Genomic DNA, 144179 nt, shown 5'->3' on the forward strand with positions numbered 1-144179 from the left:
GCACATTTGGGTATGGAATAGAATGGACTTGCTGCAGAAAACCTTTTAAAGAGAAGACTGAGTATAATTTAAATGCATAATAGAGTTCTACCCCATTTGCCAAAAGCCATCCTAAAGAGGGCTGATATAGGCTGTTAAATGCTGGTAATTATATAGTGGAAACACGTGCCCTTGCAGACATGAAGTCAGCGAGCTCCTGCCATCCTGGCTGCCCAGACCAATTTATCTGAGCACAGCCCCAGAGGAGCCTCTGAAAAATACCCCAGCCAGGTAAACAGGGCCTGTGGAATGGCTTCTCATGCTAGAAGGAACTTAATCCAACACAGGAATACTAAGGACCAAGTGAATTTCAAATTGTACACATATTAAAATACACTGTGGCCGCCAATCAAGTCATTTCCCTGTTCTAGAATTTCCTTACCCACTCCTTCTTCTCTACCAATACCCACCCCCACCCTGCCCCCACCACCATATCACCACTTACCTCCTCCATGCTCACATCCCCACTGTGCCTCTGCTTAGGCCATAATCTCAAAGTCCAACACTGCTCACCCTCCTGACCCACCTTGGCCTACCCTAATTGATCCCGCGGGGACCCTGTAGTACTTTGTGCCACAAACTGTGCTTTCGATCTTCTGATTCCACACTGCTTTATCCGTGGCAGCCTATCAAGGTCCTTCCAAATAGGGTGTGTCTCTCTTCTACATTCCCCATGGTGCTGGGCATCAAACTGGTGTTTACAAAGACCGGCTGATCAAACAACACATTTGACTTAGAAATAAAATGGCCCCATGCATCAGGATGGCTAACCATCTTCTGGATTCAGCATCCTCTTCCTTGCCCAGGAGTTGAGGGTCAAGGGATGCAAATGGCGGTTTTCTCATGCCAAAACAAATGTACCTGTCTGGTTCTCTAAAGAAAGCACTTACTGATTTAGAGTTTTTCTGTTGGAATGAGCACGACCATCCCCCAAGGACTGGAGTGCCATGAATATTCATTAGGCCCATACTGCAATATCTATACCTTCAACTGAGATCAGTCTGAACCCAAGCTCCCAGCCCCAAATGTGCAATAATGAAGGTAAGAACTAGTTGCTGTCCACTTGGCTTCCAGGGACAGAGTTATCCACCAGATAACTCTGAGTGAGAACCACCAGAGCTTATGGTGTCCCACATCAGATAGTCTATACCAGCGGTCGCCAACCTTTTGGATCTCACGGACCACCAGTTGGCGACCACTGTTCTATAATGCTTTGAAAGAAGCTACCTCTGAAATCCAAAGAAGTGCTGCGGGGCCCTAAGGAGACCAGTTTACTTCTACAAGCTGGATTGAGTTGATCCACGGCTCGCACCCCAAGCACGCACACTGTAAGGTTTGCCAAAGCCCATGATCACAAAAGAGAAAAGGAGAGCAGCCAATCAAGATGGGACCCTGTAGGAGGGGGGAAAAAATTGGAGGGCGGGGGGAGGCATTTCGAGGAAAACAACTTAAAAATTAATGAGCTCTCAGGAAAGGAAGGGATTCCCAAGAGAATCAATCAGGCTAGGCCTTCTGAGCACCTGTCAGTTGAGCAAGAAACATGTACTGCATGCCTGCCATGGACAGGAAATGTTGAAGTGGACATGAAGACATAGCATATATAAAAAAGAAATGTTGGGGAAAATCCAATTTTAGCTTCTGACCTCAAGAGCTTATAACCTAAGTGATGCTAATCACATCTAACTTGCTCTTCCTGAAGGCTTGCTATACTTAGACTTGCTGGCAAGGTTTCTTCCAAGAATGCCCATGTCACTGTGTCTCGGTGCCCCACACAAGTTTTTGTGCATGTATCTCACAAGCATCCAACTGCTGCTGCTGGTTACTGCCATGGGCGTAGGTAACTGTCAACAGTGGTAGTTAGAGAAGACAGCAGAGATCAGGTTTTCACTGGGTCTTGAAGAATGGGCAAATTTGGATATACAAAGGCCAGAGGGCTTTCCAAGGTGGAAAGGAGCTCACAATTTAGCAACGAATTAGGTGTATACCAGTATAAACAAATTACGAAGATGTGCCGAAAAGGAGCTGTGATGTTTGGGGAGAATAAAGAAAGGTCCATGGTGGTGGCGATATGTGAACTGGCTTTGAGGGATGACTAGTGTTAGATGAGGCTGCCGAAGGACATCCAGGGTACTAGAAGCAGTAGAGGCAAACACTGAAGCCAGAAAGAGCAGTCCAGGGCAAGAATGTCCATGTTGAACCAATACTTTGACATTATTAAAGATCCCATTTTCCTTGTGCATGACCACTCCTTCCCGCCCCCCCCCCCCCCCCGCCCCACCCCACCTGGTCTTTCCAACAAAGCTAAACGACAAAGCTTGATAATGACAGGAAAGGAAAGGATGTGTACCAGAGTAGTACCAGTTCTACTGGCTGTGACCTTCAGAGTCTTTATTTTATTCTTCTTTGGCATCTCTAGAAAGTGTGGTTTTGAGGATGAAAAAGGAGTTCTAAATTCTAAGAGCTCCATTCACATGCCAAAAGCAAAGTTTGGACAACTGAACATGGAGTTTTACCCTAAGCCATAGAGAGAGAACTTGGGATTTGATGTAAGGAGTCCTTCCATGGGGGAGAAAGTGAATTGACTTCTAGGACAGGAAGAGAAATTTAGGAAGAAAGAATAGGTTGTAAAGAACAGCTTTTACTGCACCTTCCCACCTCTTAGGGTCAAATCTCCTGTGTGGGCACGGAGGGGTGAGGGGAACAGGGATGGGAATGTAGAATGAGACAGGAATTGCATGATGGGTTAATAACCTATTTCCTAGGCAGAGCCTGGGGAAGGCTGTAAGTCACTCAGAAAAGTCCTGCCTGTGACCCAGAGGCATACCCATTGCAGTGTGGAGGCAATCGCTCAGCTTTGGTAGAGGGAGATGTCGGAGAAAACACTAGGCTTCCCAAAGCTTGAGCAAGATGTTCAAGACATCTCAAATTCCAACCTCCTCCCTTGTCGACACCCCTACCCCCAAGAGCCAAGCAGATAAATGGTTTGAAAGTTAGAGGCCAAAGGCAATGGCAGAGTTGTGGTCAGCAGCAGGCCAAGCTAACATGTGAACAAAAGCCAAGAACACTCACACCAACCAGAAGATTCAGCAAAGACGGTGGCCAATGAAGAGTCAGAGGATGGAACACCAGCAGCAGGACTGTCCAAGCATTGGAGAACCCACTTCCTGTCTCCCAGAGATGACCTTTACTCACCCATCTGCTGGATGCCATCTTAGGGAAGAAAACAGAAAGAGGCTTTGAAAAGTTGAGCATTTATTACCAATAGGCCATCTGAAGCCCAAGATAGGCTGAATAAGTTATCTTTGATTGGCAAATTTAAAGCCATCTACCTCTTCCCACACCCCCAAAGCCAGATGGGGTTCATGAGAGATTTTAAATTAATGATATGAAATGGAGAAACTGCAACTCTATTTACACAGTCTGAGTTTGTGCGGGAGGTGGGAAAAGAGAAGAACTTCGATGGGGTAAGGTCTGAAAGCCCACAGGGAACATGGTCGAAAGCAGTGGTGCTGGCTGACACTCACCCTGGGCTTTCTGAAAATGCAGATCCCAGTGTTGGTTCCAGACTTGCAAAATGAGAAGGCTCCAGGAGAGGCCAGGGAAGCTGCATTTCAACAGCACTCCTTGTGGCTCCCATTTGGAAACTACATGGCAACACTGGTACAAGAATTTACCTTGAACAGAACATCACTTCCTCCAGGTTTGAGGGAAAAGTCAAGTGCAGTCCCCAGGGGTAACTACAGCAATTGGAGAGGTGACTGCAGTAAAGAGGTGGGACAGAAAAAGAAGATGGCTGGTAAAACTTGGTCTCAACACACTTCAGAGTTCAACATTGATAGGAAGTAGTTATGCAGGTTGCAAGAAACTTTTAAAATACAGTGGGGCCTTGACTTACGAGTGTCCCGACTAACGAGTTTTTCGAGATACGAGCCGTCTCTTGGCCGATTTTTTGCTTTGAGTTGCAAGCTAAAATTTGGGTTACAAGCCAGCTTCAGATACCCCACCGCTAGTTGGCGCAGCGAACGTCACAGTGAACGCCACAACATCAGCCCAGCATCACGTGTCTCACTCGTTCACTTTATGATTTGACATACGAGTAATTTGAGTTACGAGCTCCGTCACAGAATGAATTAAACTCGTAAGTCAAGGCCCCACTGTATATATATAGTTATTGATTTCCGAAAGGGAGAGGGAGAGACAGAAACATAAATGATGAGAGAGAATCATTGGTTGGCTGCTTTCTGCAGGCCTTCTACCAGGGATCAAGCCCACAATGCTGGTATGTACTCTGACCAGGAATCAAACCTTGACTTCCTGGTTCATAGGCCAATGCTCAACCACCAAGCTATACCAGCTGGGCAAGGAACTTTGTCTTAGTTTTCCTGTTGTCTGTTAAACAGGAGCCTGTGTAGGCTATAGGAATGGGCAACAGAATGAAAAATCTGAGAAGGAATAACTAACTGGAAGCATGTAGGGGTCTTGCAGAACCAGCTAGGGCTCAAAGCACATGGCTTAGCCGTGACATAAGACAACTTTCCCTCTGCCACTGAACTGAGGTGAGGAACTGGCAGTGAGGAGAATGAAAATTTTGGAGTCACTGTGGCAATAGCAGGGGGGTCACCTAAGCGGTAGTCAAGACACATCTCACAGTGGGGCCTCTCAGAACCTGGAGCCCCAATTCTTCACCCCTCTTGTAACAAGCGCCTTTCCACGTGGCTTGCTTCTGGGGAATGCTGGTGGGCAGATGCATACAAACCTGAAATCAGCTTCCTTTGAAAATTTTAGCTCCCATCCCACGTTTAGTAAAGACAAAAATACCAATATACTTTTTTGTTAATCCTCACCTGCAGTTTTCTGTTGATTTTTAGACAGTGGAAGGGACGAAGAGACAGAGAGAAATCATAAATGTGAGAGACACATTGATTGGTTGCCTCCTGCATAAGAGCCTACAACTGAGGTCCGTACCCTTGACCAGAATCAAACCCAGGACCCTTCAATCTGTGGGCCATAGCTCTATCTACTGAGCCAAACCAGCTAGGGTGCCATTGTACTTTCTATGCTCATTGTATCTGAACAATTACTGCTAGCTGATCAATAAAACTCCTTGGTTCTATTGCACACTTTTATTTTAGGACACTTGTAACAGACAAGACAAAAAAAAAGTTTGGTTCTAAATAAACTAGTCAAAGTGTATACTCAATTTAGAATACATAAAAACCATGCATGAAAAGGATGTCTAAAATTTTTATATTTAATTGCAAACACCACATTTTAAGTAGACCAACACATCTTTTGTGTTGCTTAAAGCAAGTCAAGAGAAATTACATGTCCATTATGGCTTGTTGAATGGCTTAATGCATTTTAGAGATTTTTTTTTTTTAAGATTTGTAATAGCTTTCTCTAACTGAAGGTGCTGTTAGAAAATCTCCAAACATTTCCTGATGAATATACATAAAAAGTAAAAAAAAATTACACCAAACAGTGGTTTTCTCTGGTTGTCATAATGTATATTTTTTGTTGGTGTTTTTGTATTTTACATAAATAATAGGCTTATTAGAAAGTTAAAAAATATTTTTAATAGTCCTATTCACTGGGCTGCCATTAAAAAACAAAATATTTTTGCGTATTTACATGACTGCGATAATCAAAATAAACTCTGTGACCATTAACGATGATTGTGGAAAAGGGGAGCCCATTTAAAGATATATTCTGGAAGAAGTATATTTAGTTCTCTGGAAAAATGTGGTAAAGAAACAGGCCCAAGAGGTTGAAGGCTGAGGTCAACAACACTTTCTAGGGTGGCCAAGCACAGCTGTCACCAGAGACGCTCACTTCCTAACTTCCTCCATCGCAGATTCACACTCTCCAGACAATTTCTTATTCTTGTCATATAGAAACAGGACACAGATAATCGTGGCGTTTCTCTTTTTAAAACTTGTGTCAGTTCTGACATACACGATCAACCAGATTATTGCTCAAGCTTTATTATGGTAAAGCTTCCCTAGAGCACTCCATGCTCCTGGAAATGGCCAGCATGGAGTACAGCAGATATATAACATCTCTGCATTTAAGCCCCGCAAAGGTTTGGGAAGTGGCATTCATAACTATCACTGTTCGTTGTTAAAGGTTTTCTCTGAGGAATGCTTCCTTTACCACATTAATGAGGTGGACTCTTCTAGGTCTGTACAAGCCAGGCTCAGGGCTTAGGGTGTTCATTTGGTCGTGTGGTAATGGCCAGGTGCAATTGCAATGATGAACCTAGAGTAGACAAGAAGATACATTCCTTTGGTTTTAACTCACCTTCACAGTGTATGCTAGTATAGGCTTCTACTCAATGCTCTATGAATTAAAAATACTTGAACCAAATAGATCCCAGCCTAGGATCTTTGGCTTCTGCACATTTTCTCTTCACGGTGAACAAATCCGTCAACACAAAGCTTGGGCATGGTGGATTGATTGCATTTGGAGCCCCAATTCTTCACCCCTCTTGTAACAAGCGCCTTTCCACGTGGCTTGCTTCTGGGGAATGCTGGCGGGCAGATGCATACAAACCTGAAAAGGGGCTTGTGAGATTGGACTCAGCTGCTGTTGTCCTCTGCACCGCCATGAAAACATGCCTGGGCTAGCTGATGGAGGATGAGGAAAACATGGAATAGGGCTGAGTGGCTCCAGTCAAGGCCAACTCCTCCTGCAAGACTCCTGAGGCATGACTAGAAATCCTGCCCAGAGCTGCCCAGCCTAAATCATTGCTTACATAAGCTGAGTGCATGTTCACTGATGCACCCCACTGGACTTTGATGGTTGCTATACACTACTTCTGGGGCAACAGATAATTGCTACAGGTTTTTCATTTATTTGACATCTGAGTGTGACATCTCTCTTGCAACTTCTCTGAGAGGAAGATTTGGTAGTAAAGACCTTCACTGTTAGCATCTCCTGACACTCTGTGGACACCAGATTCAGTCACCTGAGCACCTTTGTGCAAAGTACTCTCCCAAGGGCTCTCATTTAATGCCTCATAACCTCCCTCAAAAGTTACTTCCTCGTTTGGGGGAATTTGAGGAAATGAAAAACTTGAGGCAGACTGATCAACTGATGTATCTAAAGTCATCATAAATTGGCAGAATCAGGGCCCAAACCCAAGACTTCTGGTTCTGAGATCAGTTACATTTTCCATTACATCAGAAATGATAACTAAGGTTTAAAACCAGCAGAAAGTTATTCTATCCGGTCATTAAAGATAGGAAAAAAAAAAAAAACTAGTTTAAAGAAGGCAATTGACTTTAAAAAAAAAAAAAGGCAAATTAGTTTTTATCCCATCATCCAAGATAACTGAAATATTTGACCATTACAGGACAGGACTGCTTTCTTCAAGCATTCCACTCTTAGCATTATTGCTGCTTAAATGGCCTTTAAAATATTACTATTCCCAGTTGAAAAACACCCAACCAGAGACAAAATCATATAGACACTCCACCATTTCCCTGTTTTAGATTTTATGTTCAATATCCCTCTTCAGCCAATCACTAATTATGTAAATTATAAATTTCAAGATTCCCTGGTGGTGACACTAATTAGAAAAAAGTACACCCATGCAAGTATAAATTAGAAATAGTGGATACACAAAATATGAACTTTTTATTTTTTTCAATATATTTTTATTAATTTCAGAGAGGAGGGGAGAGGAAGATAGATAGAAACATTAATGAAGAAAGAGTATCACTGATTGGCTGCCTCCTGCACTCTCCCTACTGGGGATTGAGCCCACAACCCGGGATGTGCCCTTGACTGGAATGGAACCTGGGACCCTTTAGTCTGCAGGCCAACGCTCTACCCACTGAGCCAAACCAACTAGGGCTGAACTTACTTTTAAAGGTGATTTTTTAAAAGAATGTTGAAACAAGCCAAATTCTTAGATATCTCTGCCTTTTATGATTTGGGCCCTAAAAAAGGTATAGAAACAAATCAATTAAATATTCCAAGAAAAGGCAGTATTCTAAGGTTAATTGCTGGGGGGCTGTAGGGGAAAACTGGAAAAGAGGGAAGCAGGACATAGAGGGAATGAAGTTGACATTTTGGCAAATGAAAATTATACCATACGAGATGTTATATCGGCATTGCTAGAAACTTTGTAATCCAAATTTAATTTACCAAATCTAGCTTGATTTTAAAATATTTGATTTTACACTTATGTTAAATTTAAGCTGAGGATACTAGAACTGACAGGAAAATAATGCTTTAAAGAGTCAAACTTTTAGAGTAAAACATTTTGTCAGTAGTTGTCATTTTAGAATTTTAAAACTGAATTTTCTCTCAGATGTTTTATGCAGGTAACTTGTAGCAGAAAATTCACCCTTTAACAATTTCAGAGCATAGCAAAAAAAAAAAAAAAAAAAAGGAAAGGAAAAAAACCACAGTGATTTGCAGGCTACTAATTGTTACAGATGAAAGCACTCAATTATCTCTATAAGATTCAATTCCTTAGAAAATGTATTTGTGATTGGCCAAGCACATTTTTAAAACGTAGTGATACCACATGCAATTATTCAAGATCTTAATTTAAAAGTTGGAAGTAGCTTGTGGTTCTTGGTAAAACAAAGACACTTTGTTTTTAATATAAAAAGGCCACCCTGAAGTATTTTTATTTCAAATATTAGGTTAGGCTTATTAAAATCTTCATTTTTCCCACTGCAGCCCAAACATACTTAAAAACTGCACACCATCACTTAAAAGTGGGCAATCATATTATTAAAATCTTATTTATATGGCACTTATATTTAAAATAGTGTGAGCAAATATAGTTTAGAGATAAGATCGCTCACAAAAAATTTTTTTTAACAAAGATTCAAAATCAGTGAATTCTAATTTAAGTTCAAGATAGGAGGTCTCAATTGCTTGCTGTAGGGCAGTGTTATCTGATCACTGCTACCTCTCATCAGAAAAACTACATAAATACAAAATTCTGCACAAAATTTTCAGAGGGCTCTCTAGATTAATAATCTTGTGAGCCAGAGTTTCACTTAACACACACACACACACACACACACACACACACATTTCAACTCCTCCCCTTCCCCCAAACCACCAGCCCACCCTTGGCTGGGTGTATGGCTGCTATTCTGTCCTGTGCTCTGGCTTGCCTGTTCAGCAGCACTCTCATTGCAGACTCTGAAACCCAAGGAGTATCTGCGGCTTTTACCTTCTGTAAGTAGACTCTGTTATTAGATACGGGCTTCATGGTAGCATGTGTTTGTCAGTTTTATACTCACCACACACAGCAGTAGCTCAGGTCCAGCATACATACACATTCAGACTCACAAACAAGAGTTCTGTTCCAAGACCTCATTTCGACTGGCTTCAAAAGTCCTCTTCGTCTATCCCAATTCAATGCATCCTTGAAGACTGTGCTTAAATGGTATTTTGTCCATCTTCTTCCAGCACATCGTTCAGAAGCACCTCCTCTCCTTCCTCTGTGGTATCTTCCTAAAACTACTTGAAAAACTTTTGAAGCGACTTTATTATCACATAGCATGAAGGGGGGTGCAGAGGCAGCCAACTAAACTTAGATTGTAAAAATTGGCAAATGCCTATCTCAAAGTATTCTATCACCAATAATAAGGTCATGTAGCTTGGACTGGAGCACAGTAACACATCTTGTAGCTTCCTAAAAGGACACATTTACTTAGTCTGTTTTGGCTTAACCCTGAACTTGTTACCCGTAAGTCTGATTCAATGTTCTTGCCTTCTATTAACGTGGTCAAGCATTATGCCTTCCTATGTGCAAACTAGCATGACTTTTGCTTTTTTACCAGTTTGATCAATTCAACAAATATTTCCATACAACTTTCACTGTAGAAAATAGTTTTGATGTACGCCTTTTACATTTTCTTCTGAATTCCTACATTTGTGAACTTAACTTTCAGGTTGGGCTTATATTGTATATTTTGATAAAAAGAATGTCTCTTAAAAAGAAAGCTGCACAACTGTATGGTGTGACTATGTTCTTGAAGAGCAAATGAACCTGGTCTTAACCCTTTGGTGCTTAAAAAGACTGCATTAAAGTATATCTGTTTGATACTGACATGCCTGCTTCCCACACTAAGGGGCTTCCAACCTGTTCTGAAACAAGGAGAAAAAAAGGATTTACCAATGAGGAGAAAGCCCAAACATACAACATACTTCTCCCCTACTCTTCAGCCTCTTGAGGAATGTGCCATTAGACACTAGGGTTGTTACAGAAACCTCCCCATGCAGATAACAAGTGTCACAACAGGCTGACTGGCAGGTGCTCCCAAGGAGAGGTGGCAGTGTTAAAGAATCTCTGCTGGTATGTCAACTGAAGTGATACTGTTAAGTTCAATGCTGGAAGATTCCTTTCCGGTTATTTACAGAGGAGTATGGTATAATAATTTAAACAGAATTTGTTTAAATGGATTTTCCACCAATACAAAATTGTTGATGAAACAAGTGCTAGTCCCTGAGCTGTTCAATGCCAAGTAGGCTAGTGTATTTCAGCTTTTGAGGTCCCTTTTGTTGCATCCTAAAGCATTATGTCTTAAATGGTTGAAGAAAACAGTCTGCTAACCAGAAAATTATTGTTTCATCCTAGGAACTGAGCTCCTGCAAGACAAAGGAAGTCTGATTGATCTAAAAAGTCTTTTTTTTTTTTTAAGGTTTTCAATTATTTCACGATGTTGATAGAACTAATTATGGCTACACTAGTTCCCACCTAATATTTTTCAATGGAGTCTTAAAAAAATAACATTTGCGTTTTTGTTAAGAGTACATTTTAAGAGCAAATGTGAATTTTATCTTCTAGTCTGTTTACAGTAGTTGATCATTAATTTGGCACAGGCACTCTCTGAAATAAACTAAAATGCATACATAACTCACTTGCACTGTGTGGGGGAGGTGCTGTGTGTTTGGGGGGGGGGTATATTAAGTAATGCATATCTGTCTGCCAGGGGAGTGGGGTTAATTTCTTATATAATACCAAACTTTAAAAAAAAATGTACTCTTAGTCAGACCTCCATTATGTGAAATACACACAGAATTTTTTTTGTTTCCACATAATTTAGGGCATGTACAGCAAAATATAACCCCCCCTAAAAAAAAGTTCAATTTAAATCAAAACCAATTAAAACAATTAAAAATTAGTCCCATAATAAAATGGTAAGTAACTCAAATGGCTTTTTGTTTTAATGCTAGGAAAAACTGACCTTCAAAGGTGAAAGTACTGTTAACACAGGTAGAGAGCAAACAAGGTAAAAAGTGAAAGCATGTACAGTCTCACACACACACACATATATATACATATATATATATAAAAGTTCACCAGAAATCACAGAATACTTAAGCAATGTTTTCTTAAGTAGACTATTTTTTTCTGTACTTTAAATAGACTAAAATATTTGGTGTGGGTGGGGAGAAAGAAAATCAGTATTTCACAACTTTAAATTGAAAACCAGCTGTAATAAAGCCTCAGCTTATTGTTTAATTTTTAAAAATGGAACATCGTACTTTTGACAATCACAGGATTAAAGCTTACAAAGAATACATCTACCATCTACATCACAGTGCACAGAGAATGCAGTATCTGAGGACTACCATAGGGAAACAAGAACAGACTCTGCATCCATCATATTGCATTACAAAATTAATGCCGTATTAGAAAAAAAATCTCACCTCTTGTCTTCAGTGTTCTAGCTGGTAAGCACCTGAGGGGTAGGAGACTATGAAACTGAGAGCACTGCTCAGTCTGGATCAGGCCACCAGCTCATTCACCTGCCAGTGGCTGATGCACTTAGTAATCTCAATACAACATTTATGGAAAATACTGGTATATATAACACCACATTCTGGCTTTTTTAGCCAGAAGTCTGGGGAATGTAGAGGATAGAGTATCCAAGGCCATATTTTCCCTCAAGAGAGAAGAAATCCACACCAGTTTTCATTTAATTTTCATTGTGAAAAATTTAAATTTCAGATTACATTAACCCCATCAAAATGTGACTTGTACTTAAATATACACACAGGATCTGCAGAACTTAGCTATCTAGTTGCACTTCTCTATCTTCATTAAACCACTATTATTAGCTATTGTTAGAAATCTCATGTTCCATCCACAGTAGTTAAGTGATTGAAGGACACATATCCAAGTATTGGAAACGTTGACAGCCACAGGGCAGCTGAATGTCATCACAACTATTACAGCATCTATGGGACTGAGGGGAAATCACAAGAATACCTAGTGGATCAGCTGCTGGGGTGCCTGGGACTTCCCTGGGTTTAGCATTGAAAGTGCCACATCCAGGGAACCCCAGTCCCAGGCACACCAGGGCAATTGCTCACCCTAAAAATACCACTCACTCCTCCCTTGGTATCTCTACAGAAAAGATAAAAAGTCTCAAGAGCATAAATCTACCTATGTGGGCATCAGCTCATAAATATTTTTAGAACACTTGCTAATGGCTAATTCCTAGGAAGTCCATAAATGTCTTAAAGTTGTCAATTTTAAGAATAGTTGGTAATACTTAAACACATTTGTGAACAGTGCATAAAAGTTCATCCTTGCAAACTGTCTTCAGACAAATCCTCTAAACAATTGTTTTTGTCCAGTTATACAGTATTTTACTCTATTTTTTAAAAATTTTTAGAGCTAAGTAAATAATCCAGTTTTATACGTCTTTTCATGTTTTTTAGGTGAAAGCACTTGCTGCCAACCATTTCCCACATTCTTGCTTCATATATTGAAAAGACTACCACCAACTGGAGATTATTTCCCTCAGACCCAAAGGCTCTGAATTATGTTACTTTTAACAGTGCTCCCTCCACCAGAGGATCTGGCCTTGGGGGGAACTGGCAAAAAGAATATTCTGAGATATAAAAGTTTTATTTTGCCTACAATGCTGTGATCTAGCTCAACAAGTACAGAACTGCTTTCATCTTAATCTCTGTAGTTTTTCTTGTTTTGCCCTCCTATAAAAATGGTTAGTGTCACAGCTTCACTATCACTAATAAAAAGAAATAAATATTTATGCCTTAAAGGTCAGGGTCAAAACAAAAATGAAGCCTGAGATAAAGATAATCTAAGAAATGACCAATTTGGGTTCTGCATTTTGCCAAGAAATAGGACTTTAATGAAAGTGACAGATACTTTCTTAGGGACTTATTCAGAAAAGGGAAAATCTCTTTGGAAGAAAAGAGACTTTAGTAGGACTTCTTTTCCTACAGACAAATTTTTAGAACTAGCTCTATGCTGCAGCAATGTAAAGGGTAGAACTTAATATAGAACCAGAAATATGCCAAGTTCTCTAGTGACTAACATTGTAAATAGCCCAAAGCTTTAAAGCCAGAGAGAGAAAGAACAGTAGTGTGAAATAGAAAATGTTATTTATATAATTCTAAAACTTTACTTTTGTTCTCATAAATCAATATATTATGGATTTCATTATTCCATAAATTATCACCTTTTTATTAGAAATAGAAAGCAAATCCCTATCCCCAACTCAGAAACGCAAACTGGAAAATTTGGAGAAATTAAGAACTTTTTCTTCTTTTTTCCCCTTGGAGGATAGAACATCATTTTTCAGGAATATTTTTGCAAGAAAAATCTAAAAGTCCTTTGTGTATAGTTAATGAATCCTTCTCACTCCCATTATCGGTGGCATTATTCTTACAAGGGGTCCTTCCATCTCAACTACTGGTGAAATTTTGAGTCTATAACGATCTCACGACAGCAAAGCAATTGATATTGAAATTAACTGATGCTAATATACTATAGTCAGATACTCTGTGAATCAGAGATGGCCGAAAAGTACTTTGGAAAGTCCATTTCTGTTGGGCACAGGTAAGAAAATCAGGTCTGCACCATCTTTGGGCTCCCCTTAAATACAGAACTTAATTTGGTAGTGGTACTTCCCACGGTATCTTAAGCAGCTATCTTATACCAAAGGGAAAAGAATTAAGGGCAGGGGGTGGGGAACCACCATCTAACATTTTTTTAAAAGTTAACCCTAAGTTAGTACCTTCCAGAGACCACTGAGTGTATAATAATTTAATTAAGGGATATATAGCAGAGCTTTATTTGATGTTAATGAATTCGTTATGATTCTTAATTGTCATTGTACCTAAAAATGGTATACTAACTGAACCGCCAAATTAGGACTCTGGCAGAATAAAAATAATTACTCCGATGGTCTGTCCATGAAAGGAAAATGTCTGCAAGCAAATTAAGATCTTTCTAGTGAAGCAAGAGAAGCATTCGATATTTTAAAAATATATGCAGATAAGTGATCCTTACTGTTGAGGTTTTTCTGAGTGTACATGTATGTATATGTAAATCCATACACACACATTACATAGTTTATTTCCTACTAAAAAGATTTAAGGCAGTTACTCTATAAAGTTAGCTGTAATATCCAGGGAAAAACAGTTACCACTCAAGAAATTATGTGAACACGTTACACAAGTTCTCATAAAGGCCATCTAAATCTAGTATAGTTCCCGTTTCCTGGCTGAGGCTACAAACACAGGAATTCCACACCCAGAGACCATTATCCCACAATCCCCATACATAAAACAAAGTAGTCTGAATAGTCAAAATACTCATGGAAAGCTTGAAAAGATGTGAGAAGAACTCATAATAGTATTCTGCTTGCCTTTAGAGACCACACACTATAGTCACTACTCTTGATTGTGCGAAATCCAACAATCCATTATGCTCCAAGGTGGGAAGCAGGGCTAATATTGTAGGAAAATCATTGCCTGCAACTGCCAGGAAAGTTCATAATCCTAAACATAAGTTAAAATAGAACCTGATGACATGCTATTTGCTAGTCACAAAGACATTAAACTGAAGATAATTTCTCCCATCAAGTGATGGACCAATTTGAACAACATCAACCTTAATAAAGGAATTAGAACCCTGGGTATGAATAGTACCATCCTTTTTGGTCTTTTGTAAAAGTCAAAGGAGAGAAACATTCTGATGTACACTGATATAACACAACTGGCAAGGAAGAGGGCAATCAACAAACCCTTAGGGACATATGTCAAGAGAAGGGGAGAAAGAATAAAAGTCAGCTGATAAATATAAAGGATTTAGCAAAGTAAAAGCTCATAGCAGAATGAAAATGGGCAATAATTTGTTATGTCTAGACATCAATGCCTTAGATCAGAGTAAAATTTAAAAAAAGATCATGTGTTTCTATGTCCACAGACTACTCAGTTATCTAAAGAGATACGGGGTGTGGTGTGGGGGTGGTAATGGAGTGGGGCAAACTGTGAAACTGGAATGTTTGGTTATGAAAGCAACTGCACATGAGACAAGTTTTAAGTAAAGATTGTCTTGTTTACTTTATAACCCACCATCAACCAGTAGGGTCCGTATTATTGAATGAATGTCCAAAGTAATTATTTTTTAAAAAGACAGAAATATCCTAAAAGCATATTTGGACAGTTTTTGGAAGAGGTAGAGAAACCAACTGGGTATATACTCTTTTAAAGTTTGATTTCAATTAGCAAGATACTAGACTGATTGTATTTCATCTTCAAAGTTTTAGTCTTGATGAAACTGACAATAAAAGTACAAATAAAAGTGAAATTACAGTAATATTAACAAGAAAGGAGAAAATCTGACAATGTTTAAAAGACTAATAAATCAAGCAAAATTGGATATGGTTTAAGATTAAAAAAAAACAAACCCAGGCATTCACAACTTGCAAATATAAAGTTAGAACACAAAGTAAGTGTAAGAATACAGAATGAGATTATTTAGCTTTCCAGAAAAACTGGGCAGATTTTCTTCTTGCAAAGTGACAGGTCCCAAGAGAGAAAGTAACTCCCACAAGACTAAGCTAAGCACAGCTTGACGGTCAGGACCAAATCCCGGTTATCTTTTTATTACTCAATGCCTATCACAGTGTCTAGGAGGTAAAGAATAGGCATCATTAAATGTCTACTGAATAAATATATACCATAATGTATAACTAGCATAATTAGTTCAAACCTAATCAGGAAAGTTCTTTAAAGTGGGATGAGAAAAGAATACAGAATTATTCCAAAAAGTAGGCTGATATCGTTTTCTCTAATTTTAAACAGCATAAACTTTTCAAACTTTTTTTTAAGCAATACAACTTTTTAACAAATCTCTGCAGAACTCCAATATAGAACTGAAATGAAACTGCCACTGGTTAGACCAGATCAGTGGGAACATCACCAGCCTCCAATTTCCAAGGCCAGCCCTAAGGTGTCTCTATGGACTCGAATCCACTGTGAAAATGACCGTTCATCTCAATGTGACAGACAGCATGGTCCTTCCATTCTCACTTTGTTGAGTTGAAGAAATTACCAGCACTGTGAAGAAGTTCTAAATAATGTTGCTAATTTAAAGACAAAATCCAACAAGGAAGAGATTTCACCATGAAGAATGAAAACGGTCCCTACAAAGGGGGGAAAAAGAAAGGGTCCATGTTAAGAGGCCACTGTAGACGATACAGAATGCAAAAACAGCACTCCATTAAATATGGGGAAAAGCTGATGGTTGGGATTACTACTTGGGCACTGCAGATGCTCTTTGGTTAGAATATTTTAAGAAATGTGAATTGTGAACAGCCCAGGAAACTGCTGTATATTTGGGGGCTATCTGAATATGAAGAAGAGAAGCAGATAAACAAATGCTTTTTGGGTTCAAAATCTTCAAAAAAAACCTTTAGGGAGGTAAACATCTGTATCACTAATGTACATGGGATAATTCTGCCTTTCTGTTAACTATAGTTGTCCCCCCTTATCTGCTGGTTTGCTATCTGTGGTTTCAGTTACTCCTGATCAACCATGGTCTGGAAAATTCCAGAAATAAACAATTTATAAGTAAAAAACAAACATGACCATGACCATTAAATATATTCACAAAAATGTAGTCACCACCATGAAGCCAACTGCTCGACAGGTATAACTGCTCAGTACAACAGGTGCCTCCTAAGAGTTGAGTCCCAGCTTCTGGTGGCACAGAACTCCATTTACTGGAGCTGAGCTCCATATTGACATGCTGTGATTGGCACTGCTTCACTTAACATACCAATGCAAGAGTGACTGCCAAGACCCTCCACCAGTTTCAAAGTTGTTCTCTGCCCCCAGAACTGCTCCCAAGTTCTCAATAAACACCTGCAAAGGGCAGACACTCCCGTTATCTCCAGCAGATCTGCGGTGGTAATAACTGGGAATTTACACAAATCACAAGATGCCCTGTAGAAGTAGTAATTAGTGAGCAGCAAGAAGTCTGGAAGCAAGCAGCCAGACACTACAATGGTGAAAACTTGCCCAAGGCCGATTTAAAGAAGGGGTTGTTAAATGGTACTGACAAATGTCAAACTTTACAGCAAGGGCTTGACAAAGAAGAAATATTACTGAGAATGACAAAGTCTATCACAAAATAAGGCCACCTTCAACTATTATAAATTGTAGAACCATTCTGATCCTCAAGTTCGGATCTGTGTAGAGGTGTTCATATAAAGCATTCATAACTAATGAGTTTCCTCTAAAAGGAGCCTTTGCATATCATGCCATTCTCTTTGCCAGGAATGCCCATTTGCTCCTTTCTCACGCCAAGTGTTAGTGCAAGCAACACTTCCCTCTGTTGTACTCTATCACCCTATTTATTTCCTTCACAGGCAAAAAAGCTGATAAAGGGTTATAGTGTTCACCTTTACCCAAAAGCTACGAAAGTTCCTGGCACATATAACAGGTGAGCAATAAATATTTGAATGAGTAAAAATTTACTACACGTTTACAAGAATACATGCATGTGCACACAAATATTGGAAAATGAGGAATACTTAACAGAAAACAACCAAATGCTGAAAGTACTGAAAATGACACCTGTAGAAACAGGTGACTATGGTTTCAAAAAACAAGTACCTAAGATATTTATCCTAAAAATATAAAAATTTACTAGAAGGGGACTAGGAGTGGTTATTTTTCATTTCTATTGAGATGCAAACAAGTAATGTTTAAACAGCAATAACTTCACATTAGACCTGGGAGTTACTTGCTGCAGAACGAACTACCCACAGAGCTTCTGTTCCACTCACTGCAGAGTATAAAATGTGGTTGATTCTAGTAACAAACATATATTCAGTTTTAGTTAAGAACAGCTCAGACTGTAGATGATTATAAGCTTAAAAAGTTGCTAAACTGCTTCTCCCCAAATTTTTAAAATTCCATTAATAATTATGTAAAATAAAAGATTTTATAAATTGAATACAACATATTTTAAAAACAGATGGCCCTTATCTGCTGACCACACCTCAGCATCACTTTTCTAGGTATTCTGCAGGTACAATTACATTTACAAAAGGTCCATTCATAAAATAATCTGGTAAGTAAATCAAGTGAAACTCAAATCAAAGAGCACTAGGTCTGCTGTTGAAACATTTAAAATACCTTTAAAAAAAAGTGTTTACATCTACAGATTGGCTTTAAAAAAAGGGCAAATGGAATAATTGTAGCATATCCCTGAATATAATTATACTGCCACCTATGTATTTTTTATGAGGTGTAAGGATAAATGAATAGACTACTAGGTCACACAAGTCAAGTATTATCTGTTGAAATGTGTAAGACAAAGCAACTTACTCCATATGCATTCTTACTGTACCCCAGAAGCGGCGGATGCTGGCACTATCAGTGCCACCATTACTGGCGATGGATAGCATGCTATTCTGTTTTTGTATCACAACAAAAGTAGGAATGGAGAAGAGGTTTGAAAAGATTTTCTGCAAGGCTTTGTTACAGAAATTTAGCAGTAAACAAACCAACCAACCAACAAGAACAAATGTTTAAGACTCACTGAACACATTAAGATCAAGGATTTCAAAAGTTAATCCACTTTTCTTCCCCCAAGAGTTTATTTTTGGTAAAAGGCAGAAAAATTAGTTTTTCTACAAGGGAAATCTGCTTCTAAATGATAATTTGAAAATCTTGATATATATTATATATTAAAAAAGACACACAAAAATAACGGAGAAGTGGGAATAACAGATTAGGTACTGTAACTTTATAAAAGCTTGCCTAAATCAAGAAGCAGCACACACACACCTAATTTATGCAAACTAAAAATGTATATAAACAGCACAATACTGTGATACTGGATCATGATACATTACCTGTACACATAACTACTACTGTTATTAATAAGCCTTTGGGACACTCAATTTTATGCCCAACAAGACATTAGTAAGTCTTTAAAATCTTCTCTTCCTCCTTTATGGGAGGGTATTTCTAGACACTAATTTTCCCATCTAATATTCGAATATAGGAAACGGATTCCACAAGGTGCTTTAATTGATGAGACCTCAAGTGCTGTTTTCTCGGTTGAATTTTTGGATACAAACAGTCCATGGGGACTACACACAAATACTATGACAGAAGAGTTGATACAGTAAGTCTTTTGATGGGACTGGATTGGTGATGGAACTTTATGACATGCTTGAGCAACGCACTGAAGGGGATCCCATCTGAGTTAATACTTTGTCCAACCACTGCAGAGGTCCATTCAGATGAAGTTCAATCCAGCAAGGAGTGCTTGTTACCGTCTGCCTTCTGTTTAAGAGAATACAAGCAAATAATTATGAAGTTAAGAGAACATGACTATGTTTAGTTATATGCAATAAGAATTTAGATAAAGTAAAAAGTTGAATATACTGAAACCTAAATTCTTTTGAACAAGTTTGGATATCTAATTATTTTGAAAACTGCTTAATCCTCAAAGTCTAACAAAGTATTCCCAATGACATTTTTCTTTTAAAAAGATTTATAAAAAACCTTCTTTTCCCCTTAAATTAAAATTTGTAGGGTGACCTTATTATTTACCATCCAAAATGGGACACCTTTATGAAAGAATGTAGTCACTATTAATAATCATGCCAGGGCAAGAGATGTAAACCAGGACTGCCCCATGCTAACAGGAATATATAGTTACTCTACTTATTTAACAACTACAGAATAGAAGATATTCAAATACCAAATGAGGTCTAAATAACACAGGGTTAAAGTATACCAAAACAAAATTCTGACCCAAACTCATCACAAAATGTTAAGTTATAGTAGTTCAACTTTCCTGGACAAAGCCAGTAATATCCCTTTTAGCAACATCATGCAAACTTTTAATAAGAAACACCCTAACTACTTCAACAAAAAGGGTTACTGTCTGGGAATCATAAATTGTTCAATGACATCCTGTCATTTCCATGTACTGATTTGAGCTGTTTTATTTAATATACAAGTCAGTAAATCTGCTTGCTTCTTTGTGACAGCCCTACAAACATGAGAAAAGGCTATTGTCAACATTTCACCTCCAAGCAACACAAGCTCAATATATTAAAACTGTATTTCAAGGGATGTGGTTTTTTGTAGCAGAGGGTCTAGTGCCCCATTATGCCCTTCAGATTTTTCAGTGTTCTCTAGACTAGCGGTTGCCAACCTTTCGGACCTCACGGACCTTCACTGGCCTGCGGACCACGGTTGGCGACCACTGCTCTAGATATCTTCCAATTGCAGGTGTCTGCACTTATCTGCCTGAGAACTTCTTAGCTTTGTCCACGTGTGTAGCAGACTAGAAGTGCCAGGAAATTAATATCCCCAGGAGCAGCCTTCAAGCAATGACAAAGGAATTGGCATTTAAATGTTGTTTCCTTTCCCTCTGGGTGGAATAATTCTGAATGTTCTTTACCATTTTCCAAAGTTTCCCTCAGGGAATAAACTAGTGACCCACCCGCTATAGTAGATGGATTAATAATGATACTGGCTGCCTTCCCTCCCCTACCTCACTTCCTACTTCCTCCTTCCTTACCAGTGTTTCCTCCATTTCCTAAACAAACTCTTTGCACTTGAATCCTTGTCTCAGTGTCTGAGATATACACTAAGACATTCCTAAAATATGACACACAAAACACAATAGTCCAAATCTGATCTGTATAGACTCATTGCCTTGTTATTTTTTAATTATTATTTTATTGATTTCAGAGAGGGAGAGGGAGAGATGATAGAAACATCATTGATCGGCTGTCTCCTGAATGCCCCCTACTGGGGATCCAGCCCAAAACCCAGGCATGTGCCCTTGACTGGAATTGAACCTGGACCCTTCAGTCCACAGACCTACATTCTATCCACTGAGCCAAACCCTCATTGCCTTGATTTAGAAACTATGTCTACTAGTATCTATGCAGCTTAAAATTGCACAAGCACACTTTACAAATTGCCTCATTATCCATGAGATATAGGCAAGACTGACCCTTTCTCATCTTCCCCTTCACTCTTTTTGTTTTGTTCTTCACAGTTTCTCCTGCCTTTCATCTATCCCTTAGATCAGACCTTTGGCAGCTATTATTGCCAAAATCTCTTTTAATTTTGATTTTGCTATGTGCTGAAGTCTGGATTTTTGCTGAAGTCTGATGTTTTTCCCCAGTTTGTTTTCAGTCCGATCATTTCATTACTACATTAGTTTAACCTTCAGGAAAAATTCTTCATCTAGGTCACTGAAGGGTAGAAATAAGTTTAACTGTCACTATACCTATTTGGGCAAAAAAGTTGCACTTGAGGCATTATTCATCCCCCTACCTGTTTAGTTACTCCAGTACTGGTTCACTTATTTCTCAACATAATATGAATTCCTTACACACCTATATTTCCTTTTTAATGTATTCCTGACTTTATACTGGGAATTGAGCTGGCATTAAAGAAATGAAAAAACCGGAGAAACTAAGATGGCGGCATAGATAAACACCGGGAAATTGTCGCCTCACACAACAATTGAAGAATGCCGCAAGGGTCAGAGCAAACATCGTCCAGAACAACAGGAAGGCTGGCTGACTGTAATTTCTACAACTAGAAGAAAAGAGGGGCACGCTGAGAGCCAGAGGAGCTGCAGAGGTGAAGTGCAGAGGTACGGCAGCGGCTCACGCGCGCGGAAAGGGGGTGGCGCCTGAGGACGCGGCTGTCTTTTTGAATCACAAGCTCCCAACTGCTCTGAACTCCGGTTCCAGCGGGTCTCTGGGGACCCAGGGCTCATACGGGGAGAGGCTGGTCTGTCAGGCAGCAGCGGGCGAACTTGAGGGCGGCTTTCCCTCAGAGGCGCTTGCAGCCGTTACCAGGACACTGAGACGCGCGACTCCGGGGCCGGAGAATCACCATAGCTGCTTTCACCGCCCTTTGACTCCCTGAGACCCCGCCCCACCCAGGCTGCGGCAGAGGCTTTTGCATGTGAATGTACCTAACTGCAGCCCAGCCAGGCAGACCCGGAACTTCCAAGAGAAGGCCCAAGGCCCCGCAGCGGCTTGCATTGCTTCACAGCTGAGCCTCTTCGTGGCTCCTGCTGTGTGGCCTCAGGCAGGGGCTGAATTAGCACCTCCTTAGATCCAGGAGCCACTGTACGCAGTGGTCAGAGGGGGACCATTCTCCCACTTCAGACACAGCTGATTCCCACAGCCAATTGGCCTGGAGGTCAATTCCTCCCAGTGATCCTACAACAACCAAGGCACCAAGAGTGTCTACCCCAGGTAACTGGGGAGGCTGAGCCACTGGGCCCTACAGGACACCTGGCGCGCAGGGCCACTCTATCAACACAGGGAAGCAGCCAAAATGCGGAGACAAAGAAAAAGGTCACAAATGGCAGAAACGGAGGAAAGCAAACGACTGGATATAGAGTTCAAGGCCACGTTTATAAGGTTTTTCAAGAATTTTATGGAAACCGCCGATAAATTTAATGAATCCCTCAAGGAGTATAGTGAGACCATGGAGGACATGAAAAAGGACCAACTAGAAATTAAGCATACACTGACTGAAATAAAGAATAATTTACAGAGATCCAACAGCAGACAAGAGGATCCCAAGAATCAAGTCAAAGATTTGAAATACAAAGAAACAAAAAATACCCAACCGAAAAAGAAAAAAGAAAAGAGATTCAAAAAATATGAAGATAGTGTAAGGAACCTCTGGGACAACTTCAAGCGTACCAACATCAGAATTATAGGGGTACCAGAAGGAGAGAGAGGGCAAGATATTGAAAACCTTTTTGAAGAAATAATGACAGAAAACTTCCCCTACCTGGTGAAAGAAATGGACTTACAAGTCCAGGAAGCGCAGAGAACCCCAAACAAAAGGAATCCAAAGAGGACCACACCAAGACACATCATAATTAAAATGCCAAGAGCAAAAGATAACGAGAGAATCTTAAAAGCAGCAAGAGAAAGACAGTCAGTTACCTACAAGGGAGTACCCATTCGACTGTCAGCTGATTTCTCAACAGAAACCATGCAGGCCAGAAGAGAGTGGCAAGAAATATTCAAAGAGATGAATAGCAAGAACCTGCAACCAAGATTACTTTATCCAGCAAAGCTATCATTCAGAATGGAAGGTCAGATAAAGAGCTTCACGGATAAGAAAAAGCTAAAGGAGTTCATCACCACCAAACCAGCATTATATGAAATGCTGAAAGGTATTCTTTAAGAAGAGGAAGAAGAAAAAGGAACTCTTACCATTTGCCACAGCATGGATGGAACTGGAGAGCGGATAAATACCACAGGATCTCACTCATTTGTGGAATATAATGAACAACATAAACTGATGAACAAGGACTGATCCAGAGACGGAGAGGCATTGATTGGACTGTCGGGCCTTGGAGGGAAGGTAGGGGAGGGTGGGGGCAAGGGGGAAAGATCAACCAAAGGACTTATATGCAAGCATATAGGCCTAACCAATGGACACGGACAACGGGGGGGTGAGGGGATGAGCGGGGGGGGGGGGGGCGGGGGGGTAGAGGGTACACATATGTAATATCTTAATCAATAAAATATTAAAAAAAAAAAAAAGAAATGAAAAAACCGTTTTAGAAGTCCAACCGTTAGAACTACCACCTCAGATTCAAAGTCATTAAAGATAAAAGGTTCCTGGTAACTACCCACAGTTCACAGACACATGGGTATTTTGATTTGTAAATGTTCAAGAAAGCTTCGTAATTATCCAAGTAGATATACCTGACTCTACACCCATAAAACCATACTGTGTATTATTGCTTCTCATAATTACAGATTTTAAATGATCTCTGGGTTACAGAATGGCAGAGTCCACAGTAAATGCAGGGCAGTATCTCTCTCTCCCAATTAAAACTGCTTTTAGTGGGAGACCTATAATCTATTTCTCTAATCTATACAGTTCATATTTAATTCAACTGATTTTCTACCATGTTCTGCAATATTCTAATATTTGAAGGGGGAAAAAAAGGTCTGACCTGAAAACATCATATCAGATAGCAATATTTGAATCTAATTTTAATATCAACTCAGATCAATTCAAGTCCAAAGGAAAAAAGGAATTCAGCAGTCCTTAGAGGTATCACATCTCAAAAGGGAAATAGTTAAAGCAAAGAGAACTACAGCAAAGTCACAAAGTGAATTATTCTACTAATATACCTAGGACAAAATAGTGAGAAGTCTTCATTCTAGGATATAAATATACAGCACAGAATATATTTTTATGGAAGTATATAACCAAAAGACCTCAAATCTGACCACCTCACACAACTTACTTAAGATCAGAAATCAAGTCCAAATGAAATGAAATAAATTCTGAAGGAGGGCCCAAACTGTGGAATTCTATTGCTATACTATATGAACATCTTCTTAAGTAGACATTCAAAGAGTAAGCAATATGACCTGGAGAAAGATCAAGTATTTTACTTACAATTCCATTCTTTAATATGCTGAAGTCTTCCTTTTCTTTGATGTGGAATCCAATCTATTGTAATCTATCTTACCTCTTGATGACAAATGTGCTTTTGTAAAACTCAATTACGTAACTGGTACCACTATCTTTAGAGAAGAGAGTAAGAGTCAAGGAGAGCTTCCCTCAAGTCCTGTCTCCACCCGTTACAATGTGTCCTTGGGCAAATGATCAAATCTCTCCTAAGTCTATTTCCAAATAAGTATTAGTCTGAACCATTTTTTTATTTACAAAGACTGCAACCTCATAAAGAAAAGATAGTAACAGAAATTCTTAGCAATGTTGAAAGACATGATACTACATTTAAAACAAGCACAGTGCCTGACACCTAACAAGTACCCCCTTCTATTACTGAATCAAGTTCCAACTCTTAACTTTATATTCAGGTGGTCTCAACTTATTTGTCCAGACTTTTTCTTCTTCTGTATTTTCTATGCTCTCCAGGCAAATTGAACTGCTATTTTATTGCCAGAAGCACCATCTGCCACGCCCTCATAGCTATGATGTAAAATACTATACATCTTAGAATGTACATTATCTCCACCATCTCTACCAGAAGCCTTTACTGAGCCCCAGTGAAAACATACCTCCTTCTATGAACTGACATAATCCTTCCTTTACACCCCTTTAAATGGTATTTAACAATCTGTATTATGTTATAGTGAATGTCTATACATGTTTCAATTCTATCTTCTATAATGCCAGCAACAGAAATTCACTATATTTTGAATCTAGAGGCCTCCGACTTTCTTTTATTTCACATAAAGATCTACTGACTCCATAACCTCAATGAAAACAGATACATGTGAACTCCGGACTGTGCAAGAATGGGGGGAAAAAAGAATTATGTGGAAATTTAAGAAATGAATATGTATATCATACCGGTATTCTGCTCCCCACCCTTTCACAAAACTCATTCTTATGGTGCACATTCTAGTTAGCTGATACACGGCTTCAAAACCCTGATTCACAGACTGAGCCAGAAGAGCAGCAAATTCCTGGTTGTTGAAGATCTTCAGATTACAGCCTATGATGGAAAAAGTAAAAAAAAAAAAAAAAAAAAAATTTTCGTAAAAAGAGTACTGTTGTAAGAAAATAGCTTTAAAAGGGCTACACATATTAGAATACAAGCATGCAAATCATCTCCTGATTCCTAAAATTAACAGAAAAGATAGGTTCATTTACATTGTTGTATCCATACCTGGTGGAATTTTACACACTGTTGCAGGGTGCCAGCCGTATCTCTGATTACAATTGGGGCTCTGCACAAAGATTGCACTATCACTTAGGCACTCAGCAAAAACTTCCCCACCTATGTAATATAAGCGCACTCCTCTTCCTAAAACAAAATACATATGGGATTAGTTTTATAACATTTACTATTTCAGCATGACTTGGGAAGAGTCTTCTGGAGGAATACTAAAATAATATAAGGTACTTAGATGACATTTGCCATAAGCTATGCTTTTCTGACATCTAATTTGAAACATGCTACAGTATACTTTCCCAAATATTTCTCAACAATGATTTTATAGATTTGCAAAAATAATACATACTTATCAAAACTATTTAAACAATGTAGAAAAGTACATGGATAGTAGTATAAAAAACTTCATACCAATTATATATTTTAAAATTAAGTAAAAGAAATTGAGTTTATTTGGAGGGAATTAACTAATGTTTGGAGAAATATACCTTCATTATAATACATAGTATTTCTTTAAATAGCCCACTAAGGTTAAGAAAAAAGGTAATAAAAATGATCAAGCCCTGGCTGGTGTGGCTAAGTTGGTGGAGCATCGTCCTGTACACACCAAACCACTGGTTCAGTCCCTCGTCAGGGTACATATGGGAGGCAATCAATCAATGTTTCTCTCTTACATCAATGTTTCTCTCTTCCTCTCTCTAAAATCAATTTAAAAAAACATTTTAAAAAAATCATCAAGAGTTTATTTCTGGTGGGCCTGACTTAATCAGGTGATACCCTTGAAAGAGATTGGGCTGTCCCTGGTGAAAGTGATTCAAAGGTGAGAGATGGTCAATGCAAGGGACTTTCCAGTGGGGACTATGAACACAGGTCCACCTGGCAAGGAATGTAGGTGGACTCTAGATGCTGACAGCAGCCTCTAGCTGACAGTCTGCAGGAAATGAGGACCTCAGTACTGTAAGTTCAAGGAAGTGAACTCTGCAACTTATGTGGTCGGACAAGGACCTCAAGCTCCAGATGAGAAGGCAGTTCAGATGATACCTTGATTCCCCTAGTGAGACCCTGAGAAGACTCCTAAGCCATGCCTGAAGTTCTGACCCACAGAAACTGTGAGATAATAAATTTGTGTTATTTTAGGCTGGTCAGTGTATGGTAGTATGTTGCACAATTTAAAAAACACACAAAATTCCCCCAAAAGCTAATAAAAGAACCAACAAGCCAGATTTAATATATAGTATAGATACAAAATCTGGTGCCCTGTTCTCTTATGACTACAGAATATGTGTTTAAAAATAACCATTTACTTGACCATCAGGAAAACATGAAGTCTAAAAAGTAAAGATATTTTTAGGCTATATTCTCTGATCAAAAACACCTAATAAACTAGAAATCAAAAGTTAAAAAAAAGAGATAATCCAATAATTATATCAATCTAAAATTTTGCAGAAATGAAATAAGGTACAGAAAACCTTCTGTTTAATTTTTATGCAGAACCCCAATTAAAACACAGAAAAAAAGAATATTTTAAAGTAGGGTGGATATGCAGAGGCCTTCGTCACCTACAAGACACCTTGGTACCCTAACAAGATATGCAAAATTTTAAAAATCAAGCAAGATTTGAGGAATTCCACATGAAGCCAAATAGGAGACCTGTTAAATCCCTAATACTCTACTGCAGTGGTTCTCAACCTTCTGGCCCTTTAAATACAGTTCCTCATGTTGTGACCCAACCATAATATTTTCATTGCTACTTCATAACTGTAATGTTGCTACTGTTATGAATCGTAATGTAAATATCTGATATACAGGATGGTCTTAGGCGACCCCTGTGAAAGGGTCGTTCAACCGCCAAAGGGGTCACGACCCACAGGTTGAGAACCGCTGCTCTACAGTATCACACTCACTCTTTAGTGATCAGCATCATTTATCATAGGAGGTGACTGTTAAATGGAAACAGAAGAAAACAATTGTTAAAAGAAGTTACTTTAAGGTGATAAGAGCTATGTTCAGTTATATCAGTGGTGTTTAAACATTTTTTTTTTTACATCAGTAAAAAGGAAATATTGAAGACCCCAAAGAGTTTTACATCTATGGAAACTTACCATACTAGACATTAAAACTAGGATTTAAAAAATGTATTCACTTAAAATAAAAATAAAAAACCCTCAACATGTTAACATAAATGGCAGGTTTATAAATAAATAAATAACCTTTCCAAAGTAAAAAAAAAAGTTAGTTCTCAGAGTAGCAGTGTATTTTTGCAAATCTCTTTAATGTCTAATTTAACAGAAGAGCGCTGGATTCTCTTTAATGTACATTTAATTTCTTGCAAGCTCATATGCCATCTAGCCTCTGAATACTTCACTGTGTGAGAGATGGCAGTGAAAAAGGCAAATAGCATCCTAGTACCATTAATGAAAATAGTTTTGACCTCACGAACTTGCTGAAAGGTTGGGACTACCACATTTTGAGATACTTTGTGGATTATTTTTTGAACTTCATGAAATAATAGTTGTTTTACAAATCTTGCTTCAGATTAAAAGTGATATTTTTAACACATGAACTCACTGAAGGGAGAAACTAGGAGATGTAAATGAACTGAAAAAAATTCATCATTTGTTAAAAAAAATATGAACATGACAATTTTATGATTGGTAGACTCAGCAAAGTAAAGTTATTTTAACACCTATTTATTGAAGGATCTCCCAGTATAAAAAACGCCAAATAAAGAGAAGTCATAGAGTTTGTAGATGGAAGGATCACCAGGATTTCTTAAAAGCAGTGAAGCTGTGCACTTAAACTGACAGAGACAAGGCAGGCTTTTCTGCACACAATCGTTTGATGTGGTAAACCACATAATGCTCACATTATGAGTATATGGCATTGGTTTTTCACACAGGGAAAAAAAACAAACATACCTATATGTCTTCTTGTCATTTCTACTGTAGCATTTCGGTTGACGTTGGAGAGTAAACCTAAGCAGAATCTCTCTGAATTTGATGGATCTGTGAAGCCGTCTACAGTAAGTGAGGGCTGTGATGCATGGAAGGTCTCTCCAACCCTCTGGTTTAATTCATAATAGGCTATTGAACACCAAAATGCAGGTTCTGAGTATGTAACTGGCTGCAAGTCTAGGGCAGAGGAAACCAAAACCATAAGAGTAAGAAATGTTGTGTGAACAATTCAAGCTAAGAACAGGCTGAATATTATCATCTTTACATGCTCTATGCCAGCCTATCCTGGCAAAAGCTCAGGAAGTAGATCTAACTCCTACGTCATGAACTCCAGTTTCCGTAGATCATACCAGATTTTCAATTTTTCAATTTCCCCCATCTCATTAAGACATCCAGTCTTCAAACTTAATAAAGCTAATTTTTGGTAGAATTAAGTGGAATAAAGCTGGAGCAAAAATTAATATAGTCTATGGCCACAAGAAGGAAAAATGTCACAATAATAGGATACAAAATGACACACTTTTGACATTTGTCTATTTTAATATCAAATCTTCAGGGGTTACTCTAATTACAAAAATATAAAGCACCCCCTTACACACACACACACACACACACACACACACACACAAATAAATACATACAAAGAATGTGCAAGTAGAAACAGAACATGGATTCAAAAGAATCTATATATTGCATGGGAAAACTAGGATCACATGTATTTAAGTTCTATAATTTTGATTATAAACCATCACAAGGAATATCATTTAAAAAATGACCATTTTTATAGAATAAAATCCAAATGTGTAAATGAAGAGAAATTGTGAAATAGCAAGATAAAATAGTCCAAAAATAAACTACAGAATACTTATACACACATGTGCACACACACTAGCTCTCACACAGCCCCCAAACCACATATTTGTGGTATGTGTACACATATTTACCTCTTATATTAATAATTGCTATTATAATATATATAATAAAATAACATACCCACAAATATCTAGTCGTAATGTCATAAAATTTACTGTGACTAAAGAATATGGTTTCCATGAATAAACAGATTGTAATTTCTTATATGTGCCAGTAGAAAAGCGGTTTAGTAATACTGAGGCACATTACCAGTATCATTTTTAAAAAGCACTAACTTGAATAATTACTCGGTTATTTATGGGCTCCCTTTCTCACATATAAAATAATGACCAAGAGGACATTTAAATAATACAGTATAAAACAGTGGAGGGAAAATATTTGCAACTTACCCAAACTATGATTAACAGGGGAAAGAGTAGTAGGAGATAGTTCTGCCGGGGATCCTGAAATAAAAGAAGTTAATTTAAAAACAGATATGAAGTATTTCCAGAACTTCTGACCAAATAATAAAATAGATTATAACTAAGCATCACAAATAATAAATAATTTACATCCCAAGCATTATAAATATACAGCTGCTTGGTTCTGGTAGGCTAGCTCAGCTGGTTAAAGTATTGTCCTGATAGGCTAATAAGGTTATGGGTTCGATCCCTGGTCAGGGTAGATACAGGAATCAACCAATTAATTCATAAATAAGTGGAACAAATCAATGTTTCTTTCTCTCTCTAAAAATCAATAAATATAAATTTAAAAAGATACACAGCTGCTTTATGTTAGTGTAATTTTGGAGGCTTCAATATATAAAAGGTAAAAAAGGCGTAAAACAGCCCTAACCGGTTTGGCCTAGTGGATAGAGCATCGGCCTGCGGACTGAAGGGTCCCAGGTTGGATTCCAGTCAAGGGCATGTACCTTGGTTGCAGGCACATCCCCAGTGGGGGGTGTGCAGGAGGCAGCTGATCGATGTTTCTTTCTCATCGATGTTTCTAACTCTCTATCCCTCACCCCTTCCTCTCTGTAAAAAATCAATAAAATATATATATTAAAAAAAAAGGCATAAAACAGTCCTAGCTTCTAGTCACAGAGTTCCCCTTCCCAAAGGCATCCAGTGTATTTTTCCAAAAATAACCTATGTATCAAGTAAGTAAATATATTCTCTTCTGTGCCCCCTGTTCTTTATATACAAATGTAATATAGTTCTTAACTTTGCTTTTAAAAGATTGAAAGATTGCAATGACTAATTTGCACATTTTGCATACTTTCAATTACACCTGAAGGACAGACTCTTAAAAGAGAAACTGCCAGGTCAAAGGGCCATGGTTCCATCATTTTCATAGATTTTGTCAAAACTGTCACCTATAGAGCTTATACTGGTTCGCATTCCCGGTAACAACAAATGGTGAGGGGACGCTCATGTTATTGTTAATAGATAAGAACATGGTCTTAAAAAGTATAGTTTTAATTTGTGTTTCTCTTATAAATGACATTGAGTAGCTTTATACTTATTTATATTGTATTTCCTTTTTGTGAATGGTCTGTTCTTTTCCTTTGTTCTTTTCTCTATTGTGGTTCTAATCACTTTTCTTACTGACCTATAGAAGGCTCTTTATGTATTAGGCATCTTAGTTAGCCCTTCCATGCTATGAGTTGCAAATATTTGATTGTTTTATGACTCTTCACCCTAATTCTGATTAAGCAGTAGTAAAAAAAAAAAACTTATGTGATATAACTTACCAAGCATTTTGAGATTTATCACACTTTGTTAAAACAGTGGTAACAATGGATATTCTTGTTTTACTCTTAACTTTAAGAGAATACTTCTAGTATTTTCCCATTAAGTATAATGCTGGCTTTGATAATGAGAGAGGTAACATTGCTTATTTGGGATTTTTAGATCAATACTTCCAACCAATACTGGTCTGCATATTTACATTGCAAGTGCAATATATACTACTTCATAATTATAATCTAGAAGCTGTATGCCTTTCTTATGCTCTGTAACAGTTTAAAGAGCATTTTAATAACACATTCCTTAGTAGTTTGATAGAGATTCTGTGTCAGATTGTTTGCAGTTAAACATTTTCTAGGGTTTATTCTAAGACATTTCTCTATTTCTTCTATGACAGTTGATAGCTCTATTTTTTGGAGTCAGTTTGGTAGGTTATATTTTCTTAGAAAATTACTCTTATCTTCCAGTTCTAGGTAAGCAAGCTTTCTCTAATCAAGAACATATGGGGAGAGGGCACAGATATACAAAATAAGAAAAAGAAGGTAGAACTGCAGACACAGAAGAAAAAAAGCAAAAAACCAAAAAAACCCACAAAAAAACAAAACACAAAACCACTCAATACCACACAACTAATTTAAATACATTTGTTGTAAATTTGTTCAATAGTTATATATAACTAGAGGCCCAGTGCATGAATTTGTGCACTATCGGGGTCCCTCGGCCTGGCCTGCAGGATTGGGCCGAAACTGGCTCTCCAACATCTCCTGAGGGGTCCCAGATTGTGAGAGGGCACAGGCCAGGCTGAGGGAGCCCACTGGTGCACCATCGGGGCCAGGGAGGGACACGGGAGGTTGGCCAGCTGAGGAGGGACTGTGGGAGGGCTCCAGGGCGTGTCCGGCCTGTCTCACTCAGTCCCGATAGGCCAGACCCCGGCAGCAAGCTAACCTACAGTTCGGAGTGTCTACCCCCTGATGGTCAGTGCACATCATAGCGAGTGGTTGAGCAGCCTTAGCATATTATGCTCTGATTGGTTGAACGGCTGACCAGACACTTAGCATATTAGGCTTTTATTATATAGGATTATAAATTTTGTTTTCTGATCATCATTTTCTATACCTTTTGGAAAAGTTATATTAAAAAAAACATGACCAACAGCTCCCAAGCTTCACATATATAGCAATGGCATAAACGTACAATAAGACAGGTCAGACCCCCTTGTGTACCTCTCCTCCCCACACTATTATAACCATGACACAAAATACCAGGCAGCACAAGTAAAATGGTAACCCCAATAAAAAACAAACAACAACAAAAAAAACAGATGAATAAAAAAGAGAACAGATGAAAATTTTTAGAATTAGAAAAGCACAGTTTTCCATAACAAAATTAAGTTCTCAGGTTCTTTATTTGTTCCTCATTTTGAAAAATCTGTTGGCAAGTCCCAGCAGGTACAACTAAGAAAGGTCAAAATATATTTAGAACAATAAAATAAAACTCACTGCTGTTTCCTGAAGCTGTTATAAAATAAACAAAGCTACTATTAGACATGGAGGAAACTGCCCAATTTTTAACTTTTTAAATACTTATCAGAAATGACCAGTAGTTACATTTCATTAATATAGACTAATAGGAGTTCACTCAGATGTGATATAAAGAATTTAGGAATTACAAAAAGAAAGGTTCATTATAATCATACATATATGGATATATATACATAGATATATATAAAGTTTTTAAAAGTTCAATTAAGGTAACAATTTATTAACTAACCAAAGTTTTTTGAAACATTTTTACAAACACAGGTTAACTGACAATTAACCTACTAGTTATTCATATATACATATTGTTACTAAGGTCTGGAATTTCCTATTATGAGAAATAAAAAAATATCCTATTTCACTGGTTTGAATCATCGGTTTCTGTTACTTTTAGCTAAAACATCTACAGAAATGCTTGTGCATGTATCACTGTATGCCAGTTCTATGTTACTCTCTAGTATTATCTTATTCACAACACCCACCATCCAATCAAAAAAACATGAGAATGTAAAGTAGAAAAAAAATGATCCAGAAGCAGACCTATATATAAATCAGATACTGAAATTATCAGATTAAGAGTTTAAATGAGTCCCTAGCCAGTTTGGCTCACTGGATAGAGCGTTGGCCTGCAGACTGAAGAGTCGAGGGCTCCATTCTGGCCCTGGTTGGAGCTCATGTGGGAGACAACCAATCAATGTGTCTCTCTCATATCAATGTTTCTCTCTCTGTCTCTACCCTTCCCTCCCACTTTCTGAAAAACCATGGAGAAAATATTCTCAGGTGAGGATTAACAACAACAAAAAAGTTTAAATGAAAATTGTAAAACTGAAAAATAAGATGATCTAAAATGAATTCACTATTTTGGTTTAACAGCAGACCCTAAGTTAGACTCACACACACATTATCACTTGATTTTCACCAAAGAATCCAAGGTAAATCAACAGAAAAATAAAGTCTCCAACAAATGATACCAACACAACTAGACAAATGTCTACGCAAAGGAATGAAGAGCAGAAATGTGTGCAGTAGTTCCCTAATTCACGGTTTCACTTTTCGTGGTTTCAGTTACCTGTAGATAAGAAGCATCCCTCTGCCCAGCATATTCACACTATATACGCTACCCACCCATTAGTCACTTAGTAGCTGCCTAGGTTATCAAATGGACTGTTGTGGAATTGCAGTGCTGGTGTTTAAGTAACGATTATTTTACTTAAAAATGGCCCTAAACAAAAGAATACGGATCAACCAAAGAGAAGCCTTAAAGTGCTTCCTTTAAGTGAAAAGGTGAGTACAGTAAGATATTTTGAAGAGAGACCACATTCAGATAATTTTTATTACAGGATATTGTTATAATTGTTCTATTTTATATTAGAGGCCCAGTGCACAACATTCGTGCACTGGGGGTGGGGGGGGGGTGTGTGGGGGTCTCTCAGCCCAACCTGCACCATCTCCAATCTGGGTACCCTCAGGGGAGCCCTCTCCAATCCGGGAGTTTCTGTCTGTCTTTGCAATCATATGAGTGAACTGTCTGAGACCCCAAATCAGTTTGGTTTGTTGCTCACAGAATAATAGAGGCATTTTTTTTTTCTTTGCTTCATTGGTGGAGATTTCCTGGAAGTTTTAGGATATCTTCCCTTTAATTTTTCCTAGACACTCTGATTTTACTTATGTCTCTCATCTTTGCTTTCCCTCCATTCCCCATCACAACAGTAACTTCCTACAGGCTCACTTTGCTCTAGTGTCTAGGGCAGCCGTGGGCAAACTACGGCCCGCGGGCCGGATCCAGCCCATTTGAAATGAATAAAACTAAAAAAAAAAAAAGACCATACCCTTTTATGTAATGATGTTTACTTTGAATTTATATTAGTTCATACAAACACTCCATCCATGCTTTTGTTCCGGCCCTCCGGTCCAGTTTAAGAACCCATTGTGACCCTCGAGTCAAAAAGTTTGTCCACCCCTGGTCTAGGAGATCCGTCTGCCACCAAAACTACTATTCCCAGAATTCCTGGTGCTCCCCGTGATCTTGGTTTTCCCTTCCTGCTCTGTCTCCGTCCCATGGCCTCCCACTCTGACAAGCTCTCCCTCTTTGCTCTCCGCCCGGCACCTGTGTATGCAAAATAACCCGCCAGCTTTGTCTGGTTAATTTGCATACTCACTCCTGATTGGCTAGTGAGCGTAGCAGAGGGATGGTCAATTTACATGTTTCTATTTTATTATATAGGATTGTTGTTAATCTTTTACTGTGGCTAATTTACAAATTAAACTGTATCCTAGGTATGTATGTATAGGAAAAAAACATCTACACTAATAAAAGAAAAACATGGTAATTGGCGTACGACCGCTACCCTTTTCATTGGCTAATCAGCAAGATATGCAAATTAACTGTCAGCCAAGATGGCGGCCGGCAGCCAGGCAGCTTGAAACTAACATGAGGCTTGCTTGCCTCAGTGACAGAGGAAACCAACGTTCCCCGCCTGCCTTGCCGGCCTCTGAGCCTGCAGTTTCAAACATTGTAACAAATACCGCCGGGCTTCAGCCAGCAGATTCGCAACATTGTAAGCAAAGGCCAGAAACCTACTTTCAGCTGGAGGCCTAAGAGCTGGAGCCAAGCCTCAAGGTAAAGCTGGCCCAGAATAAAAAAAGAAAAAAAGGAGCGGTTGGGAACTTCAGTCACTCCCAGCCTGAAAACAGCCCTCAGCCCCTCACCCACGCTGGCCAGGCACCCCAGTGGGGACCCCCACCCTGATCCAGGACACCCTTCAGGGCAAACCAGCCGGCCCCACCCATGCACCAGGCCTCTACCCTATATAGTAAAAGGGTAATATGCCTCCCGGCACCGGGATCAGCGTGACAGGGGGCAGTGCCCAAACCCCCTGATCGCCCTGCGGCTCTGTGTGTGACAGGGGGCGGGGCCCCAACCCCCTGAGCAGCCCTGCTCTGTGCCTGATAGGGGGGAGCTCCCCACCCCACCCCCCCCACGGGCCCTGCTCTGTGTGTGACGGGGTAGAGCCATAATCTCCCCATCGGCCCTGCCCTGAGTGTGAGAGTGGCGGCGCCCCAACCCCCTGATGGGCCCTGCTCTGTGGGTGATAGAGGGCGGTGCCCCAACCCCCTGATGGGCCCTGCTCTGTGTGTGACGGGGGCAGTGCCCCAACCCCCTGATTGGCCCTGCTCTGTGGGTGACGGGGTGGCACCGCAACCTCCCCATCGACCCTGCCTTGAGTGTGACAGGGGACGGTGCCCCAACCCCCTAATTGGCCCTACCCTGAGCGTGACTGAGGGTGGCATCACAACCTCCCAATCTGCCCTGCTCTGTGCATGACGGGGCGGCGCCCCAACTCCCCAGTTGGCCCTGCTCTGAGCCCGACCAGGGGCTGCACCTAGGGATTGGGCCTGCCCTCTGCCACCCGGAAGCAGGCCTAAGCCAGCAGGTCGTTATCTCCCGAGGGGTCCCAGACTGCGAGAGGGCACAGGCCGGGCTGAGAGACCCCCTCTCCCCCCCGAGTGCACAAATTTTTGTGCACTGGGCCTCTAGTCCTATATAATAAAAGACTAATATGCAAATCGACCAAATAGCGTAACAATTGGTCACTATGATGCGCACTGACCACCAGGGGGTAGATGCTCAACGCAGGAGCTGCTCCCTGGTGGTCAGTGCACTCCACAGGGGGAGCGCCACTCAGCCAGAAGCCAGGCTCATGGCGAGTGCAGTGGCTATGGTGGGAGCCTCTTCCACTTCCTCAGCAGCACTAAGGATGTCTGACTGCCAGCTTAGGCCTGCTTCCCATTGAGCGGAGCGGGCCTAAGCTGGCAGTCAGACATTCCCTGAGGGCTCCTGGACTGCAAGAGGACACGGGCTGGGTTGAGGGACCCCCTCAAGTGCACAATTTTCGTGCACTGGGCCTCTAGTAGTATATATAGGGCTCTGTATCATCCACTATTTCAGGCATCATTAGGGGGTCTTAATTCCTGCAGATATGGAAGGACTAGTGTATATTCATTTTATTGTTCTTGCCACACACATTTCAGCTATATTATAAAATAGGCATTTGTACACCAATTGGATCCTTGTGGTCTTTTGTGTCTGGGTTCTTTCACTTAATGCTTTCAAGGTTATTCCACGTTGTACCATGGATCAGTACTTCATTCCTTTATATGGTTGAACAATAGTCCAATGTATGGATTTAATTTATCCATTCATTATTTGATGGAAAATTGGGTTGCTTCCACTTTTACATGAACACTTGGGATACAAGTTTACCATGGGTGTGTACAAAATTACTTTTCAATTTTCTTGGGCATATATCTAGGAGTGAGCTTGCTAGGTTATATTGTTATTCTATAATTTAATTTTTGAGGAACAGCAAATTTTTCCAAAGCAACTGAACTATTTTATACTTCCACCAGAACCATATGAAGACTCCAACTTCTCCATATCCCCATCAACACTTGTTATTATCCTTCTCTTTTTATTATGACCACTAGAGGCCCAGTGCACAGATTAGTGCACAGGTGGGGTCCCTCGGCCTGGCCTGCAAGGATTAGGCCAAAACCAGCTCTGCAACATCCCCTGAGGGGTCCCAGATGGCGAGAGGGTGGTTCTCAGGTGACGCACCCTGGAAATGGGCTCCCTCCTCTCTGGTTCAAGGTGCATCACCCCTACGTTGAGATGTTCCTGCATTGAGTGTCTGCTCCCTAGTGGTCAGTGCACGTCATAGCTACCGGCCAGTCGGCAGGTCACTTAGCCCTTTATATATATAGATTCCAGTAGGTGTGAAGTGGTATGCCACTAGCTTTCATTTGTGTTTCCCTGATGGCTATCATGGCATTCACTTTTAAATGTAGAGTAGCAGTTGACCATCATGGGGCAAACAGGAACATGGTTGATTCAGGAATATAATTCTTCAATATACAGGTGGGTTAGAAAGATACATTTGAAAAGCCAAATATCACTTGCAGAAAGACATTTGCATTTCCAATAATCATTAGATTATCTATCTTTCTTGGTTATCTACTACTCTGAACACCTGTAAGTATGATTAGCTATAGTAGAAGCTTCCTTACCTGGAAATCTAAATAATGGAAGGATTTAAACAACAGAATTATTGTAAAAGCCTGCCCACCCCAACTTCCCCCCACCGCCAATGTTAATTCATTTAAGAATAACTTAGATTATCATAACTGCAGAATGCTTTACTATAAACTGTAGAAATTTGTCAGGTTGTAATTTTAAGGTGTCCAATCCTTAAGATACTGACAGGTTGATATGGATCAAAACAGACAATTACAATGACATCTATTTCACTAGCAACCTATTAGTTCTGGTGGATTATACATTATTACATAACAACTGTTTTAAAGCTTTGAGGTGCATAATATTTATTATATATTGAAACGTATTCTCCATTGTGTTTGGAATCGATAGCTGAATTAATTAGAAAGTAATTTCATTAGGTGAGGTACAAGATACTTTTTGTAAACTGTCTACTATAATTCAGAACTCACTCTTATGTTAAAAGAGCACTGAAAGATGAGTCACATCCCTTACTTCCAATTTCCTCTGAAAATCTGTTATTGGGCCAATTATGAGCTTTCATCACAAAGATATTTAATCACAGGATAACTAAAACTTTCAACAGAATCACAGAATATTTACAAAGAGAAATAACCGAGTGTTCTCAAATTCTTATTTACTCTAACAAGAACAAATTTTACCAATTATTCTGCTGAGCAGCATATGTTAATTTTTCATGGACAACAGGGTCCTTTGATGGCTCAAATATAATTAATTCAAGATAAAAAATTTTTTTGATGTGTCCCAACTTCTCTAAATTTAAGAGTTATGAATAACTCATGTGAGTTTCAAATAAGGCAAAAATGGTTATCTAATTGCTAAGGTATTTTGAAAGATTTTTTTTTTTTTTTTACCTGTATCCATACTTTGGTTCAACTGTTGATCACTTGTTTCTCCATCTTCACTGATATATCCAGGAGGTGGTGTTTCTACAGAAATTTAGAACAAATCAAGTACAGTTACAATTTAATCTCACCTTTTCTACCAGCTACCAAAGATAATCCAACGAAACGCTCTCTCTGATTAACAAACATAAATGTTATGTAACGTCATTATAAAAAGCAGTATTGGATACTAAGAACTTAGAATTCAGGCTCTGGTCCAAACCTTATAGGCAAAACCTTAAAGCCTACTTGAAATACAATTGAGCTGTTTGGGCATATTTTCTTAACTATTATTTACATATCTGGCTCATTCTCCTATGTATATTTTCTGGGGCAAGAGCCAAAAATATAACTTCAAAGATACCTCAGTTCTGGATCAGTATATTTCAAAGACATTAGTACCTACAATGTGTTTTGCTTTTTTTTTTTTAAACTAATGGCCACCATGGATGAGTATTTAGATGACTAAAGGAATCTCCCCCTTGCCCCTCAGCCTCACCACACACACACACACACACACACACACACACACACAAACAATTTCAGATTATAGAGTAATACAGGCTTACATCTTCCACTAAGTTTTATAGGACAAAATATGGTAATATACTTCAGGACTGGTCTTGAATTCTACCAAAAAGTGTATTTCTCCAAAGATTTCTAAGCAGTAATTCCTGAATATTAAAGCAGAAAATTAAATTCAAATACAGATTACTGCACAAAACGGAGGCAAAATACTCCCTGAAAATAAATAAGATTCCAGTGTGCAATTTCCAATATGTTTATTCAAGAGGCATATGAATACCCGAATAAGCTTCATGTAAAATAAAAACATTTATACAATTTTAACAATTACAATTTTGAATGAAAAATAAGTTTAAATGATTATCAACAGTTTAATATATACATTGCTGGAAGTTTTAAGCAATTCAAATAATGCAGACACATACTTTAAAAGAATTCTGTAATTACATGTGGAGGAGAGAGAAGAGGATTAATGGTTTTCTTCATTAATCTTTTTTTTTTTTTTAAATATATTTGTATTGATTTCAGAGAGGGAGAGGGACAGATAGAAACATCAATGATGAGAGAGAGTCATTGATTGGCTGCCTCCTGCACACCCCTCCTGGGGATCGAGCCCACAACCTGGGTATGTGCCCTTGATCGGAATCGAACCTGGAACCCTTCAGTCCACAGGCCAACACTATCTACTAAGCTAAACCGCCTAGGGCTCCTCATTAACCTTTTCAATCTCCCTTCAATAAGCTAACTACAAATTTTAACTTCTTAATATCAAACTCTTAAGTGTCAATACCCCAAAATTTTTAATACTGAAATTCTAAGAATACTTTCATATGTTCAAACAATGAAGAACATGAAAGAGTAATATATAACCATTATGCACTATTTCAAAGGTTAAAGGTGATAAAATTAAACAGAGCTAAGCTTTGCCAGTCTAACTGCCTATGTCTCAAATTCTAAGTAGAAATACTTTTAAATACTTTATCCTAGTTTATTTTTCACCATTTTTATCTGTAAAATAATAATAAAGTCATTAGCATTTTGGAAAAAATATTAAATTTTCTTTAGAAATGGAATAAAAAGCGAAACCTTAGGTTTTACTATCAGTCAGAGCTGGGTAAACCCCACTGTCCAAAAAAACACAAATAGGTACATTTCATTTTTGATTTCCTTCTTTGTAAAATACCCAAATCTAAACAAATAGAGAAAACACAAGTCCAAACATCTCCACAAATGAAAGCCACTAAGCATGTTGATTAACATCCTTCCAAATAATTATTGGGTACATGGTCTTGTAAGACTGTATGCTTACTGGTACCTCAGTTTCCTAATATTGCTAAGTCCCACTTCAAAGACTTAAAATTAAAATGGCTCTCCCTCTCCTCATGCCACACACACAACTCTAGTTTCAGCAAACTCTCTCTAGGAAATGTCCCGTTTTAGTCCTATTTCCCCATCATCCTAGCCCTCATACTGCATTCCACTCATCACGACTTCCTAACTTAAAAAGTTTGTTTCCTAGCAACCCAAAGAGCAGTCTTAAATTCCTATTTTGTAATAAAATAGTAATTAAAGAAATGCACATTTAAACAATCAGAAGATACTTTCTAACTTTAAAATTAACTATTTGGAAAAATCCTTATGTTTTAAAAATTGTCTTCAATGAACAGGCATTATCTTCATGATGAAACACATTAAAGAAATGTTTTAAGTGCTTGAAAATCTAAGTTCCTTACATATTTTCAGTTGTATAAAAAAAATAAGAGTGGGATAGAAGAATATTGCAAAAAGAGAAAAAAATTAACACCAAAAAATCCAATGTATACATTGGATTTAATCTTCATCCTGGTATACCTTTAGTTACTGCTAAAAGGGGGAGGGGCAGAAAAGTAAGAAAACATTAGTTGTTCTCCTAAAAAAATTGTGAAAAATTAAGGGTAGGCAGCTACCGTATCATGGAATATGTTGTTAGATCCCATAATACAATAATTAAGGCAGAAGTTACTGAGGCCCAGATTAAAAAGAACTAAAATCTCCCACAGAAATGTTACACCTCTCTTAAACATTATCTATCAAAGTAATTATTTGGTCAATTTTTAATTACATTTGTTTCAGGAATAGTTTTTTCCTGTATCATTTATTTTGCTTACATTCTATATCTCTCTTAGCTTCAACAACTAAGATAAACTTACTAAGATCTTTTCTTTTCTGCTTCTCAGAGTACTTTGATTAAAGCCACTGCAAAAGAAAATGAAATATAAAGTAAAACTTTTCTCCAGACAAAAATGTTTAATGTACGAGTTTTACACATTTCACAAAAAATAATCACCCAATAGATCATATTTTTCTATTTAAAATCCAAAAGAATTTTTTAATAAGTCAAACCACAACTTACTAATACTTGAAAGTTTATGAATAAAATTTGTATCTATCCCAATTTTAGGAGGTTCAGAAAGCAAAATACCTGGAATGTAATTACTCTGTGGCTCAATTCCCGCTGGGAAATTAGTGTTTTCTGGAATGGAGTGGGTATAATCATCCAGAGGCGGTAGTTCTGTTAGGATCTCAGTGTGCCGTGGTACTAACACAGGAGGCAAAACTAAAAAGTAAAAACAATCCAAGTTAATGGCAAGGAGCAAGGGGTAGGGAACAGGACCTCTATTAAAAGTTTTCACACAAAAAAAGAAAGTAGCCTGCTTAATTTTTAAAATTTAGGGTCCACCTATTTGGTATTATACAAGTTATAATTTCTGATTATGATTTTAACTTACCATATAGTTCACAATAATTTCCAAGACCCAATTTACCTTGTACTTTTCGGTACTAGGTGATCCTGGTAATATTATATTACCATGAAAAGTTAAAAAATCCCCATTAGAAAGGTTGCAAAAAGATTTGTAAAATCAAATTTTCTAAAAATACAGCTATAGTCTTAAAACGTTTCAAGTTCACAGCTAAGTAAAGGTAAGTCTTTCTATATGAGTTTTACTAAATTGCTTAGATAGGAATAACGTCATTATTCCTTAACAACAACAACAACAAAAAAACCCAGAGAGCAAAATGACTGAAAACAGTTAATGCAGCAGACAGGTAAACAAATTCATCAGCTTATTTCTAAGCAGACTGGAATTTCCTATACTTCGATGTGAACTAATATGCTATTCCAAGAAACCATCTTTTCCACTAAGTTATATTTTCGATAAAATATTTTTTTAATTGTAAAGTATTTTTAATGACCACCAAATAATATACTGAATTTAAGGTAATTTATTAGAATCTTACACCAAAATTTTCCTGGGTCAACTAAATATAATGAACACCTAATATACTTAAGTTCAAGCATTTAATTTTTTTAAAAAACCTACTTTTCCTACCTGGTGTCTCAACTCTCTGGTAGTGGTAAGGGTTTACACATACTTCATCCTTTTTAAGATTAAAAGCATATTCGCAGTTTTCAATTGCTTTGAGTTCATGATGACTATGAAGATCAGGCCAGCGCCATAATCGGCAATATATAACGTGTGGCAGTCCTTTCCGATGAGATACCTGAAGACGACCATCAAGAGACCTATTGGGAAGCAAGGGGAAAAGAAAGGTGGGAGCTTTAAAAAAACAGAAATAGTCAAATGGACTAAATTAGTACAATAAAAGCATAAAGAAAAAAATGACAGACATTCAGTTAGTTTTAGTGAATACAAGGAAGAAAAATGTACTGAATAATATACTGAATTTAAGGTATTTTATGGATCTGATATAAAAGAAAGCAGCAGCTCTAGCAGATGTTTCTTAAAACATGTTACACAAATGACTTCAGTGTCAGTGAATGGATAACCATTTGGGAAAACTAGATTTTAAGTGTATTATATAGTTACACTTGAAAAACTTAGTCAACTTTTATCTTTAATAAATCAAACTGTTATTTAGGGATTCGTTTAGGGGCATTAATTCTGTAGGTGACTGAATTATCAAAAAAGGAACTACTGTGAAGAATGGTAAATACCAACAATGATATAAAACTTACTCAAACTAATGTAACTCATTACCCAATTGTGATTGTATTGAGTACGGGGAGGTATTATTTCTATAGCTCACACATAAATGCAGATGGTGATGAGTATGATGAGATGAAATGGACAAATACCAATATGTTTAAAAAGAGAATGAGGTGATTAAAAAAAGATAACATAAAAAAACAAGTTAGCCTTGTGTTGTGTTCAGTAATCAATTATGTACTTATTAGTATACAGATGAGATTAGTATACAAGAAATGTAGCAGACCTGGTTATGTATCTATTTAAAAATTAGGCCAACAACAGATCTCAAACTGAAATGAGAATATAGTTATCAGAGTTTCTATTCTTTAGGGGATTCAATAATTTAAAGATTCAAAATTAGAATTTCATTGATCAAAACTTCAACTGAAACATTTAATAATACTTTTAATATCGGCAAGCAGGTATTTTAAATGCTATGCCTTATTTTACATTAGGGTAACATCCTAGGCAAAATTATATTAAGCAACCCCACTATAGGTCTTCCAAATACCCCCCGCCCACAAGATTGCTAGGATTTGACAGAGGGCAGAATATTCACCTGGTTTGTTCAGAGAAGCTGTAAAGGCCTGTTGTATCCCACTGATCTATCGTATTTGGTGTACTCAGTCCCCAAATTTCAGAGCAAGTGCTGTGCATAAATTGAAAAACAAAAAATTGATGTGAACATGGAAGCATGGTTATTCAAAATACCATGATGTAAAACATGAAAAATGTACAGAATACTTCCTTCACTGAGAAAATATACATTGCTTCATGTTTTCACAGGCATTTAGTACTGATTTCTATATTTTCTATATGAAGGAAGCCAATAAAATGGAACATGTGACTCCAGGTAAGTTATGATTATGTTTTTAAAATGTGAACACCAATGCTCTCTAGCTTAATGAAATCATACCTATAATGTCCTTTTCAATTTCCTCTACTCACAACAAAAGATCTAATACCTATGTCATTAGCCTTACTAACAGTGCTTCATTTTATAATCCAGTTTTTAAAAAAACTTATGTAAACACAAATGTCAACTCATATTTTAAATACAGGAAAAATCCCAATTAAAACAGACATATATCTACAGTTAAGATTTTCAAGTTATATGAAATACTTATATATTCAGTTTTACAGAAATTATTGGTCTTTTATCACAACAAAGGACAAGAAAGTAGATTTTGAAATCACTCTAATGTAGCATACCATCTTAAAAGTTTTAAGAAATTTCTATAAGGACTAAAGATATGTGAAAGCACCAAATTCTTAAAAGATAGTATGAATATGAAAACTTTGTTGTATCTAGTTTTTTGTTGTTGTTTTTTAATCAGTATACCCGAAAGCCACAGAGCAAAAAGAGCTCAAAATTTTTCTCCCACATTCCTTTTCAGAACCTGGGCAGTCTAGAGATAATTTTTCCTGTTTCCCCTGTTACTATTGCATTTCACAGTAACTTCTCATCCAGGGGAGAAGGGAAGAAGAGGACCTTAAAAGCTGTCTAGCATGAACTCTTAACCACCAAGTTGTCTCAGGTCCTAAGTTTTACTTTAAAAAATTAGAGTCAAAAAAGGTAATTAAATTCCAGATGTACACACTACTAATGAACACTTCAAAGGCAATAGTGAAAAGTGCTGTCTTCCTGTGGCTGGGCAGCACACATCCATCACGTGGGGTGCTGGGCCTCTTGCATAACCACTGGGACGCAGAAACATCTCATGCCATGCTTTGGGGCTACAGTAACTGTAATTCTAGACAGTTTAAGAAAATGTATTTTTGGACCCTGTCCAGCACCTGAGATATTTTAAAGATTCTCTGGGTTCTTAGGCTGCAGACATCTATCTTTCATTTCCCAAGCTGCAAGTCAGAAAAAGCCCAAAACCTGGAAGATAATTTAGACCTTTTCTTCCCCCGACCCCTAAATGTGTACTGACTAAAAAACGGTAAAATAAATGGTTCTTTTATTTAAGATAGTTGTCAAATAGCTACTGGAACGATATAGCACCATGTAGTGTAAATTACAATAAAAGCAACTAAACTCTAGAGTCTTATGAATCTAAATTTAAACCTCAGAAGGAACAGGATACAACTTACTCTTCTTTCTTGGACAATAATTCAAGAAAGGTAATTAACCAAAGATCAGACCAAGGGGCTATTCTGCTCTTATGAAGACCAGGCTGAACATTTCACTCCAATAACTCTGGGACTGACACAAGAACCAGAATCTAAAAGGGCATGAAGAGCTAAAGTTGTGCTTTATTCAAGCTTTATTAAAAACATGCAATCAGTTTAGAGGCAAACAGACCTAAATCCCAACTTTAACTCTGATACTTTCCAATTGCCATCATAGGGTATTAAGCCTCAATTCTATCCACTTTTATATCTCTCTCACAAAATTGGGAAGTTTATTTAAAAATAAATTTACATCTACTTAGTAAAATTTTTGCTTGGTTATATAGGAAAAAATATTTTTAAAACGAATTAATATATAATAAAATATACAAAGCACCTAGAAATAATGTAACTATAAATGTGTCAAAACTACAGAAGTAACATTTTAATTAACAAAGAACACAAAAGTAAACTGAACAAAGAAAAATACATCTTCCTACAAAGACAACACCATAGTGACATCAATTCTGCCCAACTTATATATTCAATGCAATCTAAATTACATGTTAGTAAGTTTTTAACCCAGACAAAATTATTCCAAAAATAACATACCAAAATAAACAAGAATGACCAGGAAAACTCTGACAAAGAAGAATAGAGACTGGCCCTACCAAATTCTGGAACGCATTAAATCCTCAATAATGAAAGCATTATGCAATTAGCAAAAGAATACACAAGTAAAACAGAAAAGAGTTCTGCCTTTGAGTATAGCCTTTATTAGGCAAAACTTCCTTTGGATAAAAAGGATAGCCTCTGAAAGTAATAAAATCAACTATTTGAAAATATAATAAAATCAACTACCTGAAAATAGTTGATACCAAAAACAAATAAAAATGGAAATCAACCTTTGTAAGAGAGAAAACATATTGGATGAGAACTGCTTTTGTGGCTTTGTACAACCAGTGGCACCCACAGTCTAAGCTAGGCAGGGTAATTAGACCTTAAGCAGAAAACTGCGTTTTACTGACCAGCAGAATCAGACAAGGGAATTGGAAGGGGGCTGGAAAAAGAACAGGAAAATCCTGTAAGGAAGGAGCCAAAGGGGGAAAAAACATCAATATATGTGTGAACTCTGCCCAAATCCTTGTTGACGCCTAAATTACACATGCAGGAGAGAAGGTGGGAGACTGCTGAGAACCATCACTTGGAAGTCCGAAAGAACTCAGCTGAGATTTAAACTGTTACTTACATCAGAGGCAAACAATCTGGACAGTGAGGCCACCCAAAACTATCAACACTCTTCAGAGGAAGATAACAGAATTTAGAGTCTCTACAATGTTCTGTCCCGCAAATCCACTATAAAACCACAAATTACTAAACATGTGAAGAAATAGGAAAATTTTACCACTTAGTCAAAAGAGAAAAGAGCCAGCAGAAACAGACCCCCACCATGAACTATCAGACAAGGTTTTACAGTAACTATTATGAATATGTTCAAGGACTTAATGAAGAGATGGGAAGCTCAACTGAGTAATAGGATCTATAAAATGAATCAAATGGGAATTCCAGAACTGAAAATTACAAAATCAGAAATAAAGAATTACCCTGACTGTTGGAAGAAAGAAGAGACAGTGACTTTAAAGATGGATCAATAGAAATTATCTAACTAAAAAAAAAACAAATTAAAAAGACTGTATAAAAAAATAAACAGTCTCAGTAACTTGCAGTCCAGAAAGAGGGGAAGCAAGAACAGACCAGAAAAAAATATTTAAAATAATAATAGCTGTAACAGTTTACAAGTATGTTCACGTTAGAGTCTCATGCAAAGTCCTGCAGTTATCATCCTATATAATAAAAGGCTAATATGCAAATTGACCAAACGGAGGAACGGCTGGTCGCTATGACGTGCACTGACCACCAGGGGGCAGACACACAAAACAGGAGCTTCCCCCTGGTGGTCAGTGCGCTCCTTCAGGGGGAGCACTGCCTAGCCAGAAGCCCTGAGCCAGGTTCACAGCTGGTGAGCACAGTGGCAGTGGCGGGAGTTTCTCCTGCCTCTGCGGCAGTGCTAAGGATGTCCAACTGTCAGCTTAGGCCCACTCCCTGTGGGAGCTAAATTGGGTCTAAGGCGATCAGTCGGACATCCCCAAGGGGTCCCAGACTGTGAGAGGGTACAGGCCGGGCTGAGGGAACCCCCTGAGTGCACGAATTTCGTGCACCGAGTCTCTAGTTATATATAATAAGAGAGGGATATGCTAATTAGCCTGGATATGCTAATCAGTCATGACCAGTATGCAAATTGACCATCACTCAAACACACAAGATGGCCACCACAAGATGGCCAACAGGGGAGGGCAATTGGGGGAACCAGGCCTGCAGGGGAGGGCAGTTAGGGGTGACCAGGCCTGCAGGGGAAGGCCGTTGAGGGTGACCAGGCCTGCAGGGGAGGGCAGTTGGGGGGGGCGGGGACCAGGCCTGCAGGGGAGGGCAGTCGGGGACGATCGGGCTGGCAGGGGAATAGTTAGGCGTCGATCAGGCTGGCAGGGAGCGGTTAGGGAGTGATAAGGTTAGCAGGCAGAAGTGGTTAGGGGCAATCAGGTAGGCAGGCAGGCAAGTGGTTGGGAGCCAGCAGTCCTGGATTGTGAGGGGGCAGTCGGACATCCCTCGAAGGGTCCCAGATTGGAGAGGGTGCAGGCTGAGCTGACACCCCCCCCCCCAGTGCACGAATTTCATGCACCGGGCCTCTAGTATGTATAGAACATAACTTCTTAAAGGCAGATTATCCCCTATCAACTCTGTAACTTTCTTGCTTACATAGACTGAATTAAAAAAAAAAAAATTCTGGTTGGAATAGCTATTAAAATTATCAGGATACTAATATGCCAAAGAAGTCTGTATGGCCTACAGTGTATTAATTAATCATGGACTTACCAGATGGCTTGGTAGTAAACCTGGCAGAAATCCATACAGAATTTCCCTAGTATCACTTTTACAATATCAGTAAAATTAACATATTAAAGCTTTTTTTCAGCTAATAAACTGACTTTTGAAAACTGAAGTTAAAACTTTAAATCTAGTGTACAATTTACCAACTATTACATGCGTGGTATTTTACACGCACATCTACATTAACATTTTGCACTTTGGTTCAAACAGACATTATATTTGTTAATTGACATTCTTTCTGTATTAAGGACATGTATATGTATTCATGTACTTGTTATCAGGATATGAAAAAGAAGCAATGAGAAGAACTAAGTTAAAGAAAGTAACACTGGCTTTGAAGGCTCATACCACAGAATCATATAAATCATTTAAAAAGTGCCCCTGTTCCTGCCATATTTGCATGATTTAATACAGCAATTATGTCTTAATAATTTATTATTTTTCATGACCTTCTAGCCTAAAGAGTATATTTCTTCTACAAATCAAAAGGAGCAAGAATCTAGGTTGTCACTGTGGAAAGATTATAAAGCATGCTGAACAATGAGTAAAATTAAAGGGGTTAATAAATTAACAGAATGGTATACACAAAAGAAACTTCATTTGAGTCTTCAGATCTTTATTACTGATGTATTCATGAAATATGAACATCTACAAAGTAATTTGTAACTACTCATCCATAATTATTTCTACTTACAACAAAATAGTACTTTCATTTTAGATATGACTAAATAATTCAGAAATCAAGAGCTGATCATGATAATAAAAGGAAATCTCTATAATTACATGTCCTATATCTATGTCTGTGTACTTCCTCACCACTATACAGCTGAAGGATGGGGAATGGAAAACAAGAATATGCCTACCTTCCGATAGTTTTTTACCTTCCATCACCAAGAAAGAAGCTTTGGGCACAACCCTGTCCTTAACAAATTAGCAAAGATAGAAGTAAACAATTAAACTTTCATTGGCTACAGGAAACTTACCTCAAAATTTCCAAACTTATTTTAAGCATTTGTTATGTACCTGGAACCATTCAAAGTGCTTTACATGTATTATGTGATTCATACTCACATCAACCTAAAGTGAATTAACAAGACTGCTATTTTCAAATAAAGAAATAAAATAACTCAGTCACAGAACTATTGAGATAAGAGCCAGGATTTATATCTGGCTGGCTTAAGAGCCTACATTTTTCAAGGTACACTTCTGCAAAATGATGGCTAAATTTCAAACTTGTATAGGAGAATGTAATGACTATTATTTTATTATCCTTGATACTCTGACATTTGGTATTAAGAGAGATTGCTCCTCTCACAGCTAACTTCTAGAGAGAGCAAACTCTTTTTTGATAAGTTTTGTAAAACCTTGAGATATTTTATTAACAACTTACTTGCAATTTTAAGTAAATAAGCTTACATTAAATCCATTTGCCATCATATTTTAAACAATTTTGTTTAAACTATGGTTTGGATTTATCCATAATATACCTTTTTCACCCCATTCCCTACCCTTTACAGTCTACAATTATCTTTAAAGACATTTTGTAATTAAGAAATCACTAATCATCTAACATAATATAACTATTGTACTACTGAAAACACAGCAAACTTTATAAAAGTATATGGCACCAAACTATAGTGTAAGAAGCTTAAATTTTTTGATAGACACAAGCAATATTAACAAATCTACATTTCTACAATATAAAAGTAACACAAAGTTAGACAAGTAAGTTTCTAAGCTTCAAGGAACTTTTGATGGTAAAACACAAGATAACGTAAAGGACAACCACCACTTTGCTTTCATAGAGTTAAAGGGTAGAAAAATACCTTTTAATGATGAAGTAGCCTAGAATATGAAAAAGTCTCTAAAAGGCTACAAAAAGGAGAATAGAAAGTAAGGAAGAGAGATCTAAGTTGACCTCCACAGTTTAAATACCCATGTCTGTGAATTTTAATCAGTAGGTTGCTACTTACTATGCTTTCTTAAAAGACAGGATTGCATAGCCGTACTCTCAGGCTCTGCTCTGTCAATAATCTCTCAGCAAAGGCAATTTGAGCCTTAGGTGAAGCTGGGCAAAAATATGGCTCCATTCCTTCTGGATCACATCCCTTTGATGAGGGAGACAACATACTCTTAACTGCCTCCACTCTTGACAGTCTCACAACCATTTTCCTCACTGCAGCCAGATGCTATACTTAAAATTAATCTAATTTCTGAGTCTTCTTTACCTAAGACTCTTCAATGAATCCACCCTCACCCAACCATATTCAGGTGCAGTGTAAACTCCTCAACCCAGTGTAGTTCCTTATAAACACATCCATAAACTCACTCCTGCCATGTCTCCGCTCCCACTTTACACTCCCAGGACACAAACTAACTTAGAACCCTTCACCAGCCCTTCCCTACCACCACACTCTCAATACCACAGTGCTACTCTGGATGAATTGGGATTCTTCCAACGAAATTCCTCCCTTAAATCCATCAAAATTCAATCCAGGCACCAATCTTCCTCCAGAAGAAAACTTTCCACAAGCCACAAAGTAGGCAAAGTTCCCCTCCTTTGGACATAGCTCCCTGAGCAAACATCTTTCATAACACCTACTGCACAAAATTATCTCTCTTTTTTTGTATTTTTAAAGTTTGTCTCCCTTAACAGAAAGTGGCTCAAGTGTAGAAATTATATTTTAACTTCAATGAGGAAGAGCCTATCATACATGTAGTGGCTATTTGAAAAATGTTTACTGAATTGAAATGCTGGGTGCTACACAATGAAAACTTAACAAACATAGCTTGACTTATTCTTAGCCAATTCATTAGCAAGTCCTATCAGTTGTAATTCCAAAATACATGCCAAATTCATTCACTTCACATATGCTCAGCCACCGCGCCAGTCCAGCCTGCCGAATCTCATTTAGATTCCTATAATAGCCTCCTAATTTCTCTGCTTCCAGACCCACCATTCATTTTAAAAGACACACACACACACACACACACACACACACCACAATCCCCACCACCACCGTGTCCCCAGCAGTCTTTGTAAAAGCGTATGTAAAAAATCCTCTAAAAGTGGATTTAAATTTTAGAAATCCATTAAAATCCTTATATGCTTTCTATTAATTTTATTCTAAAATTCAAACTCCCACAGTGCCCTACAATGCCCTATATGATCTGACTCCTTCCAAGTTTTGTACTCATTCTGTATTACTCCAACTCTATGGGGCTCCATTACAATAATTTTCCATCTCAGAGTCTTTATACCAGCTCTTCCCTCTGCCTAGAAGACGCTATCCTCAGCTAGCTTGGTACTTCTCAAAGTTTAGGTTAAAACATCACAATCCAATCCAAAGCGGCTTTTTTTATCCCTCAATCATTGTCTTTTTTGCACTCATTAGCAAATTATATTTTCCACTTATTTATTGTATATATCAATTCCTCAAGAGGGCAGAAACTTGGTGTTTTGTTCATCACTGTATCTCCCTCCATGTGCCTAGAAAAAGTAGCTTGCACACATCAGGTACTCATAAGCATTTGTAAAACAAAAGAATAAAACAAGAAAAATGACTCTTATTTAAGATATACATGAAACAAGGTAAAAAGAAATGAATAAATAATCTACCAAACAAGAAGGAAACATTCTACTCTTAGTATTTGCAAGTAGATAAGCTGGGTGTTACTGGATCTATTATCAACAAGCACCCAGAGTGTATTTCCAAAAGCTCATTGAAAACATGTCAAGTAGAATGGTTTCATGTGCTATACCCATATGCCAGCCCATGTGCATGACACGGCAAACAATCCTTTTATGCAGACACTCCCAAAAGCCCTGTAACGTACATAAAAAGGAATGAAACACTTAAAAAACATCTACTACAGTCTTTAAAAAACAAACAGTATTTCTCACAGTGGTACTTATCTATAAATTATTAAATTGACACTAAAACTTGACCTCTTACTAGATAAGTAATGGGTCCTTTCAATATAAGAGGTAGGTCTTCAAGACATGTCTAACATCTAAGAAGCTGCCTTACATACTGTACTCTTTTAGAAGTAACACTACAACTCAAACAAAATAATACATAAAATTCAACACAATGGTAGTAAATGGTAGTAGCCTCTTTCAACTCCTTTCTGAGTGAAGTTTTAACCAAGGGGGAAGAAATGTGTCTAGCAGTACTGCACCAGAGATAGAAAAGCACTGAATCTTTACTCAAATGTCATTCAATCACAGAAATTAGATAAAACCCATGGAAGCATTTAGGCAACAAAGGCAAATGAAGACAGTGAAGATAAAACTTAATATAATGGAAGTATTTTATTTTGCTTGATTAAACCTCACTGTTCAAGAAAATGACTTGTAAAGTAAGTCTAAAGAGTACAACAAAATTAATACAACAGACTAAAAATAGCTGTCCTATTCTAGTAATTACTATTTACAGGTGACTTGAAAGTAACAAAATTTCAATAATTCTCCTTCAGATTCCTTTAAGGAATTTTCAACAGGATGACCATCAAATTTCTGATCTGACAACACTTACCTTGGTATGGTGACACATTTAGTATTACAATTTTGAGTGGTGATAGCTTTCTCAAGCTCATCTAATCGTCCTGTTTTTTTTAGCTTCTTCACCAAACTTTTAACTGCTTTCTCACACCACTTTTCTTCCTGTCCATTCTGCTCTCCTCCACCTGCTCCTCCGGATCCACCAGCTGATTTCTTCCATCCCAGCAGTCTCTTCACAACTGGTGGAGTGAATGGCAAGATGGACGACATATTCTTACAAAAGGCAGCAATCCACACTAAGGAAATAGCCTTCCTTTTCTAACCTAGAAAAGATATGGAAAAGGTATTTAGAGGGGAACTTTAAAATCAAGTAATTACTTCAACATGGTATCAAAAGCAAATTACAAAATGAGATAGAAATTCAAATTACTACTTTCACAACGGACTTTTCAGAAGTTCTCTTCTTCACCCATTAAAATATCTTAACTAATTTAAACAAATTATGAAAATAGACCCTTTTACAAAAGACACAATGTTATGAGTAAATATAATAATTTTACAAATAAAATATTTATCAATACTAGACCAGTTAATCACTATTAATACTATATTAACTTTTAATAGTGTCAATAATCAAAATACTTTCACCAAAAGAAAAGCTTCTTCTCACTTTTTAGAACTTCAATCGAATTTTCAAAACATTTCACAGAAATATTTTTTAAAAATATACAAGCCCACTCTCCCCAAAGTTTTGAATTTTCATAACTGACTTGGTATCATGAAACAAAATCTAAAGTTATAAGAAGGGAAAGTGTAAAATATATAACAAGAATCCTATATAATAAAACACTAATATGAAAATTGACCGAATGGCAGAACGACCAGTTGCTATGATGCGCACTGACCACCAGGGGGCAGATGCTCACCGTAGGAGCTGCCCCTGGTGGTCAATACGCTCCCACAGGGGGCACGCAGCTCAGCCAGAAGCTGGGCTCATGGCTGGTGAGCACAGTGGTAGTAGCCTCTCCTGCCCATGAGGCAGTGCTAAGGAGCCATGAGCCCGGCTTCTGGCTGAGCAGCGCTCCCACAGGGAGCGCAGCAGCGGTAGCGGTAGCCTCTTCCACTTCCGCAGCAGCGCTAAAGGACCCCTTGGGGGATGTCCGCCTGCCGGCTTAGGCCCGCTCCCTGCTGAGGGGTCCTGGACTGCATGAGGGTGCATGCCAGGCTGAGGGACCCCCCAACCCCCAGTGCACAATTGCCGGGCACCAGGCCTCTAGTAAAGAAAGAAAGAGATATAAAGAAAAGGTTTGGGACCTGGCCTGTGTGGTTCAGTGGTTGAGTATCAACCTATGAACTAGGAGGTCACGGTTCCATTCCCAGTCGGTGCACATGCCCTGGGTTGCAGGCTTGATCTCCAGTAGGGGGCGTGCAGGAGGCAGCCGATCAATGATTCTCTCATCATTGATGTTTCTATCTCTCCCTCTTTGGTTCACTTTTACATCCCTTGAGAAGATTTTTAATTAAGCTTCTTTTAAAAAATATATTTTCATTTTTAAGTAATAATGTGCATAGTGAGTATAGTCAAATATAATTGCTCTTCTCACACCAAGATACAATTTTTTAAAACCTTAAAACTTTTATTTAATCTTGCTATTTATAACTCAGTATAGTAGTCTCCCTAACCACCCCACTCCAACCCCTCAGACCCAATCTGCAGTTTCACTTTCCAGGACTTCAGTTACCCACAGTCAACAGTAATCCAAAATTATTAGATACATGATTCCAGAAATAAACAATTCATAAATTTTAGGTTGCATGCCATTCTCAGTAGTGTGAGGAAATCTAGCGCTGTCCCACTCTATCCCACCCAGGATGTGAATTATCCCTCTCTCCAGAATATCCACAATGAATACTGGCCCACCCCCTGGTCAGTAGCTATCTAGGTTATTAGATCGGTTATCAGAAAGAGTGAAAGAGAAAGATAAAGAAACCACATTCATATAACTTTTATTATAACATATTGTTATAATTGTTTTATTTTTTTATTTTTTTTAAAATATATTTTATTGATTTTTCACAGAGAGGAAGGGAGAGGGATAGAGAGTTAGAAACATCGATGAGAGAGAAACATCGATCAGCTGCCTCCTGCACGCCCCCCACTGGGGATGTGCCCGCAACCAAGGCACATGCCCTTGACCGGAATCGAACCTGAGACCCTTGAGTCCGCAGGCCGACGCTCTATCCACTGAGCCAAACCGGTCAGGGCTGTTATAATTGTTTTATTTGATTACTTGTTATTATTGTTAATCTCTTACTATGTCTAATTTATAAACTTTATTGTATTAACTATGTATAATAGGGGAAGGTAGTACGTACACACACAAGGCCCGATGCACAAAATTCGTGCAAGGGGCTCAGCTTCATCCGGAAGGTCATCCGGACAATAGTTCTGCTGTTTAGTGTAATCAGCATATTAGCTCTTTATTATATAGGATGGAGAGAGAGAGAGAGAGAGAGAGAGAGAGAGAGAGAGAGAGAGAGAGAGAGAGAAGGAGAGAGAGAGAAGGAGAGAGAGAGAGAGTTCAGTACTACCTGTGGTTTCAGGCATCCACTGGGGTGGGGGGGGGGGGGTGTCTTAGAATGTATTCCCAATGGATGAGGGGGGGATTACTGTAATAGACTTATAATGGTATCCTTTAAAATATCAAGTTTAGGTATTATCTGTTCATTTTTCAGTGGAAAATGAGGATTTACACCACAACCACTCACATTCCTCCAACCTTTAAGATAATTAACTCCCAATTGTAGTTCTGTGCCTGATGAGATTAGCAGTAAACTACTACTTAATCATATTTCCCTTTTTGTACAACTCTTTTCCCCCTTGAGTTAATTACCTTCGTTTTTTATTGCTTAGTTTTCTATGTACCTACCACAAATTTTTCCCATACTCTTCACGAGCCCCTCAGTTAAATTTTAATGCTGATGACTTTAATTTCAAAGTAAGAGACAAGATCACTGACCACTTGAGGACAGAACTGAAAAGTTAAGATTTGAGATGAAAAATATTCAGAAACCTAGTTCTGAGAAATACTATAGAAAATCAACTGAAATAAATGTTATCAGGTATTTACCAAACTACACATTAAAAAATAGTCGATGATGCCCTGGTTCAGTGGTTCTCAACTTTCTGGCCCTTTAAATACAGTTCCTCATGTTGTGACCCAACCATAAAAAATTATTTTCGTTGCTACTTCATAACTGTACTGTTGCTACTGTTATGAATTGTCATGTAAATATCTGATATGCAGGATGGTCTTAGGCGACCCCTGTGAAAGGGTCATTCGACTGCCAAAGGGGTCGCGACCCACAGGTTGAGAACTGCTGCCCTAGTTGGTTTGGCTTAGTGGATAGAACGTCGGCCTGCGGACCAAAGGGTCCCAGGTTCGATCCCAGTCAAGGGCACATACCTTAGTTGCAGGCTCCTCTGGCCCTGGCCCTGGTCAGAGGCAACTAATCAATGTGTTTTCTCTCACATTGATGTTTTTCTGTCTTTCCCACTAACCCTAATAAAATCAATGGAAAAATATTCTCAGGTGAGGTTTAACAAAAAAACAACAAAACGAAAATATCCATGAGAGGAGTTCCATTCCTAATCAGGTTATAGAAAAATCACAATAGACGATCACTTTCACCCTAATAATTGAAACAAGCCAGATAAGCTACAAAATCATAGTTTTTCTGAACCCATCAGAGAGCTAAGGATGCAAAGCAACCTAAGTGGAATTAACTGACAGAAGAGAGGCACACAGGTGGTTTCTTTCCTGAGGGAGGGGCTCAGGAGGAATAGTTCCACCATAAGAGAACAAGCCTACCTTTAATAAATCTTTTTTTTTTTAATATATTTTATTGATTTTTTACAGAGAGGAAGGGAGAGAGATAGAGAGTTAGAAACATCGATGAGAGAGAAACATCGATCAGCTGCCTCCTGCACATCTCCTACTGGGGATGTGCCCGCAACCCAGGTACATGCCCTTGACCGGAATCGAACCCGGGACCCTTCAGTCCGCAGGCCGACGCTCTATCCACTGAGCCAAACCGGTTTTGGCAATAAATCTTAATAGTAACATGTAAGCTGACAAGACATATTAGAATTCCACAGATTTCACAGAGCCAATCACTCATTCCCACAGGTCTTCACCAAAGTGCTTAAAAATATGACCAAGATTGGGGGACCGAGCTGGAAAGCTGAGAGAAACCCTAAGAAGCTTATCATCTCCCTTAAATGCAATAAATCTGTCCTCTGATGGGAGGAGAAGTATGGGATGGGCAAAAGTGAAAACAAAAAATCATTCCAAAAAGAACCATTTCCACCCAGATCCTCTGCACATTACCAGGGCAGGGAGGTTTGCTGAGAGAAAACCCTGGAAGACATTACTGGTAGAGAGGTAGGTTATCACAATGGACACAAAAAAGCCTGGGGAGGGCTAAAGAGTACAAAGAACTCCAGAATGACCAAAGAACAGACAGCTAGGCTGTAAAGCAGAGAAAATGCCCAAAGGTCCCAAAGCTGATGGCTCAGATATAAAGCACAAAGAAATAACTGAAATTACAATCAGACAACAAATCTTGCAGAAAGTGAAAAGCCCTAATCCTGCTCTCAAGGCACTTAAAAGAAATCTAACTAAAGTTTCAAAAAAGCCCAGAACTAGCTCCACTATTCATCTTATTGACTTAGCCCCACTATCAGGCTAATATTAGAAACTAGAAGCCCGGTGCACGAAATTTATGCAAGATGCAGTCCCAAGGCCTGGCCGGTGATTGAAGTGCGAGCATCTGGTGTGGATGGGCAGGTTCCAGCTGACCTCTGGGCCCTGGGCAGCACATGGGCCCCCGAACACCCCCTTCCACCTGAGTCACAGCGCCTGAGTCCCCACACAGAGATGCGGTGAGCGCGACCGGACGCCATGGGCCAGGGAGCAGCATGGGCCTTTGGGCTGCCCAGAGGCGCTGCATGGAAGCCGGTTGGGCAGTATACTCTCTCCCAACCGGCCTCACAGACCGACTCCTGCGTGAACTCATGGGGAGCCCGACTGGCCCCTGCAATCCTGGCAGCTGTGGCCTGGCTCACCCAGAAGATGCCCCTCGGGTGCGGGGTGGGCTCCTCGCTGCCGCCCGGCACCTGAGCACAGGGGCTTCCCCGGCGCACGAGCCCTGGCGTCCCAGGGGGAAGGTAGCAGGGGGAGTGAGAGTAAGCTCAGCAGACACCAGCATTCTCACCACACCTCTGTTCCTATCATCCTCAGCCCTGACAAGAGGTCTCAGAGTGTCCCTGACCCTCGCCATATTCCACACCGCCCCCTGGTGGTCAGCGCACATCATAGTGAGCGGTTGAACTCCGGGACTCCCGGTGAATAACCACCTGAGGGGACAATTTGCATATTAGGCTTTTATTATATAGGATGATGGCCCATTTTCTGGAAGTAAATAACATTTACTTCAATCTGTACTATTTTTATACAAATATTCAGCACTCAATCAATTACAAGACAGAGAATAGCAAACCACAGTCAAAAGATGAAATTATATGTGAGTATGCAATTATAAAACTCACAAAACTCAACATTTTATCAAATGTAAATTACAATTTAAAAAAAAGTATCAGAACACATTAAAAAGTTCCATAATTTAAATGGGTTTCTTTAAGAATTTCTCAAACCTTCAAAATGCCAATGCATACTGTAAATTTCAGAAGAGAGGAGGTTGTAGTTGACTAAAGATGGAAGCCTAGGGGCATCTGCCCACAACTTGCAGGCAGCCTCTGGAGGCATACTTACACAAATGTTGGGAAACAGGGCCTAGGGAGCTATGGGAAATATTTATAATTATTTGACATGTTATCCAATCACAAACTTATTGTGGGACACTGGTGGTAAGGCTGCTGTACTAGAGCTATACATTTTCTTTTTCTTTCTTTTTTTTAAAATATATTTTATTGATTTTTTACAGAGAGGAAGGGAGAGGGATAGAAAGTTAGAAACATCGAGAGAGAAACATCAATCAGCTGCCTCCTGCACACTCCCCACTGGGGATGTGCCCGCAACCAAGGTACATGCCCTTGACCAGAATAGAACCTGGGACCCTTGAGTCCGCAGGCCTATGCTCTATCCACTGAGCCAAACCGGTTAGGGCAAGCTATACATTTTCTTAAAAAAGAATTTTAAGTATAATTCTCAAAAAAGGACTTTGAATTCTTAGAGGACCACAACAATTACAATTTGACAGCAGCACTGTTATCTAGTGGTAGACTAGAATGCACATGAATAAGCTCCATATATATATATATATATATATATATATATATATATATATATATATATATGCTAGAAATATATAGAAATATGCTAATTAACCACAACACTGTAACGGGTCCACCGGACAGGAAGTTGAGCGCACATCGGGGGCAGGGCAGCAGGGGCCTCCGCGCACCTACACTGGGGGAGGGCCTGATCAGCAGCGGCCACAGCTGCTTCAAGGGCTGGAGAGGGAGGCAGGGCCAGACCGGAGGGTGGGCAGAGCAGCGCGATTTCGAATTGCGCGCTAGGCTCCTAGTCCTATATAATAAGAGCCTAATATGTAAATTGTCCCTTTGACCAGGAGTTCGACCACTCACTATGATGTGCGCTGACCACCAGGGGCCAGCACGGAACATGGCGGGTGTCGGCGATGTTGCGCTGCCAGCTCCAATGGGCCCCAACAAGAGTGGGACCATGGTGGGTTGATGGAGCAGGTGAGCAGGTGGCATCAGGCCAAGGTAAGTGTGAGTGGGGCCTGATCTCCCCGCCGACTGCCCTGCAGACAGTGACCAGCAGCAGTAGCAGGGGGTGGAGCCACCACCCAGCTCCCAGGCGCTGAGGAAGCCAGGCAGGGGCCTGATGAATCAGGTGGAGGGGGGAGCACCTAGGGGCCCAGAGGTCAGCTGGGACCTGCCCTTCCACGCCAGACGCTCTGGCTTCGATCGCCAGTGAGGCCTAAGGACCACACCTGTGCACGAATTTCATGCACTGCGCCTCCAGTAGTATATAAAACTACAACTTGACAAAATAAAGCAACCAAAAAATTCCATGAAATACATGTAATAATCCACTGAAGCAAACACTTAGGACTACCAAGAAGCAAAAGGTATACTTGGCTACCTTTGGTCTCTGCTAAATTTCTACTGTCACAAATCATACTGTGCAAGAAGCAAGCCAGCTATATAAACCTCAATACCATGTGACACAGTCTTATCCAAGCACAGAGAACATGCTGATGAATTCAACCTTTGGAAGGGAGAGGTATTGCAAAAGTGACACCAGAGCAAAAGTCTGAAGAAAGAAAGAATACACAAGGCAGAAAGTTAATTTTTTAGGGACAAGGAAATGTTTTGAATATGAAATATAAGAAAGTAATGTGATAGGAGATAGGGGAGAGGAAAGCTAGTCAGATGAAAAAGCTGAATACAGAAGTTAGAGCTAATGATAGGACTATTCATTATTTTAGAGAAAATTCACATTGTTACTGAGCAACTGGATATGGGCAGTTTAGGGAAAAGGAGGACTCCAAGCTAACTGCTGCTAACTAATGTAACTGAGCAGTATGTAATGGTACACTAATCACTATTTGGAACACAGAAAGAAAAGCAAACCTGAAGGATACGGTTACAGCATCAGTATTATACATGCTTTGATATAAGCGTTCATGTTCATCACATGGCCAGAAAGCAGAGACTCAGAAGAGAGGGTGGTCAGCGCACAAATAAAAGTGTGTGCCCAAGCAAGGCAGAGACTAGTCCTGCAGAAAAGCAGAGCATCCAGTCTCCAAGCTTGGTTTGGAACAACTCTCTGGGTCCTGTTATAGACCCACACCAATCTTATCCTTTGAACAAAACTCTGAACTACATGAAGGATCCCTCCCTATTCCTTGTGAAAAACTGATCATGACAAGGACAATATAAGAATCATTTTATGTAAAAGTGTCTATCTTTGACTCAATCTATTCATGAGAATTCAGCCTAAGAAATGAATAAAAATTAAACTTTTGTATAACCATAAAAAATAAAAAAAAAAGGGATTCCCAGTGTTAGACTCTGAGTTAACAGATTCTCTGTTACACTTTTGTTAAGAGAATGTTTCTGACGGGTTGAGATATATTCTTGGGGATCTAATTTTTCTATAAAAGCTTTTAAATTATTTTTCTTGCCCTAACCGGTTTGGCTCAGTGGATAGAGCGTCAGCGTGGGGACTGAAGGATCCCAGGTTCGATTCCGGTCAAGGGCATGTACCTTGGTTGCAGGCACATCCCCAGGAGGGGGTGTGTAGGAGGCAGCTGATCGATGTTTCTCTCTCATAGATGTTTCAAACTCTGTATCCCTCTCCCTTCCACTCTGTAAAAAATCAATATATTTTTTAAAAAATAAATTGTTTTTCTTTATGGAAATAAAATCATGAAAAGTTTAAAGCTATTCTGGGTCATTTGAATGACCTCATGACCTATAACTGTCACATGATTTCAGTGTCCCATGCCTTAGCCTATAACTGTCACATGATTTCAGTGTCCCATGCCTTAGAACAGCAGTTATAACCACTTTGAAACTATGTGATCACTTAAAGTTAGCAGCCTTAAGTTATGTCTTAACCATGGCTGCCTGACATCTGGCTAATTATCTCTGGAGAATTTTTAAATTATGCAATAAAATAATATTTTTCAGTAATGCTGATAATGCTTTTTTATCAATTGAGCATTTTAAATATCTAAGGATGTTTAGCCAATAATTTTGAAATGTAAACAGATTGAATTTAGGCTTTTACAAGGAATCAATGTCAATATGTTCTAAGATGAAGACAAAATGAAATAAGAAAACTAAATTTATGATTAAGTTGTTGAAATGTGAACGAGTCATTTACAGACTATACAGATCTCCTTCACTAGTATGGCAGCAAGCTCTGTACTGAAGTTAGAATTTTTTTTCAACATCTGCAAGAATTGAAAAATAAGTTCAGATACTAATTCTGTTCCTAATTCTAGCACTAAGTGATACTTAGATAATTCATGTTTCAATAGAATAGAAGACTTTATCTTTACAGCTAAATAAGAAAGCTTATCAAGTGATACCTTAGTAAAATTGGGATTATAAGATTACTCACTGGAAAGTTTCAGTTAAGTAAGAGGTCTGATTATCCTGAACTAGCAGCTAAAACATTCAAGTTATTAATAATTGTGTAAGTTTTACAATTAGCATTCTCTATGGTTTATTAAACTATAGTTCATATTCTTTGCAAAGTCATCAACTGTGCTTTCCTTTACTTACTGTTTTTATTCTGGTACTAGTGGCCCGGTGCACGGATTCATGCACATTGAAAGGAAATTAATTAGAAGAAATAACATGATATAACAACAAAAAAGACATGATATAAAAACAACATTGATAAAAACAATGACTGATAAATTGATTAAACTTATTCTAATACTAGGGGCCCGGTGCATGAAATTCGTGCACTGGGTGTGTGTGTGGGGGGGGGGGGGGGGGAGTGTCCCTCAGCCCAGCCTGCCCCCTCACATACTGGGAGCCCTCAGGCGTTGACCCCCATCACCCTCCAATCGCAAGATCGGCCCCTTGCCCAGGCCTGACGCCTCTGGCCTAGGCGTTCGGCCCGGGCAGCGGGGACCCGCAGCTGCAGCGGCCCCACGATCGTGGGCTTCGCTTTAGGCCCAGGCAAGGGACCCCTAGCTCCTGGGACTGCCAGCTTTGACCGTGCCCAGCTCCCATCGCTGGCTCCACGCCTACTTCCTGCTATCACTGGCCAGGGCGGAAAAGGCACCTGATTCTCCGATCATGGCTGGGGGGCAGGGCAAAGGCGGCCCCAGGGCCGCCTTTGCCCTGCCCCCCAGCTCTTAGCTCCCCCCTGGGTTTCCCATCACTGTCAGTGGCGGGGGGCTTCTTCCTGCTTTCCCTTTAGCCTCCCTGCATTGTGCCTACATATGCAAATTAACCGCCATCTTGTTGGCAGTTAACTGCCATCTCAGTTGGCAGTTAATTTGCATATAGCCCTGATTAGCCAATGAAAAGGGTAGCTCGTACGCCAATTACCATTTTTCTCTTTTATTAGTGTTGATTGCCAGTGCGCGTCATATGAACCAGCCGGTCGGTTGGTTGGTCGGATGGTCATACAGTCGGTCACGTAGCCTTTTATATATATAGACTAGAGGCCTGGTGCACAAAAATTTGTGCACTCGGGGGGGAGGAGGGGTCCCTCAGCCCGGCCTGTGCCCTCTTGCAGTCTGGGACCACTCAGGAGATAACGACCTGCTGGCTTAGGCCTGCTCCTGGGTGGTAGAGGGCAGGCCCAATCCCTAGGTGCAGCCCCTGGTCGGGCTCAGAGCAGGGCCTATTGAGGAGATGGGGCGCCGCCCCCTGTCATGCACAGAGCAGGGCGGATTGGGAGGTTTCGATGCCACCCTCAGTCACGCTCAGGGTAGGGCCGATTGGGGGGTTGGGGCACCGCCCCCTGTCACACTCAAGGCATGGTCGATAGGGAAGTTGCGGCGCCACCCGGTCACGCACAGAGCAGGGCCAATCAGGTGGTTGAGGAGCTCCCCTGTCACTCACAGAGTAGGGCCGATAGGGGAGCTGGGGCGCTGCCACTGTCACACTCAGGGCAGGGCCGATGGGGAGGTTATGGCTTTACCCCCTCACACACAGAGCAGGGCCCGTGGGGTGGGGGTTGGGGCGCCGCCCTCTATCACCCACAGAGCAGGACCGATCAGGGGGTTGGGGCGCCGCCACTCTCACACTCAGGGCAGGGCCGATGGGGAGGTTATGGCTTTACCCCCTCACACACAGAGCAGGGCCCGTGGGGTGGGGGTTGGGGCGCCGCCCTCTATCACCCACAGAGCAGGACCGATCAGGGGGTTGGGGTGCCGCCACTGTCACACTCAGGGCAGGGCCGATGGGGAGGTTATGGCTTTACCCCGTCACACACAGAGCAGGGCCAATCAGGGGGTTGGGGCGCCTTCCCCTGTCACGAACAGAGCAGGGCGGATAGGGAGGCTGTGGCCCCGCCCCGTCACACATAGAGCCACAGGGCGATCAGGGGGTTTGGGCGCTGCCCCGTCACACTGATCCCAGTGCCAGGCGGCCTCGCGGCTCTGCTGATCCCGGTGCTGGGAGGCATATTACCCTTTTACTATATAGGATAGAGGCCTGGTGCAAGGGTTGGGGCCGGCTGGTTTGCCCAGAAGGGTGTCCTGGATCAAGGTGGGGGTCCCCACTGGGGTGCCTGGCCAGCCTGGGTGAGGGGATGATGGCTGTTTGCAGCTCGTCACACACCCTTCAGGGTGGGGGTCCCCACTGGGGTGCCTGGCCAGTCTGGGTGAGGGGCTGAGGGCTGTTTTCAGGCTGGCAGGTGACTGAAGCTCCCAAACGCTCCTTTTTTTCTTTCTTTTTTTTTTTTATTCTGGGCCAGCTTTAGATTTGAGGGTTGGCTCCAGCTCTTAGGCGTCCGCTGCTGAAAGCAGGTTTCTGGCCTTTGTTTACCTTCTGTATTTGAAACAATGTTGCGATCCTGCTGGCTGAAGCCCGATGGACTAAAGCAGGTTTCTGGGGTTTTGTTTAGCTTCTATATTTGTAACATAGTTGCTTAGAGTTGCAGCTCAGAGGCCTGCAGCACAGGCGGGGAACGTTGGAGTCCTCCGTCACTGAAGCAAGCAAGCCTCATGTTTGCTTCCAGCTGCCTGGCTGCCGGCCGCCATCTTGGCTGGCAGTTAATTTGCATATTTCCCTGATTAGCCAATGGGAAGGGTAGCGGTCGTACGCTAATTACCATGTTTCTCTTTTATTAGATAGGACTAGAGGCCCAATGCATGAAAATTCATGCACGGGGGGTGGGTGGGGGGGGGTCCCTTAGCCTGGCCTGCCTCCTCTTACAGTCTGGGAGCTCTCAGGGGATGTCCTACTGATGGCTTAGGCCTGCTCCCCACAGAGAGCAGGCCTAAGCCACAGTCTGGCCTCTCTCTGCGGGAGCCGACCAGGCTGATCAGGGGAAGGTGCTGCCCCCATCACCCTGCTGCTGCAAGGCCTGAGCCCCGGGCTTCGCAGCCGCTATGGCTTTGTCCGAATGGACGTCTGGAAGACGTCTGCCCTAATTAGCATATTACCCTTTTATTAGTATAGATTATCTATATAGATAAACCCTATCACTGTATATGTATTTCAAAAAAATCTCCAAATCTTTGGAATATTTATTTTACTTTGTCTTTTAGAACACAATTTTATATTTTAACCATGGTATTTATTTTATGATACAATTTAGCTTCTTTTCAAAGAAACCCCTTTCTGCACCCAACTACAGTAGGAAACATATAATAAATGCTAACTATGACACAGTCTAAGAGTCAGGTAAGCATTAACTCATTTAATTCTCATCAGAATCCAGTGAAATAGGTACCATCTATAATAATAAAAGCATAATATGCTAATTAGACCCGACGTCCTTCCAAATGACCTTCTGGATGAGGGAAGCCCAGTCCCAGGTGCCTGCTGGCAGCTGGAGGAAAGCCCAGATCCCGGGTGCCAGAAGGAAGCTGGTGCAAGCAGCTGGGAGAAGGCAGGCCTACTCTTGCACAAATTTCATGCATCGGGTCTCTAGTTAATTATAAATGAGGAATCTGAGGCATGAAAAAGTACCCTGTTATAAAGATACTAGAGGCCCGGTGCACAAAATTCGTGCACAGGCAGGGTCTTTAGGCCTGGCCAGTGATCAGGGCCGATCAGGTTCCCCGCCTCCAGGCCTCCCTGCCTCCTCTTTCCCTCACTCACTCAGTGCCCCGCCAACCCCGCTGGTCACCCATCATGTTCCACGCTGCCCCCTGGTGGTCACTGCACATCATAGCGAGTGACGGAACTCCTGGTCTCCCGGTCGATCTCCCAAGGGGACAATTTGCATATTAGTCTTGTGTTATATAGGATTCCACCTATGTATTCTCACAGACATTTTAGTTTTATTTTTCACATTGAGGTTTCCAACATATCAGGAATTTGTTTATATTTAAGGGGTGAGATAGCAATCTAAACATCTCCTGTAAGGACAGACTATTTTATCAGCACTTAAATAATTTACCTTTTCTTTAATAATTCATAATGCCACTCGTGTCACATATCAAATCCCTGTAAAATAAATGTCTGATTGGGGGCTTTATAGTCTGTTCATTGCTGTACTTGTTCATACCTATAATATCACAGAATTTTAGTCATTGCTTCTCAAGAGTATTGATATTTGCAGAGTGAGCCCCTTTCCTTTCTTCTCAAACTTATGTTGGTTATTTTAAGTTTAGCTTTTCAAATCCCACAAAATTTAGGATTTTTAAAAAATAAATTTTAATGTTTTCAGAGAATGTCTTTAATGTGCTCAAATTTATCAATTTAAATTTGAGCACATCAATTTAAAATCTTAAATGATATATACATGTGTACCTTCTTAAAAAATCTTCCATATGCTGTCATCTTTCAAAAGTTATAAAGTCTAAAGTTCTCTTTCACATCTGCAATTTATTTTTGTGTGTGGTGGAAGGCAGGTATCTTCTCCTCCCCAGCAAAGATAATAAACTGAATCTTTTCCCCTACCGATTACAATGCTATTTGTGTTTCTGAGCTTGGCCGCCCTCCCCCCAATTAGTCTATATCCGAGGCAAATAGTATGGCTTAACTACTAAAGCTACAGACTATGTCTTCCTACCTGATAAAGTAAATTCTCTTTCACCTGCTGGGATTTTAATTAGAATGGCACTGAATTTACAAACAAGTGGAGGAAAACTGACAGATTTATGGTAATGTGCCTTCTAGTCATAAACACAAGTACATCTTTTATAATTTGAATTATACGTGTCTTATTTTCTCCACTCAGGTCCCACACATGTTTTTGTTTTATTTCTTCCTAGGGATTTTGTAGTTTGGGCTGCCATTTTAAACGGTGAGTTGTTTTTTTTTTTTTTAATGTTTGCTGCTGATACATACACATGCCTTGGTTTTACATATTAACTTTTTTAATCAACTTCATTGATGCACAGCTATCTATGAACTAGGAAGTGGCCCTCACCAGAAACCAAATCTGCTGGCATCTTGAACTTCCCAGCCTCCAGATGTTAAGTATATAATTCAATGAGTATTAATAAATGTATACCTCCATATATCCATTGTTCCAATCAAAACAGAATAATTCCACCATCTCAGAAAGTTTCCTTGTGTCCCTCACAGTCAATCTACTTTCCTACCCCAGGCAATTACTGATCTGACTTCCATCAAGGTAATTTTACCTGTTCTAGAAATTCATATAATTGAATGATATTACATGTACTCTTCTGTGACCCCCCTTTTTTTTTAACCATCACCCTCATATTTATAGTTTCTAAGAATTTTGGTCAAAAATATACTGAATTTTATCATGTCTTTTTTCCTTTGCCCAGATAGGGTTTTCACTTGGATTTTGCTTTTTTCTTTTTGGTTTTTTACTTAACTTTATTTTGGTGGTGCTATGAATTTAAGTTTTTAAATTATAATCTAGTCAAGATTCTCATATGGGTTTTTTTCCCCTTTGTTGTGTTAATGTGATGACCTTCATTTACAGGTTTTCTAACATTTAATCATCTTTACATTCTTGAGGTAACCCTTATTAGTCATGGTATTTTTTTTAACAAATACTAACATTTTATTACCTAAAATTTTTATTGCCATCTGAGATGTGGACTATACATTCTCCCTTCTCATAATACCCTTGTCCCGTTGGAGGTATCAAGATTACAGTAGACTTGCAAAATGATTTTTTTCTATAATATCTTGTATTCTGATTGGAATTACCGACTCATGTTCTGTAGAATTTGGCCATTTGGGGTTTTCACTTGGGTTTTACTTATTTGGGTTTGGATTTTTATTTAATTTTCTTTTGGTATAGGTAGATTTCTAATGAATTTAAGTTTTTAAATTACAATCTAGTCAAGTTTCTTATTCTTAAGCCAATTTTGGTAACTTATTTTGCTAGAAATTGTCTCTTCCACTTTTAAATTAAAGGTAGAAAACTTCTTAGTGTTCTTAGTTTCAAAATCTGTTTGCTGTAGTCACAACCCTTCTTTATTTCTAATACATCTATAATCTTTTTTTTCCTCCACCAATCTTGGCAGTCTTTTCAACTTAGCACCCTTGATTTAGTTGCTCCAATTATATATTTTTTCATTAATGTTTCTCAACTTAATTACCTTCCTTTTTCTAACTCATTACATTGTATACTTAACTCATTAATTTTTATTTAGTTCTTCACTAATAAACATTTAAAATTCTATCTAAAGTTTCCCAAATGGGACTTTTGCTGTATCTAGTTTTGACAGGTAGTATTTTCATCATTCTGTTCTAAACACTTCCTAATTTTTATGAGTTGTTCCTCATCTCATAAATTCAGAAATATACAACTTCAGATTTGGGAGTTGTTGCTATTCTCCTGTTATATTTCTAACTGAATTGCACTAGGATCCAAGGATATGACTTTATAAAATATAATTAGGAATTTGTTAACATTTGCTTTGAGGTCTAAGTACATAAACAATTCTTATAAAATTTCATGAGTACTTGAAAAGAATACATGTTCTGTAACTGTTGCATGCTTGCTAACTGTACCTTCTAATCCTTTAAAACCTTATGTATATATGTATATATTTTAATATATTTTTATTGATTTCAAAGAGGAATGGAGAGGGCGGGGAGAAGCAGAAACATCAGTGATGAGAGAAAATCATTGATCGGCTGCCTCTGGCTAAAGCAAAACCTTATATTTTTAATCTACTTTTCTTAAATTACTGAGAGATGTGTTAAAACTCCTATGATTACACAGTTGTAGACTTAGCCTCATAATTTTGCCAACTTTACTATATTGATTGCTACAGACTTAATATTTGTGTCACCCTTCCCCTAAACCAGCCGTGGGCAAACTACGGCCCGAGGGCCAGATCCGGCCCGTTTGGCTGTTCTATCCGGCCCGCAGAGGCGAAAGAGCGGAGGGTTCTCTTGCTCTCCCCTCCGCTCCTTCATCAGCAGCAGTGTTAACATGGCAACGTCGGGAAACAAGGCCGCAGCTCCTCCTTCTGAGTCCAGTTTAAGAACCCACTGTGGCCCTCGAGTCAAAAAGTTTGCCCACCCCTGCCTAAACCCATGTTGAAACCTAATCCCCAATGTGATGGCTTCTGGAGGTGGGCCCTATGGTAGGTGATGGAGCCCTCAATGAATGGGATTAGTGCCCTTTAAGAGACCAAGGAGCTCTAGCTGGTTTGGCTCAGTGGATGGAGCATCAGCCTTCAGACTGAAGGGTAGGGTCCGGGGTTCAATTACGGTCAAGGGTATATGCCTGGGTTGCGGCTCGATCCCCAGTAGAGGGTTTGCAAGAGGCAACTGATCAATGATTCTCTCTCATCATTGATGTTTCTCTCTCTCTCTCCCTCTCTGAATCAATAAAAAAATTTAAAAAAAGAGACCAAGGAGTTTGCTTGCCCCCTTCAGCCTTATGAAATAACAACGAAAAGACAGCTGTCTATGAACTAGGAAGTGGCCCTCACCAGACACCAAATCTGCTGGCATCTTGAACTTCCCAGCCTCCAGAGCTGTGAGATATAAATTTGTTGTTTATAAGACAACCAGTCTATGGAATTCTGTTATAACAACCCAAATGGACTAAGACACAGATTATGCCTAGTATATATCTTTAGTCATTCCTTTACTTTAAAATTATATCATCATCCTTTTAGGTGTGTCTACTAATAAAAAGCATTTTGTTAAAATTTTTAATTTTTCATTCTCGGGTGGGGAAAATGCAGAGGAGAAGGCAAGAGAGAAGCCTGAGAAGGGCAGTGCGCTGGAGCCACAGGAGTAATGGAAGGGAAAGATCTAGTCACAGCGCTGAGAAGCCATCAAATGAAGAAGCAGCTGCAGACCTCCCAACAAAGCCTGTAACATATGATGTCCAAGTTTGGATTTGCCATAGGTAGTCAGACAACAAAAAAAGCCTCAGCCGTATCCATCAAACTTGGATCAAACCACCTAGAGAAAATCTTCCAACTCTTTCTCCAAAAACCCTTCCAGTAGCAGAAGCAGCTTGTAATGAACATGAAGATAGCGAACCCGAGGAAATGCCTCCAGAAGCCAAGATGGGGATGAAGAATACTGAAAGGGATACACCAACATCAGGACCACATTCCTTCAATAAAGGAGAGCGTGGGTTTTCTGATAACCAGAAGCTACGGGAGCAAAACACAAAAATCTCATCCTGAATTTCCATGACCAAGATGATCAAATAATATGTTTTGAAACTGGTATGCAGGGTGGGAGTCAAGTTAAAAGGTACAGTTTCCTTTTTAAAGAATGCCATAAGACTATCTTTGGAGCCTCCTTTTTTTTTTAAAGATTGAGTGGTACACTAATAAATGAGTTTGAAATGTGACATAAATTACGTTTTATATACAGATTTTAAGACATTTGCTAATTTTGTAGCTTCATGTGATTAGTATCTAAAGGTTACAGATAATTAAATCAGAAATGATTTATTAAAAAAATTTATTCTCCTTTAACAGCAAGTTCATTTTGAATTTATGTATTAGGCTTATGGAGATATTTATTCTCTATCAACTCATTTTGTGTTATCTAATCCCTATGCATTTTTCTTTATTTTTTTCTCCTTTCCCACCTCTACTGAAATGATCAAATTTTCTTCATTTACACCCCCTCATCCCCACTGACTTGGGAGTTACACATGCTGTACCAACTCTTTCAGAGTTATCCTTAAGACATTTTTCATGGGAAACTTGAATCAGTGGGTTACAGGTGAAGACAGTAGCCTATTTTAAAAAGCCATAATAAAGGAATTTAAAAAGAAAAGACAATCTCGCAAGGACAGGGATAAGAGTAAGGAGGAAATGAGCAAAATGTTGATAACTGGAAAATGGATGGATGAGTAGTAACTGAACTACTAAGCGAGACTACTAATTCTGTGCTAGCTGTAGGTAAATGTCCTGATTTATAGGACAGAATCTTCAAAAGGTGAAGTAACAGCTCCAGTCATTGCAGGAACTGAGGAGAAGGAGATGAAATAGGCAGGACTGGGTGAGAGATACTTGAGAGGCATTTAGATCCTTAGATGGGTAACTGCCTCTCTCCAGAGAACTAAATGTTTATTCTTGGCAGAGGGTGAAACAGTCTCCCTAGACTAGAAGATGGCCCGAGTACCATTAGGAGAAGCGAGGAGTAAATGAAGATGAGCATACTGCATGCTAACTGTAAACTCTCAACCCTTCTTCCACTGGGTTCTGGCTCCCAAAATACTAGCAGCCAGACCTTTACCTGTTTAGTCAGATTGAGACTCCTCTCGGGGGTACCTGACCAACCCCAAAAGGAAAAATGTACAGATACTAATATTGAGAGTTTACCAACAAACAACCCACTCAGATCACTCTACAGTGAAACTGAAAGGAGACAAGCCTCCCCCACATGCTTCGTTTCCCATCAGCTTGCTAGACCCCTACCTTAACCTAGTATTACTTTGATATCTGAGGGGAAAAAGCAAACAACAGAAAAATGCAACTTCAAGAAATTTGAGGCTTTCCAGAGAAAAAACATAGTGTAAAAATCATCAATATACACAGAGAAATAAGAGAAGATACAGCCACCCTGAAGAAAGAGCAGCAGCATGCTGTACAAAAGGAACATTGATTAAAAGAAGAGCTCTTAAATAGCTTGATAGGGGTGGGGATGGGGGAAGGGACTAATAGGAGGATTGGAAGATAAAATAAGAGGAAATCTCTTAGAAAGTAGATCAAAAAGAAAGATGAAAAATAGTAGAGAAAAGTGAAGAAAACTGAAGGAACATCTCAGGAGGTTCAATGTCCAAACAGAATTTCCAAAAAGAGATAACGGAAGGCGGAGGAGAGGAGGGTTTATCAAAGAAAACAAGAAATATCCCCAGAACTGAAAGATAGGAAATTCAGATTGAAAGGACCCATCAAGACCCCAGGACAATGGATGAAAACACACCAACATCAAGACCAGAATGCTGAGGACAAAGGGCCTAAAATCTCCGGGTGGGGGGGGGGAGGACAGGTCATATGGAAAATAATCAGAATGTCTTTGGTTTTCTCAACACTAACACTGTAAGTGAAGTGAATAGAGCAATGCCTTCATAACTCTGGGAAAATAATTATTTCCAACCCAGAATTCTATTTCCCAGGGTAAAATGATGGTATTATTTTTGGATGTGCAACATAACCAAATATTTACCCCACATACACATTCTCTCAAGAAAAGTCCTGAACAATATTTCATCAAAAGGAGGGAGCACAAAACAAGAGTATGAGATTTAACAAAGGAGAGAAGTGAAGAGGGATCCACATCGACTGCTGTGTACTAAGTGTAGAGAGGCAACCGGTGCAAATTGGAGCAGATTCAAAAACAAGAAGCCAAGAGTAATGCTGGGTTTCTCCCTGAAGTTAAGATACATCTTAAAAGACAATGGAAGTAAAATTAAAAACAAAAAAAGACAATGGAAGCATGACTTTCACTAACGAGGCCAATAATGATCCAGGTAAATGGTTGAGAGTAAATAATAAAACAATAAAGAACAGCCTAGTACGTCTCTCTCTTATTAAAAAAAATTTTTTTTTCATTGATTTCAGAGAGGAAGGGAGAGAGAGAGGTAGAAACATCAATAATGAGAGAGAATCATTGGTCAGCTGCCTCCTGCATGCCCCACACTGGGTATCAAGCCCACAACCTGGGCATGTTCTCTGACCACGAATCGAACCGTGAGACCTCCTGGTTCACAGGTTGACACTCAACTACTGAGCCATGCCGGCCAGGCTGGTACCTCTCTTTTAACCAACATCCTAGCAAGAGATTTCGGATCCCATAGATTGCAATGCAAAAGGAATTCCTGATTAGAGGAATTCCCATATATTAATATACATTTATATATGTACTAGAGGCCTGGTGCACGGATTCGTGCACTGGTGGGGTCCCTTAGCATAGCCTGCAGGGATCGGGCCGGAAACTGGCAGTCCAACACCACCTGCCACTCCTGCCTGCTGCTCCTGCTCATCCCGGCCCTGCAGCACCTGCCACCACCACTGCTCGACAGGCTCACTGCCACTCCACTGCGGTCTCGGGCTGCAGCGGCCAGCTGTGAGCCCTGCGTCTGACACCCATCGGTCAGCTGAGTGGCACTCCCACTGTGGGAGCGCACTGACCACCAGGGGGCAGCTCTGGCGTTGACCGTCTGCCCCTGGTGGTCAGAGTGTGTCATAAGAGTGTGTCATAGCAACTGTGAACAGTCACTTAGGCATATATCTATCTATCTATCTATCTATATATATATATATATATACATATATATATATATATGAATGTATTTCTTTAGACCAATGCTGTCCAACAGAAACAGGATGCAAACAACATATATAATTCAAAATTTTCTATTAGCCACATTTTAAAAGTAGAGTAAAAAAATAGGTAAAATTGTTTTAATAATGTTATTAATTCACCCCGATATACCAAAATTATCATTTTAATGTCAAGTCAGTATTAAAAATTGAGATAGTTTACATTCTATTTTTTGGCTAAGTATTATACTTGCAGCCCATCTCAATTTGGACTAGCTGCATTTCAAGTGTTCAATAGTCACATTTGGCTAGTGGCTAGATAGCAGTAACAGTGGTTACATTCTGGAAAGTAGATTAGGTAGCAGGATGCAGACAATCTAACTTTTCATTATTTATTAATTTGTTCCTTTTGAATTTTGTACTATGTGCATGTATTACTATTTTAAAAATGAATACATCCCCTAAATAAGCATACAAATGTAAGTATCCTACTTCTAGAAATCTATCTTATGTATGTGTATAACAACGAATAAACAGTTATTTGCTGCAGCACTATTTTTAATACCACAAGACTGGAAATAACCTAAGTGTGTATCAATAGAAGACTGATGAAATACTAGTATATTATAGACACTCATACAAAAGGATACTGTGCAATAAAAAGAAAAAGTAAAAAGTATGAACATGAAATAATCTACAAGATGCATTATTAAGTAACATATATGGCCATTTGTACTAAAGGCTAACATATGCACAAAGTTGCTCAGACATGTATAAAATCTCTGGAATAATTCACAAAAACCTAGTAATGCTACTTGTGTTTGAAAGGCAACTGAGTGGCAAGCGGCAGGGTGACAAACTTTTCAATGTATATATATATCCTTTGGACCTTTTGAATTTCGCATTACAATCCTATATAATAAAAGGCTAATATGCAAAAAGTCCCCTCAACCCCAAGTTCAGTCAAGGGGCAGGGCCAGCCATCCAACCAACCGCCCATGGCCCCTCCCCTGGCCCGCCCTGCCCCAATCGGCCATTATTGGGTGGGCCAGCCAGACCCCACCCATGCACGAATTCATGTGTGAACGAGAATATGAAAAAAGAGTGGCAAAAAACACTTTACAAAGTCCAAGACTAGAAAAAAGGGAGTGATTAAGTATAGAAAGCAAATATAATTTCAAATATCTTCAAAGTGCAAATACAAAATATTCCCAAAAATACCTCCTAGTATATGAATTTTTACTTCAAGAGAAAAATCAAGTTAGATACTGCAACATAAAACACTTGAAATGTAATGGTTCTGCCTTCATAAAGAATACCAAAAGTCCCACCAGAAATAGTATAAAATCATTATTAGATTTTTGGCAATCCATGAACATGTTATCATACAAGGAAGAGAAAAAAGACTACTTATGACCTGGGTTTTTACAACTTCTTTAGTCAAAGAAATCAGTACAATAGAAAGGATTAAAAAAATAAAAATACATTAAAAGCCATTAAAGAAAACAGGTTTCTCCATTCTCACTGTAGCTATACTTTTTCCAAAGTTATAAGCTAGTAAGGAAACACACTGCCAATTGGAAATCTAAGTTGGCCCTGTGGAGAACGATGGGTAATGTGTCTTTTAAACAATAGCAAATAGAAAAATTCATGTGTTCAATTTTGTGAGCTGCTAAATCTAATGTTAGAGCTTGAATTTAATCCTAAAATTAGTCTTAGTTCAGTGAAAGCGCATTATATTGGGACTGCTAGGGAAGGAAGTTGAGTTATATTCCTTTCACCTTTCGTGACTCTAACGTTCTATAATCAGCTTGTAAACATAAACTTACATACTGGTTTATCATTCCCAGATTATAAAAAAACATCCATCAGACTACACAGGCCCAGACTCAAATTGCAGGAATATTCAGTACTCCAATTGACCTTCAAATTCCTAGGTCTGTCTTGACCCTCTGCTGAGCAGCAATTTACACTCAGGTCAAGTGTATACAGTTCTCAGGGTGTGAAAGTGCAATCAAAACAAAGTCTAATAGCACTGTCCAAAGGAACCTTCTATTAGATTAAAATTAATTATAGTTAAATTTAACATTCATTTCCTCCATCACAGTTGCCTTATTGCAAGTGCTAAATAGCCACATTTGGCCAATGGCTACCATATTGGACAGTGCAGGTGTATAGCAAACGTTTTTCCCTAAGATCTATTATTCCTCAGTGGAGTTTTCAACGGGCAAGAATGACAGGAAAACTAAGCAGGCAGGGTTTCAGCACCCATCTATTCCCCTTACATTTTGAAATTCTGCATGTTTGTTTGCTTTTCTTAACGAGCCTTACAGATGCTGTTGTGTGCAAAAGTGTGTGTGCGTGCTCTAAGTTTGAAAATTAGTGATATAAAACAGAAATGGTCAATATACAAACCTCAGGCCAAAGCTGGACCCACCTCATACTTAGAACAATTTATAAAGAAAAATTTAATTAGCCAGTTTACATGAACTATCTAACTACCTGTCTATGAAGTAAAACTTGGGGGAGGGATGGGGGAAACTTGGTCTAAACTTGGAAAATTTGCATTTACTGCCACAGATAGAGCATCTTGAGTAAAAAAAAAAAAAAAAAAGTTTCCACAGTTCATTCAAATCAAGGGAGAAAGAAAGCTCATTGGCCCAGCTTCCACTGCACCATTTATCAGGAGTTCATTCTGTGAACTTTGCAAATCAGATGCCCCATTCCACATTTTGTAATGAAGGATGCAATTAAGAAGGAGCATTTACTAGTATTTCCTTAATATTTACAATACTTTAACCGTTTTCTCTCTCTAGAATTTTTGGAATAAGCTAAAGCAGCATATGAGGATGTAACTTAAACACAGGCAAATTATAAGATCACAGATTTACTATACTACCACCTCAGGTCAAGTCTCTTTTTAATTAAAATCTTGAACTTCTAGTGGCTCCTCTAAAATTATTCTTCCTGACTGAGTACTTTGAACATGAAACTATACCCTCCCCCCTAAAAGGGAAGGGAGAGAGGGGTAAGGACACTGTACATTATTAAAGAAAATGCAGCTTTTTAAGTGCAAACTGGACATGTGTGCTGAATGGATTGCAACTAAAGTCTACAGTCACGTTCCACTGCTCTAGTCTTGAGGCCAAAGTAATTCCAGTTTTTGAAAAATTTCAGAACTATTTGTAAGAATCAGTAACAATTTCATAGTAAACTCACACATTTTAATAAGAATAAAATCATTAGGATTTCTGTTCTCTTAAAAGTATAAACCTAAAGACCTAATTTACTGGACATCTGTCCTATTAGCGTGGTTCAGTTACATCTGAAAAGAACCCACTGAACTACTCATGCTCTAGAACAGCGGTTCTCAACCTGTAGGTCGCGACCCCTTTGGCAGTCGAACGACCCTTTCACAGGAGTCGCCTAAGACCATCCTGCATATCAGATATTTACATTAGGATTCACAACAGTAGCAACATTACAATTTGTTTGTTTTTAAGAAAGTCAAGGCTATTTATTACAAACATTACCAATTACTATTTGGTGGAGTAGATTGTTTACAAAGTAACTCTGAGATAGAAAGGAGGATCCAAAAAAAAATTACCAAAGCTAACACTGTGTAGAAGTCACATGTAAGAGGAAAGAAGCCCTCAACAGACAGGCTAGGCTAACTACTGTCCACGTTAGTTTGATCCTGGAAATCTCTAGCACACTCTATCTCAAAGCCTGAGTGAAATGTTTTACATGACATCCTTACAGATGACAAAACGAATGACTTACTCTGAAGAAAGATTTGGTATGGGGTGCTAAGCCATTTAGATTACGTTTCTTTACTAGTAGCTTAGCATGAAAGGCTTTTTAGCCTGTAACATGGCACACTGAATGGCAAACCAAATGAAAAACACTAACAGGTACTGTGCTAGCAAGTACTGTGGTTTTTCCATGAAATAAGTCATTCCATATAGTACAATGTTTTACCCCTTTAAGAAGAGCTGTTAATCATCCTGAATGACAATATAAATTATGTAGATTACTGCATTCTCATAAAGAGTTCCCCAAACATGACTTAAGCTAATTGATGAACATGCATTACTACACTTTCAGGTCTGGTCCTGCACTGAATGGTCCCAGACATGCTAGATAGGCTTTAAATATTTGTTTTTGTGTCTTGTAGATTAAGTCTACTGTCTTTACCAGGCTGTTATCTGTTTTTTCTTACAACAGACAGTGGAGGACAGTTCCCCATCCTCCCCCCTTCCCCCCACCGCACTCCCCTTAACCTCCCACATTACTCACAATCTACTTCTTTCTAATCTATTGTGGACTTAGAAGCCAGACAGCTTTACTTGCTACAAATATCTGAAATAAATGCCAACAAGTTCTGATTAAGAGACTCAATGGCTCTCCTATGACTAAAGCTTTAAGGTATATGGACTTGGACAATTTGAGTACCCCACGTCTCCTTTGCTTAGTTTCCGCCTCTCAAGTGCATTTTATAATAGGTCAAAGATAAGAACACAGGCAAATCATTTGGATTAGGAAGAAAACAACTGAAAACCACAACTAAAACAGAACAAAAGATCATTTGGGAGGACGCTTATGTCTGACGCAATGTTCTAGGTACTTTAATCATGATTATTTAACCCATATAATAATCATAAGAGGTAGCTGTTACCTCCATTTTCAGTTAGAAAACCAAGGCTCAGGAATTAAGTAATTTGCCTCAAAAAGTAACTGAGAAGCCCTCTCTCCAAAACCCATGGCCTTTCCACTACATGATATTGCAACCCAATCCTTATTCTTAAATTAGCTAATTGTCTTTACACTTTATTTCTGATGCTTTTATTGGAACCTGACCCATTCAAGTTTGCTTTCTTTCCCTAACCAGTTCCTATAACTAAAGAACAATGAATAAACGAACTAAGGCCAAATTAAGCTTAAGTCTACAAGTGTTCATGTGCTCAGAAACAAATTATCTTTGTAAAAGATCAGCCATATCTTCAGTTTGTATGGAGTGTGCAAAAATGGTGACATGTTTCCACCCCCCATACACTGACAGTTCCCAGTGACATTGAGTTAACACTTGACATCTTCTCTAATGCTGTCCTCTACATTACAGAAAGCACTGCAAGCATATTTAGAAACTGGCTCAGTAATGCATTACATGCTCCCACGATTTGCAATAACATGATTTTCTTACTCTAAGCACTGGAGGACAGGGCAGGAGATAAGAGGAACTTCTACTTTTCTAATTCCACTAAGGAACAGGGATAATATACTTGTCCCCTGTTAGGTACTTTACTACCTAGTCCAGGGCCTGGCACACATCAAAGACTATTTGTTTAATAAATGCATAACAGCACTCTTCTGAATTGGGTTTTGAAATCATCATCTTTTACATTTCTGACATACCCTTGTAATACTTAGAGAAAAATATCTTTCCTCTTACAGAAACTAAGAGCTTAAAAATGGCTCTTCTACTTAACATCAAAGACAAGGAATCTAAGACATACATGCCCCTCTCTATCCTATAAAAATGACTCTTGTCCCAAGAATATGAATAAACCTCCATCTGCCAAACTGCATACAGCTTTTAGATGCATTATAAATACACCTGTAGAACAAAGCTGCTACAAACACAGTCTCTGCAGTCCTAAAATATAAAACCAGCAGAATCAAAACCAAACAAGAAAAGCATTCAGACCTTTATAAAAAGACACAACTGAAAATATTTGCAAAATGTAAAAACTCAACAGGTCTATCTATGATCAGCAGGTTATGCAGCTAAACTGAGTGTTTTTCATCCCCAATGTAAAGTAATGAGATTATAGCAACATAATTCTAATATTTACAAAATGAAAATGAAAAGGAAATCTTTTGCCATCTTGCAGTAGAAAAACCTTTGTTTCTATTAAAAAGATTTCTGCTGAAATATAAAAAGCCATCCCCAAATTCCTAGTTGAGTGTTAAAACACAAACCAAGCCTGACAAGCCACGAACAGCAGGAAATTACCCTGCACAGTTTCTTACAAGACTATTATTCTATGAATTTACAGACTGTGTAAAGATCGACCACTTATGAATAGGTACAGGTAAGTTACAAGCTTGAAAAAGCAAACTTTTTTGAACATCTACAATGTTAACTCACTTTAGAAGGTATAGATATAAAGTAAAAAAAACAGGGCTCTATGCAATTTCTTACTAAAACAAGCTCGGAAATTGATGTTTCCAATCACATTACATTAATTAAAACTGGCCAATGAACTACTTTACAATCAATTAATTGTACTATTAAGGGTGTAAGTGGGTACTCACCTTAAAAATGTCCACAAGACTCGATTCTTATTTGCTAACAATAACTAATTTTACCGCAAAAACCAAGGAACTTTCTGAATTGAATAAAAATGTTTGCTAAATGATCTTTTGGTGGAGAAAAGTCTACCGATATCCTGGATGGTTTTCTTAAGGCAAATAAGAAAATCCTCACACTGTGGTAGGTGCACTTATGAAATCCATTTTATATTATTTCTCCCATTTCTGTGTTACATTTGCTTATTTATTTATTCACATTAAAACTCCTCAAACTCCATTTAACTAATTGATTTACTCTTCTATGTCAGAGAAACACTTTTCAAGGCGGGTCAAAACTAGAATAACACATGTATTTGCAGTGTAATAGCCAATTTATTATCTCATTAGGCTCCAACAAAACATCCTTGCAGCCAGTGGTACACGTTCAATCCATATGAAAATCAGAAGAGAGGAAATGAAAAGGAGCTAGGAATACAGAACCATTCGGAATTCTGAAAATAATTCAAATTTCAGGGGCCATTTTTGAAAAAGATGGAATTGGAAGTTTGCGTGACCATTTGCTTATTAACCATTACCTTACATGTGTCACTTAAAACACCAGAATGTAAACTACTCCAAACTGGAACAGGCACGGCACGGCACGGCAGAGGGGAAATGCTGCTTCCAATCGCGTTTACCTGGAGATGGCCCTTTCCAAGGCGCAGATGACAACTAACACGTAGCATTTAGCCAAAGGGTCGAGAGGAAGGAATGACAAAAACCAACCCAGGAGCTGTTTTTCCTTTGTTTAGGATCAAAAGGAAACCATTAACCACATAAGGATTAAGTAAGCAGAAGACACAAGTACCCAACCCAGGGACAGTATCTCCCCGCCGCCCCCAGGCGAGAACAAAACAACTCAAGTTGCACATTTGAAGACCAAGTTTGAAATACGCGAAATCCCTCCGCTCGCTCTCCAAAGGCGGGTGGGAAAACCTGCCAGGCTCCGCTCCGAGGAACTTTCCCAAGTGAGGGAGAAGGGCCGCCGGCTCGTCGGGGCGAGCGCACCCCGGCACCCCCAGACCAGAATGGCCAACAAAGGTTACGGGGCCAGAAAGCAAGTGGCCGCCACGGATCGCCCGCTCCCAACACGGCTTCCCGGCGACTCCTCACCCAGAGCCGTCTCTCCGGCTCTGGAAACCCGCACCGCAAACTACCAACTGCTGCTCGCGACCGAGGGGAAGGGCCCCCGCGGGCCCCGGGCCGGCCGGCGGGCAGCTCCGGGCGCCGACCCCTTCCCGGTGGCCTGCCCGGCCCCGCGTTCCCGCACCCCGAGCGCCGGGCGCCCCGCCGCCCGGACCTGGCCGCACCTCGGCACCAGCCCCCGTGGCGAGGCGAGGCGACGCGGAGCCTCAAGGACCCGAGCTCCGCACGAACACACCCCTGGCCCCAGGGGCCCGCCGGGCGCGCGGCTTTACCTGGACCGAGGCTCCGGGTCCCGCCCCGTCGGAGCCGGGGGTCCGGGACCTTTTGTTCCTTCCTCTTCCGAACGGGATGAGGGGCTGAGAGGGGAGAGGGGAATGGGAGGTTGGAGGCGGAACTGAAAACACTCTGGCGGCCGCCCGGCCTCCCGCCCCGCCTCCCCAGCGAGTGCCCGGCCCGCGGCCCCGGCGCGCGGGGAGGGGACGCGGGCCCGGACGCCGCCCGCGAGAAGGAGGGGGTGGGGACGCGCGTCCCGCCGCCGCCGCCCCTCCTCCCCTCAGGCGCGCGCCCGCATCCCTCCCACCCCGCGCCGCCCGGACCACCGAGCCCTCCCCGCCGCGCCCGCCGGCCCACCTCCGCTTCCGCCCCGCGCCCTCCGCCGCCGGCCGCAACGGCGCGGCGCACCCACCTCCGGGAGGCTCGCTCGGAGCTCGCGGGCTGCTGGCTGGGAGCTGTTCCTCCGCCGCCGCGGCCGCGCGGTAGACCCGCCTCCCACCCCAGGCCGCGAGCCCCGCCGATTCGCCGGCGCAGCCCCGGGGCTGGCACCCTGCCGCCCGCTGATTGGCGCCCCCGGCCGCCCGTTAGGGCGCGAGGCACGCCGGCCGATCGCAGCCCTCGGCACGCACGAAAGGCAGGACAAGCGGAGGAGGGAAGGAAGGAGGCCGAGCTCCCGAGCAGGGCCGGGGCGCGAGCGGGGCTTCGAGAGTCCCGGCCACTACCTCCCCGCCTCCTTCCCCCCCCCAACCCCTGGCCCGCCCTGCCCTCTCGGCCCGACCGGCGGCGCGCGCAGCCAATCAGCGCGCGAGGTGCTCGGGGTGTGAGCCGCGCGTCGGGAGCCTCGAATCGGAAGGGAGACGTCGCTCCCTGATTGGTCCCGCCTCCCCCGTAGAGCGTGAGGCGAGGCGAGGCGCGGCCGGGCCGGCGGCGGTGGGCGAGTTGGGTGGGACGCCCCCGGTTTCGGTTGACTTCGTCTTCGGGGAGCTCCCAGAGAGGCTGTGGGAGGGGATGGCGGGGAAGCACGTGTCCTGCCGCAGTGGGGAGACAGCCCCGGGGTCACCCGTCCCCCTGCCTCGGCCCTGGGTCCCCTTCTCGGTCTCTCCAGCGCCATTGGGTGGGGCCTGGGAGGGCCGCCGCTGGGCCCACCTTTCCTCAGCAAGCCGCGGAGGGGCAAGTGCTCATCCCCTCGGAGGAACCGAGCCAGCCTGGAGGACAGGACGAGCCAGGGGCCGGAGGACGGTTCCGCCGAAGCCGCGGTACAGAAGCCACTCCGGGCGCGCCCCTAGGCGAAGGAGCGGGCGAGTGGGCGGGGCCCCGGGCTGAGATGGGGGCGGGGTCCGGGATGTAAATACGCCCCTGGGGCGGGGACCTGTGGGCTTTAGGGCCAGGGTGAGGGGTGCCAGGTTTAACCTGAAGCTTGGCTCTCTCTTCGGTAACAAATGCAGCTGATGATGCGTGCTGTGAACCACCCTTGTGAAGTCCGAGAAATAAGCTCGATGCCCCTTCATTGCCGGATACTCTTTCCCTTCATTTCTCCGCTGTTCCGGTGGTGGTAGGCCCCCAGCACCTGCGCTGCAAGGCCCTTAACTGCTAGCAAGCTGCTCGCTGCCCAAAGCTGGTGGGGGCGTAACTGCACTCGGGTAACTTCGCTTTCACCCCAGGGACACCCAGATCTCTGCTGAGCTATGGAACCCGACTAATCCATCACATCCGGTATTTATTGAACACTTAGTCCATCGGGCAGGGAGCACCACAGAACAAAAGTTAAAAAGAAAGTTAGGTCTCACACAGGTGGTTGGTGGCCGAGACACGGCAGTTTTCGGGGCTCCCTGTGCAGCGCCCGATTTCATGGGCTCCTTCGTGAAGTTCATGTGGCGGCTTAAGCAGGAAAGGGGCACTGACAATATAAACGAGTCAACAAGAAGCACCAACAGTCGGAGTTCTTGAAGTGTATGCTTTCCTTTCAGATATGGAGGCTCCTCCGAGGAAGGTGTCTTGTGGAGAGGTACCTGGCCATCCCCTGAGTCTTACAGGTTCTCCAGAAGTCCTTTCAGAATCTTCATGCCCGCCATCTCCCTCCTCGAACACAGAAGTACTCTTCCCGCCGAAAAGCTGTGATGAAAGACACGAACCCCGGAGAGAGGCAAATTGTCGTTTTTAGTTCTACTGTGTTCCGAATCTGTGACCTTCCGGCAAGTGGAACTCACCTGCAATGGTAGCTATTCAAATGTAGCTGTGTGGTGACTAAATAAAACAATACATATCACAGGGCTTTGACGTGCAAAGAAAATCAGTAATTGTTAACATTTCTTCCCTCCGGTTGCCTTCATGTATTTATGCTAAGATAAACTTAGCAGAAATTCTTCAGAAGTTGACCTCCAGGGTGTTTTCTTCCATTGCCAGCTTAGAGGCAGCTCTACTCATCCACCGTGTAAAATAGCTTGTGAAAGCCACCCAGGAAGCCAACTGATGGAACTGATCCATCTCCTAAGCCTCTGCTTCCATATCCCGGAGCCACCAGGGAGGATGGTCTAGGCCAGGGCAAAGGCTCTTCAGTTTACATGTAGGAAGGCTGTTTCTGGTTTTTGGTCCTTCCTGCTGACCCATGCCAACCATTTTAATATGAAATGGCCTATTAAAAGCTACCCTGGGCCTGGCATGCATGGCTCAGTGGTTGAGTGTTGATCTAGGAGGTCGCGTTTCAATTCCCTGACAAGGCACATGCCAGGTTGCAGGCTCCATCCCCAGTAGGGGGCGTGCAGGAGGCAGCTGATCAATGATTCTCATCATTGATGTTTCTCTCTCCCTCTCCCTTCCTCTGAAATCAATAAAAATTTATTTTTTTAAAAAATAAAGCTACCCTGGATCACACAAATATTTTTTCCTATGTGACCAGGATGTACATTTGGTATCCATCTGGGTGATGGGGGATTCCTGAGCTGGCGGGATTCCAGAAGAATCTGCTATGGGAGTTAGGGTATAATTCAAGGGTACAGTAATTCAGTAGGATGATATGCTTGAAGTTTAAGACCATCTTCCCAAAGTGTCAGACTTTTGAGTCCCTAACTTCCATTCTGGAATCCTTTTAGGATCTGTGAGATTGAATAAATGGGAGGAGGTGCAATCTGGCTACCAATGCATTTCCCATAGGGTTTTGAAATGGGAACATGCCTACTGTCCCCTCTGCTAGAAATGTGTCTAAACCAAAGTGGGTCAAGACAGAAACTTAAGGCAGACGGAGAAGGATTGCCGTGGCAACAATCAACTGGGAAATCCACTAGGGTACTTCAAGACCTATCATCAGTAGATTCCTATTGCATAAATTATATTGAGTGAATCTTATTTTTATGTGAATAGACACTAAGTTTAACCCTTCATCACTCATGACACTGCAAAGTCAATGAAATTAAAATCAATTCAGAATCAATTTAAAAGTAGTTAAGTGTACTAGAAAGACATACAGTGGGGCCTTGACTTACGAGTGTCCCGACTAACGAGTTTTTTGAGATACCAGCTGTCTCTCCGCAGATTTTTTGCATTGAGTTGATAGAGTAATTTGAGTTAACGAGCTCCTGAATGAGCTCGGTCTCGGAACGAATTAAACTCGTAAGTCAAGGCCCCACTGTATAAGAAAAATGGTAATGGTTGCTTCTGGAATGAGAACTTGGAAGTCATGAGTGGAAAACTTAAAGTTCATTATTATTTCTTCTGTAGTTTGAATTTTTAAAAATACTTATCCACATGTTGATTTTTCAAAAGATACAACTCGTAGTCCATCTCTCTTATGAAATCTGGAAAGCCTTTCCTGGATGATATTAATCTTTGATTAATCTTGGCCTGTTACTTTAGTCTTGAGAAGGTTTTTAGCTTTCTCATGTGTGTATGTTTTGTCTCCCCATTTAGATTGTACATTCCTGAAGGATAAGGAAAGCATCTCATTCTCAGTTGTCTTCCCACACCCTTACCAAAAGACTAAGTAACTGAAGTGAAAGACAGCATTTGTATAGCATTCTGTGTGTGCTATAGGTCCACAAGCATTCCACACAGCTTTGCCCCATCCTTCTCAGTACGGCCATGGAGCATCTCCTCACCATCTGATCTCTGTATTTACTCATCCTGGTGGAGCTAAGTTGCAGTGAGCATTGCTACTTCTTAAGGAAACATCCAGTTATTTGCACCTGAAAGGACACTGATTACATGAAATAACCTCAGTAAAAATTGTAAACAACAAATGTTGTGGGGTTACTTTTGTTGTAAATAATGATAGAAAAAATTCAATATCAGCTGGATTTTTATCTCAATACAATGAAATTTTATGTTTTAAAAGAATTTGTATTGAAGATGTGTACACCTGCCTACACACACACACACACACACACATTCCTTATTCACATGCTAGCTTTTGTTAAAAATGAAAACTAACATCTGATGGAGACAAGAATAAAGCATATACAAAAAAAAAAAAAAAGGATCCAGCAAGTATTTATCTGTATCTGTTATGTGCCAATCATAAAAGCAATGGTTGATTATGATGGAAAATTATTATTATTCTGTGGCCAAAATCACTCAAGAAAACAAACCATTGAGGTAGGGTTTTTGTTTGTTTTTCTTTATATATTTTTATTGATTCAGAGAGGTAGGGAAAGGGAGAGAGAAATAGAAATCTCAATGATAAGAGAATCATTGATTGGCTGCCTCCTGCACACCCCCCACTGGGGATTAATCGAGCCACAACCTGAGCATATGCCTCAACAGAGAATCAAAGGTGACCTCTGGTTCATAGGTCAATGCTCAACCACTGAGCCATACCAGCTGGGTGAGTTAGGGATTTTTTTTAAAAAGAGGTAAAGAGACTGAGAGAAAAGTTGCCTCTTGTTGAGAGAAAAATATTTGGGGAAAACAAGTTATGTTTCTTATTCTCCAGACAGCTGACAATATATTTCTTATACATTTAAAAACAAATGATCATTGGCTTTATTGATCATTAGATAGCTAATTCAGTGACTGTTCAAATATTACTTGTAGTGTTATAATACAATGCCAATGCAATGAATACTCCCATAAGGCATTTAAATATTATCTAAAATCTACATATTTTGGGGGTGGGGAAAACAGGCCAATATCTAAACCCTAAAAGAACAAATGTACAAATTATTTACAATTCTATTATGAGGGGGCATAATTTGGTAGTCATATGTCAACAGTAGGGCCTTATGCCTTATTTATAACTAGAGGCCTGGTGCACAAATTCATGCACGGGAGGGGTCTGGCCAGCTCTCCCCGGTAGGGGGCCAATCGGGGCCTGGCCTGCCAGAGGGAGGGGCCACGGAGGTTGGCTGGCCCACCTGTCCCTGATTGGGCCAGTTGGCTGGCTGCAGTGCACATCATAGTGACCGATCATTCCAGTCACATGGCTTTTATGTATATACTAGGGGCACAGTGCATGAATTCGTGCACCTTGGAAGGAACTGTGGGCTTCGAGGCTGCATTGGGCACAGGGGTGGGTCTCAGCCCATCCTCTGTGTCACTGCCTGGCCCCTCCTGCTGCGGGCCCCACTCCTGCTGCCACTGCTCCCATGTGCTGATGGCACCAACCCCACTCGCATCAACTGATGGCGCAGAGCAATTGGGGCCAGCACCAGCAGCAGGTGCAACCGGAGCTGGCGCCATCAGTGGGTGCGAGCAGCAGCTGCTTCCCCGATCGCCCCTCAGGAGCAGGGGGAGGTGGAGAAGCCATGAGGGGCAATTGGGGCTGGCACCTGCTGACAGCACCAAACTATCGGGACCGGTGCCAGGCGCCGGCAGCAGGTGCGAGCAGAGGTTCCAGCACTGGCTGCAGGTGTGAGTGGGGCTGGCGCTGGCAGTGAGTGGAAGCAGAGCCAGCACTGGCAGCAGGTGCAAGCGCCAGGTGGGACCATGGCGCAGTAGCAAAGAATTTTTAGTAACCACCAGAGGCTCACCCTGATGACAGCAACCAGTGCCCTGTCTTGGTCTGGTGCCCCCACTCACCTCTTCCACTATCTCACTGCAACCATCGCCTGCCATGTTCCATGCACACCCCCTGCTGGCCAGCGCACATCATAGCGACCAGTTGTTCAGTTGTTCGGTGGTTCCGCCATTCCGTCTGTTTGCGTATTAGCCTTTATTATATAGGATAGATTGTCTGTGTGTGACAATATTGACTGAGCCAGACTGCTGGTAGGCAGGATAAGTGTGTGAAAGTATAATACTCTTGGGAAATTTCAAGCTTATTAGCATAATTGTTCTGATGAATACTGAACAGCTTATTGAACTTAACTGACTAGAGTAGACAATAGATGCATAATCAGTGTCCTAATAATTGATTTAATGAGCCCCAATTGTTTGTCTTTACTGTAAACAGTTCTCAGTTATGAAAAAGACATTTTGGTGAGGGAGTCTGACAATTGTGTTACCTGATAAATGGCCAGAATATAATTAATGGTGAGAGAAAGCCAATTATTACTGGGTCCTAAAGACTTCAGTGCTGTATTTCAAGGGGTAAATTACATAGCTACATAGAGTTTTCATTTCAGCTCTTTCTTGCCTTCATACAATCATGGAGCTTGATCAATACCCTTATTTTGGAGCTAAGAAAACCAAGGACTAGGCTTCTCCAAAGTTCTATGGCCACTTAGTGTCAGGGATTATACACATAGTGGCTACCTTTTCTGCTCTGGCACTGCTCACTAACTCTTCTACCTGTCCCTGGTCTGCACCCTCATCCCTTCTCTACTCTCTTCAATCTCCCTATTCCCATTATTTTCTATGCATATGTCATGACCAACTTTTTTATAGTCAAATTAGGGGTACATTTCCTGTCTGCATCTAAACCCCAATACTATACAACATGTCTGTTTCCAGGTTCATTCTCCCGGTGACATTTTGTGAAAGACCTGATCCTCCTTCTAGAGAAGGCTTTTCCTTCTACCTATTCTTTGTCCCCTTGACCACCCACACATATACCAGTCCCACTATCACATCATAAATTGCTCTTTAAAATTGTTGTCACTATCTGTAATTACGCTCATTTATTTCTGTGCTGACTTATTATTTGCTACCACTCCCCATTGAAGGTAGGCTCAACAAGAGCAGGAAACATGTCTGTATTCTTCACCATAGCATCCCTAATTCAAATATATATGGAGGTGCTCAATAAATATTTTTGAATGGATGGATAATTTTTACTTAAGTTCACTCAAACTCATCTTCTATTTGTCTGTGTGGGTGTGTCTTAGCCCAGCTCCCTAGAAAACAGCCTGGTTCAAGGATTGAGGGCCGAGGCTTTATTTAGGAGGTATTATCCCAAAGCAGCAACAGTGAGGAAAAAGGTAAGGAAAAATGGGGAGCAATGCATGGTGATGCATCACTGTGATAATCACCGCTAATGACAAGCCTTGAAGAGTAACAGCCAGTCTCTTAACAGGTGCAACCACTTGGCCATACAGAACATCTTCATATAGACAATATGGAGTGATCACGTTTTGGAGCAATCCCAGGAAGGGAGGCACTTTATGTCCCCTGTTTCCTGTTAGTCAAAGATTGTCCCACAGGAAGCTAACTTCCCACACTGCCCAGTTGTGTTATCCATATTCTTTGATAGCCACTCAGAAAGCCAAGTGCCCTGCCCTAGAGTCCAGAAGTGATGGGAGGAGTCAGTGGGTATGTGGCTGGTCGGCCTTGGACAATCAAACCACAAGGGACTTAACTAAGTCACTCATGGTGGCTGCTGAAACAGAGCAAAATGCCAAGAGTCCCAGAGAAGCTAACGCCCAGAAAATCTGAGAAGAGGCTCATAAACTGAGCCTAAAATAGAGTATTACCACAGCAAAGGTAGGACCAGGTCTGTATCCAGTACCTCCTACAATAATTGTTAATTAAATTTTTGTTGAATGAATGATTGCATGCATAAGTGTCATTATCATCTACTGACTTAAGCTGAAAATTTGGACTCATCCATGATCTTTCTTCCTTAATTTCTGTATATTGAAATGAGAACAAAATGCTTTTTGTCTCTAACTTCATAATATACTAGAGCAGTGGTTGGCAAACTCATTAGTCAAAAGAGCCAAATATCAACAGTACAATGATTGAAATTTCTTTTGAGAGCCAAATTTTTTAAACTTAAACTATTTAGGTAGGTATTAACTTAATTAATAATTTTGGATTGAGTACTTAGTATTAACAACATGAGTTCAATATACTAATATATTTATGGAATGCCTATTATGTGTCGAAGGCTGGAGATAATATGACATCCTTCTGGAACTTACATTCTAGTGAGGAAGATCAACTTTAAATAAATAGTCACATCAAATAATTGCAGTTGTCATGAGTGCTAAGGAAGGAAATAAACAGTAAGCGAGAGAAGTTATTTAGCAAGGTTAGGCATTTAAACCCCTTAAGCAGATAAGTTTCATTTTATAATAATAAAGCCACCAACACAAAATAATTACAATTCTTAAATTGATGACAAAAATACCTGTAGGATTTGCAGCTGGTTGGAAAAATACAGGTAACTTTATGCTTTGAGTAGGTACTTTTGTCACCCCCACACGATTGGCGGACACGACTGGCACTAACCACTGCACAATGAGACTGCTCACTGACTGGCTCACTCAACTTGTGCATGAATCGCGCGCGCCTCCCCCTCGCTGCGTATCCCGCGGCTCGCCTGCTCCGCGTCTCCCGTTGCCCAACTGACCAACACCCCCCACTTCCGAACCACTTCTTCAAAATAGACTCGCCCAGGCCGAAAACCAACTTCTGTGCATGGGCCACGAAGTTTCAATCGCACTGTACGTGCACGCCCACACATGGTATTTTGTGGAAGAGCCACACTCAAGGGGCCAAAGAGCCACATGTGGCTTGCGAGCCGTGGTTTGCCAACCACTGTACTAGAGGCCCAGTGCACGAAATTTGTGCACGGGTAGGATCCCCCGCTAGCACCCACCTGGGTTGGCCTGGCCCATAGGACAGAGGGCAGCTCCTGCGTTGAGCATCTGCCCCCTGGTGGTCAGTGAACGTCATAAAGACAATAGTTGTTCCACCAGTCATTCTGTGGTTCAGTCGATTTGCATATTAGGCTTTTATTATATAGGATAATACATCTCAGATCCAATGTTTCCTCTCCAAGCTCACTGCCTTGATTCAGACCTTTGTCATCTTTCATTGGAATTATTGCCATAGCTACTTAACTGGTCTTCATGTATCCAGCCTTGCTCCCCTCCTAACCATTCTCCCTGCTGCCAGGATTTCTTTTGATGCCATATTTTATAATTGCAAATCTGATGTCACTATCTTGATTAAATTTTTTTTTCCGGATAGAATCAAGACTCTTTAGCATGCCTAAAAGATCCTTCATGAGCTGTCCTAGTTAGTTCTTTAGCTTTACACCTCACCACTCCCTACCTTACTCCTTGGCCCCCAGCCAGACTGAACTCCTGGCAGTTTTTCCAGTACACCATGCTCTCTCATTTCTCAGTGGCTAGGCTGTGCTCTTTGTTCTGCCTGGAATGCATTTGTGCCTGATTAACCTCTATTCATGTAGCTCCATTCATCTATTCATCCATCCATCCACCCAACCACTTACCCACCCATCCAGTATCCTTTGTAATAGCTGGGGTTCTTAGTTGCAAGCAACAGAAGAAGTTGACATTGCTGACTTAAGAAGAAAGGAATTTGTTGAAAAGCTATTGGGATGCTGACACAATTGCTGGGAAGGCTGCAAAATTAGGTTCCGACAATAAGCAAAAACAAGGAAGTCTGGGCAGCAGCTAGGATCACAGCCAAGATCACAATACAGCATGTTGAGGGAGGTGGCCATCACTGCCACCACCATTCAACACAAGGTACCTCAGTTTACACTTCCAATTCAATGGCACTGGACACTGGCACCACCCATCATTGGCATTACCAGCCCTGTTGCTCCTGGAAACCAGATGTCACTCCAGTACCTGTTATTGCCACCAGAATGGATTCTCCACCAAACCTCCTTTGCATTCCCAGAGCTCCCTCTTTGAAGCTGGGCAGATCCCTTAGGTTTACCAAGTTCAGCGTTTGTTTTTTGCAGCAGTTGCAGGCAGGGCCGGGAAGGTGAGGTGCTGACATTTTTGGCTTCTATATTGTAATTGGGATCTGCTTCTCACCAGCAATCATAAGATTACCCCAAGCAAGGGGTACTCCATAGCCGTACAAATTGTTGGCTTTTTATGCCAAGCTGTTGCAACTCCCCATCCAACTTTCTGTTGGCCTGTGTTCCAGGCAGGCCAGAAGTGCTGGGATGTCAGTGCTCCCAGGAATAAACTCCAGCCAATGCAGGAAGGGTTACCCTAGTTTCTTTGCCTCAGCGAAGGGAATAAATCTGAGGGGTTTTACACACCTGTTCAATAAATTCTCTTTATTCACTTCCTTTCCTTCCCTTTCTGACTTTCTTACACCCCTACCAACACTTCCTGGGATCACCTCTCAAACTACTGGCACTCAGATCCTGGTCTCACGATCAGCTTCTGAGCAGAACAATGATGGAGCATAGTTTTTAACCCAGAAAAGGAGAGAATTAAAAACAGGATTATGGGGATAGAGGATAGAAAGTGTTGATAAAACAATGAAAGGTGATAGGATCAATGGATTGGAGGACCTAGTGAAGTCTAAGAATGCCGCAGTCAGGGTACCAGAAGTAGTGACTGGAGAGTGGGACACAACATTGGGATTATGCTGTTATTAAAGGTAAATTTTAGGGCATAATCGTGGGAGTGTGTAAGTGGCTTGGTAGGGTGAAAGGCAAGGTCACTGCAGGTGAGGGATTAAGGAACTGGGAGGCCAAGACCAAGAGAAAATCACCTATAGAAAAGTGGTTATCTTCGCCTTCTACTGCTCCTATGGGGTTATTCTGAAGATTTAATGTTATAATCCACTCAAAGCTTCTAGGACAGACCTTGGTACATAATAAGTGCTTAATAAATATCAATGTAGGTTCATAGAGGGCATAAGATCCCAACCACAGCAGTCAATATTCCCTAAGGTGTGTTACAGCTTGATCCACGGGAGAAGTACTCTTTCCTCTGGTCAGGAGGCTGAAACTGCCTCTGGCCACCTACAATGCCCCACAGAGAGAAAGAAGGAATTAGGGCAACATAAGACAGAAGAGAAATACGATGGAGAGGATCCTGGCAGCGTTTGATTCCCAGAAGTCAGTTGTTTCGATAGCCAGAGCTACCCTGCCTTCTCTGTAATTATTTAGTTGGTTTCATGAGACAATAAAAATTTTGTAAAAACTTTCATTTTGATTTGCTAAAGCTAGTTGGAGCTGAGTTCCTGTCTTTTGCAACAACAATAAAAATATCTATAATAATAAAAGGGTAATATGCTAATTAGACCGGACGTCTTCCGGACGTCCTTCCTGACAAAGCCGGGGCTAGAGGGAAGCCAGCCAGGGTCCCGGGTGCCTGCGGGCGGCCCAGGGGGAAGCCAGCCCAGGTCCTGGGTGCCGGTGCCGGCAGCCGGGGGTAGGAAGGCCTACTCTTGCACGAATTTTCGTGCATCGGGCCTCTAGTAATAACTAATAAGGGAAGTGACCTCTTGCCTCATTTTGGTCAAAGTGATCTAACGCAAGGTTCTTAGATGGAGATCTTTTAGAGCCACAGAGAGGAGGAAGTATTGTGAGCATTACTTGATTAAGACTCCTTCCTGGCGGGCTCTCTCTGGAGCACCCCCATGCCTTTCTTCCCCCTCAGGTGTGCATCTTTACTTTTTCTCCTAAATTCTAAGGGCTCCCGTGAGACTTGTAATGAGGGGAGCAGTGGGTAGTGGCAGCTCATCCCAGGTTAACCCCTTGAACCTGTCTCCAAGGCCCCGATTTCTCTGACTTTTCAGAGAGCTGCCAGCAGCCCCACCTTGGCTCGCTTCTTTCCTCTAACATTTCTAGGGAGCCAGAGGAGAGCACCACCGAGACTCTCTCCTGTTCCTTCTTCTGTCCCAGCCCTTCCTTGTTCCGCTGTCCCCAGCTGTGACAAACATGCTCTGAGAGAAAAAAAAAGACTCATACCTGAGTTTGTCTCAAAGCTGCCATATGCTCGCTGAGTGGGCATTATGGCTTAGGTTCTGTTGGGAAGCTAATGTTGTAACAGAGTTGTCGAAGGCATCATCTGTCTCACTTCTCAGTGCCCCGCTATGATGCACATAGGACCACTTTATCTTATAACTTGTTGCCAGAAAAATACTTTATTTCTCTCAAAAAAACTGGCAAGGGTTTTCATTGTAGAAAGAGAGAACTAGGTAATCTATTGTGCTTATTCACATCGGCTATCCTGGAATTTCAGGGCCAAAGATGCAGCCTATGTGTGAATATGTGAATTGTATATTTTCCTCCTAATTTTAATATTCTATGCTAATGACTATTCCCTCTTAAAACTCATTTTATTTTACTATTTAAGTATTATAGAAAAATTCCTCAAATCATTTCTGGAATAAAGTATAAATAAATGAGTACACATGCTAGTGTTCAATCTGATGAATAACCCCTTCACCTCCTTACTGTGAAATGATGGAGTTAACATTTCCAGTGGAGATGGCAAATTCTGAAGCATCCCTTTTACTCCAAAGCATAGCAGTAATAGACGACTATAAAAAATAACACTAAAATAGCACCACCAGTTCAAAAACAAGATACAAATCTCCATGACCCAGAAACAACACAACATCAAGGAGGAAACAGAGCCGAAGCCATGGCACGCCGGCCTTCTGGTCTGGAGGCAGCGGCGGCGGCCAGGTGTTCAGCTCCCCCAGAGTAACGTGCCCCACATGAGGGTACGGAAGCCAAGATCACGGATGTTCCTGATCATGAAGGGAAGCTGGAAAAGAAAAGTTGTTGACTCATGTGTGTGCTTACAGGTTTTATAAAGGCAGGAGGGACATCTAGGAAGGGAGGGGACAGAAACACAGTCCCATGACCAGGAACTGAAATAAGCTGCCCAGTGAATGGCCTGATGACTGGCTCTGAAACATTCTCCTACATTATAGGACCAGAACCCCACCTGCATACATCAGGCCTAGTTATATGTGTAAGAACCATATAGAAGACCTAGACTGACATAGTGGAATGAGGGTGGGGGAGACTAATAAGAAACAATCACAAATCTACTAAATAAAGAAGAGAGATAGAAATAACTCCCCTTCTCCAAGTGAGTTTACAAACTAAAATTATATAAGGCATATGCAGAAATCTAAGGCTAAGAAAGGTCACAGTGGAAATCAGTAATTAAAATACAAATTTGCTGGTATTGTTAAAACTATGAATAATTTTGAATGTCAACTATAATTGAAAAATAAAATTTAAAAATTGTCCCTAAAAATATAAAATGAAATACAAATTTGCTCCATTAGAGATAAATTTTAGGTTCTTCTGAAAAAATAAAGACCTAACTATAAGTATGTTACATGCTAAAATCACACCCATAAAATGAAAGACAAATAAAAAAGCAAACAGGCAGATATAAGAATATCTATATATGACAAAATTGATTTTAAAAATTTGAAATAAAAATATAGATTTTGAAATTTAAAAAAATGAGGCCACTGGATACTTTTAAAGAACAAAGGAGTTGATTAAATGATAGTATCACAATTTATTCAGAATGCAGCACAAAACACATAAAAAGTTTTCATGAATAGTTGTAAAACATGGAGAATAAACTGAGAAACTGAATAATACATCTAATAAGGATTCCAAAAGAAAAGAATAGAGAGAAACAACAATTGAAGAGGTGGCAGCTGAAAATTTAACAGAATTAAGGGATGATACACATCCTTGGCTTAAAATACCAAGTAGCAGGTAATAAAATAAAACTGAATCCACACTTAGATACTTTATAGTTGCAAAATATCAAAATTAAAATCTTTAAGAATTGTTAGAGAAAAAGCTATCCCCTATAAATAAGTGACAATTAGACTAACAGCTGGTTTCTTATTAGCAACCATATAGGCCAAAAGATAATGGATAAATATCTTCAAAATGCAAGAAATATATTTGGCAACCTAGGATTTTATACACAGTTAAATTGTCATGCAAGAGATGGCAAAATATAGACACCTACACATAACCCAAGAGAGTTTACCACACGCAAATCCTCACTAAAAGAAAATACTTTAACTGTTTAAGGAAGTAAGAAATAAAGAAGAGAAAGATGTCCTATACTCAGTTGAACCATCTAATAAATTAATTGCTGTATTCTTTTAAAAATATGTTTGTATTGATTTTTAGAGAGAGAGCAAGGGGGAGGGAGGGAGAGATAGAAACATCGATGAGCGAGAAAGAAACATCAATTGTTCGGCTGCCTCCTGCCTCCCACTACTGGCGACTGTGAATCAAACCAGTGACCTTCTGGTGCATAGAGCAATGCTCAATCCACTGACCCACACTGGCCCGGCTGATGCATTCTTTTAACAAATAGTATTTGTGTTGGCTTTGGGAACATATGGAGCTTCAGTCCTTGCCCTATTAGAGTTTAAATTTAGCAAAGAAGAGTAGAAGCAAGAAATACTTTCAAAGGAGAGAGAAAATGTGCAGTAGGCTCACAAAACTGCTATAGATAGTTATATAGTGGACAATGAATATATTTTCTGCCCATCAGATAAATATCCCTTTCTTTAGGGAACTGTACCTTTCTTCTCTAGAAACTGTTCCTCTTCCACTTATAAGAATCCCATAGGGGCTGCCATGTTCTTAGATGATCTCAACTCTATGGCCATAGTTGACTGGTCCAGGAGTGGGCATGTGACCCAACCTGTGCCAATCAGAACCCTACCCAGGGTCACTACAAGCCCATATGGCATCTTTGTGGAAATTAGAAAAGGTGCCCCTTCCTAGACACTTCATGCCTATCTGTGCAGATATTGTTGAGATCTACAATATTTGTAGTCTGAATGGTAGCCTTCCAACAGCGGGATTTTTGGACCTCAAACCAAAAACAATGTGACAGGCAGTGTCTCTCCAATAGTAGAGATAATAACAATTAGTAGTTGGGGACAGACATCCCTTCTGACACATGGAGAAGTCTGGTCCAAAGTGAGATGGAATGAACCAATGTGCGGAAAGAAGCCAAAATGCAGAGCAGAGGGAGACGGTTCTGGTCCTACTTGGGGCCATGATTCCAATCATTCTTGGAGGCCCACGGCATCCCTGATTCTCTCACTGTTTGGATGTTCAACTCTTTCCTTTTCCCCACAAGCCCAAACATTCCTCTGTTTTGCTTATGCAAGATCAAATAAGATTTTTTTGTTACTTGCAACTAATGCAGCTGTGAATTTAATTTCACTAATTTCCACATCCCTCAATTTTAAAAGCAAATGGGGGGGAGAACACATTAGCTTTAATCTCCACTTGATCAAGTGCGATTTTTTACACAAAGGGAAACGGCTCTATTTCTATCTATTCCAGCCTAGTAAGTAGTTTTTCATTCTATGTCCATGCCTAAAAGGAAAATTATATGTTGGCTGCCCGCTCTAATTGTTTGTAATCACTGAAATTTGCAGTCCTATCCTGTGGTGTGTTCTGAGACCTCTCCTTACGGGGCATTCTTTCAGTGTGTTTTGTTGGCAATAGCTGTAGCAATTAGAAAATTGGGAAATGTATAAAATCCAGAGGGCTATTAATTTTGGCATTTCTTTCCTTTAGTCAGCGTTGTTGTTATAAGTGTGTAGGGCCCTAGAAAAAATTAAATGGAACCATGGGCTTTACTACTGACATACGGAGCTTATCTTATTCCAAGAATCACTTGCTATTTCCATTGGTGAATCTGAATCGGGATCAGGAGCCAATGAGTCTCCTCCTGGAGGGAGAGAGAAGGAGCGCTGGGTTAGTTTAGAGGCCAGTACCTTCTTCCCAAGAGCGCACGGCTCTTTGTCAGACTTTCATTTATAGCTCTAGTCAAATATGTAGAGCAGGGAGATAGAAACTTATTTGCGTACATGCATATACACACTTGATCAAATGCAACTACAAAGTCACAAGATCAACATTAAAACAAACATAACAGAACGGAGCCCCATCCTTTTGCTTGTCTTCAGCATGTTTCTAAGTGCATTTTCTTTTTGGAAACAGAAAGGAGTCATTTGGAATCAGATTCTCTGGCAAATAAGGTGGGTAATCGAGCTGCAGCGTGCAATTTGGGGTCCGAAGAGAAGTATTATTAAGTTACCAGACTGGTTTCTATGTGGCTCAAAAGCTGCTTCCAAAACCAATTTCCAAAGTAAATCAGCAAAGAATTTTCCAGCAATGGAAGCATCCTTAAAATAATTATAGTCTTCTAACGAGATTACTCAGGAGGAAACCACTCATCAGATTGTAAGAGGTTCTATATGCTTGTCATTCAAAAAGTTAAGTGATGAAAAGCATAAATTAATACATCCACACCAAATACAGCAATAGAAATATTTCTGTTTCTAGAATATTCACCAAATGACTCTGGAAAAATCAGCAACTTAGAAGTAGTCAAGTTTGGGCTTCACTTTACACTATATCTTAAAGTAAATTAATATATTAAAGGGGAAAAATAAAATATATTAAAGGGGAAAAATAAAATAATAAAAACCTTAGTGATGTAAAAATGTGGAAGAAATATAAGTAAACATTTTAAATGGTCTTAGGACAGATTATCTAAGCATAATATCATGAAAGAAATAGAAATGCAAGAATTATATATCTGTTTCCATAAAACATTTTATAAGACCAAAAAACATATTATAGGAAAATGATACATTAAATAAAAAGAGTTAACAGCCTTACTATAAATAGAACTATTATAAAGCAATAAAAACATATAATGACATATTTTTTAAAATGTTCAATCTTACTAGTCGTCAGAAAAAATTGCACAATAAAAATTATGTGACTGAAGTAATATTTCGGAGTATATTAATGTGTTTTTTTGCTTAACGGTTCTATGCATTTGACTTTATTTTTTTTTATTGTTTTATTGCTTAAAGTATTACAAAGAGTATTACATATGTCTCCTTTTTTTTTTTCTCCCCTTGACCTTCCCCTAGCCTCCCATACCCCCCAGTGTCTTGTGTCCATTGTATGCATTTGACTTTAATCAGCCAATGAAATCTATCTGTGTTGGGTAAAAGAGAATGAGAGGTGTGTGGGAGGCGGGGACAGAGGAAAAGAGAGGCAGGTCTTAATGTGTTTACTTATAGTTTGCACTATAAGAAAAAGGAAGCGTTAATAATTTGCTTTGGATATCCAAAATTGGGTTTTATAGCATGGAAAAAGTCCTGAGAGACAGACTTTGTCAGGACAAACAGGATTTCCAAATTCCTGGAGCTCCTGGCTAACCAGATTAGGGGCTAATCCAGGAGGGCTCAGGGCATGCGGCTCCTTCCGCTGTGCAAGAAACTTCCACCTCCGCCTGCGTGACTGAACGCCAAGGTTGGCTGACTTAGAGACAAGGAGGGCATGATACAGAGACCCTCAGGGGGCACAACACAGGAGAAAGGCTGATTTTTCCTCCCCATTTTGGCCAGGCGGGCACTTAAACATCCAGGTAAATTTTGGGAAGCCCAAGAACGTGGGGCCAGCAGCTCACTTCCTGGATGCCATGTGGGAGAAACCCTACCTGTGGCTACTTCAAGGGCAGAGAGGCTGAGGTGGGTCGGACAGGAGTTAGACAAATGGTGTGTTCCTGGTTCTCCCTGGCCTGCTTGCAGCCAGCAAAGGATCCACCCGGAGCCAAATGCCTGCAGAGGATGCAATAGTGCTGAGAGGGTCAGGGGACCAGCAGAAGCAAGTGCAGCTGAAGGAATGTCTGGGCTCAAAGACCTTGGCAATGAGGCACATAATCCAAAGAGGTGCTGTGCCCTTCAGTGGTAGTAACCAGGTTTAGGTATCAGATTGCTCCAGTCCCCGAGCAGCTGATGCCTAATGGGGAATTACCCTCTGAGAAGTCTGAATTTGTAAATTAAAAGTACATGTTTAGCCTAGCCAATGTGGCTCAGTGGTTGAGCATCCACCCATGAACCAAGAGGTCACCGGTTCAATTCCAGTCAGGGCGCATGCCCCGGTTCGGGCTCGATTCCCAGTAGGAGGTGTGCAGGAGACAGACAAGCGATGTTTCTATCTCTCTATCCTTCCCCATTCCTCTCTCTCTAAAATCAATAAAAACATATTTTTAAAAGTACATGTTTAACCAGAGAACATGGGGATACTATTCATTGGCAAGTCTTAAGATTTCTACTATCTGGGGCAAGGTGCTTGTGAGAAATAGAGCATTTAAAAGTTTTTATAGCACAGTGAAACTCCTATTCCTTAACACAGCTAAGTATAACTGGAATAATTTGCAACCCTACTAACATGGTACCTTTCTTTTTTCTTTCTCTGTCTTTCATGACTTTTATATTTTGTGTTATATATTTCTGTAGTTTTAATTTTTTTCTATAAAAAGCGTGACTACCTTTGAAATACAATTATATTTCTGTAAAAGCATGCATTACCATTGAAATAAAAATACAATACATAATTTTAAACATATGTTTGCATGTTAAACAAGATCAGAAAAGAATCTAGGGTGGTGTTTTAGTTAAAATTAGTCTCTGTAAAGTTAAGTATACAATAAAAATTCAAAGGTTAAGCAAATCTGTCTCCTTAATTTAGTCACACCTTACCCATATGTGTATCTTTCTTTTTAAAATGAAACTGCACCATCTCCTGCACTGATTTTCAATCATCTGTATGATGGAGGTCCCACACAGCCTTGCCTAATTAAGCATATGCTTACTGGGATTAGTGCTGGAGAGGAGATTTACCACCTAACCAGACTCGCTGGGCTCCCAGCACCATCTGTGCAGTGAGCTGTGCCTCTAGCCACGCAGGACAGAGATTTGGTGATTCACTGGAGCCTGGTAAAGGGCCTGCCAAGCTCCGGCAGAAAACAGGACATGGCAATGCTCTCCAAGCGTAGCCCACCCCTGCTGTGCTTTCCTTTATCGGCTCTCTGGTTCCCCGGGACCTTAGGTTTCTATTGCTCTGCAGTGGTTTCCCCCCACACACCCCGAGTCCCACAGAATGACTCAGATAACGAATTGTGAGCTTGTTACTCCTCCAGCAGCCCAAGAAGAATGAAGTGTCTTACTCAAGGTCACACCACCAGCTGGTGGCAAAAGGGAAACCCTGCCCAGGTGCCAGCATGCCCACCCATGAGAACAGGAATTAGTGTCCCCAACCCAAGCGAATGCCACTTGCTTACTTATTAACAGTCATGAGACCCTTTTTCATTCTTTTGATCCATTTGAGGGCGGCTCAAGTTCAAACTAATCTAGTTCTATGTTGAATTCACGACAAATGATTTCTAAACTTGGGGCAAGGTTGACATTCATTTAAATATGGGCATTCATCTCCCTGGGACTCCTAGAGGCTGCCCTCTTCACACACCCCTGTGCTCGCTACTAACTGGGTTTCTCACTAAGGCTGCTAAGGTTTATTTTATTATTGTTGTTGTTGTTTTTTTTTAAAATATATTTTTTATTGATTTTTTACAGAGAGGAAGGGAGAGAGATAGAGAGTTAGAAACATCGATGGGAGAGAAACATCGATCAGCCGCCTCCTGCACATCTCCCACTGGGGATGTGCCCGCAACCCAGGTACATGCCCTTGACCGGAATCGAACCTGGGACCCCTCAGTCCGCAGGCCAACGCTCTATCCACTGAGCCAAACCGGTTTCGGCCATTGTTGTTGTTTTGATAGGTAACACAACCACATTGCATAGAAGTAAAATAAATATGTAAATAAGTAAATAAATCCAGTGGAAAATAATTTATTCCACACACTCAGTCATTCAGTTTTCCTCAGATACAACTGCTGTTACCAGATTTCTGGGTATCTTTCCAGAGTTATGTATGAATATATAAATACATACATATATATCATTGTAAATGACACATATATATCATTTTAAAAATGGATGGAGGTATGCTATTCACACTGTTGACCCTTGCTTTGTTTTCAATTAATACTTCTGGACTATGTTTCATAAGTTAGCATATCCAAAACAATGCAACTATGTATTTTCAATGTCAAGTATACCTATTGCTTTAAGATCTCCTTCCAACGTCATGATGTTCTGTGTCCATTTACACTCAACCAAAACTTTTCTATACATCGCAAGGTTATGGCTGGGAGGATTTTGACAACCAATGGCCAGGATATACATAAACATACACACACACACAAACATGAGATACCCTCTACATACAATTCTGGTAAATTGCCATAGTATCAGGTCACAGAATCCGGCACAGGAGCGTTGGAAGGGATCTCAAAAGTTATATAAGGTGTGACCTTTTTCCCAGTAAAAGAATCTTTTGCACATTCCTCCTCACAGTGTCACTGGACTTCTGGGTGAGATGGCCTGCCCAGCATCCAATTTCCTTCGAAACAAGCTACTCAACTGCCAGGGCGTGCACAGTCTTCTTACCTCCAGCGTGGCTTCCTAGTGCCCCTTTCAGGAATCCAATGGCTGCTGCCAGGGCACCTCCAGTCTTATCTTCAGGCTGCCCTTCTCCAGGGCCTCCCGCTGCTCAGCAGCACCCAGGTGTTCACGCCCCTGCCATCCTGGGCAGGTGCCTTGCTGCCATATTGTTGAAAGAGGTGCACTCAGACCAGGGTGGGGCCACACAGCGTGGGGTGGGGGGAGGCTGGGAGCTCCGGACAATATGCACGGAGTTGTGCCTAGGGATAAAGGATATTACTTGCTCACCTTTTCCAAATATTTCTCTACTCTCTTTGAAAACACCCAGAACAAGTGTTATCCCATGGGTTTAGTGGCTCTATTTTCTGAGCCAAAAAGTAGGTGCATCAGCCACCAGGTAAATGCTTGCCTGCTCTGCGGGGAAGACCATCCCTTGCCCACTATGCAGAAAAGAGCAGGCACAGCACAGGTGGGCCGGCACCTTGGCCCACCTCTGGCCACCGTTAGGGGTTGTATTGGTTCTGGGACTTGAAGCTATGCTATCAACCTGGAAAGAACTGAAGTGATTAGTATCCACGTTTGTCTTTGGTTTATAGGAGTATCAGTCATGCAGCCCTGAATTTGAGGATGAGGCTAAATAACTATCACTCCTTGAAAGTGAAAATGGTGCTAATCAATGCAACGTTAGTCTACGGGAGTCTCACCACCTAGCTCTCGGTGGCTTCTAAAAGAGCTGCTGAGAAGACAGGAACACAGCCACGCCAGGCCTCCCCAGGTGACCCGGGATATCTCAGCATGAAGGAAGCCCTAGTTCCAGCAGCCCTAATGGGCTCTGCACAACTGAGGAAAGATGTGCGGACCGGAGTTGAGAGAGGTGCACACAAGCCCAGGTGAAGGGGTTGCACATGCCCCACCGCTCCTGAGAAAGCACACTAATCTAAGCATTCCGGTCCTGAGCTCATCAAGCAACCTTCTGACTCTAAAGTTGGTTTTTGCCCTGGCTGGTTTGGCTCAGTAGATAGAAGGTTGCCTGTAGACTGAATGGTCCCAGGTTCGATTCCGGCCAAGGGCACATGCCTGGGTTGCGGGCTTGATCCCCAGTAGTGGATGTGCTGGAGGCAGCCGATCAGTGATTCTCATCATTGATGTTTCTCTCCCTCCCTCCCTCTCCCTTCCTCTCTGAAATCAATAAAGAAATATATTTTTTTAAAAAAATAAATAAAGTTGGTTTTCCAGTTACCTGGACACCAGGTAAAGGAGGCCAAGAAACACATGAAATTCTCAGCGTGTTAATCTGAGGAAAGGCACATTTCCCACCGGAAGTCAATAGGCACATGGCTCTCTAGGTCCAAATTTACTAATCATGAGAGTGACAGACTGTTCCTGAGCATCTGGCCAACCACAGAAAACTGGAAACAAGCAGTTGCTGTGACATCACCAAGACAAGACCGGCTGGTGAAACGCTGTCTGGGCGCTGCTAGGACGCTCTTTACATGCAGGACTCAGCCCTGCTCTGTGGGACCCGCTCCTAAGCTCCTAGATAACTCTTTGGCACCTGACTCCCCTTCTTTCTTTTCACCCTGCCATTATCCCAGTCACTTTGAACATTCATGTCAACAACCTGACAAATGTGTTGACTTCTGCCTCTTCAACTCCCCGGGCCTCTTCTCCACCGCATACAAGCTGCCCTGCCAGCCTTCCATCCACTCACAGCTCCGCTCTGCCACGCTTGTCCTTAGAATGCCCTTTTGACAATCGCCTTCTGGGCCTTTCTACAACTGCTGGCAATGGCCTTCTTTGGTGCAAACTCGATTCCCTTGGCCGCTAAGGCGCTATACTTCTCTGATTCTTCTTCTAGCGACTGATCATTTCTTTGCTCTCCGTGGCTTTCTAACCCACTGTATCATTTGGGAATTGCATTTAGCTTCACATAATAGTAACCCCACTGCAGTGGCTTAACAAAATAAACATTGTTTTTTATTGCATCACAAGAAGTGCAGAGGTGAACAGGCCAGGGCTGGTGCAGCAGCTCCCAAAAGAAACTATCGGGAACTGTGAACATTTTCTTTTTTTAAAAAAAAATATATGTTTATTGATTTCAGAGAGGAAGGAAGAGGAAGAGAGAGATAGAAACATCAATGATGAGAGAGAATCATTGATCAGCTGCCTCCTGCACACCCCCGACTTGGGATTGAGCCAGCAACCAGGGCAGGGAATTGAACCGTGACCTCCTGGTTCATAGGTCAACAAGCAACCGCTGAGCTGCTGGTTGGGCAAGGAACCATGAACATTTTCAGAACCCCTTTAGCAGTCATTCCCTATTTCCACTCGAGCCCCCAGGCCTAAGTAACCACCAATCTACTCTCTTACCTCTATAGATATGCTTATTCTTCTCATTTCATGTAAATGGAATCATACATCTGACTTCTTTCCCTGAGCATAATGTTTTCATGGTTCAGCATGTACCATGTTGTAGCATGTACCAATAGTTCATTCATTTCTTTCTATTGCTGTATAATATTCCATTGTCTGGATCTACCACATTCTGTTGTCCATTCAGTTGATGGGCATTTAGGTTGTTTCCACTTTGGGACTCTTATGAATAATGCTGCAAGTTTTTGTGTGGATACACGTTTTCATTTCTCTTGGGTCCTCCATTAATTTCCTCTAAAATGGGGGTTAGCAAACTTTCCCAGGCAAGGACCAGATAACAAAGATCTTAGGCTTTGTGGGACAGACAGTCTCTACAGAAGCAACTCAGCTGCCACTGCAGTGGCAAAAGCAGCCACAGATGAGAGGTAAACAACTAAACATGGCTCTGTTCCAATAAGTTCACTTATGGACCCGAAATTCGAATTTCATCTAATTTTCACATTGTGAAATATTATTTGTTTTTGTTTTTTAATTCCCCCCCCCCCAACCATTTAAAAGTGTAAGAATCATTCTTAACTCTCAAGCCATACTAAAAGAGTGGCAGGCGGATTTGGTCTGGAGAACATATTTTGCCAATCCTTGCTAGGAAACATCATCAGGTTTATTTCTCTTGAAGCATTTGTGACAAACCTTGTATCTATTTACTTATTTGTTCTGCCATTCCTCCCACAAAAATGCAAGTTTCATCTGATGGCAGGCAATCAACATTTTGTTGAATTAATAAAAGTATTCTAATTTGTTTCATTGACCCCCATATAAATAGATGATTGAGTTGTTTTGAATTTTGTGAAGCTACAAATGATGCTGAAAGGAATGAGTTTGCCAATAAGTCTAAATACTTTAAGTTTAAATAGATTTGACAAATTCTCCTCCTAAAAAGTTATATTAACAAATATATGAGTGTGCATATTTTCCCATACCCTAGCCAACATTGGGTATCATCTAGTGAGCAAACAAATAAATCTTATTCTTGTTTTCTTTCTATTTGTGTATTAGTGATGTTGTATAGTTTTTCTTAACTATCAGGCCTTAATTTGAAAGATCTCTCATTGATTTTTACATAAGAGAAACGAATCCCGATCTGTATAATGTGTTGTAAATAAGTTTTTGCAGTGATCTTTTTAAAAAAAATTTTTTTTTTTTGATTAAAAAAAATGATCTCAAAGAGGAAGGAAGAGGGAGAGAAACATCAATAAGAGAGAATCATGGATTAGCTGCCTCCTGCATGCTCCCTTCCGGGGGTTGAGCCCACAGCCTGGGCATGTGCCCTGACCGGAAATCAAACTATGACCTCCTGGTTCATAGGTTGATGCTCAACCACTGAGCCACACCAGCCGGGTATGGACTTAGACTTTATTAGACTGTCTTTTGTTTTTTTCTCCATCAAAAATGTTCAAGTTTTTAAGTGGACAAATTTATCAAATATTTTCTTTATTGCTTGTGCTTTTCACATTATGCTTAGAAAGGCCTTTCTTATTGCAAGATTATCAAAAGAATTCATTCCTATTTTCCTCTAGAAAGCTTCTTTTTTCCTTCCTTTCTCGTTCACATTTTCATCTTTGAATGAATACGAGGCAGGAAACCAGGTTTATTCTCTTTTAAACCAGGAAGTGGATATCTGTGTAAGTCATATTCTACCGGCCGATTTGAACGACTGCAAGTCCAGGGGTCCCCAAGACCACCCTTACGTTCAGTCACTCATTGGAAGGACTCGGAACTCCCTGAGAGCCGTTACACTGACCGCTACAGTTCGTGAAAGTGGAAGATCACCGTCAGCCACAGGAAGAGATGCAGGGGGCAGAGTCCAGGAGCGTTCTGAGCACAGACCTTCCAGCTGTCCCTTCCCAGTGAAGTGGGAGCAGTGCCCCTTTTCCTAGTGACGATGTGTGATGCTACTCACAGAGTACTGCCCACAGGACAGGGCACCCAGGCCAGTGTCCAGAGCTCTGACTAGGGCTCTGCCACACAGGCACGGTTGGCTGCCCATGGGCCTGCTCTCAGTCTCCAGCCTCCAAAGGCCTCGCTGATACCGTTACTCCAATCCCACCCCCCTCCCCAATCACATTGTTAGACTATCTGGAGTGACTCAAGGGCCTGGACAAACAAAAACATTCCTATCAGGCATGACATTCCAAGGGCTTTAGAGATTACATCCCAGAAGCTAAGGGCAAAGACCAGGCCTCTCCCTGGGAAAGATTAAAGTCTTTGCTACAGAATCCTATGAACGTTCTGGCTTACATTCCTAAATCTGTACCTGTTTTGAGTCAGAGAACAAAGGTGTCAGACCTTGGTGCTCCCCTTTCTTCGGGCTTGGCTTTCATCACATGGAGCTGATGGAACTCCTGGCATCCAGAACCGTGCTCGCATCTCAGAGGCGCTCTGTACGTATTTGTTGAACGAATGAAACAGGAATGAATAAATGAATATTTTTTAATCTGTCTTGTGAGATTGTGTTCATTCCCTAGTCATATTATGGTTGAAATTTTTTTCCTTTGTTCATGCTGGTGGGTTCCAGAGAGAGAGTGGCGATGCAAATGTGCATTTTGCCATCTCTCCGCAAGGGAACCCTCTCGTTTTACAGGTGGGAAGCTGGTCTCCAGAAAGGCTGAGCCACCTGTCCACTGAGGAGGGACAGCGACGGGGTCAAAACACAGGTTTCACAAACTTTTAAAACTTCTCTCAGCCAAGTGCTTTAGATCCTCTTTACCTTACAAAGATGACGACAAAACTCTTTCTTTTACAGAGTGTTATTAAGCAGGGAAAGTTCCTCCTTTGCAATCATCTTCAGTTGCCCGGCCTGCTCTGTGATGATGCTGTTAATGAGTCAGAAATTCATCAGGGCGGTAATAGAATACAATTGCTAAGGACTTGGACACTGATTCTACCTTTGCACAACTGGGAATTCACTCTGTTTGCATTTATTTTGAAGATTGATTGTCCAGATGAATCTTTCAGATGTTCTGTAGTATTACGGTTTAAAAAGACAAGTTCACACACAGGGTTACTTGGGACCTGGGCCAGTACCCAAGCTCTCAGCAAGGAGTATGCTCTTCAAAAGTACCTGTTAAAGGTAGGGTTTGACCTGACAGTTAAGACTATAATGAAAAGACAGTAACAGCAAGACCAGGAGCCCAGAAGAGAAACTGTTAAAATAGCGTTTCTTTTGTGAGAGCAATCTGAGGATGCCTGAGGTTGCGGCCATATTTTTGACCCAGTGTAACTGCAAGCTTAACATTTACTGAGCATTTACTATATGCCAAGAAAATTCCCAAGTGCATGATAGCTATTAAACCCTTTATTTCTCCCAGTAACCTAGGAGGTGCTGTTTTCATCATCTGGGCTGGGGAAACTGAGGCACAGAGAGGTTCAGTAACATGCCCATGTTCACCCAGCTGGTAAGTGGTTCTGGAATCCAATGCCGTCAGATTAGCTTGAATCTGCTCGAGTTTCCAGGTGCCATCTCCCCAACTCAGCTCCTGGAAGTCTGGCAGCCAGACCTCACCCTTCATGCAGGAGCTCGATAGCGTCTCCTCTGGTCACCTGATCAACACCAAAGGAAAGACCCAAAGGTCCCGACCGACATGGCGGTTCCACGAGGAAAAGGCCAAACGCACTAAGATGAAGTTCACAGTTGACACGTTCATCTACAGCCCAGAGCTTCCATAAGATTCTTTGTGCCCTGGACTGAAACATGGTTTTATTCACTGCCATGTCCCCAGCACCTAGAACGGTGCCTGGCACATAGTAAGTGCTCAAAAAACAAACAAACACATTCTTTGAAAACAAAACAAAACAACAACAAAAACCCACATTCTTTGGATAGATAAGTGAAGGCACCTAAAAGAAAGGCTGGAATACAATTTAGCAGCTAGAAATGCTGACGTATTTGGAGAGTCCCTGGAAAGACTATTTTTGCTCCCCAATAAGTGACTCGCGTGAGCAGCAGGAAGAGGAATGCAAAGCCCCCATCTTCTCACCAGGATTCCCAGGGGCCCCAAATAAAGAGTCAATTCTCTCTGAAGGACAGGTTAGCTCAATACCTAAAGCTCAATACCTAAATGTTTCCTGTCTAGGAAAATAAAACAAAATTATACGTGCCTTTGCTTTGTAATAATGTATAAATAGAAAAATACTGGAAAAATACATATGAAATGATTACAATAGGAGATGTAAAGTTTGAGTTGTTTTTTGTTTTTTTTGCCTTTGTGCTTGTCTATATTTTTAAAGTTTGCATTGCTTTTGTATTTAGAGAAACATATGTTTTCTTTTTTTAAAATGGCTTTATATGGCAACATTGCTATCCAAGTTAATATATACAACAATATTGGTGAATAACTAATACATGTTAATCAGTACTCTCACAAAGTTGAGGAAATCAAGGAGACTCAAGACCCTTTGCCCGCAATTCGAGAGAAGTGGAGGTTTATTGGGGGCATACTTAATAGCTAAAGAAGTGTGATTCTGAGTGATGTGCCAATTAAATTTAAAAAGTGTAACTCATTCATCAGGAAATGCAGATGTTACAAATGATAGGTTAAAAACCTGAGCCCAGCCCTGGTCGATGTGGCTCCATTGGTTGAGCATTGTCCCATGCACCAAAAGGCTGTTGGTTTGATTCCTGGTCAGGGCACATGCCCAGGTTTCAGGCTCTATACCCAATAGGGGGTGTGCAGAGGCCAGCTAATCCATGTTCCTCTCTCATATGAATGTTTCTCTCTTTCTCTTTCTCTAAAAATCAATAAAAACAAACTAAAAAAATAAAATTAAAACTGAGCCTGTTTTTGCCGGGGTCCAACCCCAGCGGGTCCAGGGGTCCCCAAAGGTGTGGACGGAGTCGGCAAAGAGGGAATGACATGGAGACAGCATTCCGTTGATCAGCAGCCTAGCCAGGATCTCCAGCCAAGTTCTGGTCTCGATCTCCAGAGAGGTTCTGCTCAGGTTCTCCAGGCAGGTTCAGTACTAGGTTCTAGTCAGGTTCTCTTGCCAATTTCTGTAGTCAGGTTCAGTCCAGGATCCCTTGCCATGTTCTCCCACTAGGCTCTGTCTCTAGGCTCCGAGGCCAGTCCCTCTCCAGGATCCTCCGGCATGCTCTCTCGAGCAAAGTTCTTCTGTCTCTAGGCTCCCTGTAGGTTCTGTCTTCTGAATTCTGTCTCATGAGTTCTGTGTTCTGAGTTCTGTGTTCTGAGTTCTGAGTCTTTCTGTCTTGTTACAACTGTATTTATACCAGTTGATTCAATCCTATCAATCTCTATTACAAAGGTTAGGGCGTTTCTTATCTCCATTCCAGGGAGAAAAGATTATGTAGTTTAAGCATGATTGTTCGTAGTTAAAGGGATTAATTACCCGCCTGGCACTTAGTTGAGGGGTTTTATTCCCTCCCTAACTTCAGGGGAAAATCCCTACCTGGGGAAAACAACCTTTCTCAGAGACCTTGGTTAAAACACATAGTGCCAAGAAGGTGAGCAAACATATTAAGAACAGTATGCCATATATGCCAGGTCCCTTGAAATAGCAAGGATGGACCAGCTCCCGGCAAATTCCCCCTTTTTTATTTTTTAAAAGCAAGCATTAAAAAGAAAAACCTGAAATGCTCTCTTATATCCATTTTAAGAGTAGGATTGGCGCTTTCCGCTATTACCTGAGTCCTGATCTATCATCCCAGGGAGAGCTTGCCAATCCTGCACTTTCCCAGGGTAGAAAGGCTGCAGTGGGGTTAAGGATAAGGCTCCTTGGGCCTACCTTCTCCCATGCCATTACATTTACCTTTCCTTCCTCAGAAAAGCATGGACATACTTCTTGTATAAAACGTTCTGTCTGACTGGGAGTAACCTTAATTCCTCTGCTAGCAAGCACATATGTTAAAAGATCAATACAGAGTCTTTTTTCTTTAGACTCAGTATGGCACATCTTCTTAATCTAAAGATCAATACAGAGTCTTCTTTCTTTGGACTCAGTATGGCACATCTTCTCAATCTAAGAATCAATACAGAGTCTTCTTTCTTTGGACTCAGTATGGCACATCTTCTCAATCTAAGTTCTGTACTATCCACCTTCTTACCCTACTTATCCTCTTTAGGGGGGTCTGTAGCACCCTGGTGGAGTCCTATCCGTCCGGAGTGTGGGGTTCTCAATGGGGGGGGCTTACCTAAGGGAATCCTGTTCCAGGGGTTCCCAAAGGTGTGGATGGAGTCGGCGAAGACTATCCACCCTCTTCCTATGGTGGAGTCCTATCCATCCCGAGTGTGGAGGTTCTCAATGGGGCGGCTTACCTAAGGGAATCCTGTTCCAGGGGTTCCCAAAGGTGTGGACGGAGTCAGCGAAGACTATCCACCCTCTTCCTATAGTGGAGTCCTATCCGTCCCGAGTGTGGAGGTTCTCAACGGGGCGGCTTACCTAAGGGAATCCTGTTCCAGGGGTTCCCAAAGGTGTGGACGGAGTCGGCGAAGACTATCCACCCTCTTCCTATGGTGGAGTCCGATCCGTCCCGAGTGCGGGGCGCTTACCTAGGGGTCCCTGTTCGGGCGCCAGATGCCGGGGTCCAACCCCAGCGGGTCCAGGGGTCCCCAAAGGTGTGGACGGAGTCGGCAAAGAGGGAATGACATGGAGACAGCATTCCGTTGATCAGCAGCCTAGCCAGGATCTCCAGCCAAGTTCTGGTCTCGATCTCCAGAGAGGTTCTGCTCAGGTTCTCCAGGCAGGTTCAGTACTAGGTTCTAGTCAGGTTCTCTTGCCAATTTCTGTAGTCAGGTTCAGTCCAGGATCCCTTGCCATGTTCTCCCACTAGGCTCTGTCTCTAGGCTCCGAGGCCAGTCCCTCTCCAGGATCCTCCGGCATGCTCTCTCGAGCAAAGTTCTTCTGTCTCTAGGCTCCCTGTAGGTTCTGTCTTCTGAATTCTGTCTCATGAGTTCTGTGTTCTGAGTTCTGTGTTCTGAGTTCTGAGTCTTTCTGTCTTGTTACAACTGTATTTATACCAGTTGATTCAATCCTATCAATCTCTATTACAAAGGTTAGGGCGTTTCTTATCTCCATTCCAGGGAGAAAAGATTATGTAGTTTAAGCATGATTGTTCGTAGTTAAAGGGATTAATTACCCGCCTGGCACTTAGTTGAGGGGTTTTATTCCCTCCCTAACTTCAGGGGAAAATCCCTACCTGGGGAAAACAACCTTTCTCAGAGACCTTGGTTAAAACACATAGTGCCAAGAAGGTGAGCAAACATATTAAGAACAGTATGCCATATATGCCAGGTCCCTTGAAATAGCAAGGATGGACCAGCTCCCGGCATGTTTTTAATGGTGGGGAGGAGGGGGGGACTGGACTGGGAGCAGGGACTTAGGCAGTGAGGAGAGAACAGAAGACCTGAGCCACTGGCTTGAGACATGTCATTAAGCTGCCGCTGTGTGCGCCCCACTCTGTGGCAGGTCCTGGGAGAGATTAGGGAAGCAAAACACCAGTTTATCGTCTAATTAGAAGGCAAGCCTCGCACTTATAAAACCATTAAAGACAAAGGCCAGACTGGATTGTTTCTAATTAGTGCTAAATAGTGAGATCCAGAAGAGTACTCTGACAGTGTCTGGATGTTAAATATTTTAAGAATACTTGTATATGTACTATACTTAAACAGAATTTCGGGAGAACCAAGATGGCGGCATAGGTTAACACCGGAGTTTGCTGCTTTGAACAACTACTTCAAAAGTGAAACTAAAAGACAGAACGGACATCACCCAGAACTACTGAAACAGAATTTCACTAAGAATTAAAATAGGCTAAAAATAAGCAAGGATTGAGGGTTGGAATGAGATTAGGCACTTTGGTATCTATATGATTTTATGTCTAACCTCTTGTTAAGGAAGTCCCAGGTAAGTGGAAGGGCAGGAAAGATGCCTCAGATTGTAAGGTGAGCAGACAATGGTGCTGAGGGCCCTTCTCCCAGGAAAGCTTGATGGACAGGAAAGATCTGTAAGGCCTAGGGACTCAGGTGCAAAGGCTGTTCATGGACTTAGAGGGGGAAAGAGGGGAAGACCAGAGTTTTAAGGAGATTGGATGTGGCTGAAATGATCCATGATGATAAGGATGTAAGACTGGACCCAGTCAGGGTGCTGGCAGGGTGTGCATGCTCCTTAGTGCCCTCCTGTCTCCAGACTGGCCATCTCCTAAGCCTGGCCAACAGAAATTAGTGTAGGATTGGGACTAGCATTGTTTTCCCCTGATGCCAAAGTAATACCTGGTCATGAGCTAATGTAGCAAATACAGAAAGAATCAAAGGAGGGAGTAAAAAGCACCTGTTACTATATTCAGATAAGGTTGCCAGATTTACACAAAACGAAGGAAGGAAGGAAGGAAGGAAGGAAGGAAGGAAGGAAGGAAGGAAGGAAGGAAGGAAAGAAATGCAACATGTGGGCTATATGTGCACTAAACAATTACTTGTAGTTTATCTGTAATGTAATTGGGCACCCGGTGTGCTACCTGGCAACACTACCTTCAGAAGTGACCACATGGTTGGCTTCCCTTGCCATCTCCCTACCCATTTCTGAACCCCCTCAGCCGTGGCACCCTTCCTCGACTACATGGGACTCTGTGCTTTGAACCAAATTTATCTGAACCCTCACGAAGTTCTGGGCTTTCCAATGCCACTGTTTCTCCCAGAAGTACCAGCTCACAAGTCCTCCCCAGGGTCAGTGGCAGTGACTCCCATCAAGGGGCGGGGGCCGGGAGGGATTGGTCCTGGGCCCGCCCCTCTGCAGGCACCGAGAGAGCAGGTTCCTGATCCCAGGGCAGCTGATGCCAGCCAGGTCCACACCAGCACCCTGAAGGAAGCCAGGGACCTGGCCCAGGGCGCTCCCACTAGGCTACACTATTATCCAACGTGTGCTCAGTTTGGCTCTCGATTCGGCCACTTTCAACATGACCAGCCTCACACTGCCAAAGTCACAGGGACACAAAAGGGAATCAGACCAATTCTGAGTTTGCCTTCAGCCTATGCCCACTGTATCCAACCCCCCAGTTGGGTCCTTGGGCCTGGGTACCTGCTGTTCCATCCTTAGGAATACCTTCCTTCTCTCCTTTCCCCCTCCAGGCCCTCACAGATCTCCTTTACCTCAGGCCGAAGGTCATCCCTCAGAAGCCCAGGGCCCTCCTTGTCACCCCCACACCCAGCACCCCCTTCTCCCACTCTGCAACACACCTCAGGTTTTCAGGGCCCTCAAAAACTCTTTTTTTCAAAACTCTCTTTTTTTCTATCTCAGGAAAGGGGCTGTCAAGGGTTAATGAGCTAGTCCAGTGGGGGGTGGGGTGGGGGCTGAAGGAGAGGAGATAAGGTGGGGTTATTTTCTCCCTTCTCTTTCCTCTTAGAAGAGGCCAGGTCTATTTATTTTCCTTTTATCTGAGAGTATTTTGGGCGCCCCAATTCCTAGCCACACTCCTGCCTCCAACCTCTCTACACTTTGCATATCACCACAGGGCTTGGCATCGCCCATATATTGAACAAAGTGTTTCGGTCTTCCTTGCTTCTTCTTTTTTTAAATGAATGGCTGTGCTCCAGGGAAATTTATTTCAGCAGATCATTTCCTGTTTCCAACTTTAGAAAAGAGGGCGAGGCCCTGTTGAAAACCAAGTTAATCAATACGGTTAGAAGAGAAAACAAGGCCACCCGGGTCGTTACTGAAGCGATCCCTGTCAATTCTGCTTTCAAGATATTGACACATACAAGTGCTTAGTAAACCAGAAGCCATTAAGCGGTCCTCACTAAAATAATTACCTTATTTCACAGGAACATGCTATTAACCCCAATCCCAAATTCAATTCTGTAGACGCTGGGCATTTGATTAACGGTAATCCTAACTGTAATCCTTTAATCCACCTTAATCTCCACCCCACCCACCCCATTTGATTACTGAAATGGAAAAGTCCATCAGGCTGAGGCTCACTGGCCGATTCTAAGAGGCACCTAAACCTTCCCGGGGAGAGGGGGCTCATGGCAGAGAAGGGAGCTCCAAGCAGCCCCAACGTTGAGTTCATTTGCTCCTGATGCATTTAGAGTTTAGCACCACCAACAAAACAAAACTAACATTAAGCCAAAGAGTGAACAGTTTGGTACAAATAATAATTTTTCTTTACCTCTCCCTTTGTTTTTTATTTTTTTAATGTTAAAATGACCTACCTTCTCCCTGTTTTTAAAAGAACCCTCAAGCCCAGCTGGCATGGCTCAGTGGTTGAGTGTTGACCCATGAACTAGGAGGTCATGATCCGATTCCCGGTCAGGGCACGTGCCTGGGTTGCAGGCTTAATCCCTAGTGTGGGGCGTGCAGGAGGCAGCTCATCAATGATTCTCTCTCATCATGGATGTTTCTCTCTCTCTCTCCCTTGCTCCCTGAAATAAATAAAAATATATTAAAAAAATAAAAAATTCAAGAACCCTCAAATCACATAGAAAGTAAGAAGTAAAAATCACCATAATTTTTCTATTGAAAATTAAAAACGAAAGAAACCACTTTTAAAGCTTGCAGGTAACCTGAGGCCTCTGGTTTTCAAACCCCAGGGGACACCCTAATGCTCAGAAGTACCGATTGGGAAGTAAGACATAGGGCTTTGAGCCCCTTAGAGGAAGGTGAGCCGTGTCCCTGACATTCCTTCATTGAGTTGTTGCTATTTCCAAGTAGAAATAAATCTTAGGGTGTTTGAGGACAACTGAAGGAGGCAAAGGTGAGGAGGGCCGCAGCTGCTATTCAAGGCCAAAGCCAAAGGAGTTCTTGGATAAATACAAATTGTGGAGCCCCACCAGCTCCAGCTCCCTGCTCCCTCCCCACCTGCAGGGCCCTCCCTACAAAAATCTTTGTCCTGAGTGGGAGCCCCGGGGCCAGAGACTACATTCTTGTCTTGTCTCCAATTCCCCACCTCCTGGCTAAGGACTCAGTACAGGTTATTGCACTTTTGGGTCCTCAGCTCTGCTGGATCAAATAGAGAAGATAAATACTTTATGTTCCTGAAGGCAGGGGGCTTGTACAAAGAATGCACTCAAGGTGCCCAGCATTACATTTGTCCTTAAATAGAAGAAAGGGAGCAGGCATCGGAATACAGAGGAGACACAGAATGAGTCCCTCTAAGGCCCATTCTTGGAGGGATCTGACGACAGTGGTCCTCGCCGTAAAAAGCCTCACTGCCTCATCACCACAGGATGGAGTTACGGCCAGGCCTCCCCACCACCCTCAGGCCACGAGTGAGCTTCGTATAGCTTCTCCTGCATGACCTGCTATCTTATATCTCCATCTGGGGCTGGTCAGCCTGGTGGCACATGGGTGCTAACAACAGGCTGGAGTCTGATGGCATGGTCTAGACAGGGCCAGGATCCCAGTGCATGCACCCCCAGCACACGTCTGCTCTGGCTTTCCCATCCAGCCTGTGTTCCTCTCTTCTGTTATCTGCCTGGGCCCTGAAGACCTTTGAGTCCGAGGTCACTGACCATCCTACCCATGCCAGGCACATGGACCAACCTTAATACCCACGCCTCCCGCTGAAATGAGAACAGGCCTCTCCCCAAGGGCCACACTAAGCCTCTCACCCCTTGGTCTCCAGCCTCAGAAGCCAGAAGAGCAAGGTGGATGGGTGGACAATGATGATGGTCTTCCAAAAACTCTAGGCCTGGAGCAGGAGCCTGTGCTTGGGCTCCCAGCTCCCCAGCATCTGTCTCCCTCTCTCTCCCACTCCTCTTCCTCCTACCCTCTCCCTCCCCCTCCTGTCCTCCTCCGCCCCTCCCCAGCAGAATCCAGACAGCACAGCACAATTACCCCCCAGACTGACCTTCCATCACTGCGCAGGGCTGGGTCAGGCTGCACTTCCATGAGTGCCTCCTCTCCATCTTGGTCCTGCATGCCGGGAGCCCAGAGCCTGCCACGCAGGAGCTGTCACTGGCCAGTTGAAGCCTTGTCTGGAACAGCCTTTGCTCCAGGCTTCCTTTGCTTTCCTCCGGCCGTTGCCTGACTCCTCTTCCTATTCCCCCCATTCCTACATTTAACTGAGGGCTAGAGAGGATCACTCAGGCGACTCTGAGCGTGGTGCCAGCTCGAAGACCACCCACCTCACTCCTCTTGGGCGGCAGCAGCCTGTGGCCATGGCGGAGGGTGGAGCCCGCATCAAGTGCTGCAACCTCAGGAGAGTGGTTCTCAAAGCAGGCATCAGAAACGCCTAGGGGGCTTGTGAAGCCCCGAGGCCTGGGCCCCACCTGCAGCCTGATTCAGGAGGTCTGGGGCGAGGCCGGAGAATTAGCTTGTCTAACAAGTTCCCAAGTCAGGCTGATGATGCTGGCCCAGGGAACACACTTCGAGAACCACCACTGGCATTGTCCTCCAGAGAAACTCGAGGCTGAGAGTTTTCTTCAGGCACCTCTGACTCCCCCGCAACCCCCCAACCTTGAGGAGGGCTTCCCTGCAGGGAGGTGAGGGTCCTTGGCCCCTGCTGGTTAACCTGTGAGGAGAATCTAGGCTCTCCTGCCTCAATGTCCCTTCCCTCTTCCTCTCGCTCGTTTGTTCTGTCTCGTCTGCCTCATTTTCCATCTCTCCCCTCTCTGGCTTTGTGTCTCTGTCTCTGGGCCTCTACACACACACACACACACACACACACACACACACACACACACTTCCCAGCAACGAGTTGGCATCAGATCTGTAGAGTGAGTGCGTCGCCATCTGGAGATGCTGAGCCTTCTGACTGACATATGCTAAAATACAGGCGGTGGGAAGACTCTGGGCAAAGAGACCAATTTGTTAATTTAATTGAGTCGCAAACAACCAGGAAGCCAACAGGGTTTTATGAAACCTATTAGGTATTCTCAGAATCAGCCCAGAGAGGGGCCTGGAGGAGGCTGCGCTCTGTGGGCCCAACCCCGCTGCAGGGGTCAGGCAGATCGGCCTGGGCTGGGTGCAGCTCCCAGGTGTGTGTGGAGGGCGGAGGGACGCTGTGGAGGGGCTTGTCTGGGGGAGTGAACGTCATTAGTGACACCCCCCCCCCATCCTTTTACTGGGCTGGCGCACCACTACCACCACCTGTTCACCAGAGGCCTGTCTCTGGCCTAGGAGCCTCACTCGTCCCCTGCCCAGGCGTAACCCCCAGCTGATGACTGATGGACCTGGGGTACCAAACCTGACCTCTCACAGTGTTTGCCCGTAACTGAGGGGTTCCCTGGGACAAAGAACTCTCACTGCTAAAACGAAGACAGCTCCAGGCAAGCCAGCGCCCCGCGGCCCCGTCCCTCCCCGCTCCCCCCACCCCCCCACTCCCACCTCACCCCCCCACCTCACCCTCCCCTCTATCAGGCTGAGAACAGACTTCAGCAGAAACTACCTCCTTTGCTAAGGTCCTTCGGGCCAGGTTGTGCTCCTCTCCCTCCTGAGAGCACTCTCCCAATCAATCACACGTGCCAAATCCTAGCCTCGGGCTCTGCTTCTAGTGAACCCAGCCTAGGACATCCATCTTCCAACCTGATCGCCGCCGATAACAAACTACATCTAACAAGCATCGGCGCTTCTAATGGTTCTGATAAAGAATGATCGAGGGTAATCCTAATAATAGATATTGACTGACTTTCAGGGGGCCTCTTGGTTTCCCTGTGATACCTCCTAACTCTTGCTAGTTATCGAGGAATTTGTGTGTTAGTTGCGTAGAAAGCAGGGGGCTTGAGGCCGGGAATCATTCATCTTCTCTACCTTTATGTCAGGTCCTTACTGCATAGCCAACACTGTCCTAAGCTCTGTGAGGGAAAGAGAAATGAGAAAGACACAGCCCTTGCCCTCCGGAGCAGCTGTGCTGATAAGACGGTTTCATACACCACATGTTAGAAGGGCCATATGCCCATAAGCAAGTACTTGCTTTCTCCAGGCCTCCTTCTCCTTGACTGTGAAATGCAGAGAAAACATGTAGTGTGCTGGGGTTTGCTGAGGTGGTGAGGCTGTGTGAGTATAGCGGAGACTTGGGGGTGCCTGGCTGGCTTCCCGGCAGAGGGGTGCAGCTGGGCTCTGAATGGGAGAAGGGTTACGGCAGGTGACAAGGAGAGAGCAGAGACACCCCAGGAGACCACAGTCTAGGGCAGGGAGACTCGGGTGCATTTGGAAGTCTGGGAGGGGATGTTTTTCTGGGGGGAAGGTTTGCGTAGGAAGAAGGGGCTCAGCACTTAGGAGAAAGCGCCCTGTTCTAAGGGCAAAGAATGAGAATGGGTCCAACAAACTGGTCCTTCTGGGGAAAAGAGACTGGGCCACACCTCCTCTGATGGCTGAGTGTCACCCGCTCCTCTGAACACTGTGGCTCCTGATGGAGGTCTGGTCTGTCCCACGGGGCGCTGGGGCTCGGGCAGGCCTACTCTCTTCCCTCCCCTCCTCCAGGACAACCATAGGAAGGAAATAAAACACTGGCAAAGGCTCATCAACGAGAGATGCTCTGCCCTGCCTCCTCCCTCTGGACAACCCTCTGGTCTCTCCTGCCCTCAGACCCGCGTTACTGCTGGCTGCAGTGCCTCTGCTCCGCCCTCTCCGGGACTCGCTGCAGACGACTTCCCGAAACACCACTCGCAGCATGTCTCTCTCCATCCAGAGGACATTCGTCTCCCTGCCTTGGGGTTCGCTTTCAAAGCCCTCTATGCTCCAACCGCCCTTCTCCGCCCTCCCTCCCTCCCTCCAGCTCAGCTTCTTATCCACAGGCCCTACCTCAATCAAGCGGCCGAGTCTCAAGCCACCTCATGGAACTTTGCTTCGAGTCTTTGTTCAAATTTCTCTTTCTGCCGGAATATCTTGCTCCTTTTCCAGTCGCACCCATTCTTCTCAGAGCCTCCAGAATGTCTCCTCTTACGACGTCTAACCGCGTTGGCTCACCTGCCCTAAATTTCTACATCCTCCACGAAGATGGCCACCAGGTGCTTTCATTCCCGCAGGATACGCTGCTCCTCCCTCCAAAGCTGGAGTCCACTGGTCCTCCCTTAGCAACCGAGCTGGCCTCGTGACTGGCTTTGACCAATGGAACTCAGTTGAAGCAATTCTGGCCTTAAGGGACCAGGCACTTCCCTGTCAGAGTCGGGTCATAGAGCCTTAGGAACCAGGCGAAGAAGCCTAACTGCCCTGCTGGAGAGAAGAGGCCACATGAAGAGAGGAAGAGGGACCTAGGCGACCCAGCCAATCCGGCTGTAGCCCCAGGTAAAGCTGCCCCAACCGACGCCATGCAGAGCAGAGAGCTTCTATCCTGAGTGCTCTGACCAAATTGCAGCCACGAGCAAAGAAATGGCTGTTGTTTTAGGGTGTTTGGAGTCAGCTCCCACTTTGGTCCATATCCTGGCTCTGCTGTTTAAGAACTGCTTACTACCAGGCTTTGTCCTATGTACCGTCACACATATTAGCTCATGGAGAGGGCGCCATGATTATCCCCACCCCACGGGGAATTAAGTGATTTGCCAAGGCCCACGATGTGGAAGTGATGCAACTGGGCCATCCCCCAAGCCGGCTGAGCTCACAGCCCAGACTCCTGATGATTGCTTACTCGTTATATGAGCTGCGTGACCATAAGCAAGTACTTACTTTCTCCAGGCCTCCTTCTCCTTGACTGTGAAATGCAGAGAAAAATACGTAACCGGTTGGGAATGATGGTTTTTGAAGATTAAATGGGGTGGCTCATGCATGGGCTGGGCAGTGAGCAATTGCTCATGAAATACTGGTTCCCTTTCCCCTGGTGTGATGTAGAAACCATCTCCCAGTCTCCTCCCAACAAACACTGTTGAAATCCTGAAACCTCAACTCTTAACTTAAAAATAACTAGTAGCCCTGCGCATGAATCCGTGCGCCAGTAGCTCGCTAGCTCGCTGCCGCCCTCCAGTAGCTCTCCGTCTGCTGCCCCGCCCTCCTGTAACTTCCTCCTCGTCCCCCTCATAGCTTGCTACCCTGCCCCCTCCTGTAGCTCTCCACCCCCTACTTATAGCTCACTGCCCTACCCTCCTGCTGATCTGTGATCCGGTCATTATGTGGTAGGTCGTTACGCTTCACGGCATAATGACCATTTGCATATTACATCTTTATTATATAGGATTGTGCCAGGCTAACCCATAAAGCTGGCTTAGACCATGATGCACCTGAAACTCTGTACATATTTATTAGAAAAAAGATAATAATAGAAAATAAAATTGACAATTAAATAAACAAAGGGAGTAAGAAGGGGATTTTTCTTTATTTAATAATAGCATAGGGTTCCAAGGGGTGGGGTGATGGGGAAGGGCCATGCTAACCTTGACCTTAAGCTCGAGGAAACCTCAGACACTGCCTGTGGATTTGGGGCAAATGTTGCTGGGTATTTGGAAGCAGGGAGGGGAACTGGTCACAATGTGAATATGAGACTTGAACTCTATGCTCTGCTTCCTTCTGCCCCTTACAGGGTGGCTGGCAGGGTTTGCTCTGAGGAGCCACTACCACTTATTGAGGTCATGAATGGTTTCCTTATACCTGCTTCTACTCACGTGGATGCCACGGTCTCAGAGAACCCCATAGGTGTTCCTCACCCATGCTGGGCCTGGTGTATAAAAATTACAGTTTAAAGTCACATGAACTACAGCACAACTGCACTGGGTGCTAACTTGTTTCTTTACCATATAATTTATTCGGGTTTGTGCTTGTTCATTTGCGGATTACTTCACAACAATTTTTAAAGTAAAAATTCCTTTCTCTAATTTTTTATATTTTCTTGTTAGATTTAAACCTGGTTCATGTCAGCAGAAGTATTTCACATTCAGTGGACCCGTTAGTTAATAGATCAGTGTTGATCTTCTTTTTTGTTGGTTTTATACCAATGTTTTCAGATGCATTCATAACCTTTCAACCTCCTCACAATTTTAGTGTCTACTGAAAAAGTGATCATGGCCCAGTTGCACACCAAATTTTCTGAATTTATATCGTGTTTTTCGTACAGGAAGTTTATTAACAGTAGATCCTATATCATAAAACCCAAATATGCAAATTGACCAGAGTGGAATGACCAGTTGCTATGACGCACACTGACCACCAGGGGGCAGACGCTTAACGCAGGAGCTGCCCCCCGGTGGTCAGTGTGCTTCCACAGGAGGAGCACTGCTCAGCCAGAAGCCGGGCTCAAGGCTGGCAAGTGCAGTGGTGGTGGCGGGAGCCTCTCCCACCTCTGCAGCAGTGCTAAGGACTCCTGAGGGGTCCTGGACTGCAAGAGGGAGCAGGCTGGGCTGAGGGACCGCCTCCCCACCCCCACTGCACGAATGTTGTGCGCTGGGCCTCTAGCGGCTATATAAAGTGTGGTTGATTCACATGACAGAATAGTATGCAACAATAAAAAATGAACAAAGTGAAGCTGCACTCGACAACATAAATGAATCTCACAACACAATGTTGAATGAAAGCAACATGTATGGTAATGATTTAGTGATGCACTACTGGGTGAGGAAACGGACAGAAACCTGAGAAAGGGGTGGACTTGGGGGCTTCTGGGGCAATGTACCATTTCCAGAGAAACAGAACCAGTAGGATGTGCATATACATAGAAAGAGACTTATTATAAGGAACTGGCTCACATAGTTATGGAGGCTGACAAGTCCAAGCTCTGCAGGATGGGCTGGAGGCGCTGGAGACCCCGAGGAGCCCATGTTTCTGTCTGAGTCCGAAGGCAGCACAGCATGCTGGTGCGTTCGCTCTTGCTGGGGGAGGCCAGTCTTTTTTTGTTCTAGTCAGGGCTTCAACTGGTTGAGTGCGGCCCACCCACATTTGCAGGGCAATCTGCTTTACTGAAAGTCTACTGATTTACACGTTCACCTCATACTTTTTAAAAACTCCTCCCAGAAACACGGAGAATAATGTTTGACAAACATTAGTCAAATTGACACAAAATTAACTACCACAGTGGGTGTCACATGCCACCTGATTTACTCCTCACACAGCCTCAAGAGTTGGTTATTTCTAACCCCTCTTTGTACAGAGCATGTGAGTACCTGCCCAAGGCTGCACAGCTGGTAAGCAGCAGAGGCAGGAGTTAAACCGCAATCAATGTGACACCAAATACTAACGGTGAGCAAGTCTTTCTCCCCCCCGCCCCCCCATGAAAACCAAGCTAAGAAAAGTGAAAATACTTATAGGCAACGCTTTTTTTCATCCCAAAGGAAAGTAACTTGGTTGAGTCTCATGGGGAAAATGTATTTTAAAAAACACAATGATCCAGCTTATTGATGGGAAATTGCCTCTGCATTTTAGTGGCTAAATGTCCTGCCTGCGCATGTGTGAGAGGAGCAGCCTCCCAGCATTTCAGCCTGCCTGCCGGAGGAAGTGGGCTGTGTGTTGTGCATGCCTGCGCTCTGACATACCAGAAAGGAGACCCGGGATAAGGGATAAGGCGGCTTAGTTTTAGGTGGAAGAGAATCCCAGGGATAGGCTCGGGGAACTTCAGGGCGCTGTCCAAGGCTCCAGCGGCCGATGATGCCGGCTTCCTAATCATGGCTAATCGCACTTCAAAGCTTCAGGCGCGCCTTTCCCTGGAGGTAGAGCATTAGGAGCACAGCACTTAACTTTATCAACCTTGACCCCAATGCTTTCTGGAGGTTACGAATGGAATGAACTCAGAAAGAGCAAGAAGAAGTGGAGGGGGAGGAGGGGAGGAGGGAGGGTGGGGAGAGAGTGAGTGAAGAAGGGAGAGAGGAGAAGAGGCAGGGGAGATGTTTTCTGAGAAAAATGGAAAAGGGTGGGAGCGAGAAGCTGGTTAAAAATATCTGATGTTTGAGAAGGAGAGTATGATGAGTTTAATGGGTCCAAAGAGTGATGAAAATGAGGGGGCGGGATGAGGGGACCAAGACTGACAAGGGTGTGTATAGTTCCGCTGTGGAAGCAGGAAAGATGGCACCCATGGAGATGGGGCCGGGCAGTTTGGGGACCAGAGGAGAGTGGAAGTGTGGTCAGTGGGCCTGGTGGGGGTGGTCTTGGCGACACAGCCAGGGCACTGTGCAACCACCCTGATGTGCATATGGCTCATTGTCTTCTTTACAAGTTGTATGCTAAGAGCACGGCCACTAGCATGGGCTCCAAAAAAACTTTGAAATTGAACTTACAATAATGTTACTGTAACACCATATCAACAGTAATGCCAACTTTATTTATGTGACATTTGTGTGATGTTGGTGAAAAGAGGGTGCTTTTCCTCCCTCATAAGGTTGCAGGAGAATCAGATATGGTAATGAGGATGAAGTTAGTCACTGTTTTGGGTCCGTACATTTCTCTCTTGGGTGACTTGGAAGTATCTGAAGGGAATGGGGCACAGTGAGGAAGAGCAGAAACAGAGAGATCTGGGAATCAGACTGCGGGTGAAATCACGGTGCTCCCCTCACTGACTGTGACCTTGCAGGTATTTACCTCTCAGGTCTCTGTTTTTCCCCACCTGTACCAGGAGTGAGGAAGACTAGGGTCGTTGTGAGCATTAGGAAATATGGATGCTCCATATGTGTCCAAGTAGGCCCTAAACCAATTGTGGTCCCCAGAGCTAAGCCGAGAGCAAGTGCTCAATAAACAACTGTGCAACTGAACTCTGAGCCCCTCCCCAGGGGAGTGAGATTTCCAGTGCTTGACAGTGAAGATTCCCCTTGGGCTGTGTGAACCTCAGAGCTGAGAGTGTGAGGGAGAGGTGCCCCCACTGCAGAGCCCAGGCAGCCAGGAAGGAGGGCTGCCCTCAGCCCCAGTGAGAGGGGGGCGTGGCCCCCAGGGCATCAGGTCAGTGCTCACAGCCCCACTGTAGTCACAGGGACACTTCCTCCACCCTCTGCCTCTGCCTTTGAAATGTGAAGGAGACCTGGTGAGAAGTTAAAACCCACTTTGTCAGATTCCCCAGAGTGGAAAGGGAGCCTGGAGCAGGTGTTTAGCACAGTAACTGGCACCCACCAGGCACTGTGGACAAAGCTCCCAGCCCAACGCCCCAGGACTTGGGTGCCACATACTTCCTAGAAGTGGCCAGGCCTGAAGAGTCCCACCTTTCGAGGAGAGAGGTCATAGCCCCTGGGAGGGGGCGGTGCTGGTCTGCTCTTGTCCTCTCATGGCTTCTGCTTGGGCAGGACTCTCTCTCAACATAAAGGTGTCTAACCAGGGACACACTTGGCTGCCTTCAACTGCACTTCGCCTCAAGTCCTGCTCCTCTGCCTACCTGGGCCCTGACCCAGTGCACTATCTGAGTGTGTGGACAAGCCCTTAGGCTAATCCAAATACTTCCCAAACCTTCAATGAAGTTCAAGTCCCTCTCCTCCATGCAGCCCTCCCTGACCACCCCAACTCAGCTTCATCCGCCCTTCCTCTGACCTCTAGCTCCTTGGAGGCACCCCCTTTAGGATATGTAGTTAATTTTCTTCCACACAAGGCACTCTGGCAGGCCTTCCAAGTTAGTGAGTGAGCCCTATGGGTCTTCTAATTCTTGCCCATCTCTGTTCAATTCATGGCCATTAGCCTAGTCCCAGCCACTGTGCTCCGGGTCCTGGGCCCATGAAGACACAGGACGTGGTCTTGGTTCACTTGGAGTTAGTTTCCTTGCCTTGGTGTGGCGGCTCCGGTGTTTCCCTAGCAGAGAGGATGCACGTTGCAGGCATTATTCACCCCGAAGTGCTGAGATGTGGAGGTCATTTTCTTTTTAAAAATAAATGATAGCACATTATCTTAAAAGCAATGCCTCCCTCCCTTAGTCTGTGCTGAAATTTTTCCTTGAGCCATGGCGACCGGAACCAATGGGCTGAAACACACAAGTTCCACCCATGGCCATGTGGCATGGCCGTCCATGCACACCACCTGAGAACACGCTGATCCTTTGCGAGCTCTGGCCTCTCTGGCATCAGGCAGGCGGAAAGCAGGGATCTCCGAGAACTGCCGTGAGGAGGCTGATGCTGTGGCCTTGGGCTGGGCCTGGGTGGCAGTTGGGGGGCGGGGCTGCCTGCTTCATGTCCCGTGTCTGCTGAGCCAGTCATTCGCAGTCACAGGGCACGGTTCCAGTTGCTGGCTGCTCTCTGTGTTCTGCTGGTGATAAGTCATTTAAGCCAGGCTCTGTCCCTGCTCCCTGACACCTTGTTTTAATATTAATGGCAGCCAAAGCAAATTAGAAGAGCAAATCTGCTCTTCCTGAAACATGCTGTGCATAATGGAGCCAAATGTGAGCGACTTGATTTGTGTGTAGTTATTGACGCGACTGCTCTCTTCTGTGAGTGCGGATCGGGAGATGCCTGCCGTGGAAATGAGAGGTGATGGTCAAACAGCCGGGAGGTGATGCCTGGAGTCTTCTGGATCCCAAGACAATCCTTGCGCTCGCTTCGGCAGCACAGAGGCCAAGACAATCCAGCTAAGCTTTGGAGGGGAGAAGGAGGAAAAAAATGTCTCTGTCCTGATTGGCAAGGGGCTGCCCACCCATTCAGAGCATTGGTCAAGTCCAGTGACCAATCAGATCTAGAGCATTGGTACCCACATCCCAGCTGTGCTGTGGATGTCAGACCAAGGCCCGGATTATCTGTCTTGTTCTCACAGACCCTCCATGGCTCCCCATGGCTAGAGCCTAGTATCAACAGGGACCCTTTGTCCTCACCACCTGCTTGGAATTCGCAGAAGGCTGTCTGGGGACTGGAGCTGCCAAGGTTTGCTTGGGAGGCCTTGAATGAAAACGTATGCCCCTTCTTGGTGGCAATTTTGTGCTGGGTTGGTCACCTGAGAGGACGACAAAGCATTTATTTAGGGAAACAGCAAAGCACGGTGAAAAGAAGAGGCGGAGGACGATTAAACTTTCGGTATTTGGCACTTCCCTCAGTGTAACAAAACCTAAACATTGCTAAGCCTCCTTCTGTGCCACTTTAATTTAGATGCGTGTGTGGGAGCAGGCCGAGGCAGACGATCTTTTCAGGATCTAGGGCTTCAACGGTCTTTGACATCTTCTTCCCCATGGAAAAGTGGAGAATGGGAGAGGGTGGGGCCTTTGTGATTTGTGCAATAATGTACTCTCTGGTGGGCAGGGGTAAGTTTAGGATTTCTGTGTTTGGCAAAGCCAGAGAGGGGTAGCCCTGAACCTGGCCCTCTCACCGGTGGGTGTGCGTGGTCCTTCCTGGGGCCCCGGGATCTCCTGCCCCACGTACACTTTAGCGTGTGCCGGAATCACCTGCAGGGCTTGTGAAAACACCCATCGCGGGGCCCACCCAGAGTGTCCGGAAAAGTCCTGGTTGTGGCTTTTGCCTATTTCTGTAGTGTAACTGCTCTCATCATGGTCAGTTCCAAGTTACCAACATGATGCCACTGAACACTGGGGAGAGGTGTGCACAGTCAGCTCTTTCAGTATCCCAGACAGGGGTGGGTTACTGGTGGGGACGGCCTGAAGCCTGGGCAGTCTGATGGAATGACTCATAGCCCCTGCTCTCCACCACCACCACCACCACCACCACCACCACCACCACCACCACTGCCGGGGTCCAACCCCAGCAGGTCCAGGGGTCCCCAAAGGTGTGGACGGAGTCGGCGAAGAAGGAATGTCACGGAGACAGCGTTCAGTTGATCAGCAGCCTAGCCAGGATCTCCAGCCAAGTTCTGGTCTTGATCTCCAGAGAGGCTCTGCTTCGGATCTCCAGCGAGGTTCTCCAGCCAGGTTCTGTCCAGGCTCTCCAGTCAGGTTCAGTGTCCAGGTTCCAGTCAGGTTCTCCTGCCAATCTCTGTAGTCAGGTTCAGTCCAGGATCCCTTGCCATGTTCTCCCGCTAGGCTCTGTCTCTAGGCTCCGAAGCCAGTCCCGGTCCAGGATCCTCTGGCATGCTCTTGCCAGCGAAGTTCTTCTGTCTCTAGGCTCCGTGTAGGTTCTGTCTTCTGAATTCTGTCTCCTGAGTTCTGTGTTCTGAGTTCTGAGTGTTTCTGTCTTGTTACAACTGTATTTATACCAGTTGATTCAATCCTATCAATCTCTATTACAAAGGTTAGGGCGTTTCTTATCTCCATTCCAGGGAGAAAAGATTATGTAGTTTAAGCATGATTGTTCGTAGTTAAAGGGATTAATTACCCGCCTGGCACTTAGTTGAGGGGTTTTATTCCCTCCCTAACTTCAGGGGAAAATCCCTACCTGGGGATTCAACCTTTCTCGGAGAGGTGACCTTGGTTAAAACACAGCGCCAAGAAGGTGAGCAAACATATTAAGAACCGTATGCCATATATGCCAGGTCCCTTGAAACAGCAAGGATGGACCGGCTCCCGGCACACCACCACCACCACCATCCTGCAGGATTCCCAAGGCCTCCCAGTAGAAGAATGAGGAGCAGAGAGTAAGAGGGTAGCGTGGCCAGAAGGCAACAACGGCTTGTTCTAGAAGAGAGAGGAAACTTACCCCTGCCTGCCCTTCTCTTGCCTGGTGACCTGGGACACAAAGATGTATTGAATGTGTTTTGTTTTTTAAGTTATGTATGTATATATAAATATTTCCTCCTGTTTCATAAAGTTAAAATTTTAAAAAGGTATAGAAAAAGAAACTAAGCATCGTGTATTAGTCCACTATTGACATTTTGGCATGTATGCTTACTTTGTTATGTTTTGCTTTACATATATATATATTGGAGTTATCCTACATGTACTATTTTGGAACCCAAGTTTTTCACTTAATTCAGTATCGTGAGCATTTTCTCATGTTGTTAAATGTTCTTCTACAGCAGTGGTTCTCAACCTTCTGGCTCTTTAAATACAGCTCCTCATGTTGCGACCCAACCATAAAATTATTTTCATTGCTACTTCATAACTGTAATGTTGCTACTGCTATGAATCATAATGTAAATATCTGATATGCAGTCTTAGGCGACCCCTGTGAAAGGGTCGTTCGACCGCCAAAGGGGTCGCGACCCACCGGTTGAGAACCGCTGTTCTACAGCATGATTTGTAATGGATGCACCATAATTTATTTTTTGCAACCCCCCTGTTCTTGGAAATTTGCTTTGTGCCCAACATTTTTCAATAACAAACATGCTTTAGTGAACAGCCTTATATCTACATGTTGCCATTCTTATGACTATTTCTTGGACCTCAACTTTCTCATAGGAAACACTGGCTCCTACAAAGGTGTGCGTTCTTTAAAACGTTTGATTCATTTGTCCAGTTGCCTTCCAGAGAGGTCATACCTACTTGTACTCCCATCGGTGGCATTGAAAAGCATCTGTTTCATCATTATTTCATCAACATTGGGTTTTACAAGATTTTTGAAACTCTGAAGTGTGTGTGTGTGTGTAAGAATCACATCATGAGAAATTGACTAGCACCCATGCACAGTACAGGCAATCAATGCAGAAACCACCCACGAAGCTTTAAAGTTCCATGCCATACTTAAATATTTGGCTGCCCAGGAGATGATAAAAATGGTGGCTGTTACCATCAGCTCTGCCTTCTACAACCCATGTGTCTGCACCGAAGCAAGGGGAGCGTGAGGGGCCTGGGTCTCCCCAGGCAGAACCTTCTCTCCCGGTAGAAGAGTGACATTTGGTCCCCACCATTCCTGAAAGGAACAAGAATGGACAAGCGCAGGAAGCAAGGGAGAAAGAGCACACGCTATGAACAAGCCAGTGAAGACCAGTCAGGAGGCATGAGTCAGAAAAGATCCAATAACCAGCTCTGGGTTAAGAGCATCGGGCTCACCCAGGGATTTCACAGTCATTTGCTTCAAGCCACTAATCTTTCCTGAGCGGTTCCCTCCCTTCAGGCTGCCTGGGAGGAATGAACACATGGATGGTGTGGCCAAGCGGTTGCTCCTGAAGTGTTTTATGCGTGGGTGCTCACACACGCTGCCATGCCTCGTGGATTCGAGATTTAAAGTGTGGCTAGTACACAGAAGGACAGACTTTTAGACAGTATTCAGTCCATCTGTCATCTCACAGCTGAGGAAACGGAGGCTCAGAGAGGTGATATGATTTCTCCCCAATTTATGCATCGAAAGAACGGCATGGCTGGGACTAAAGCTCGGGTCTCCAACTGTTAGTCCAATACCATTCCTCCCAACTCGTTACCATTTGTTTACTCTAGTATTTTCTAAACGTGCTTAACGGAGAGTAACAGAAAGAATTAATATGGGTAGCAAGACTAAAAAAGTAAGATAAGCGATTTCAGTGATCATCTTCCCCAAATGAGATATGCGTCCCCCCAAATGTGCACACACTTTAACAGCTGAGAGCTGTAGATTCTATTACATTTTGAAAATGAAATGTATTTTAATAAACACTGCTTTCAAAGTGTAGACTATATACAGTTTTTTTGTATGTCTACCTGGCTGGGGTGAATGACAAAGCCTCATTTCCTTACCTGAAGTATGGAGTCAATAATAGTACTTAGCTCACAGGTTATAGTAAGAGAGCAGAGAGTTTGGCACATAGCATGCAACAGATATTAGCTATTGATGATGATGATGATGATGATGATGATGATGATGATGATGATAATGATGATGATGACGATGATGATAGAGCCAGTTGCTTCCTGGTCTAAGTTGAAGCAGAGAGGTGTCTTGTCGGGGCTATCCTTTATACGCGAATATCTAAAGTTGCAAAGGCACCAATTGTCTTGGGAGAAAGTGAACAGTAAGATCTTTTGCGGCTGGATCAGTGCGGCTATTCTAACATGTCTTAATGTGCTAGTTGGTGGCTGGGGAGGAAGTAAGTTTACAAGGGAGTCACAGTTATCGGGCAGGAGGAAAGGGGAGATTGCTCACCCACCCATCACCTGGGCCCAGAGGCTGTAGGAAAAGTTGTGGCGGGCAGGCTCTCTCGACCAGCCCCTCTGGCACGGAGACTATGCTGGAGAAACAGTGGGTGAGTGGGGAGTGAACAGCAGGAGCGCAGCCCTGGATGTGGGTTCTGTGGTCCTGACAGTGCTGCTTACTGTTAGTAACACTGTTAGCATGGATACTGTTGTTACAACACCGGCCCAGCATCCACGGAGCCCCACCCTGGGCGGCCGCGGAAGCAGCAAGAAGACTCAATGGCGCACACTTGGCACTTCTCTCTGCCTGGTATTTGAGTCCTTTGAATAAGGAAGCCCTGGGAAATTCTGGGTACACGTCTCTGGAGGGATGTGCTGAGTTTTCTGTTACTACGGGCAATCACTTTTCATTTAATTATTTTTAATCAAGGAAAGGTCCTTACTTGTATCTAAATCTGGTCATACATCCATGAAACACATTTGCAAATTCATGCAGAGCAATCCAACTAAAGTCCTCAATGGTTCTGAATTATATTACACAATTTTTAAACTTTTGATAATTTATTGAGGTGAAATTCACATAACATAAAATTAACTATTTTATTTTATGTTTATGTATTTTTTTTTTTTATTTTAGAGAGAGAGGGAGAAGGAGAAGGAGAGAGGAACATCAACCGGCTTCCTCCTGCACGCCCCCCCCACACTGGGAATTGAGTCTGCAACCTGGGTATGTGCCCTGAGTGGGAATCGAACCGGCGACCCCTCAGTGCATGGGACAACGCTCAACCAACTGAGCCACACCAGCCAGGGCAAAATGAACTGTTTAGAGTGAGTAGTTCAGTGGCACTGAGTACATTCACAATATTGTGCCAACACCACCTCTAGCTAGTTCCAAAACATTTCCATCACTCCAGAATAAACCCCCATGCCCATTAAGCAGTTTCCCACTCCCCCTGAGCCCCAAGCAGCCACCAGTCTACTCCTGTCTCTGTGGATTTATCTATTCTGGATATTTCATATAAATAGGATTGAGGAGTTTGTTTATTTTTCTGTAAAGGAAACCCAGAAATGAGGCACTAGCAGAGAGGGATATGGGACCACATAACTAAAAGCTAAGCTTATGCCCTTTCCATTCTCTGATTTAAAGTTGAAATCGCTGCACTTTTCTGAGTGGTTTGCTGGAACCGCTGCAAAAATTTTTGTTTAAAGATGCCCACCTTTAGTTAATAATAACAGCAAAACATTTACTGGGTACTTTGTATACTAGATCCTGTATTAAACGCTTATCTCATTGAATTTTCACAGAAATTTTACCAGGTCGTTATATTTCATAGATGAGAAGACAGAGGGTCAGAGAGGTCACGTGCACAAGGTTACACAGCCGGCAGTGGTCGAGTTAAATATGAAGTAAGTGTGACCGACTCTTAAAATTCTGCCTTTCCAAAGAGTGTTTCCGAATGTCACCTTTCTTTCTGTGTTCACTGTATTCCTCAACCAACCGCTGGGATGTCTTAGCCTTTCCTGCCCTTCCTACCTCACCCACAGAGATGAGTCCCTGTTTTGGGAGATCAAGCAGCCCTTGCTGAGTGTCTAACACGACCTGTCCTCAGGGCCACAGCATCATCAGGGAAAGGCAGGTTTGGAAAGGGCCTCAGATACCTGCCCCAGACCATGAGCTGCAAACTGTTCTAGGCCTGGGGGTTCCGGGGAGGTGCCTCAGGGAACCACCTTAGGGAAAGGGTCAGGAAGGGGGAGGCCAGGCTGGCAGGGCCCTGGGCCCCCTGCCTTACTTACTTCACCAAGACACCCTGCTTTTGTTTGCACATGCGATTTCATTGGAAAAAATGACATTAAATGATCAAAGAGAAAAAGAAACTATTTCCACCTCCCACTTTTACAGCTGAGAAAACCCCACATTATACACCTTAAAATTTTCCCTCCCTTCCTTCCTTACAATAGAGTTTTGGCAAATGGTCCGGAACCTAGAGACCTTGTTCTGCCACCCTATTACAGCCAGCGCTGAGCGCCCACGCGACTAAATCCTCATCAATAGACTGGGAGAACCCCTGCCTGAGAATGGCAGGGATGGGATGGCAGAGAACAAGCAGGACGGAACTTGGATCCCTGAGCCACTCACCTTCAGATATCATGGGGGAGAGAGAAATGTATAGCAGCGCAATGGTGGGCCTCTTTGTTATAACGGCTCACTCTATAGCCTCACTGCTACTTCCAGGCACAAAATGAATTGTTGCTGTGTCTTTTGTAAAATGTACTTATCCACAGCTGATAGCTGTAGATTCTATATACTTATTTGAATAGCTTTGTGTTTGTTGCTCTTCCCAGCCATCTCTTCCTCTTTTGAATGCAGACAATACCTAGATCAGGGTCACGTAGGATGCCATGCCCTATTCATCTAATTAATGCAAATATGCATAATTGAGTCCCCAAATCTGGAAATAGAGAGGTCGATGAACTACGGGGCTTTCTTTGGGTAGCGAAGCACTGCATTTAAACCTTCATTCTGTCATCTATTGGCTGTGCCACTCTGAGTAGCTGTTTATACTCTCTCAGCCTCAGGAGTGTCATTTGTTAAAACAGGGAGAATAATTCCTTGAAGCCTAAAGTTTAATGGGCTAGACCCGTGGTCGGCAAACCACAGCTCGCGAGCCACATGCGGCTCTTTGGCCCCTTGAGTGTGGCTCTTCCACAAAATACCACGTGCGGGCGCGCACATACAGTGTGATTGAAACTTCGTGGCCCATGCGCAGAAGTCGGTATTTTGTGGAAGAGCCACACTCAAGGGGCCAAAGAGCCGCATGTGGCTCGCGAGCCGCAGTTTGTCGAGCTGCAGTTTGCCAACCACTGGAGACCAATGATCACGCAAATGTTGCTGCCCTTTCCTAACAGCCACACTTGGAGACCCATTGCTGTCTTTGCCAGGAATCTCTGCTTACTGACTTGGGAGACAAAGGTAACAATAATAGCTACGCTTTTCCGAACACTTCCTATGTGCCAAGCATCATGTAGGACCTTATTTATTGGTTCACCATAGCCCTATGAAGAAGACACTATTAGTGTTATTCCCATTCCCCGCGCCCCCCCCCAAAGAAACCGGGGCTCAGAGAGGGGAAGCAACTTGCCCAAGGCCATTCCATCCAATCCAGGATTGAACGCACACAATACTAGTGGTTTGTCACCTGGATGTGGAAGTCTGGTGTGCGTGTATGCATGTGTGTGCGCGCGCGCATGCACATGTGCAGGGAGATAGTGGTTGTGTGAGACCCCTGAGCCTAGGAAGGCAACAAAGAGGGAGCAGCACCTGGAAGGTGCCCATGGGGATTCCCAGGTGGGGGACCTGCCGAGCAGCCGGTCATGGCTCCTTTGCCCCTTCAAGCCCGATCGCTTGTCTCTCCGGGGCTGAGTGCTCCCTGCTCCCATTTCCAGCCTCCCAGGTGACATCCCCAGCTCACCTGTGCACTTCCTGTCCTTTTCTAGCCACACCACTCCCCCTGGCCGCTGCTCAGTGCCCGGGCCTGTTCCTGTGGCCTGGGGCCTGGGAAGGGGCGTGCGAAGGGCAGCGGCATTCCAATGGGGCTGAGATCACTGTACCGGGGAAGATGGGCCGCCAGGGGGGGTCAGCCTGCGTCACTTGAGGGCCCTGTTGGCAGATCATAAAAGCTGGAAATGTCTGATGAAGTCACTGTAGCCAGGCTCTGGGGGCTGGACCCCAAGGGCTCCCTCGGTGGCGGACATCCTGCCACCTCCCTTTGGAGGGCAGAGCAAGCAGGCCCTGCCTGAAAGGCTGCTCTTCTTGACCTGACCTTCCCTTCACTTCCCCGGCCTTGGCCCCCCCGGGAGGGAGGACAGAACCCCACCTTCTTGCTGTGCAGCTGCAGCTCCCCAAGGTTCTGCCAGTGGCCTGAGCCCCTGCTGTGCGGGGTCCCACCTCTGAGGGCCCAAGCAGCTGCTCTGTTGGGGGTGGGGGGGTGGTGGTGGTAAGGGAGGGCGAAAGCAATAAACAGTTAATGTTGGTGTGAGAAGCTGCCTGCCATGGAGGATTGGGAGAGACCCCGACTCCAGAACTGTGTCGCTCACCAGAAGGGCCTGCCCGCCCTTTCTTTGGGTCTCAGTTTTCTCAACTGCACAGCGAGGGTGTTGGCCTTGAACCGGGGTCTTAATCTGCGGCGGCGAGTGTTAGAGGCAGAACCGGGAGAAGGCGAGTCCCAGGGCAGCGGCTGACGCCTTTCCTCAGATGCTATCCCGGTTCCCAGCAAAGTTGGGCCTTTGCAGGCTGCCCCACCTAACAACCTCTGTGTGCGAAGGTCTCCAGGAAATGACACAGAGGCCCCTGGAGTGACGCCCAGACGCCATGCAGCCCGAGCCCCGAGGCTCCCAGGCCCAGGCGCTGGGATGGAGATGGCGCCGGCCTGCTTCTCAGAAGACTCCCTGGTGCAGACAGTGCCTTTGACCACGTCCCGGGCAAGAGGAGAAATGGGGCAGAGCCCACCCACTTCGTCCTCCCCTGTAGCCTCGTGGTGTGGCCAGTGGAGTCTGGGCATGTTCCATCCGGGCAAGAGATGCTTGTGCAGAGCCCAACACACAGCAGGCAACCTTCCTCCGCTCCCTCTGCGAAGGCTCCGTCTGCAAAGGTGTTCTGCTCGCAGCTGCCCCAGCCCAGCTGGAGCTAAAAGAATGGAAACTGAAGTCACCAGAAATGAAAGCGCTGTGCAGTCATTGGCTTGCTCACCCATAGTTCAAAGAATGCAAAGGAGAAAAGGAAAAAAAAGAAGAGAGAGAGAGAGAGAGAGAGAGAGAGAGAGAGAGAGAGAGAGAGAGAGAGAGAGAAAGGCAGGCCTAGGAAGGAAGGAAGGAAGGAAGGAAGGAAGGAAGGAAGGAAGGAAGGAAGGAAGGAAGGAAGGGAAAGAAAGAGAAAGAAAGGAAGGAAGGAAGGAAGGAAGGAAGGAAGGAAGAAAGGAAGAAAGAAAGAAAGAAAGAAAGAAAGAAAGAAAGAAAGAAAGAAAGAAAGAAAGAAAGAAAGAAAGAAAGAAAGAAAGAAAGAAAGAAAGGATATTCCCAGGTTTTCAGTTTCTGCATGAACCTACCAGGTCAGGCACAGGCCCTGCGGCCAGTCACACCGGGGGCTGCGGGTTGATGGTGCGCACAGGAGCCTTGGGTGGTGGACACTCTCCCACGTGTCTGCGCCTCCGCCAACTTCTGTCCAAGTCCCAGGCCTGAGAGGTGGGGCGTCTGCGGCCACCACCCAGCGTGGCTCTGCGGGACTCGCTAAGCGGCCAGGAGCTCCCATTCCCAGGCAGGGCGCCCTCCCCGTCTCGCCCTCAAACTCTGAGTCGCTGTCTGCCCGCTGATCAGAGCTGAGATTGGAGCTTCAGGGGGGCAGAGGGCAGCGGGCGGAAGACGGGGTGATCTTTCCCAGCGGCTGAGGCGCCACAGCCTGCCTCCCCTCCTTATTTGCTCCCCTAAGAGTAATCTTCAGCAGCCATGTCTAGAATCGTGGTTTCTTTTATTTGGGGCGTCCGCCGTCCAGGGGTACCCCACCTAGACTCGGGCCTGAGAGCCCGAGCTCCCGAGCTCGCGAGCCTCGGATTCCACCCCCAGGACGCGCCGCCCCTCCGGCCCCGCCCTCGCCGCCGCGGGCTTTGTTCCCGCGCGACGCAGATGCGCGCGGAGGCCACACGGGGGCGCAGCAGGGCTGGCGGCGGCTGGCGGGGCTGGTCCCCTTCCCAGGTTCCTTCCCTGTCCCTGTCCCCTCCTCTGCTGCCCTGGTCCGAGCCCGCCTTGGCCGCCCTGGGCACTGAGCGCGCGGGACTGCTCCTGAAGTCGGGGGTGGGGATGGGGTGTGAGGTTTTGGGGCGCGGGAAGGAGGAGAGGCGTCGCAGAGGGTGATCTCCCGTTTGGAGCCTCCGCTTTAGATAGAGCAGACTCCTGGGGATGCGCCTGGAAGCCCCGTCCTGGCGCCCGGCCCGCTCCAGGGTCGGGGACGATGTTGCTGATGGAGCATTCGCAGACTCCATCAGCCACCGCAGGAGGCTGGGGTGGGGGGGGTGGGGGGGGGAGGACGCTCAGTGGTGAGCGTGCACCTATGAACCAGGAGGTCAGGGTTCGATTCCCAGTCAGGGTTTATGCCCTGGCTGTGGGCAAGATCTCCAGTGTGGGGCGTGCAGGAGGCAGCCGACCAATGAAGTTTCTCTCTCTCCCTCTCCCTTCCTCTCCGAAATCAATAAACATGTACTAAAAATATTCCCCCAGATTTTATATGTGGCATCAGTGGAAGGCTAGTCCAAGATACCCTAGTTGGCCGTTGGTGGAAGTGGAAGTTTAGCCCCATTTTTATAAGAGTGGTCCCACACAGGTCACAGGCTGGGATCATCCAAAGGCAGCGCTCCCATGCAGCTCACATGAGGAAAGATCCCTGCTGAATTCCTGCTTGAAAGCACGTCAGGAACCTGGCTTTTTGTAGCTGCCGAAGTGCACGTACCCCGCAGCACACTGGCTGCTGTCGCTTCTCTTCACCTGGCAGTGACTGGATGACCTCGCATTGCCTTGCCTCTGCCACCACCACACGCTTTTTGCGGGATCCTGCTCTCCTAGAACTAATTCCCTTGGGGGTGGGGGGGGGGGAATTGGGGGAGGGGGAGGGGAGTGGGGGCTGGGGGGCTGGAGGGGCACAGGCTGCACCTGTGGATGCAGGCTCTCCCACCTGCCAGCTGCTGTGAGGGCCGGTCTGAGAGGCCCATGGAGAACCTCAGAAAACCATGGCCTGGGATGGATTTCAAAATACTTACAATGCAGACTTTCTGGTCACTAATATGATAAAAGTCTGTGGATTCTCCATAGAATAATATGCCTGGTCCGTGGACACACTTTTTATCACTAAGAGTTCTGTTTAGGGACTGGTGGAAGAGTGGGCCTGAGAGAGGCACAGGACAGGTCCCGGCTGGGGCTCCCACACCCGGGCAGGCATTGCCTTGCCATTGCCCTGCAGCACTTCTCCACAGGGCTGCCTCCACAGTGCCCCCGGGGGCTGCTGGGAACTTGGCTTCCCTTCAGAAATCAAGGTACAGCATTGACTGGGGTCATGGAAATGTAATTTATCTTCAGACAAAACTTGGAATCAGATGTAGGCTCCTGCAAGTGTTCACCTCAAAGGCACTTTCATCAGACTCCACTCCCACCGTTCCTCCTCTTCCTCGCCTTCCATAGCAGTCACCCCAGATGTCAGCGGGCATGGCTAAGACATGTCCAACATAGAGAACAAAGGGAAAATGCAGTGTGAATAGAAAGAAAGGAACTGGTTCTGTGCCTTTAGGTAAGGCACGACCCACGAAAAAGAGCTTTTTACAGATATAGTTACACATGCAGCTCTAAGCCACAGTTATGATAACACAGGAACGTGTGTGTATGTGTGTCTGTGCCCTCATGTCTGCGTGGATGGATGGATATATGGGAAAATAAGATTTAGCAAATTTCCCCACTCAGGAAAGATGAAAGCAGGAGCCTTCCTGTGTGTTGCTTGGTAATTTGACTTGAATGGCATCTCCAGTGGGTGATCTTGGCCCCAGAGTGGAGTCATTCTCAATAATATTTACATCCAACAACCTCAAGGGTGATGCACATCCTGCATAATAGGCAACTGCAGTTCTGGAGAGAGATGAGGAGGGCCTTTGGGAAATCAGGCCCTTCTCAAATGCTCCTTGGCACAGAAGCATGGAGTCTCGCGGTGTGAGAGCAGAAAGAAGTCTTGGGGATCATCTCCTCCGCCCCCTCATTTTCCAGATGAGAAAACACAGAGTTAGAGTTGAGGTAACTTCCTCCTGGTTGCACAGAGAGTTGGTGACAGGGGGGATGGCTTGGAAACCTCTTAATTTCTGGTAACCCCACCCGTCTATCCTGAGCAGTGGGCATAAAGGGTTGGAAATGAGAAATGATTAGGGAAGCTTTCCCAAGTCCCCAAATCATAAATAAGTGGCTTTGGAATACAAAAACTCTAAACCAATGGTTGGCCCCTGCTATTGGCATCCGAAGCCACAGCGATGTTTCTTTCTCACGTGGACATATGCGAGTAATGGAGCGTGACCACGGCTCTCAGGCCACGCACACTGACTGTGCTTGACCTCTGTCACTTTCTGGGACCCGGCATTCAGTCACCCTCCTGTTTGGAGAGCCTCCTTCAGCGAGTATTAAAGGGAGCGGGAGCTAGGAGGGCCATGAGCAATCTTTTCCTGCCTCTTGCCGCTGACGCTGGGGGACCTGTGCTGTCGCCTTGGCCACATGGATGCGCCCGCCTGGGACTTTGCATCTGGAGACGGTGACCCTCATGTGGCGCCATATTCATGGAGCAGCAGCTTCTCACGCTGGTCGTGGTGGAGCTGACCTTCTGCCCCTTTTGCTTCCTCCCTGTTTTCTGAAGCTCCCTCTTCCCCTCAGTCCTTGAGCTGCAATATCCTTCAAATAAATCGCTTTCTCCTTCGCTGCCAGTCTCCTCTGGCTCGTACACAAGGACCTTGACAGCTACACTCCAAGGAGAATGAATAGCCTGCGCTCTTGTTGGCTCTCTGTTATGTGTGTCTCACTACAAAGATCACAGAGGCACTCGTCTTTGATGTCCAAATAAAATCAAGTTGGAGGTTATAATTAATTTTCACCAGGGTCGACAGCCGGGCCCCAGGGAAAGGAATTTTAAAGGTCAGAATGTCTCCAATCCAGCTGGTCACCCCGTGGAGCTTGCAGAAACGTGTGTAAGGCACCAGCACCCCTTCGGTCATTTGTCTCCATTCATGAGTGACCAATGCTGGGGTGAGAGGCTGCTCATGCAATTGAAAAGACCCACCTGCAGGCAGGGGAATGTTTAGTGCGGCTCCAAGTGGCTTGGGATCCAGGCTGGTCTGTGGGGATACTGTAACTATTCTAGGAACTCAGCTAGAGGGGCGTCTTTCCCATCAGGGAACAGTGTAAGGTTGGAGTGCCCAATGGGGAGAGAACAATCTGCCACTGAGAGGGCGCTGTCCACCTGCAGTGTGACCTTACCTTTTTCCTGCCTTTCTCCTCTCTGCTGACCCCCAGAGGAGCCAGACACAGTCGCTGGTGGGTGTTTGAGGACATGGAGCGAAGAGCGAAATGCAACTGTTGTGGACTGAATGCTTGTGTCCCCCAAAATGTGTATGTTGAAACCCAACCCCCATGTGATGGTATTAGGAAGTAGAGCTCTTGAAAGGTAATTAGGGTTAGGTGAGGTCATGAGGGTGGGGCCCTCATGAATGGAATTAGTGCCCTTGCAAGTGTCATGAGAGAACTTGTTTCTCCTTGCCTTCTGCCACTGAGGACACAGCAGGAAGATAGTCAACTGCAAACCAGAAGAGGTCTCTCACCAGAACCCGGCTATGCTGGCATCATGACCTTGGACTTCCTGCCTCCAGAACTGTGAGAAACAAATTTCTGTTGTTAGTAAACCATTCAGTCTGTGGTACTTTGTTATAGCAGCTGAACAGATGAATAGAGTTCCTGTTCCTGTCCCCACTGCTCCAGGACCTGCATGAAGGACCTTGGGAAGGGAATGTAGTGATGGGTGAGAGGGAAGTTTTGATGTTGGATTGGGCTGGACTGTTTAGATGACTGAAAATGAGACTTTTGTTTTACTGAGCATGCCCAGAAAATGTATGGGATCTTCTCAAAATGGAGAGCCAGAGAAGGAAGACCCAGCAGAGTTGGGTGAAGGGAAGTGATGGGAGGGAATGACACCTTCTTGCTGGCACCCTACTGTGTCTGGCTCCTTCAACAAAGTGCAGGCAACTTCAAGTGAAGTCAGTGCAAATCAGTGTCAGCCCCCCAATGTCCCCACCACCTGCCAGACTTTCACACCCCCTGCCCTTCCTTTATAGAACTTATGGGACCAGCACAGCTTTCCCTCCATCTTTCCCTACCTGGGCTAGAATACAGATAGAGGTCCACGTGTCATGTCTAAATATTTAAACACAGCCCGGCCAGTGTGACTCAATGGTTGAGCATTGACCTATGAACCAGGTCATGGTTCAATTCCCAGTCAGGGCACATGCTGAGGTTGTAGGAGGGTCGCCCAGAAACCATCATTCCCTTCCTCTCTGAAATCAATAAAAATATTTTAAAAAAATAAATATTTAAACACAGACGTCCAGCTAACAAGCTGTTAAATAAACTCTGTTCTATCCTCCTATCTTGACCAGCACAGAGACCTGGAAAGCCAGATCCCAGTTAGACCCTCGGATCCTTGGGGTTCTGGTGGGGCAGAGCCAGTCTGCTGGCTGGGGCACCCCTCTTCCTGCCCCTCACTCTGTTAGGGACGCTGAGAGGTCGTGCGTGTGAACACTGAATCCACATGGCCAAGCTCTCCATCCTCCCCACAAACAGCCCCCTGCCCCGGCTACCCCTCAGTATAGGCAGAGGGATGCCAGCAACAACCTGCCCTCAGGAAGGAACACCTGGGGGAGGTCCATGGAGGTGCTGGGAACAGGGAATAGAGGGTCCCAAGTACCCTGCCCACTCTCTGCCCATAAGGGGCACGGGCTCCTGGCTCCTCAGATTCCATGCCCCACGGGGAGCCCTGCAAAGGATGGGGCCAGGGCAGGAGCCTGGCTGCCAGGCCAAAAGGCAGTGCTGACGATTCTTCCCATCTTCCCAAGCCTAATCCTTAGGATCCGATTGTGATTCCTTTTCCCCAACATGTGGCTCAGGCACCACAGCCTCTGCTGGCCTCCCTGCCCACAGCTCTGTCAGCCCCAGAGAGGTCCCACCGGGCCCTGGGGAGCCCAGGGAGGTTGGGCTGTAATTGGGAAGCATCTGGAGAGGAGGCCCCAGCCACATGTAATCAAAGTTCTGCAGTTGAATGGGTCTCCCTGGGTGCCTTCAAACAGCTTTACATGCCAGCAAACTCTGAGAAATCAGCAGCTCCACGTTCTGATTTAAAAAGAGGGTGTCCTTGTCACTTCCTCCTCCAGCTTTCCCACAGGAACTGGCAATTGATTAACCACCATCATCAGAATATCCAAAACAGCAACTCAGATAATCACTGGGATTAGTAATGAGTGCATCTCCTCCTCCTCTCCTCCCCTCCCCTCTCCTCTTCCCTTCACCCCCTCCTACCCTCCCTCCTTCCTTTTTCATTTGAAGAATAAAAGGCGAGGAAACATAAATAAGCACCACCATTCTCAACGTTACTGATGGATCACAGAGGAAAGAAGAAAGAAGGCCGACATTGACAGAGGAGGCACTAGGTGGCAGGCAGGGCTGGTGTTCCCTATGCCCCCTGGAACCCCATCAGAGGCCCTCCAAGCAGATGGTATCACCTCCTTCTTTTTACGAACAGAGAAACAGGCTGAGCAAGGATGCTGAGGAACACTGGTACCCACTGGACAGGAGCCCTGGGTCAGTCTGCCAGCGACCCCAGGGTGAGGGCTGGGTCTGAATGCAGACTGGAGGGAGTCTCTGGGTCCTCCCCAGCCACCTGGAACTCTGCCTGGAGGAGAAAAAAAGGTAGAAGCCAGAAGCTTCCTTTCCCAGTCAACCTGAAATCAACAGAGGCATGGCTTTCCCAATCAGATGCACCAGCACTAAGCAATGCGAGTCCAGACACGTGAAATCTGTTTTCTGGGGAGAAGAGTAGAGTCCCAGTACCCCGGGCAGGCCTCGTGTCAGTGGGGTGAGCGTGGGGTCTGTGCCTGGCAGCAGCAGCAGCAATCGCATCTCTGTAGGAGCAGTCTGATGCTGCCGTGTGGGGTTCTCCCTGCTTCCTCGCTTCCAGGCCCTGGACTTTGTGCAAAATTAGACCAGGGAACTCCTTCTAGACACATTACTGCCATCTGCTGGGAAGTTGCTATGATATACAGATCTAATGTATATTGTAAAAAACGTACAAATCAGTGTAGGGTGTGAAGGGCACCCCTCAACGGTGCCACTATTGTGCAGTACGCAACCCGCACAGCTGATCTGGTGGCCCTGCAGGCCTGGCTCTTTGGCCCTGGTGGGAATTCTGTGAGAGACTTAGTTCCCTTTAATAAACGCCTTTGCTACTCTAGCTGCTTAGAGTGGGTTCTGGTGTTTGACGAAACTCCGACTGATACAAACGGGGACATGTATTTATGGTGTGTGCTTCCTGGGGCTAAATCCCACTGATCAATGGACTCCAAATCCGCTGAGAAGGCACTACGTTACTCGGAGGGTTTGTGCTTAATTGGTTAATTTTTAGAGGAACACCAGAAAGGGGTCTGATTCACTCTCTCTTCCTTCCTTATTCCAGAAAATGATTTGTTTATTCATTTGCTTCTGTTGTCAGGGCCAGAGTTCATGGCTCAATAGGGGAACCACGGGGATGAAAGTGAGAGTGTGCGTTATAAATATTCCAGCAGGGAGACGCGTGGGGAAGACGGCTTTGCCGGGTCTTGTCCATGCACTGCCATGTCTCCTATTGTTACAAGGAGGATGACAGCAGCCTGTGTGTCATTTGTCTGATGACTGTGTGTGTGCATGTCTGGCTGCAGGTAAAGTGATCAGTTTTCAGGTTTTCCAGGGTTGTCCGATTTGAGATGTCTGGTCCTTATTTGTGAGGCCACTTCTGGACCCGTATTTTTTTGGCTTAGGCCATGTGGGTGCTACCGACCAAGGTCACGGCGCCTCTGCCCAGGATGTAGCGAGGAGGGAAAATGAGTGGGGCCTCCCCAGGGAATCCTCTCCCCATCAATTCCTGGAAATGCATGTTTGACTCAGTCCTCGGCACTGCAAACCTGAAGGGAAGGATGGAAGCTATAGGCCTCCTGCATCTGGGATCGGAGGGGTGGGGCGAGGGAGGGAGGTGAGGGAGCAGGAGGCCCAGGCTGGCTGGTAACTGCCCCCTGGTCTGATTTCAAGGCCAGCTGTCCAAATTAGCCACCCTATTTGCTCTGGAGGTCTGACATCGCTTGGCTCAGGGTGTTTCTTTCTAGCCTGGAGGAGGCACAGGGGCTGCTGCGGTCAGGAGAGGGAGCCCGTGAGTCGCGTGCACCCTGGGTGGCTCTGGTCAGCGTTCAGCGTTGGAACAGAGGGGAGGGCAGAGAGGGAGGGAACCTACATCCTGAAGGGCGGCTGGGGTAGGAAGGGGCACCCGGAGGAGAGAGGCGTGCACTGGGGGGTCGGGAGGTGGGCCCGCTGGATAGTAACATGCTTGACTTCAGAATCTGTCCCAGGTCCCTGGAGGGCCTCTGCGTGCCGGTTGCTTTTCCCTCCTGCAGGGCCTCCTCCCTGGCTGCTCCTGGGAAGGACAGACTCTGCAGAGGAGGGGCCTGTGGCAGACAAGGCCTCCCTGCCCCGCCCTCTCTCTTTCCCTTAGAAGCCCCAACTCCCCCAGCTTTCAGAAGGGAGGGTGCACACGGTGGGGGGTGGGGGGACACCCAGTGGTGCTGCTTCTGGAAATACGCACCACAGTAGCTCAGAGGACCTCCGGGAGGAAGCGCTGGCAGGGTCCCAGGAGAGAAGGAACGTGTGGGAGAAAATGCTTGTCGGGATGCGGCCCTGCAGGTGGGCACCTTCCGAGGCCCTGCCCGCTCCTCTGAAAGGGCAAGCCCTGGCCAGAGCCAGAACCTGAGGCCGCAGAGGACTTCTACCCCACGCAAAGGTTCCTCAGGGCTCTGCCGTCCCCCAGCGGGCTGGTTCCCTCTGCTGACGGGTGTTTGGGTAGAGAACTTGGAGAAACACTGATGTACTCAACCTCCTTTTTATTAGAGGAGAGGGGCGTCATAACCGGAGTAGAGAAGTAATTAACCTGAGGATGCACAGCTCAGGGGAGTCTGGATTTGAAACCCAGGCTTGTCCTTTCCTCTGTACCAAGAAGCGTTGCACTAGGCTTATAGGAGCGCTTACTATGGCAAGCAAGGCAAGCAGCACAGAAAAGGGGCTCCGGGCTGGCTTTGGTTATCCGGAAAACGCAGTTCAAAGGACAGTTTCATTCAGAATCTGTGCTCTGGGTTCTGAGCAGAGCTGACCCCATTCGAGGGCAGAGTGTGTTTCCTTACCTCTTTCTGGATCCAGCAGTCCCTCGTCGGGGAAAAGGCTCAGGTGAGAAGAGAAGTCCAACTCCAGTGCCAGGGAACGTGAGGAAGGAGGCCCAGGTAGCAGGGCCGCCCGCAGACCCCCTGGACGCCACACCGGGGA

The 144179-nt window shown here is 43.2% G+C and overlaps 1 protein-coding gene and 1 long non-coding RNA gene across 6 annotated transcripts; one reads left to right on the plus strand and one right to left on the minus strand.

The window, feature by feature from the left end:
• Positions 1 to 11508: 11508 nt before the first annotated feature.
• SMAD2 (SMAD family member 2) lies at positions 11509 to 82092 on the minus strand. Of its 5 annotated transcripts, XM_059707240.1 has the most exons (12): positions 81816 to 82092; positions 81403 to 81486; positions 53229 to 53517; positions 44189 to 44278; positions 42970 to 43163; positions 42060 to 42194; positions 39044 to 39118; positions 30237 to 30290; positions 28939 to 29151; positions 26015 to 26152; positions 25696 to 25840; positions 11509 to 19638 (listed from the first exon to the last, which is right to left on the minus strand). In XM_059707240.1, the coding sequence occupies exons 3-12, from the start codon at positions 53462 to 53464 to the stop codon at positions 19515 to 19517; spliced, it is 1404 nt and encodes a 467-aa protein (XP_059563223.1). In that variant the 5' UTR covers positions 53465 to 53517; positions 81403 to 81486; positions 81816 to 82092; the 3' UTR covers positions 11509 to 19514. The 5 variants fall into 5 exon arrangements, with proteins under 5 accessions (XP_059563223.1, XP_059563224.1, XP_059563225.1 ...); XM_059707241.1 differs by lacking the exon at positions 44189 to 44278; XM_059707242.1 differs by lacking the exon at positions 26015 to 26152.
• Positions 82093 to 82294: 202 nt separating this feature from the next.
• On the plus strand, positions 82295 to 85869 carry LOC132240002 (uncharacterized). Its single transcript, XR_009454208.1, has 3 exons — positions 82295 to 82659; positions 82849 to 84865; positions 85035 to 85869. It is a non-coding gene; the product is annotated as an uncharacterized LOC132240002 (long non-coding RNA).
• The last annotated feature ends 58310 nt before the right edge of the window (positions 85870 to 144179 follow it).

This window comes from Myotis daubentonii, chromosome 8, assembly GCF_963259705.1.
Source record: "Myotis daubentonii chromosome 8, mMyoDau2.1, whole genome shotgun sequence".
NCBI classification, from domain to species: Eukaryota; Metazoa; Chordata; class Mammalia; order Chiroptera; family Vespertilionidae; genus Myotis; species Myotis daubentonii.

What these genes read in the sequence shown, in the direction of transcription:
- SMAD2 (XM_059707240.1), bottom strand. Translation starts at nt 53,464, where the DNA reads ATGTCGTCCATCTTGCCATTCACTCCACCAGTTGTGAAGAGACTGCTG. An exon ending in CCAGAGAGTTGAGACACCAG is followed by an intron (nt 42,195 to 42,969) that starts GTAGGAAAAGTA and finishes TTTACTTTTTAG; the next exon opens with TTTTGCCTCCTGTGTTAGTA. An exon ending in GGGTGGGGAGCAGAATACCG is followed by an intron (nt 19,639 to 25,695) that starts GTATGATATACA and finishes TCTCTTAAACAG; the next exon opens with AAGGCAGACGGTAACAAGCA.